At 36.6% G+C, this 121,896-nt stretch overlaps 1 protein-coding gene across 2 annotated transcripts; it reads left to right on the forward strand.

The window, feature by feature from the left end:
• Window positions 1-35,570: 35,570 nt before the first annotated feature.
• On the forward strand, window positions 35,571-121,221 carry WDR44 (WD repeat domain 44). Of its 2 annotated transcripts, XM_063083314.1 has the most exons (20): window positions 35,571-36,028; window positions 64,659-64,692; window positions 69,783-69,857; window positions 74,627-75,257; window positions 75,773-75,903; window positions 76,980-77,075; window positions 79,673-79,809; window positions 80,750-80,833; window positions 85,421-85,527; window positions 86,287-86,438; window positions 90,281-90,419; window positions 91,722-91,786; window positions 107,922-108,035; window positions 110,853-110,975; window positions 115,384-115,575; window positions 115,890-115,991; window positions 116,225-116,340; window positions 117,227-117,354; window positions 117,756-117,890; window positions 120,587-121,221. In XM_063083314.1, exons 1-20 carry the CDS (start codon window positions 35,952-35,954, stop codon window positions 120,679-120,681), a joined length of 2,733 nt encoding a protein of 910 aa, XP_062939384.1. In that variant the 5' UTR covers window positions 35,571-35,951; the 3' UTR covers window positions 120,682-121,221. The 2 variants fall into 2 exon arrangements, with proteins under 2 accessions (XP_062939384.1, XP_062939385.1); XM_063083315.1 differs by lacking the exons at window positions 90,281-90,419; window positions 91,722-91,786.
• Window positions 121,222-121,896: the final 675 nt, after the last annotated feature.

Below are 121,896 nucleotides of genomic sequence, written 5' to 3' on the forward strand. Positions count from 1 at the left end.
CAAGAAAGCAAGCACAGGCTGGATTTCAAACGGTGTATAACCTAAGCTCTAGCTGATTTTTGACAGCCATGTTGTTGTTTAGTAGCCTTTTTACAGATGATGGTGGTGGTCTCTGGTTCTCCCTACCTGCCCAAAGGCTGTTGAACCATAGCACCAGTAAGCCTAAGAATGCCAAAGGCTCCAGTCTGGGCTTTGTGCCAGATTCTCTAGTATGTGCTCCCCTGGTAACAATGGAATTAAAGCTAACTGCTCTCAAGATAAAAGCAAGAAACAATGGGACAGAGACCAAATCAAGAGGAATTTCTGAATGAAAGTAGTGCGAGGGAGGAAAAAAGTAGAGAGAATATCAATGATGATTTAAGATTCTGAACCTGAATAACTAGAATAATTGAATTACTTGAACCTGAATAGCAGAAATAAAGAAATGAGCACTGGGCACAGGTTTGGGCAGGTGTGGGCAATTAGGAGTTTACATTCTGTTTTGGATGTGCAGAATTTACGGTTCTAGGAAATATCCAGGCAACATTTAAAACCCAGACCTAGGGCTGAGCCCGTGGCGCACTCGGTAGCGTGCTGCGCTAGCAGCCGCCGCCGCGGGTTCGGATCCTATATAAGCATGACCGGTGCACTCCCTGGCTGAGCGCCGGTCACGAAAAAAAATAATAATAAAATAAAAAAATAATAAAAAAAATAAAACCCAGACCTAAATGTAAAGTGCAAGAGATGTAGATTTAGCTAGCAGTCATCTATGGTTGGAGCTATCAAGACTAAGCAACAAGAAAAAAAATACCTACTTTCACATTGGTCTTAGTAAAATAAACAAATAAAAGGGAAAAAAAGTGAATGCTAAATATTAGAAAGGAAGAGACAATGTACTTGCTGATAATATGATGGTCTAACTGGAAAAGTGAAAAGAATAAAATAAAAATTATAAAAATCATAGGAGTCAAGATAAAAGCTGAATACACAAAAATAAATTGCTTTCGGTATAATAATAACTAATTAGAAAATGCCATAAAAAACCCATTCACAATAATAAGACTATAAAATACTAAGAAAAAGGTGTGAGACCTAAATGAAGAAAATGATAAAACTTCACTGAAGCACATAAAAAATCTTTTAAAATGGTGGAAAAGCATACCAAATTCCTGGATGGGATGATGCAATATCCTAGGCAAAATAATTCTTCCAAAATTAATGTATAAATCTAATGTAATTTTTATCAAAAACGTAAAGAAAATTGTTTGGAAATATGAAAAGTCAATTCTAAAATTCATCTATAAGAGCATATCCCAGAAATTTTTGAAAAAGAATAATGAAAATGGACTTGCTCTACCAGAAAGCAAAATTTACATAAAGTGACAACAGTGAAAACAGTTCAGGAACATATCTACGTGTATCTTGAGATTTAGTATGTGATAACAGAGTTTCAAATCACAATGGAAGAAAATGATCATTCAATAAATGGGGTTAGAACAGCTTTTTATTCATTTGAGAAAAATTTAGGATCTCTATATCATATACAAAGTACATTTCAGATAGATTGAAGATCTAAATGTAAAAAAGAAAATACAGAAGATTCATGTGACAATATTGAGATAGGAGAAGCTTTCTAAGCCACTCACAAAATCCATAGGATATAAGGTAAAAAATGATAGCTCTGACTACATAAAATTCTTAAAATTTTACAACAAATGACAGCATAAACAAAAATGAAGTGTTTTTATTTTTCAAAAAATAAAAAAATAAAACTGGGTAAAAATACTTTAGCAAACTAAGATTTAATATGCATAAAGAATAATGTTCTCACATCAACTGGAAAGGAGAATCCAAAGAGAAAATAGGTAGACAATTCAGAGATGAGAAGTACAAATTTCCAATGAAACATTTTTAAACACTCAGCCTCACTAGTAATTTTAAAAATGCAAGGAGAAACACTGAGATCTTTTCTTTTTATTATCAGGTTAGCAAAAATGAAAATGATTAAACACTTGTTAATATCAAGTGTTACTGATGAAGGTATGGAGGAATGATCTCTCAAATTCTGTTGGTGAGAGTGATTATAAGTTGCTTTAAACTTTTTAGAAGGCAAATTATTATTGTCTATTAAAATCTATTAAAAGCTAATTATATAGTCAAGTGTCTACTGCAATTTTAAATGTGTATACCCAATCATCCAGCAATTCCATAGTGTAAATATTGCTATGGACTGAATGTTTGTGACCCCCCCCCCAAATTCATATGTTGAAGCCTTAACCCTCAAAGTGATGGTATTTGGAAGTGGGGCCTTTGGGAGTTAATTAGGTTTGGATGACGTCATGAGGGTGGGATCCTTATGATGGGATTAGTGTCTTTATAAGAAGCAACACCAGAGAGCTTGCTCTCTCTGTTTCTCTCCCCATCATGTAAGGATACAGTGAGAAGTTGTCTGCAAGCCTTCAACCTTCACGGGAACAGGGCCCTCACCAAGAACCTAATCTGATGGCACTTTGATCTTGAACTTCCCAGCCCAGAAATGTCAGGAATAAATGCCTGTTGTTTAAGCCACCCAGTCTATGATATTTTGTTATAGGAGCCCAAGCAGACTAAGACACATACCGTATTTCCTTCAGTTGCACTGGACATCCAAACCGCTCATCGATCATAATATAAACTTAATTCTGATACCACTCTCTTCATCTTCTGAGATAAACCAATATCTCACTCTTCTTACACTTCCAAATTCTTCTATGTCTTCTGGAACTCAATTTGTATCGAATTAAGCTTTGCTGTATCCTCGGCCTCTTCCGTAAATTATCCCTTCGCCTCGTGTTCTAACCAAAACTTCACATCCCCCTGAGCACACTGCTTTCCCTGAAGCCCTCTCGAGTAAAGGCTGGTTCTTTTCCACCTAAGTCTATCACTAGACTTGGAGGTAAAGTGCTTTCCTTGTTGCCTATTGTCTTGACAGCCATTTCTAATTCATTCCTCCTTTAAAAATCACCAGCTACACACCTGGCTGTTGTCATCTAGCCCTCAGTCATCTGTGGCTTTGCAACCAGTCTTACTATCTTGTTCTCTACCGCTACTGCTGTCCTTATTCTTGGTGTCTTTGATAGTCACATGAATGATCAATGAAATCCCCTAGTCAATTAGTTCCTTGACCTTCTCACATCCAATGATGTTTTTCTCCAGGCCACCTCTGCTGCTCACTTCCACTGCATAACGTAAACCTTGTAATCATCATAACTGAGCCACTTCTCAATATAACACTGGATTACATTGTATAATGTTGAATAAACTAATTATCCTGATTTGAACATCACATATTGCACACAGGTATTAATATTCAACTCTGCACCCCACAGATTTGTGCAATCAACTGTTTCAATAAAAAATAATAATTATTTATGTCTGTGTACATATCGGTATATATATATAAAACACTGGAAACTCAAAGACAATACAGTAATGCCTTCAAAATCCTGAAGGAAAATTATTTCCAAATCAAAATTCTATACACATTTCAAGCAGGCAAGTCTCATCTAACCCCTGATGCCTGAATCAGCTGAGGAGGCTAATTTCACCCCATAGAAATGTTATACTTTGACTTATTCTTGAGAGCTAGAGGTTGACCATGGTGAGTTGAAAAAATATATAGTAGCCTATTCCCTCTGGCCATATTTTTGCAGGATGTTCAAACCATGGTCCACACCGCAGCCTTGCCAACCATCCTGAACATCGTGACACAAGTGTTTCTCAGGACAAGTGGTTTTCTGGTTAGCTGGCTCTCCAAAAATATTTTTTAATTAAAAAAAAAACCCTCTGGATTTAGAGTTTGTCAATTTTCATGATGTAAATATCCCACTATAGGAAATTTCTTTTTTTTAATCTATTTTTTTAAATTGTCAAATAAAAATTGTATATATTCATAGTATACAAAATGATGTTTTGAAATCTATATACATTGTGAAATGACTAAATTGAGTTAACTAATATATGCATTACCTCACATACTTATTTTTTTCAGTGAGAACAGAAAATCTACTCTCAGCAATTTTTAAGTATAAAATACATTGTTACTAACTATAGTCACCATGTTGTGCATAGATCCTCGAATTTATTTCTCCTGCCTGACATTTTATATCCTTTGACCAACATCTCCTCAATTCTCCCTCCCCAGTATGGGTAATTTCTTACTTTGTTTTTGGTGCCTCTCTGGTATGGGGATTGAACCCTGGACCTTGGTGTTATCAGCACTATGCTCTAAACAACTGAGCTACCCATCCAGCCCAGTATGGGCAATTTCAATCTGCTGACACATCAGTTTCCTGAAACCATCAGCCAGCTCCAGCACACCACTGCATGACATAGCAATACTCATGTCTTTGCCCACCAACTTCCTTTAAGGGATTCTTATAAACTCTCAGGGAAGCTGAAGACAGGCTGTCTCCCAGAGACTCTTCCCCGGGAGCCTTTATTTAAGAGTGACGGTGTTGCGCTTTACTAATACAGCAAGATTAGTGCTTGCCACTCAATTTTTAAAAAATAAACAATATATTATACATAGGTGGTTAATATATAAAGAAAAAATAAAGAAATGTTTAAAACAGAAGGCAAGATAATGATTGCCTCTGGTGGTGTGGGAAGTGGAAGTAATTGAGGAGTAGCACACAGGGGTCTTCTAAGGTATTGAAAATGTTCTATTTTTTAAGCTGAATGGTGGGTACACAGGTGTTTATTTTATTATTATGCCTATACTATATTTATATGAGATATATTTAATAGTAATATAATAAAATATAATTGATATATTTTTAAATGTTTAAGTAATGATAAAATAGAAAAAAGAAAATACCTAAATGAAAAATTAAGTATTAAAACACAGTAGAATATTTTTATAAAATCTTCAACTGGGAGGACCCTCCTTAGCAAGATTCCAAATCCAAAATCCAAAAAATTGACAAATTTGATGATATCAAAATCAAAATTTAAAATATCTGTACAACAAAGGATAACATAAACAGAGTTAAAGGCAAGTAACAGAGTAGGAAGGAAAATTTTCTGTTATGTAAGAGAAGGGCTAATATTTTAAATATATGAAGAGCACCTATACATCAATGAGAAAAGGACAAATAGTCCACCAGAAAAACTATACATCCAACAAGGGATTAATACCTGATTATATAAAGAACTCAAACAACTATAAAGTAAAAAAACAAATAATCCAATTAAAAAATGGGCAAAGGAAATAAATAGACATTTTTCTCTGTTATATGAAAAAATACTCAACATCACTAGTCATCAGAGAAATGCAAATCAAAACCACATTGAGATATCATCTCACCCCAATTAGACTGGCTATTATTAAAAAGACCAAGAACACAAATGTTGGAGAGGATGCAGGGAAAGGGAATTCTTCTAAACTGTTGATGGGACTGTAAATTAGCACAGCCATTATGGAGAACAGTATGGAGGTTTCTCAAACAACTACAAGTAGAACTACCATATGATCCAGCAATCCCACTACTGGGCATATATTCAAAGGAATGGAAATCATCATGTCAAAGTGATACCTGCATGCCCATGTTCACCACAGCTCTGTTAATAATAGCCGAAATATGGAACCAACATATGTCCTTTGATGGATGACTGGAGGAGGAAAATGTGATAATATATACATAATGGAATACTACTCAGCCATAAAAAAAGAATGAAATTCTGCCATTTGCAGCAACATGGATGAATCTGAAGAAAACTGTGTTAAGTGAAATAAGCCAGACAAGGAAAGGGAAATACTGCATGTTCTCACTTATAATTGAGTGAAATAAATAAAGAGAGATAGAGAGAGAGAGAGAGAGAGAAAAAGAAAGAAAGAAAGAAAGAAAGAAAGAAAGAAAGAAAGAAAGAAAGAAAGAAAGAAAGAAAGAAAGAAAGAAAGAAAGAAAGAAAGAAAAGAAAGAAAGAAAAGAAAGGAAAGAGAAGACCAAACCAATACATTGAACTTTCAGAAGGAGAGAACAAACCTAAGGATACTAGAGATGGGGGGGTGTAGGGGAGGGATGTGGGGGGGGATAGGTTGGGTAAAAGGCATAAAGAAAAACCATGATTTGTAATAATAATATGCTTATAACAGATAATAAAAAAATGAGTGAAGAATATCAATAGACAATTCACAGAACAAATGCAAACAGAAAACATATTAAAATATTCAATCTCACTAATATTTAGTGAAAAACAAATTAAACAATAATGAAATGCCAGTTTTTACCCATTTCATTGGCAAAGATGTAAAGATTAATGAAGTTCAGTGTCGGTGAGGGTGTAGAGAAATGGGTCTCTCAAACATTACTGGTGGTAGTGTAATCAGGTACATTCTTTTTAGAGGACAATCTGGTTGCACATCTAACAAAATCTTAAGTGCAATTTTCAACCATGCAATTCCCCTGATAGAGTGCTAGGCTTCAGACACACTCACACAGGTGCACAAAGTTTAGGTGGAAAAATAAAATTAAATGCTTGTCAATAGGGGACTGATTAAATATATTACAAGATAGTTACACAATGAAATTTATGCATTTGTTTAAAAAGGAAGATGCACTGACATGGAAAGATGCCCCTAGTTTATTGTTACATTTTTAAAAGGCAATCAGATCAATACTTATAATTTTATTTATGAAAAAACTATACACACACACACACACACACACACACAGGGGTACTTCAAAAAGTTAGTAAAAAAAATAGAATTAAAAGATAATACAAATCTTTCCATGAAATTTTTGAAGACCTCTCATATCTAAAAAGCATAGAAAAATATTTTGAAGAAACTCACTAAACTGTTCATTATGATTGCCTCTTGTGGAAGAATATGACTGGAGGAAGACTAACAATTATAACATCTAAGTTCTGTATTTGTATAAATCTTCATCAGCATGTATCTGAAGATTTCTTGTGTAATTTTAATATAAAAATGTTAATGCTTGCATAGTTGGGGAGGGGGCATTTTTATCAAAAAATGTATTTGGTAATGTAAAATTTAGTATAGGTTTGACTGGGACCTCTTTTACAAATAATCCAGATGACTTTTGTCCAAGCAGCCTATGGATAATATGGATCACAAGCACACTCACAGATTTATATATCTCTGATTCCTCTCCCATCTGCTCTGCAGAAGTTATAAATAACCCTTCTTAAGTTTTCCCTGCATATTTCTGGGAATAAGTACTCAGAAACTGTCTCACATGTGTTCTGTAAATGAGTTCCTTTGCAGCCATGTGGTGCCTGCCATTTTCCTATAGTAATGCTGTCTCCTGTTCCTGTCATCACCAAGAATGGCTAGTATGTCAACAATGCCCATGAAGGCTGCATGGGCTGATATCTGAGCAGAAGGTGCCAAAGCTGTTTGTCAAAGACACTGAAGGTATCACTGTCAACAGAGCTACCGCCCTCAACAATGCCACTGTCAATGTTGCTGCCACCATCACCACTATCTTAGTATCTGTCTTTCCTTCACCCCTATATCCAATTTATATAAAAGTCTTATGGATTTAACATCCAAAAATGTGTCCCAATTATGCCACCTTCTTTCCAAGTTTGCTATTACACCTTGGCCCAAGGCACCAACACATCTTACTTGTGCTATTGCAAATACCCTACTGATTGGTCTTCCTGTTTCCATTCATATACCAATCCTGTCCACTTTCCACAACAGTAACATGAATGCTCCTTTAAGGTATAAATTAGGTCTTACTTCCCTGTTCAAAACTATTCAGTGACTCTCCATCATACTTAGATTAAAATTCAGACTCCTTACCATGATTTGCTGGGCTGCGCATGACCTGGCTCCTGCCACTCTCTCCTCAATCTGGTCCAGCCACACTGGCTTCCTTTCTGTTCCTCAGACGTGCCAAGCTTGCTCATGCCTTAGTGTCATTGTATTTGCTATTCCTTCACCTAGAATGTCCTCCCTGTTCTTCATTTGGTTGACTCCTTGTCATTCACATTTTCTCTCAAATGTCACCTCTGCAGAATGCCACCTTCCCTGACCTACCAATCCACTCTATTTAAAACTCCGCACAGTTCTTAGCCTGATGTTGTTTTTGTTGGTTTGTCCATCTCCATCAACACACCCATTAGAACCCATGATCCAAGAGAGAAGGGTCTTGTCTCTCCTGTTTTCCACTATATCCTCAGCACTTAGATCAGACTGGGTCTAGCTCATAGCACAGGCTCTCAATAAAATTTTGCTGTATGAAGGGGTCGCCGCCACCAGTACTGCCATTATTATTACCAATGCCAAAGCTGTTGACTCCTTGTGCTCTTACTATCCTACTGAGTTTATAGAGGACATCGTTATTTCAGCTTTTACTCTCTTATCATAGCTCCTGAGATCTAGAGTTCACATATGGCAATTCAGGAATGGCCTTTGGTCTGACACCCTGGGGGCTGGGTCTAGGGGCAATTCGGTTGCTAGACACATGCTGCACACAGCACTACTTTTCCCTGCCGCATTGGCCAGTATCCTTAACTCACACTTTTACATCTCTAAACTATCATCCTCTACAGCAGCAATTCTCAACCTTGGCTGCACAAAGAATTACCTGAGAAAATTTAAGTGGTAATGCCTGGCCAGGTATTATCCTCGAATGTTGTAATTGGTCTGGGATGCATACTGGGCATTGGGGTTCTTTAAAGCTTTCCAGGTGATTCTGATGTGTAGCCAACATTGACAACCATTGCTTTAGAATCAGTTTTTTCACAGGTGTCTTCTTGATTCCTCATATAGATTCCTGGTAGGTAAATTTCAAGTCCTCTTGACTCTCTCTGAATTACGATGAGTAATAACTTTCGGCTCAAGCTGGGACCCTTGGTGCATAGATGTGCCACCACCCATTAATATTGAAATATTAATACAATAATATTTAGACCAAATCCAGCGGCCTGAATATCCATTTCATGATCACGTTAACTGAGTTGAGGCACTTTCAAGAAATGTAGTATATGCTTGTTGTCACTAGAGGGCTGTCAGATAAGATTAGCAAAATCAGAAGAAAAAAAGAAAGTTTTCAAACTTTCAGAGAATCCATCTACTTCCACAGTTCCTATCACTTTGATGAGTATAAATCTAAATTTTCTATCTCCAGCCCTGTCCACTTTTTAAATTTCCAGCCCTGTATATTCAAGGGCATCCTAGCAATTTCTTTGATTGTCCATCACCTCTCATTTAACCAAACACTAAAATCAAACACGTGGCTCCCAAAACTGACTTCCCTTTCTGAATTCTGTTTCTGTCATGATGTTTTTATTCTCCCGGTCACCCAAACGAGAAACTCCACAGTCTCGTGCCTGTTTTTCTCATGTGTCCCCTCCCTTCATGCTCCAAGCTGATTTTACTTCCTAAGTATTTCTTACATTCGTTTCTTCATTTTCCCCATTGCCATGGCCTAAGTCCAGACCCACAGGACTTCTCACCTGGATTATTGTAATAACCTCCTAACGGGTCTCTCTGACCCAGTTTGGGATCGTCCTCTCCTCCCATAACACCGCCACCAGAGTAAGCTCTTAAAACCAAAAAGCTTATCATGATCAAGGCAGTCCCTGCTTAAAACCCCTCCATGGCACCATAAAAAATACATAAAGTATGAATATCTTTTCAGGGCCCTTTAGGATCTGGCTCCAGCCCACTTCCCCAAACACATTTCACAGCCCTTCTTTTGCATGCTAAAATCTGATGTTTCAGAACTTGCAGTTCCCGATCTGTGCCTTTGCAAGTGCTATTTCCTCTGCCTATAAATGCCCTTCCTCCTCTTTTTAATCTGGTGAGCGACTCAGCATTCAAGAGTCAGCTAAGGAATTTTATTCTCTTTCCAGGCAAAAGTAGTCAATCTGGTGCTGTCTGGACGTCAGGATTTTTGAAAGCTCTCCAGGTGATTCTAGTTCATATCCAACGTTGAAAAACACTGCTACCATATATCTTTAACACTGCACTGTATTTCAACCAGTTTTTAGCATATCTGCCCTCCCCTCTAGACTCTAAGGGCTTTGAGGGAAGAAACCATGTCTTACTCAATTTTGTAATCCCAGTACCTGTTGAGAATAAATGAATGAGTGAATAAACCTTACCAATAATATAAAGGCACAAGTTACCATTAATGCTTTTGTCATATAACCATATATAGCTCTTTTTCATAAAAATATGATGTAGAATTACCTTATAAGAATATGAGGGGTCTTCAAAAGTTCATGGAAAGATTCGTATTATCTTTTAATTCTATTTTTCTATGAACTTTTCAAAGTATCCTCATATAAGAATTGTCTTGCTGATTTAGACTAAATATTGTCACCAGTAGTGTAAGAGAACATGGTTGTCCTCATTAATATCAACCTTAGCCTGCTCAGAGACATACCCATTATAATTCTAGCTTCCAGCAATAATTATTATAAAACCATCATAGGTGAATCAATAAATCTCTTCAGAAGCTATTTATAATGTTAGCTAGCCCTGGAGATAAATTTACTATTGGCATGTAGCAACATTCCAGGGCCTGGTAGTAGACTCAGAGTGCAATGAAGCCACCTAAAATTTTCTTTTTTAGATAGAACTTGATCCTGGGACCAAGGACAATTTATCCCCAAAGCAGCTTCCCTAGATGGCTTCATTACACCATCACATTCTTATTAACAGCTGCTTAGCTAAAAAGTCCTGAGTACAGTTCAGCTAGGCCAGCTCAAAAAACTTGAAGATATTTCTGGAACTATAAGAGAGATAGTTATGAGACCATGGAAATAGAGGACACCTGTTGTTGTCATTCCACAACAAAGACGACACCAGAGAACTTGAACCTTTATGCTAGGTAGGAGTGCCTAACCACAAGTTGGAGGTCTCTGGCCATGGGGAAATGTGAAGACCTAACCTGAGTTGGGTCGGAGACATGTATTCTCCTAACCTGCCTGTAAAGCTGCATGACTATGCCAATTGTCGAGTAAGGCAAATCATAACTAAAGCCAAAATGCTTCATTATTTTAGTTATACTAAGTTTCTATTTGTATTGTCAGGGCTAGGGCTCAGACCCTTCAAACCCATTGTACAGACTGGGTCACCAGCCCTCTCATACGCAGGTCCACGTTAGGTAACTGGGGAAAGATCCCAGGAGTCGTCGGCAGATGACACGAGCTCAGTCCTCAGCAATGGCAGCAGCAGCTTACAGGTCCAGCGGTGGCAGTGGCCTCACGGAGGGTCCCGGGGGCACTGACAGCAAAGCTTGCAGCAACAGCCACCTCCCCATGACCCCCGGGGTGGATGGGTGCCATGGATCAGAACCACCCATCCTTTATACTTAAGTCCATAACCCAGGACACCTGTGTGCACACGCGCACTTACGTTAGACAATAATGAAGAAACACCTGGGTGCACATGCATATTTATATCAAATGCTTGGCAAGATTCTGAATATGAGGGGCCCTGACCATTTTCCTATATTTTCCCAACACTAGCAAAGCAGGGTGTCCTGTTAAAGGGCCCTCTCAAGTCCTTTCACCTCATTGACCTAGACACAACATAGGGTATTTATGGACCGGGAATGTTACCCCTTTCCAAAGGAACAGGGACCTGAATATTTGATGTGGCCATGAGCTGGCAGCAAGAAAGTGTCTTGGTGCACATGTAGACAGATCAGGAAAGCCAGTTGGAATACATATTGTAAAGTAAGGCAAATCATAACTGAAGCCAAAATGTTTCATTATTTTAGTTATACTAAGTTTCCATTTACATTGTCAGAGCTAGGGCTCAGACCCTTTAAACCCACTGTACAGACTGGGTCCCCAGACCCCTCACATGTAGGTCCATGCTACGTAACTGGGAAAGATTCCGGGAGCTGTTGGCAGACCACATGAACTCAATCCTCAGCTTCCTCAGTGGCAGCAGCTTACAGGTCCAGTAGCTTACAGGTCTGGCGGTGGTGGCCTTGTGGAGGGTCCCAGGGGCACTAGCAGCAGCAGCAGCAACAGTAGTAGTAACTACAGGTGAAACTACTAACTAGATCCTTCTAATATTCACTGTTAACACTCCCTTTACTACAGAAAAGTGATGATAGTCGCTAAACCCGGAACTTGCAGTTTTAGCTTTTCAAATTAATCTTCCCTACTTCCACCTTGCAGTCCCAGATTACAATGCAGGCTTTAACTTCCTTTTTGGTCTCTTGAGGGGCAAAGTCCTTTGTTATCTGGCCTTCAACAGACACATTTTTTAGCTTCGGGTTGCAACAGCACCAACTTCCTGACTACCTCTCATCACCCACTTGGCTAGTTTCCCTCTGGCTGCTCCTAGGATGTCCTGTTTCTCCCTATCTCTTGTTCCCTGTTTGCGATAGAGGCCCTGCTCCCACACTGTTTCTGGCCCCTGCCCCAAGGATTATAATGTCCTGAATAGTCAGCCTCTCTCCAGACTCTCTCCCTGGCTCTTGTACTTTGCAGCCACTCTTATATTCTATACCCAGTTCTCATAAGCTTCTTCCTGACCCTGACACTGGTCATCCCACATGTTTTTTGACTCCTCTCTTCCAAAAAATACTCTTGAATTTGGATTTGCTTTTTACACGTCTACCCTTAAGTACCACCAATCTGCCATGCTGGGTTGCATTTCCTCACCTCCCTTTGGTTTAATCTTTACGCCCATTTAGGATTTAACAATACACATCTTCAAAAACATCCCCCCCCCATCACCAAATGCTTGATAATTGCTATCAAGCATTTGCAGATACTTAATATTCTTATACTTACATTTTAATATTCTCACATTTAGACCTCCCCTCTCCAATTTCAGTCACTTGGAGGAAGGAAGGCATTTCTCTATAGATGTTTCTCAGTGTTTATGGCTGGAATTCTCAGTCTGATGGCAAAATGGCAAATCCTTATGATATGAAAATATAATGTGAAGCTTCCTATTATAAACCTTGTTTAAAGTGTTATCTAAGGACCACCCATATCATAGTCACTTTGGGGAAGGTTCTTAAAATGCCAATTTCAAGGCCCTCCCAGAGATCAAAATTCAATGGATCTAGGGTGAAGTCCCACATTCTGTATTTTAACAGGCTCTCCAGGTGAGTGTATAGTTTGAAAATCACTGCAGTTAAGAGATTCTGCTTATGTAACTTTGTTCACTTTAGGTGTCAGGATCTTGACTGTGGTCAGCAGGCAATACACCCATAACAGTTTACGAAGAGTTCTTTAACTTGGGACTTTATGAAGATAGCAAAAATATCTGTTAAGAATAACTGAACCTGAAACTCTAGTAACAAGATCTATATACCTACTCATATACACACAACTGCTTGTTTAGTTACTGCATATATTTCGATAAAATAAATTGTAAGGGTCTATGGTGGGTTTTGATATCAATCTCCAGATTCTCTTTTCTAAGGAGCTGGTTCTGTCGAGATCCAATCAAGATGGCAGAATAGACAGTCCCCAGCGTCACTCTCTCTCACAAATCAACCAAATTTACAACTATAAAAATGTAACATCAGCCAAGCCAGGGCTGCTGGAGCTCAGGGGAAGAGGAGGAGAGACCTATGGAGTTTATGAAGGTGGGAGAAACTACAAAGAGAAAGAAAAACCTGCTCTGAGCATTTCGGGCCGCGGCTGCTTTAAGGCTCGAGCTGGTGAGCGCAGGGAGCAGGAGCCAGCAGAAGCTACAGCTGTGCCCTTCAGATGGAGTTACTTGGAGGCAGCAAGGGAGAAGAGGGCCTTGGCTGCCCCCAGGACAGCAAGACCACTAATAGGGTTCACGTGGAACCACGCAGGAGCGAGGAGCCAGTACCAACTGAAAAAAGGGAGCCGTTAAGAGGCCAGTGAGTCATCGCAAGGGACCCACGCAGGGCCCATCCCATGGGAAGTGTTTGCAGCACGGGCGGTGGGGGAGACGTGCCCACCAGGGGAACACTGGGGCACAGCAAGGACAGCCGATCTGCCCCCCAATCAGCACAGGACCACTCAGAGGAGACTGGTCGGGAATACAGAATTGCATGGGGTGCAGTTTGATGAAAAAACTCAGGCCCAGATCAGAGATTCTACAGAACACATCCACCGTGTCTCTGGAGAGCCTGAAGTGCCTATAAAGTCAACCATTAAACCCTGAGCTGCACAAAAAGCCTTCCCTAGGGAAACAGCAGCAAAGTAGCAATGTAAACAACCACGCAGCTCAAGTACTGGTTCCCACAGGAAGTTCCCCTGTGTTTGAAGCGAAGGACAAAAAATTAGTTCCGGCCCAGGCACACCACCAGCACCTTAGGGCCTGCCTGAGAACTGGAGGCTTGGATCTGGGGACTGGACCCCATTCCCACTTCCAGGCAAACTGCACCAGTGCCTCGGGGCCAGCCTGGGGACCTGAAGCATGGAGAAGGTGGCTGGACCCCCCTCCCACAACCAGGCACACCATGCCAGCACCTTGGGGCCCACCCAAGGACCCAGGGCAAGGAGAAGGGGAATGGTCCTCACTCCCACAACCAGGCACACTGCATCAGTGCCTCAGGGCCTGCCCGGGGACCTGAGGCAAGGAGAAGGGGAACAGACCTCTCTCCCACAGCCAGGTACACTGAACCAGCGCTTCAGTACCCACCCGGGGACCCAAGGTACGGAGTTGGGGACCGGACCACCCTCCCACAACCAGGCACAACATGCCAGCACCTCAGAGCCCACCTGGGGACCCAGGGCATGGAGAAGGGGGCTGGATCTCTCTCCCTCAACCAGGCACACTGCACCAGTCCCTTGGGGCCCACTCGAGGACCCGGGGTATGGAGTCGGGGACCAGACCACCCTCCCACAACCAGGCACACTGAGCCAGTGCCTTGGGGCCCACCCAGGGACCTGGGACATGGAGAAGGGGACTGGACCCCTCTCCCACAACCAGGCACATGGCGCCAGCGCATTGGAGCCTGCCCAGGGACCAGAGGCATGGAGAAGGGGACCAAACACACCCACAACCAGGCATACTGCCAGTGCCAAGAAGCATGCCAAAAATAGCACCTCCACGTGAGTGGCCCACCACAGCCATCACAATAACCATGGCTGCTGCAAAAGCGGCTAGACGCCACAACCACCACGCAGGTGGTCTGCCAACCACTGGAGTGCATTGACACAAGGAGAGACACCAGCAGAGACAAAGAAAAGAAAAGGATGTCTCTTTCCACAAAACCCATTTCAGAGTGACAGAAGAAGCATCTGGTCTATGATAATATTGGGGGACCTGATCACATCTCTCAGCATTGGACAGATCACCTAGGCAACAAGTTAACAGAGTAACCATTATCCTTTCAGAAGGAGAGAAGAAATCTAGCGCAATTAGAGGGGGGAGGGGGAGGGAATGGGGGAAGGGGAGAGGTTGGACAAGGGGCATAAAGAATAATTATGATTTGTAACAATATATATGCTAGTAATATTGATTTAATCAACATATCTCAATGTTCAACCCCCAAAATATGTATAATTGATTTTGATTCAAGAAATAAAATAAATTAAAAATAATAATAAGGGGCTGGTTCTGTGTGCATTTTTCTTCCAGGTTCTGGGGATCATCACCTATGTCTCCCAGGTTGTCATTATCTCATGCTGACTGAGCTAGGAGATCCAATTCTTGCTTCAGCGTGCTTATTAGGAATTCCATACACTTGCCCTAAGTACCAAGAATTACTATTTCTGTGTTAATCTTTATTTCCTTCTAATATATTCTGCAGAGCTACCTGCTGTACTAGTTAATTGGAATTGGCAATACTTTCAGTTAATGTCTAACCTGATGGTTCCAAAGGAGGACTGGCTGGGAGGGAAGGGGATGTATGAAAATCACCCGAGGAGCTTTTTCAAGTAGCATATGCCTTCTGCCCAGGAAACCTGAGATTTTGGCATGACCCACATTTGTGGATGGGGTGGGGATTTGGGGTTGAGAATCACTGGTCTAACCAGCATTCTGCATCTATGTTCTCTGAAATAGTTGGATTCTCTCATTTTTAAAATCAGCATTCTTCAAGGTGAGACAACAGGAGGTGCATTTTAAATATCTTTCGCTGGGAAAAGCCACTCCTGGTTTAGAGTCTAAGCTGAAAACAAAGTCTCCCATTTCCCTCACTATGCAGTCCATAACACAACACTTCCTCTGTCACCCCATAAACATCCTCCACTACCATCGCAGCCTTTACTCCTGGGGTAGGATCATCTCAGCATACTACTAATCACTTCTTGCCTTCTATCCCTTGATCTACAGAATGATTTTTGGATTCATAATAGGCATCCTCAGAAATCCATAGGGTCCAGAGTCTTTCCCAAGGCTGGTATGAAACACGGCCTAGATTCCAAGTTTCCCACTGCCAAGTTAGGGCTTAGAGTTCATAAACCCATCAAGCCCGTTGTTAAGACTAGGTCACAAACCCCCTCACATGCAGGTCCACGAGCTAGGTAATAGGAAAAAATCCTGGAAGCAGTGAGTACAAAATTAATAGGCTTTATTCAGAGGTAGGAACAGCCGCCCTAGAGGCCTTCTGGAGCATCCCGAGGGGCACCATTTATCAGAGACATTAGTCCTTTATACTTACGTCCATAACCCAGGACACCTGGGTGCACACGCACAATTACATTAGACAATAACCAAGGAACACCCGGGTACACGTGGATATTTACAAGTGCTTGGCAAGATTCTGAACATCTGAGGGGCCCTGACCATTTTTCTCTATTTTCCCTACGATCCACCCCTTCAGGGTCCCTCATCATACAATCTACATGTTCAGAATCTTCCCCGATGTTTCCTTAGCGAGGATAAATGACCCTTAAATTCATATAACCTATTGTCTGTTCAATACACCTTGAGGCTTGTCCTGTAGTTCTGTCCTTTTAACTATTGTTGAGAAAATATAGGAAAATGGTCAGGGCCCCTCAGATGTTCAGAATCTTGCCAAGCACTTGATGTACATATGCACGTGCACCCAGGTGTTCCTAGGTTATTGTCTAATGTAATTGTGCGTGTGCACCCAGGTGTCCTGGGTTATGGACGTAAGTGTAAAGGATGAGTGGCTCTGATCCATGGTGCCACCCACCCCTGGGGGGGCCACAGAGAGGCTGCTACTGCTGCTAGAGGTTGTTGCTGCAAGCTGTTGCTGCCAGGGCCCCCAGGATGCCCGGAGAGGCCACTACCGCTGCTGCCGCTGGATCTGCTGTAAGTTGCTGCTACTGCTGCTGAGGACTGAGCTCGTGTCGTCTGCCATGGCTCCCGGAATCTTTCTCAATTACCTTGTGTGGACCTGCATGTGAGGGATTTGGTGACCCAGCCTAGCATGTGAGGGGTCTGTGACCCAGTCTATACAATGGGTTTGAAGGGTCTGTGAGCCCTAGCCCTGTTGGCTTTAGTTATGAATTACTTTAACAATGCAATTGGCGTAGCTATTAGCTATTGCCTCAACCTGACAACTATTAGCAGTGAAAATCCTTCCTCTACACATGTCCCATTAGTAGTCATCATTGGGGTGACTTTCCATGGGAATCCTGTAGCCATACTGATGGGAAGTTCAGTGCATATTCAGCAAGCCAACACATTGGCCACAAAAATGTATGCTGGTGCCCACAGCCACAACACTATAGGCAAAAAGACAGAAGGGTTATTTGTACCAATAAGGGGAGTTCTCACCCCTCTGGTAAGATACATGTCAGTTTGCCCTCCTGAGAAAGGATGGTGGCAGGAATAGGTATCTTACCTGCTTTATGATACCGTACATTATCTGCTAACACTGTTGGATCTGCAGGTTCTACATGTAACAGTATAGGGGAACTCATAATTGGCCATAATGATAATACAAATGTGCCTTTTAGAATAGAGCACTTATCTGTTCCAGGCCATGTTACCTTTACTCAGGGAGGCCAGGTACTTGTCATCCAAGGTGAAACTTACAAGTCTTCTTCTAATCCTTTCCCCCAAAGCCCTATTAGGCCTACCCAGCGTATATAGGGGGCTTCTATTCTCCAAGGCCATTCCCATTGTACTGTCTGTTCCTGTTGCAAACAGGTTGGGGCTGGTAAAAGAATATTCCCATTCTTGCCACATCCTGGTTTAGTAGTGACTTGCAGTTGTATAGGTGCTGCGGCCCTATGTGACAGAGCTTCCACTGGAGAGGGCCCATCCTTGCGGGGTCTCTCATTTAGAATCCTGACTGTCAGCCATAACTGCCGTGTCCACCCCTTCAGGGATGGGGGTTGGGCAGATAGCCTTAGTCCCTTTTTTAAAAGATCATTGTACTGTACAATCATTCCTGTTGCCTGGGGATGATACGGCACATGTAACTTCCACTCAATAGACAACTGGGAAGCCCACTTCCATACCTCATGTCCAGTAAAGTGGGTTCCATTATAATTCTATGACTTCAGGCTGGCCATACATGGCTATAAAGCTATTCAGTGTCTTCACAGTGCTTACCTGGTCTGTGGCCTTACAAGGCCATATAAATAGAAGACCAGTAGCCATATCAACATCTGTGAAGATGTATCTGGAATTCTTGAACTTGGTAGTGGTCCAACAAAGTCCACTTGCCATTGAGTCAGGGGCACCCTTCCTTGAGTTATTTGCCCATCTGTATGCAGCACCCATCAGGGGTGTGGACCCTCTTGAGTGCATACTGGACAAACGCAACAAGTGTTCACTACATCTTCCCATTTTATGGATAGGGCCCATCTTTGAGCCGCCCATCCACATGATTTTGCTGCCAGCCTGCTGCATTCATTGATGTAACCACTGGGCTACATCAGCAGCTGGGGCTCTCTCCAACCATCTTATCTTAACCAAGGCATTGGTTTTGTCATTGCCCAGACTGGCTAAGGGGAAGTGTCCTGTGACATGGAAAAGAGTTATTTCTTTCTCATGTGCCAATTCCCATAACACTTGCCACATGGCTTGTCCCCACAGGGGTCGGTGGCCTACCATCCACCACTGATATTTCCAAGTAGAGATCCAAAGGGTTAAACCTTTGTACACAGCCCAGCTGTCAGTAGTGATGGTTAGTGGCCCAGGCTCATGTTTTTAATCACCATCCATACTGCTCTCAGTTCAGTCCATTGACTGCTTTGCCCTGTGCCATTTTCATACCATATGGCATCTGTTAAGGGCTGCACAGCAACAGCTGTCCACAATGCTGAGTGTCCCATGCTAGAGCCATCTGTATACCAAGCTTGCTCCATAATAGGTCCCTGCCCCTCATGGAAAGGTGTGGCCTCCACCTCCATGGGTAAGGGTTGTGTCAAAGTTTCCTCCACAACCTCTACTGGTCCTAGCACAGTCTGCAACTCTTTAGACAGACGACTCGTTGACACAGTGCTCCTTTGTTCTATAGATGCTCCCCATTTAGACAAAGTGGGAGTCTGAGTTAGTCCCATTTTAGGGGTGATTGCCCATGTGTGCAGCCAATCTAGTATGGGGTATGTCGTCCTTACTAGGACTTTGGCAGTTTCTGTGATAGCTTCAGTAGCCATCAGGGCAGAATACACAGCTGCTAACTGTTTCTCTGCTAGAGAATAATGTACTTCAGCACCCTTCCAGAGCTGAGACCAGAATCCTACAGCTGTTTGGAATTGGTCTTGTCTGTGCCACAAACCCCATCCTAACCTTTCTTTGGTTATATATATATATATATCTAATTCAAAAGGCTTAGTGGGATGAGCCACTTGTAAAGCCTACACCTGCTGTATTGCCCTTTTTGTAGCCCAGTAAGCCTGTTCTACTTCCTCAGTCCAATCCCAGGGGGCTCCTTTCTTTGTTCATGCATACAGCAGGTGCACCATTTGGGCTATATGGGGTACAAAAGCTCTCCAATACCCCAGAAGTCCCAGGTATGTCTGTAGCTGAGCTACAGTTGTGGGTCGAGGGTATGCCTGTATCTTATCTATAATAGCTTCTGGGATGACTCTCGTCTTACCCAACCAGACCACTCCCAAGAATTTGACTGACAGCCCAGGTCCTTGCACCTTGGCTGTGTTCATGGCCCACCCACATTGTTCCAAATGACTTAGCAGCATTGGAGCTGCCTGGGTTAAATCTGTAAGAGAATCAGAGGTTAGTAACACATCATCAATATAATGAAACATTGTAACCATGCTGGGTGTAGTCCACTTGGCTAGGTCCCCAGCCACTAAACCATGACAGATGGTTGGGCTATGCAGATAGCTTTGGAGCCATACTTGAAAGGTCCACTGCCTCCCTTCCCAGGTGAAGGCAAACTGAACTTGGCTATCAGCCGAGATTGGAATAGAGAAAAAAACATTTGCAAAGTCCAGTACATAATGAAAATTTTCCAACTGAGTCATCAGCTGATCCATCAAGTCATGAACCGAAGGCACGGCTGCATGCAAAGGAGGCAGTACTTTGTTTAGTTCTCGATAATCCACAGTCATCCTCCAGGTACCATCAGGTTTTTTCACTGGCCATATTGGAGCATTAAATGGGCAATGGGCCAGATGAATGATGCCAACTTTCTCTAACTCCAATATAGTGGCACCTATCTCCATGTGTCCTCCCAGTAGGCGATACTGCTTCACATTAACTACGCATCTTGACTTGGTTAACCCCTGTGGGGCATGTTTAGTACATCCCTGTAACACAGGCTTTACTGTCAGTATTTGCATTTGAAACTCTCCAACTGTTGTTTGCAGGTGCAAACCATAAAGTACAGCCATACCCAAGCTGTATTTAGCTACTGGGGATACATACACAGTATATACACAAGGGGGCAATTGTCCTGTTCCCAATGGCAATGACATAGCTTTGACTTCAATAGTATGTCCTCCATAGCCATCTGTATGAACTGTGACCCCTGGAAACTTATCTGGATTGCCATATATCAGGCTACATTCTGCACCCGTATCCACCAACCCCAATACATATTTGTCCTTGACCAATGTATTGCCAGCTCAACGTGAGGCCTCCGGTCCTTGCCCACCCCCAAAAGATGATCACCTTGGCCTGTTCCCTAATCAAAATGGAACAGTTCATCTGCCTCCGCAGGAGCAACCAAAAAATGCTTTAAATCCATTGGGCATACCTCACCACCTCTTTCCGAACATTTAGTGAAACTCTGTTCGGGGTGCAATTGTTGCCACAAGGCAAATAGGACCACTTTTGGTTGCCGGTCAATTTTCTTGCTATCAACCTCTTCCACAAGCAAGTCAAGCCACATCTGCTTATGGCTGGTCTTGCTTGGTCCCCTCGGGATAAAATACTGAGCATTTCTTGGAGGTTTGGTCTTAGCCATCTTTCGGACCCCTTTTGCTTGTCTCCTCTCCTCCACTTCACCCAGGCTTGTTATCATGGTCATTACTTCATTACAAACAACCAACGTATGAGGCCAGTATGTCCATCAGTGACCCAAAGGACATTGATGGGGCATTTTGCAGCACTGTCTCTCATGCTGCCTGTAAAATATTCATTATCCAGGCCACAGGTGTTTACATTAAACATGGACTGCCACATCCCCAACTCCTGAAATATTTGAACCAACTCAGCATATGTTTGCCATTTACTCACAATTTGGGGCAGTTCTCCAGTGTTCGCCCACACGGTTCAAACAGCTGCATTCACCCAGTCCATTAAGGAGTGATTACCCGGCCCTTGGCATATCTGTGGCTATTCTGTAGGTGCTGCCTCAGGAACAGGTGCATGGTAATGGAGAGCAACTTTTCCACCTCCTCACCAGAGCACAGCACACTATCTACCCCTAGGTCCCATACCCACAGCATCCAGGCAGCCAGGGGCTCTCCCTGTTTCTGCCAGAACTATCTCCCCAAGTCAATTAATTCGACCTGGGTAGATGGGACATAGGTAGTGAATTCTGTCACCTATGGATTACCCATTGGTTGTCCACCTGGTCCCATAGGCTGCTTGTGCTTCATTTTCTAATTGCACAACAGGTTGTTCCTGGAGACGCACAGTCTCCCCCAACTCACCACTGGGTTTGTCATCTTCCCTGGTGCGAGAAGCAGAGATGACCCATTGCTGCACATCATCCTCCAGGACAAGTATCCGTGCTTCCAACAAATCTGCTTTCTGCTGCAAATCTCGATTGGCTTACAGTATAGTGAGCAGTAGCCAGACTCCGGTCAGCAGGAAAGTGGCCACTGGGCACCACATACTTAAGAGTAGACACATTTCCTCCTCCTCCCAAGGGGCTTTTGGCTCCTGTACCTGCTCAGAATCCTGCCACTGACTACACCAATTGTCAAGCTAGGGTTTAGGGTTCACAAACCCTTTAAGCCCGTTGTACAGACTGGGTCACAAACCCCTTACATGCAGGTCCACAAGCTAGGTAATAGGAAAAAATCCTAGGAACCATTGGTAAAAATTAATAGGCTTTATTCAGAACTAGGAGCAGCCACCCTAGAGGCCTCCTGGAGTGTCCCAAGGGGCACAGTGTATCAGAGCCATTAGTCCTTTATACTTAAGTCCATAACCCAGGACACCTGGGTGCCCATACGCAATTATATTTTATAATAATCAAGGAACACCTGGGTGTATGTGGCTATTTACATCAAATGCTCAGCAAGACTCTGAACATCTGAGGAGCCCTGACCATTTTCCTATATTTTCCCTACACCCTCATATAGTATATGACAAGGGGAAACTGGTTTCTGTTACTAGCCTCACTTTCATCCCTCAACCAAAATGATGGATGTTGAATAGATGTCCACTAACAAATGCAGACCCAAAAGAGGAAGACTTAGATTCCAATCAAATAAATCAATGACCCCTTCTTAGGCAAAAGTTATGACTCCTCAGTAATAAAATAGCTCAGTTTCAAATGGATTAAAGCTCCATACTTCCTAGGCAGACTAGATATCCTCACACTCTCCTGGAAAAAAATAGACTCTCACCTTCTACCCAAACAGTATTTGATCTACTTTTTGCAGTTCTCCAGCCCAGAAAGTAACTGGCCTCTTCAAGACCTGCTGCTAGTAGAAGTAGCTATGGTACACTACCTGATCCAGGACCTCAAAAACCATTACTTACAAAGATAATATAGCAACATATCCACTGCAACAATTATGTAATGACCTAATCGATGTAGCCTCAAAGGCAGAACTTGTATGCAGTTGTACTTTTTGCTAAAAGACTGCCTCCATGACAATTCCATTAGAACCTAATCCATCTATCCAAATCCCCACTGTTCTGAGAAATTGAATTGAGTTGAGATTATATAGAAGAAGCAATGGCCTACAAAATACCTCCCAGTATAGCACATCTTAAAATGATGATAAATGATAGATGATTGATTGATTGACAGATAGATAGATAGAGCGTATTCTTTTAAATGCATGGTTGATGGTTGAGATGATGGGAATAAGAGCCAGTAAGGATATGTCAGCATTAATCCAGAAGGAAAACGAAGCTACAAAGCTGGCATTTACCTTGGGATAGCTACTGGTTCCTAGTAACTTTAGAGAGTAATATTAATGGACTACTCAAGAGCAAGGGACAAAGGAGACTAATCCCAGAGCCCAGGTGAGGTTAGAAAATGGATCAGGAACATACCTCTTCCCTTCTGCTCTGCTTAAAATCAGACCTCCAAAGGGTAACGCACGAACAGGGGTAAAAAACTATCACCCAGAAGCAGATGGTAGAGATATTTGCTGTTTGGTTTTGGCTCTGGGGAGAATGGAATAAAAAAAGAGGAATAAATTCCCTTGAGACTTCATAACCCCAAACCTGTACTAAGGCAGGTCTGGGTTCAAGATCCACATTGTTTGTATGGTTTAAACACCTCACACCAGAAATTAGGCTTAAAATAGTTCTGGATTGGTCACATCCCCAGATGACTAGCAGGATTAAGTGCAACTCTTTTCTGGAAGAAAGCACTTTAAACCCAGGTCTCGAAGAATTTCCAAAGAGAAAGTTCCAATGAGCATGTGCTAACAAATAAAAATCACAGTACAAATAAGGGAAAATATGAAAGACAGGTTAAAACATATGGAGGATGTAATGAGAAGGACCAATGTGCATCTAATGGGAGTTCTAGAAGGAAATATTAAAGAGAATAGGAGAAAAGCAATATCTAAGTTAATGGCTGAGAATTTTTCAAAATTAGTAAAGTATATAAGTCCTCAGATTCAGGCCACATTTATTTAGCATCCTCACTCTGTCTACTAAACTTATTAGGCTAATGCCAATTCTTCATTAGCTCACATGAGAATCCTGAATTGACCACAATCAAGGTACTCAGTCATGATGTCATCTTCAAAAGAGCAAGGGACAATGAGTGTGGTTGCTTGAATAAACCTCATGGATTTTTTACAGAATACTAGAACTGAGATTACATATGGTCAACATAGTCCTTTCCTTCAGAGTCTAAACTGGTATCTGGAAGGAGAGCTCTGTTAATTCTAATTAATGGCTTGGACATTCTGAAACCTCCAAAAGGAAAAATAGAGATAAGAGTATGCATTTGGTGCAGTATACTGGGGAAAACATGCATTTAAGGGCCAGGCTCACTTAAGTTCAAATTCTGACCCTGCCACTGTGCTTCAGGTCCCTACCTATAAAATGAAAATAAAAACAGAGTGGGGGAAGGTTTGATAATTGAATGATTAAGATAACATGTAAAATACCAGCCAGTACATAGTTACAGAATAAGTTATTATTGCCTTTTTATTCCCCATTCCTCATCTTAGGTCATGACTTTCAGATTTTTGCCCAAGACTGAGACCAGGATCATTTTTTAAACAAGTTGTCTACTCTTGACAAAATGGTCATTTTTGAATATAAAACTTTGACAGAAATTTTGAAAAACTAAAATTATGTTAACTACCAACTTCAAAATATATATGGCCAAGCTAAGGGAATAGATATTTCCAACCACAACAGCTAGCAGCCAATGCGACTCAGGTGGGCAGGGTAGTAAAGGTGGACATTACGACTGAAACAGGCAAAAAGATCCAGCAGGACAAGCTAGGTTTTATTTAGTACTAGCCAGGGAACATAGGAAGACTGTGGTCAAGACAGGCTTCAGAAGGCTGATGTCTAGAGGATTAAGCTTCAAAGATAAGGAACATAGGCAAAAAGCCATAAATGAAAAGTTAGGGATTTAGTTTTTCAGGGACTGGGCAAATATTAATGGGAGCCCCATCCCCAGATGATCTATCTGGTCACATGCCTCAGATTCCAGGCACAGGGTGCTGGAGCTACAAGTCAGAGCTCAAATTAAGAGCTTAGATGACAGGGATAAAAAGCACAGTCAAGAAGGACTGGGAAATACCACTATTAACCTGATATGTGGTGTAATACCTGGCATACAGTGAGCCCTTAATCTGTTGTTAATTCTGTTGAAGAAGGGATGATCAAACAACCACAGTGAAACCAGATAATGATACTCGAAGGTCAGTAGCAAGATTAACACTGAGGAATACTATTCCAGTTTTAAAAATAAGGAAATCCTGTCACTTGTGACAATATGGATGAGCTTGGAGGGCGTTATGCAAAGGAAAATAAGCCAGGTACAGAAAGACAACTATTGCATGATTCCATTTATATGTGGAATCTAAAAACATCAAACTCACAAAAACAGAGAGTAGAGCGTTGGTTGCCAGTGGCTGGGGAGAGTAAGGGGCGGTCAGGAAATGGGGAGATATTGGTCAAAGGGTACATAGTTTCAGTTAGACTAGAGGAATAAGTTCTGAAGATCTATTGCACAGCATAGTGACTATAGTTAAGAATAACGATATGAGGAGTTTTCAAAAAGTTCATTGAAAGATTCATATTATTTTTTAGTTCTATTTTTTCCATGAACTTTTAGAAGTACCATCATATACCTGAAAATTGCTAACAGAGTAGATCTTAAACATTCTTAACACAAAAAGTGATAAGTATGTGAGGTGATAGATATGTTAATTAGCTTGATTTAATCATTTCACAATGTGTACATATATTAAAACATCACATTGTACACCATAAACATATACAATTTCTATTTGTCAATTATACATTAATAAAGCTGAAAAAAGTATCTGGAATGAAAAGAAGATTAACTTTGATACAAAGCCCAAGTTCTAAAGGCAAGCAGGTTTACCCAATGGGAAAAGACCACAGAAACAGGGAATCAGACAGTTCCTAACATCAATCACGTGGGTAGCAGGATTGCTGGGGCTCTGGGGAATATTTTGTAAATGGGGTTGAATTTTGGGTGCAGTGTGTGTGTGAGTGTATGTAAAGCTAGACACTTCTTTCATATTTTAAATGCATGTTAGGTTATTTTTTCTGAATTCACTGTTTTTCTCTTCTGTTACATTACACCTTAATGTTCACTTCAGTGTTACATTTATTCCCAAGTGCACTCAAGGACTTCTCCAGAAAGCAAACCGCTCCTGTTGTTGTATTATACTTGTTTTTACCACGACCTACCTAGATCTGTGGTTCTTAACCAGGAGAGAGAGGACAGAGATATTTACCACTGTAGCAGTTTTCTATTGCTTCATAACAAATTACAGCAAGTTTTTTTTTTTCCTCTTTTTTATTTTTTATTTCTTTCAAAGATAACATTTTATTTTTTGGTTTTTTAAAAAAATTTTTATTGAATCAAAATTGATTATACATATTTTGGGGGTTCAACATTGAGATATGTTGATCAAATCAATATTACTAGCATATATATTATTACAAATCATACTTATTCTTTATGCCCCTTGTCCAATCACACCCCATTCCCCTCCCCCCTCTAATTACCCTATTTCTTCCCTCCTTCTGAAAGAATAATGGTTACTCTGTTGATTTGTTGCCTAGATGATCTATCCAATGCTGAGAGGTCTGATCAGGTCCCCCAATATTATTGTCGAGCAGATGCTTCTTCTGTCACTCTGGAATGGGCTTTGTGGAGAGAGAGATCCTCTTTATCTCTGCTGGTGACTCTCCTTGTGTCAATGCACTCCAGTTGCTGGCAGACCATCTGCATGGTGGTTGTGGTGTCTAGCTGCTTTCGCAGGCCCCGAGGCACTGGCGTGATGTGCCTGGTAGAGGGGAGAGGGGTCCAGTCCCTGGCTCCATACCTCGGGTCCCCAGGTGGGCCCTGAGGCACTGGTGCCATGTGCCCGTTAGAGGGGAGGAGGGTCCGGTTCCCGGCTCGATACCTTATGTCCCGGGTGGACCCAAGGCACTGGCAGTGTGTCTGAGCCGGAACTAATATTTTTGTCTTTTGCTTACTTCTAAAGTGGGGGAACTTCCTGTTGGGACCACAACTTGAGCTCTGTGGTTTAGCTAAATTGCTGCTTTGCTGCTGCTTCCCTAGGAAAGGCTTTATGTGCAGCACAGGTTATAATGGTTGATTTTATAGGTACTTCAGCTCTCCAGAGACTTGGTGCACCTGATCTGGACCTGAGTCTTTTCATCAAACTGCACCCCATGCAATTCTATATTCCTGACCAGTCTCCTCTGAGTGGTCCTATGCTGATTGGGGTCAGATCAGCTGTCCTTGCTGTGCCCCAGTGTTCCCCCGGTGGGCCCATCTCTCCCATTGCCCATGCTGCAAAGGCTTCCCTTGGGACAGGTCGTTCACCAGTCCCTTGGGATGATTCGCCAGCCTCTGAGTGGCTACATTTTTTTAGTTGTTGTGGCTCCTAGCTCCTATGTGGGTCGATGGGAACCCTATTAGTGGTCTTGCTGGCCTGGGGGCCACCAAGGCCCTCGTCTCTGCCACCTCCAAGCAACTCCAAACAAAGGGCACAGCTGCAGCTTTTGCTGGCTCCTGCTCCGTGTGCTCAGCAGTTCCAGCCTTAAAGCAGCCGCAGCACGAAGTGGTCAGAGCGGTTTTTTCTTTCTCTCATCGTGGCTTCTCCCACCTTCATGCACTCCATAGGTCTCTCCTCCTCTTCCCCTGAGCTCTAGCGGCCCCAGCTTGGCTGTTGTTGCTTTTTTATATAGCTGTAAATTGGTTGATTTCTGGGACAGAGTGACACTGGGGACTGTCTATTCTGCCATCTTGACTGGAACACCCTCCACAAGGTTACTAATAATAATACCAGTTTATTAGCTCACAGTACTGTAAGTCAGAAGTCTGCGTACAGTGTGACTGGGCTTTCTGCTCAGGGTCTCAGAGGCTAAAATCAAGGTGTCAGCCATGCTCTGTTCTCATCTGGAGCTTGGAGCTCATGCTCTTGGCAGAATTCAGCTCCCAGCAGCCATAGGACTGAAGCCCCTATTTCCTTGCTGGCTATCAGCCAGGGGCCTCTCTCAGTTTCTAGAGGCTGCCCACATTCCACACCATGTGGCCTCCATAGGCAGGTCACAGAATAGATGTTTGTTTTCTTCCAGGCCAGCCAGAGTGCATTTATCTCACTTCCCCCTCCCCACCATCCAGAGAAAACTGCTTTTAAAGAGCTCATGTGATTAGGTCAGATCCACCTGTACAATCTCCTTCATCTTAAGGTCAACTGATTTGGGACTTTAATTACATCTGCAAAATTCCTTCACAGCAGCATCTAGATTAGTATTGGATTGAATAACTGGGAGAAGATGTGGGTACACCAGGGGCTGGGAATCTTATAATTCTGCTTACAACCCCCAATGTTGAGATGTACCCATCTAGATAAAGCATACCATAAAAGTGAAAAAAAGAAAAAAGAAATATCAATTGCTTTAATTTTTACTTGTTGTAGTATTATTATTTCAGATACTTGATTCATTAACATGGCTCATTTGCTACAAGTAAAATTAGAGCAACCTTAAAGGAGATAATAAAATAATAAAATAAAAGTGTGACCTTAGGCATGTCACAACTCTTGACATCTCAGTTTTGACACTTGTAAAGTGGTGGTGATAATATGATCTTTCCTACCCAAAACTGCTTAAGTCACTGGATTCAGACTGACTTGGGCTCAAATCCTGACCACTAAATACTAGCTGTGAAACTTTGGGCAAGTTACTTAACTCTTCTAAACCTCAATTTCCCTACCTATAAAATGGGGTAAGAGTAGTATTTTCCTCATATAGTATACAGATTAAGTGAAATAATATATGCAAAGTACTTAACATAGTGCCTGGCACCTAGTAAGCACTAATTTAAAGATACCAATTATTATTATTTTATTATCATTAAATGAGATAATAGATGAAGCTGTCTCTGAAAGTATAAAGAGCTATTCCAATGTAACATACTGTCACTAGGAACACATAGCGAACATACCATTGAACAGGTTCTCTATACATATGATGGGTATGTTCAGTATGTACACATATTATTGCATATTTATTTAATGTACTGCCTTAACTGTGCAGTTGAAATTCCCATTTACCTCTGTTTTTGAACACATTCAGTGTAAACACATCAGTACATATTTCCAAGATAAAACATAAAGAGAATTGATAATCATCTTTAAATAGATGAAAGGTTTTATATGAATTAATAACCAGAATTATAACCATTGGGTAGAAATTACAGAAATGCAGTTTTGGGTTAAATAAAACGAAGAAATTTGTTAATTTTTGAGGTTATTAAAAACGATTGGGTAAGTATTAAGCTCCATGATCTTTTTTTTTTTTTTTTTTTTATTTATTTTTTATTTATTTTTTATTTTATTTTTTTATTTTTATTTTTATTTTTTAAATTTTATTTTGTCGATATACATTGTAGCTGATTAATGCTCCCCATCACCAAAACCTCCCTCCCTTCTCCCTCCCCCCCTCCATGATCTTGAATGACCATTTATTCGGGAAGTTTGTAGAAGAAATTCATGCATCAGATATGAGGCTTGGACTAGTGACCTTTAAAATCTCTTCCCACCTCCATATACCACCACACTGGGAATTGGGTTTCAACATATAGATTTTGGGGGGACACACTCAGTCTATGGCACCATAAAGTTCTAGTTGTTGCTGTTGAGCGTGTCTATGTATGTGTGTATTAGCTTGGTAATTGATACTTCTATATAAATGTTTGTCATTAGATTGTTTCAGCAATTTTTAAAATGTATAAAAATGCCATGGGGGGAACAAAAAATGTCTTCTCCACTTTATGACTTGGGGTGGTATTTTTGAAGAGTAAAGTTGATATGTCTTTGTTTAGATCAGGCCATATATACTGCTTACTGTTTTGAAAAACAAAATTATGCTTTGTCCATATTATTAGAAGTGTACCTCTAACAGTATACCTTGCTCCTAGAAGCTCCATATCGATCCACCATTTTACAGTTGCTTTAGAAATTATCATTGCTTATTCTCTTTATGTGTCAGGCCTGCAGTGCAGAAAATAGTACTATTTACTGGTAGACTAAACATGAGGATACTTCAAAAAGTTTTTAGAAAAATGGAACTAGAAGGTAATATGAATCCTCCCATGAACTTTTTGAAGACCTCTCCTACATTCCAAGATTTGCTTTGTAGGTATCTTTTCCAAGTTCAGCTTCTTGGCAGAACTTATTAAACTGTTCCAGAAACTAAGTGTGATACCAGGACTCATAGTCATTCACTATGTTAGAAATGAATCTCAGGTCTTAATTTTGTATGTAAATGTACCTCATATATGATAGGTTATATATTTTCTTCTTCTTTACAAAGTAATACATATTAACTGTAGAAAATTCAATAATTACACAAAGGTACAAATAAGGCACAAATCTCTTATTATTATTTTAATCAGCAACCAGAGACAATAGCCATCAATCCTTTGTGAATATTCTTCCAGAATTCTCTATACACAGTTTTACACATATAGATAGATAGATAAATGATTTCACATGAATGGGATTTCCTTACACAGTGTTCTGTAACATCTGTTTTCATTTAACACATCATGTGTTCTTGTCATGTCAGTGAATATAGAGATTTACCCCTTAATAACTTATGGTAAGCATGTTGTTCCTGACTGATAGTATCATTTCTTGGAAAAACCACCCATACATGCATACTCCATGTGGTCCTATTGAAGAAGATAATCATGGTAGTCTCTTCCCACTTGGGATGTGCCAGGGAATCAGCTGACGCTAGCCTGACAAATGAGAGTTCTCTATGCTCCTAGTTGGACAGGCTTCCTAAGACCAATGAACACCCTCCCTGAGATTTAATATATAAACGCTGGGAGAGAGAAAGTCTCACTTCTTTTGGGATTGAGCGTTATTAAGATATTACAAACTGAAGTTGCTTCCAGCCATCTTCACTAAGTACAAAAAGAAAGCTGTCTTCAACAAACACAACAGAGATAAGCAAAGATAAGAGATGGACAGAAAGATAGAATATTAATATATTTTGGGCCCTGGAGCCAGCCATGCCTGAAGCTACCTCACCTGGACCACAGTCAGTCCCAGTATAAGGTGACAAATGAATTCCTAAAAATTACTCTGCTGTGCACAATTGTTCAAAAAAAACCAAAAGGCTTATGGGAAAAATGGGGCTAGGGACACAATATTCAAAAACTTCACCAGTGATATATACATAAAAAGATATAAACCTAATAAAAATAGTAGCACACACAGTTTTACACATGTTAAATGGTTAGGAAATACATAAATATTACAATAAATATGGCACTTTATTTTGAAAAAGACCTGAACTTTGATTATGGAAGTGGATTTCAGAAGGGTTGCAACTTATGAGTTATTATGAAGTGGGGGCGAGATGGTTATCTGAAATCAGACTGAAAGTTGTAACACTAGATGTGGAAGGGTAGGTCTTAAAACATTCAAACATTCTTTAAAAAATTCATGGAAAAATAGAATTAAAAGATAATACAAATTTTTCCACCAACTTTCTGAAGTACCCTTGTACACAATGAACTGAGGTAGCTGGTAGATGTTTGAGGTGTGTGTGTGTGCACATTTTGTGTACACCTATGTGGCTTGATTCAGCTGGGTATAGTTTTCTGCTTTCACCTAGTGTTTCTGGCTAATGAAACTGTGCATAAGCAAATGCAAAATTCACTTTATGCTCAAATTGCTCTCTAATATATTAATCACAATGGAACAGACAAGTGTAATAGCAGTCTGTGTATGATTATGCAAGCTAATAAACTCCTTTTTTCTGTTTAAGATAATTCTAGTTAGCCTAAACAGTAACACATGGTTACATAATATTCTATTACATAATACATTTTAAATCCCAAACTGGCTTTTCTGTCTCAATACATTTCTAGACTATCTTTCTCTACTTTCAGTTCTTGTGTGCTCAGGGATTGAAAATTCACTTTATTATTAATATAAACTAACCATCATTAAGAAGGTAGACTGGTTGACGCCTGAAAAGATATAAAGATTCCAAAGCCAAATAGAAAAGATTTTTTGAATATTTACTATTATAATCTATAACACAACTGACTTTTCAAACAGATAATTGAGGGTTGATGATTATAGAATTTTACCTTGGCTCTGACAAATTTTGGCCAGTTTCAGAATAATTTTTCCATGAATTCTGATAAAATTCATAAAAGTTCTCATAGAAGTTGCAATATTAAATCTTTTCATGTCAACACTGTCTCAAATCAATTAACCCTGCAAATATTTTTTTTCCCCTGAGTTATCACTTTAGCTGTTGTTGGTAATAAAAGTACTTGCATTACAATGTATTTGGAACACTGATGTTCTGAGCGATTACCTTGGGTTGGGGTAAAACTGGCCCCAAGGATACTGGCAGTTTAAACTATTTTTGTCAAGAGGAGAGGGTGAGCTTCCCACAGACAAATTGTTCCATATGGTGGCTGTGACCTCTAGCCATTGGAGAGTGGAGTTTTTGCTACACAGATAAGGATGTTAGCCAACCATAAAAATCATCCTTAAAAACCCACTTTAGCCTTAGACCTGTGTAGTTTTTACAGTTATCAGGAATGAGCCAGGTGGGAAAAGGTTTTAAACTTATTTTTATCTATATGTATGATTTTACAGTATCATATGATTCTGCTGTGAAACTAATTCAAACAATCATTTATCCTGAGGGTACATCAAGTTCTGCAGTGCCCTAGAAAATAGCATACTATGCACCAAGGGTCAGCAAAACTTTTCTGTAAAGGGCCTCATAGCAAATATTTCAGACTTCGTGAGCCATACAGTCTCTGTCCCAACTACTCAACTCTGCCATGAAAGCTGCAGTATACAATACATAAACAAATAGGTTTGGCTGTGTTCCAATAAAACGTTATTTACAAAAACAGACAGTGGCACAGATTTGTACAGTGGGCCATAATTTGACGATCTCTTCTTTGAACAAGTTTTTCATTTCCTTCCTTCTTTCTTTTTTTTTTTTTTTTAATAGAACCTTAGGTAGTCTCTGGAGACTCAGGGAAGGCCAAGCAGGCAGGGCTCTGCTTCAAACAGAGCAGATTTTATTTTTATGCTATGTGGACTTTTGCAAGAAATTAGGTTTGATTAAAGTGTTCCATTTCTAATACAAAAAAGGTTTTAAAACCACTGCCTTGGACTAAACCTAAAACCTGCAGCTTTAACACTCAAGAACCGATGTTTCTGGCAAAATAAACACATCTTTTGACATCTTTAAAAATGATGATGGGCGGTATGCATACGTATTTTGACGTTCCAGCAATTCACTTTCTCATGCAATTGATAAAAGCGTTTAAATAGACAACTTTAATAGCTCTAAAAATGTTATCAGCTTATCATTCCTATTCTGACTTTTTCTAAGTATAATGTTTAAGGCACCTTAAAAGGTCCAAGAGAGGTGGTATGGTATAGTGAAAGAAAGTACCAAAGGAGAATATTTGTCTCCACTGCTAGATTGTGAAATCCTGAAAGGCAGGAATAAAGTTACCTTCTTCAACTTTGAATTGTCCCCAGGACTTAGAACAGTGCATGACACCAAATAGTACATGTTTACTGAATTAAGGGACTGATTTCCACACATGGCATTTAAAAAAAAATTTTTTTTAATATGCAAAGGAGTTAATACCTCTACCACATACAGAAAAGTAACTACTTTTTAAAGAAAACATAAATTCACTATTAGATACCTAGGAAGAGAATAAATTCAGGTAGTTATATCTTTCCATACAAAATTATATCTTTCCATAACCCATAAAGAAAAAAGTCTACCTTTTTTAGTGAGCAAAAAAATTTCAAAAAAATTAATACTTTGAGATACATTTTTATACCTAGGGAATTAATTAACATATTTAAGATATACAAAATCTAATAACTACTAGCTTTTAACAAAAATCGTACCTTCACAAGGATCCACGAATCTTTTATCTGAAATTCTGAAATCGAGAAAGCTCTGGAAACCAACTCTTTGTTTTGTTTTTTTAGAAATATTTGGTAGTCAAATTGGTCTATCCTAAACTTATTTGGCAGTAGTATGCGACCTGAACTGAATGAGGCTATTTACTGGTATTCACTTACCCCATATGAACAATCATATATTTTGCTGCAAATACATTAATATATTTGATTATGCAGTGTTTTCCCTAAACCCCCTGGGGTGTTACAAACAGAATATACAGTATATGGCATTTGGTTTTACACAAATCCACTAGACCGCACCAGACCTTGCCCAGGTTGCTTTACAAGAAGTCTAGAGCCCCATTCCAGCCTCTCTGAGACCATGCCCCGGCCCCAATCCAGTCTTTTCTGCCACCATCTTGAGTAACAGTTGAGGCTGCACAAACAGCTCAAAGAGCCTGTCTATCATGACGTCAGCAGGAGAAATAAATGTGCTTCGCGATCATATTGAAAGTTAATGTTACCACTTTGATGTTCAATGACCCGTTGTTTAAGAAAGACTATCTCGGTCCTTTTAGAAGTACCTTTCTATTTTCATCACTGGACATTGGGCAGCAGAGGATCCGATTTAAGTTACTAGCTCTTAGTCCTGCAACAGTATCTGCTCTATATATTTACTATCTGGCTGATGCACATCTTGGGCAGTATGCAAGAATTTCTCTCACATTATAAGTGCGGACAGCGACAGATATGGGTGGGGAGTGGAAAGTAACGGGAGGCCTTACACTGGCTCAGCTCCAGCAATAAATCCATCATTACTCAATGGAACTGGCACACTCCCCGTGTATCTGTCACAGACCCCACCCTCTAGCCGGCAGGACCGTATCCAGGGATCTCAATTAGAGATCTTGCAGCGAACAGGGCGTTTTATTCTTGTAACACTAGAGGTGATGGACCTGCCAACGCCCTAGGGTGGGATATTCTGGGCTTGGATAATAAGAGAACGTAAATACAAACCAAAATGCCGAAGCCACTGTTTCCCGACAGCACTTCCTCTCAAGAAAAAAAAAGGAGACTCAAAATCAGCTCTTTCAAAATGCCTCTCTTTGGAACTGCGGAGTTCGCAGGTAAGACACTCTACCGGACTCCACGCACAGCGGGCGCACGCCTTCTGAGCCGGGCCACCAGCCTGCGCAGGTCCTAGACTCCTCCCTTCAGGAGGCTCACCCCCTCCCTTCTCGGCTACTTCCGGCCCTCACCGAACGCCCTCAACGCGCTTGCGCCGTTTTGATAGGCTTCTCCGGCTGAAGTAATCGGAGCGCTGCCTCTCTGGAACCACCCCCGCCACCTCTTCACCCCGCCCACAGTTTACCGGCCGCCTCCCGAAATCTCGCGAGGGTAGGTGCGCGTCGGTATTTTGCGGGCCACTAGCTCTCCCAGCTGCTGTAATTGCTGCTGCGGGAGAAATTGGAGCTGCTGTCGCCGGCGCGCACGCCCTCCCCCACTGAGAAGAGCCACCGCCTCTTCTCTCGCGCTCCTGATACACCTATTGCCGGGAGCGGCGGCAGCAACAGTCTCTGGATCCACCCACCGCCTTCTCAGACGGCCGCTCTGCCGGTCATTCCCTCAGCCGGGCAACTGAGAGTGGCCCCCTGCTCCTAACCGGCTCCTCATTCTAGATTGTCTGCTCCCTCCTCAGCCTCGCCCGGGACCCACCTCCCCACAGTCTCGCTGGGGTGGAGGACGACGAGGAGGAGAAGAGAGTCACCCTTCCTCCGGGCGGCGCCGGCCCCCTCACCCGCGGGTGTGTCCTATAAATGGCGTCGGAAAGCGACACCGAGGAATTCTATGATGCCCCTGAAGATGTGCACCTAGGGGGCAGCTACCCCGTAGGGTAAGTAACTGTAGCTATAGCCCAGAAGCCGGGCATCCTAGTCTCCTGGCTTCTCCTGTGCGTCCCACCCCGACACACACCTCTCCCAGGTCCCGCTGTGTCCGTAACCGCTGTTCCTCTCAGTCACTCTCAAGCACTTCAGAACCCAGACCTAGGGCTCCTTAGGGCGGGGTGCGTCGGAGGAGGGGGTACCCCCAGCTCGGGCACCTTCCACCCCTTTCCCTGGTGAACGGCCGCAGGAGGGTCTCTTGGAGCCCCTTTTTCCTCTTGTCCAGCCTTCTGCGAGGTGGGACAGCTTACTCGCCTGAGAGCAGGGATTTGTATTTGTGGGGTTCAGAGCTTACCTTTCAGCATCCGTTTTGGCCTTGGGGACCATAGATTAAAGGAGCAGTAATAGAAATTGCACTTGTTTTTTTCTTCCTTTTACCGCTAACTTACCTATTCACTCCAGAGGTGGCTGTAACTCCCCCGATTTGCCGTTCTCTTTTTCTTGCACAAGAAGAAAAGGAGCCGGGGAAAGGTTGGGTATTTACTTAAGAAAGTCTTCTAGCTGATGTAGTCTAGATCAACAGTGTTTTATTAAAATAGCACCTTAGCGTGAGGCAAAGGAAAGCGAAGACAAGGTCCTTACCATTAGGGAGAATGCGGTCTAAAAGCGTAGCCGGACATAAATGTACACAACCGACCACAGAGATACAAACAAGTGCTGAATAATCTGGTGGTTGGAAGGAGAGCCCTAGCTTTGTATTCTTTATGTAATTCTGCAAGATGTTTTAGTGGTGATTAATATGGGTGATTGTGAGTAGGAAGTACAGTAGTTGGAATGCTTCGCTTGACTAGAACTTCTACTTACCCACCCCTCCACTTTCCATAGTTGGAATAGTGTTCAAAGCGATTTCACCGAACTCTTCTATGGATGTGTGTGGAACTAGAGGCAGTGAAATATATTTTCTTACTGGAAGAACTTGAGAATGGTAAAATTTTTATGGTAGTGTAAATCACTAATGTGGTTCCGGGAGTTCAGCTGCCTTCAATTCTCATGCTTACCGGTATAGAAGAATTACACTGTTTGATGCAAATAAAGTTATTCATACATTCTAGAAGTCGTTCTAAAACCTGATGCATTATATACACAGTATGTACCAAAAAAAGTTAAAGCAACAAAATAAGAAAGAAATTTACGTTGGTTTATTGCAGATATATGTGTTTCCACCAACTTTCATATCGTTATTGTGGGATTTTTGCATGGCAGTGGCCAATCTTGAGACGGCACTGAATCTCCTTCAAGTTCAGTGTCTGAGACAAGTTCATAGCTAGATAATAGAGGATACAAAATACGTTTGGATTTCCAAATACATTGGATTCCCTTGAAATTAATTTGTGTGTGATTTTCCCTTCTAAGTAATGAACTGTCAATTCAGGTTATATGAGACTGAATTTGTTAGTACTGTGTGTGTGTGTTGGGTGGGGGAGGGAAGTAACAATCAGTTTACATAATTTAGAGCTATGTGGATATTGTTCCTTTTCATTGAATAAAATAAGTTTAATTTTGAAGAGCAGTAGCTGTGTAAACTATCTAGTCCAGTACCTGGCACAGAGAAAGCATTCAAATGTTAATTCCCTTCTCCTTCCGTTCTTGGCATTAGCAAATTCGTTAACATTACACAGTGCGTACTTTGGGAGGAAGTATAAAGAACTTGGAGCTATTTTATCTAAACTGGAAGAGTCATTTTGATAGAATTGATAGTCACTTCTTCCCCTATGGTATAATATGGCTTCCAGGTGCTTTGATTCTTTGATACTATGTAGAAAGTTTCTTGGGGCCCAGCTTTCTAATTTTCACTGCAACCTACCCAAATACTGAATATGTTGAGCTCTATGCAACCTACCCAAATACTGAATATGTTGAGCTCTATGAATAATAATACTACACGGTCAGTCCTTGGATTTCACAACTCCATGCTTTGTTAGTGAGAGGATTTGGAAGAGAATAGACCTATCTGGAGAATTGCATCTGAAAGGAACTAGCAGTACTGAGAGGACAGAAAAAGGTTTGCTTCATTTACATTTTCCTCTATCCCTTGTGGCAGGTTTTGTCATTTGCATAAGGTACTGTGAAGAGACTTGGCTGGGCAACTAACAACCTCGAAAAGCATTGAGAAACCTTGATTTGTGGAAACAGATGGTGTCACTAGATACTTGGTCATCAGAAATATCTTTTGTCCCTTGATATGAATTAGAGTGCAACAGCGTACAAATTTTTAAGAGGTTAAAAGACCGAATTTGAACATTTTAAGAAATGTTCCTTACTGTTGTGTGTTTGGGAGTACAAAGACATTTCACTAAATTGTACTAAAGCGAGTAGGCAGTTGAGAGTTATCTCATGTTTTGTTAATGAGAAGAATCCAAATACACAGTCCATTTCCTAAAATTGATTTATCTTTTGCAGTTCCCCTCCAGTGGTGTTTTCAGCATTGTTAATCTACTCTTTGAGAGCAAATTTAATAAATTAAAAATCATCCCAGTTTTTTATAGAAAGACTTTTGATTCCAATACAGCCTACTTTTCCACAGTGGCAGATCATCTCCACTTGCCCACCTTTGCAATATATACCACATTTATAAAGTTTTATTTTGATTGATATTTTAGGTCAGGTTTTCTTATTCTTATCTCCATTTTTTTCATATGAGGAACCTTAAGATAAGAGAAGTTATGTGACTTAATTGTCCAAGGAGACACATCGTAAGTGGCAGAGTTGAGATTTGAAACCAGCTCTACAGACTCCTAGTCCAGTATTTTTTTCTAGTATATGATAGCTAACTGTATGTGGAAGTGGGGAGGGTGTTGATGGGGTGGAGAGATCCTCCCCCAATAGATTCTGGAATAAAATGCTTTAGGACCGACTTGCTAAATTGAACCGATACATCTGTTTAAAACCAGCAGACCAAACTTTTTGGTTCTCTTGGATAGAAATTTTCAGTTTCTTTTAGGAATGTGTATTTTTGTTTTGTCAGATAAGAATTTTATGAGATCATAGCCTGTTACAGCTGGAAGGGACATCTAGTTAAACTCCTTCATGTAAAATGTTGTGAAAACTGAAGCCCGGAGAGGGAAAGTGACTTGTCCAAGGTGCCACAGCAAATTAGTGGCAGAGATAGGACTAGAACCCAGATCAGTTTCACAGTCTGGTGTTCTTTCTGCTACTGAGCTGTCTTTTGATAGAGCAGGAAGGGGAGGAGGAACTGTGGTGTAGTAGAAAAGAACTCTGAACTGAGTCATTTCATTTCCTCATGTTTAAATAGAAGAGATTACACTCTTGAGAACCCTTTCAACTGTAAATGGCTGTCATTGTATTGAGGTTTAATAATGTGCTTTTATTGATAAACTTTTGTTCTTGAGAAATCTTTCCTTTTTTTTTTTTTTTCCCAACCTTTTAGTTTAACAAACTTGATGGCCTTTGGTACAAGACCCACAGATTTGAAATTAAATATTTACTTGGGTAAGTTATGTAGAAGATGAATGGCCCTGCTAACTCACCTACACATACTAAAAGGCTGGCACAGAGAACATGTTATAAAAATAAATGTAACATTTTCAGCACTACTTATTTTTTTAGTGGCAGCCAAAATATTTCTGAGGCCTTGGAAGGAGGGTAGAAACATTTTTAGAATAGGAAGGGAGTGGAGATCATTTAGCCCAGCCCTCCCATTTAACTGAAAGTGAAACCTAGGCTCAGAGAGGGGAGTGAGACATTGCTGATTAGTGGCAGACTTGGAACTAGAACCCAAGTCTCTTGATTCCTCATTTATAAAATGCTGCATGTCTGTGGAAGGAGGGAAAGTATTGCTGGGTATCCCTGCTGTAGGTTTCTGGCATTTACCCTGTTAGCCAGTCTTCTAAGATGGTCTACTTCTATCTAACTTGACTCTCTTCATGTCTTGCCCAGAGAGCACTGACTGTTCTAGGATCCTACGTTTTGCTCATTAATTTTCTCCAAGTCGGGATGAAAAACGGTGACAGAATAGCATATCTAAGAACAGCGGTTGTTATTTATATTATTTTATTTTTTTGAATTTAGTTAGTGTTGACTACAATCTCTCATATTTAGATTGGAGTAATGGCAAAATCTTAAGTTATGGGAAGGGAGATCAAACTAGTGAAGAATTGTTAGGTCTAAAAACCAAAAAGTTGCATAGCTGCCTTTGTTAAAAACTCGGTTTCTCACTTTACTTAGGCATCAGAAACGTTTCTCTCTGAATTGAAAAATGATACATTTTAATTTTTAAAAAATTGTGTGATATGAATTACTTTAGGAAAAAATCCTTTAAAATGTGTGTTTGTTCCTGAGTTGGCATTTAATCATAAATTATATTTGATCATGGATTATATTTGATTGCTGTTGGCTTTGTGGATTGATAGAAATATATCTATAAATGCTGTTTATCACACTCATGTAACATCATATTGAAGTAGAGAAAAACCTTCTACACATTAATTAGTAATTCAAATTCTAAATATAGTGACCTCGAGTTGTCAATTGGTGACTCATGGAGGTAAGACAGTCCATAGCAGTATGGCAATTTGGGGGCTCAATTTAAATTGTTACAAACTTCTGTAAATTGAAAACTTTATTCTGTTTTTGTGATGACCTACTACCTAAAATAGGATAGATAAAATTTAGTTTTTAAAAATGTTAAAAACCTAGATTTAGGATGTGAAGTTCAATAATGGTCTTATAGAATAGAAAAGAATTTGTATTTCTAATTATTGGTATTTGAGACATTATATAATCTTTACAATACACAGCACTCCATGTGTCCTCTTAAGTTCATTGTTATGACTTTGACAAAGTCAGGTGAATTTGCCAGGTAAGCCCCTTAATTTAGTCTGTTTCTTCCTCATACTCTGCCTGCAATTTTGGTAGTTACTTTCTGGGGCAGTAGTGGTGGTGGTAGTGGAAGTGGAGGAAGGGAGTACAGGGAGGAGATCATGGAGGTTGGAGGAGGTGAAGGTAGCCCCAGCAGCCAGTACAGAAACCAGGTTATAAGGCTGCTTACTCGGGAGTGGATAACTGAGATATGACAAATCCCACCATTTAATATTGTTTTAGATAAGCATATACACAATGTGAATTAACCCTTTCTGTAAGAGATTAATAACCTGTAAGAAATACCTCGAACAAAATTTAAAGTAATAAAAATTGTATGTACTTTATGATGCCCTACTGATATCTAAGTTGAATTTGGTAATCATCTGTTTTCTTTCCAGAGCTAAGCTAATTTCTACAAATTTTCATAACGTTTGTTCTCTTGCTGTTGAATATTATTCAGCTAACCAGCTAAACTTTTTTTTTATTGAAATGTAATTGATTGTACATATCTGTGGGGTACAGAATTGAATATCAATACTTGTGTAACCAGCTAAACTTTTAATTGGGTGTTTTCCTGACTCTTCAGAGTGGAACCCTATCTGTTCTCTTATTTCAAACTGAGCAGTCTTTGTGTTAGTCTGTCATCTCATGATTCAAAATTGAGGAAAAAGCATTATTATTTTAAAAAGCACATTTAAAAAGACATATTGTGGGCCTCGTACCTGATGGCAACCTCAGTGTTTTTCCCCAGTCACTATACACATTTATCTTAGTTACTATAGAAACCAGTCTATTAGTTTTTCTTTTAGCGCTTTTGCCTTCTCTCAGACACTAGGATTACCATATAATCAGGTTCTGCTAAAGCGCTTCAGGTTTTAGCATTTTATTACCAGCTGCAGATGCCTGGCATTTTACAATTTGGCATTTCATTGGGGTCAGTTGCTTTCAAATCCACAAAATCTTTTTCACTCCAAACATTTTTAAACATTTTAAACATACAGAATTTAACAAAAACATATTTAGGCAGCAGTTTCCTCATACTAATTTTCTCAGTTCCTATGTTTGTCATTGTCTTGAAGATTGACTGCATTGCATCACTGGCATCCAATTACCATCCCTTTGTAATATCAAGTAGAATAAATTTCAAGATCAAGGGTGACCATTTGAGAAATATACTTGCAAATGTGATTTTAAGCTCAGTATTATCATGAATTAGCTGAAGTAACTTAAAAGCGTCTTGATTTCATCAGTAACTACCAAATAAATAATTTGGCTTTTAACAAAAATGATTTCTATAGGTTGTAGAATGCTTGGACTTTAGATTGGTTCTAATTTGAGAAAACTATTTAGAAACTTAGTAGGAAATATCTTTCTTTTGCAATCTTTGAATAAATGGGAAAAGAAAGGTAAAGAATGAATAATTGTATGGGTCTTTAAGTCTTTCATATTTACTTGATTTTTTTTAATCTTAAAAACCTCAGAATTCATATAACAAAAATAGTTTTAAATTATAAATATGTTTACTTGTCTTGCTAAAAATAAGGATATTGAAAAAATATTTAGAATATATAAGCTGCTTCTGTTAATGTTTGGTTTTTGGTGCTTATGTTTAATATTGCATGGTGTGTTAATAACTTCTAAATAGGCACAATTAATCTTTGTGTTAATTGAATTGGAGGTGGTTAATCTGTCAGTGACTTAACCAGTATTGGTATCTATTTCCTTACATAACAATAACATAAGTCATTTCTTTTTAAAAATCAAAGTAGAATGTGTACTTTTCAAAAAGTTTATTTTTCCAAATTAGAAGATTATTGTAGTAAGCTTGTAAGTTTGTACTTTTGGCCCTGAAATGAGTAAATTAAGTCTTCCTGGCTTGAATTTTTATTTAAATCATGATTCGAATGATTTCATTTTAAGGCTTGTATATCCTATCTAAAACTAGTTAAATTCTGATAATGACCCCAAAGGAGAACTTTAATTGCACAAATAGACTTAAGAGTCCAAAGTTTTACCTTTTCCACAGGGCCCTGATCCTTAAAATTTTTAAGAGAAGAGGGAAACAATTTTTAAAAGTCTTAGGGTGACACGTTAAATTTTTGGAAACTTCTGATGGAAAACTTTAGCAATTTTTTCCAGTAGACAGCCTATATAGAATAAGCCATGCCTGTATAAAACCTACTTGACCACTGCTAATTGTAATAGTCTATTCCAGTACAAAACTCATTGAACTGTGGCATTCTTACGAACCACAGATCAAATTTTCTAGAGAACCAATATATAGTATGTAGTGCTGTATTCAAGCTCACTTTCTCAGAAACAATGACATCCTAGTTACTAAGCAGGCTCAAGAGAAGGGGTGGGAGTGTTTTTTCTGGCATTGCTCTTGAACTGGTAAGAATAGCTGCGGATGAACTTAATGTCAATAGTCCTCTTTTAAATCTGTCCCTGAAAGTCTTTCTTTAAATTGGGAGACAGAGGGAATCATCTTTCTGGTTATTAGCAGTACTAGTAACAATTTGAGTTTTTGGTGTTCTTTTTTAAAAATTATTTTAAAATATGCATATCTACCTATGTCAAACTGAAATGGCAGATGGTTTGAACATTTCCCGCAGCCCCAATTACACCCCTTTCACTGCCAGCTTTCTCCTTCCTAGCTTTCCCAAAATCAGTACAGACCTTTTCCAGCATAACAACTTTTTGTCCTTTACAATTGAGAAGGGACAGTGATGGATGAAATATAAAGGATGGGAACTTCAGGAAGGAGTAAAGGAAATATTGATTAAATTGGATATTCTGTAGTGAATGCATTGGTAAGTGGTATTGGTTAGTGTCACAGGTGGGCGTTGGTCATTCATTAATGGAAGATAGGTGAGCAGAATGAATAGGTAGCACAGTAAAACTAGTACCTTTGTGACTGAAAGCAGGTAAACCAAGTATTTTGCAGTGGCTATTTTATCTTCATTGGATTGGCTTAAGGGTTTAAATTTAATGACTGAGATCTGTCCTTTTTCACTTAAGTGAATTTTATTATCCCTATTATGTCCCAGGTTATAGCTCTTGGCTGTTGACGTTTATTTTAACCTTCGCCTTATTTCTCAGCATAGAGAGATGTCCACAGTTGATGTATAGCAGCGACAGGAGGTTTAGGTAGGAATGGGGGTAGTAAGTAGGCATGCTCTGTGGTGTTCCACTTCTCTTCCCAATTTCTTCTACTTTTGAACTTCCAGGTTCTCTCAAATCTCCACCCAATCCTCTCCTGCCCCAACCTCCCCACCCCCCACCAGTTCCTATAGGAGGAGGGAAGTAAGGGAGGGGACTGAGGTAAGGACAGTGGTTTGAATTTATGGGACCTTTGTAACTTGGGGACATACTGTACTCAGTAAATATTAAATGTTGACAGTGAGATGTTGCGTTATCCTGCACTCATATCAATTCCTTGTTACCAACTTTTTTTTTCAGGGATGAATGTGTTCACAATACGAAAGAATGCTATAATGCCAACTAATGTTGGGCATTCGTTTTCAAAGTTCTTTTACTCACATTATCGTTTCTGATTATCCTATAGTTCTGTGAGCTAGGACAATTTTTTTGAGATAAGACAATTTTTATGAGATAGGTAGGACAGTTATTGGCAGCTCAGGGTGGATAAGGAGGGACTGTCACACAGCCATCAAGAAGTGGAACTCCATTAACTTAATTAGATGAATGGTTTGGACTAGAGATGTAAAATGTTAGGTTCCTCCCTACTTTCCTTTTCTAAACTATAAACATTTTTGCTTATTTTTTATACTTATAACATGAATTATTAAAACGACAGTGCTAACTCTCCTACCATTTGGGTATGTGTAATTTACTGTTTGAAACAATAAAAAGCCGCATTTTTTATGTTTGTTTTTTTAAGCTTTGACATATTGATTATGGTACTATAGCCAGGTCAGAAAACGACCTTACTACTGAAAGAGCTGGAATCCCAGACACTGTTGACTGCATTTCAAAGGGTATGTTCTTTGTTACTAAGGGAAACCCCCTTAGGGTGTGAGCTTCTGCTGATTTGGGCTTTAGTGCCTCATCAAAAAGTCTTAATCCTAGATTTTTTTTCTGTAATTATTTTGTAGATTGTTGTCAGTTGTTTAGCTTGGCCACACGACAATGTTGTTGTTTTTTTTTTTTTTTTTAGTATAACTCTTGATTCATATTTTTGGCCATAAGCCACTAAATAGAAATACAATGGGTTTTTTTTCCCCTTCCCCTTCTAATGTGTTTTCTAGCAGTAATGATAAGTGTATGTAGTAGTTATTAACATTTTCCACATAATCAAACCTCTACTGGCTATCAAATTAACGAGAAAAATGCATTCCTATTAGCTACGTAACTAGAAAAATTACATGATCAGTAATTACTATTTAAGATATAAATAAGTTTGAATAATCTTTTTTTTTTAATAAAAAAGAGCTTAAACTTGGCCTACAGAATATTTTACTTAGGCAAGCATTCTAGGTAATTTAAGATTTTGTTAGACTATTTATCAAATCCTTGATACATATTTCATAAAAGAATGCAGAAATAGAAATTCAAATACATAAAGCATAGAAATTGAACCTATAAAATAAAGTGCTTAATATTAAATCTTACTGAAATATGTTTGGTTTTCTATTATTCATGATATTGAGGAAGAACATGAATAATTAAAAGCTACCAGTTACACCAAAATCTCAGTTCAGTCACTAGTTTACAACTTTCTTTCCTTCAACCCTTCTATCAGAGATAATAACAGTAGACTTTTTAAAATTAAAACAAAATGAATGGTTTGGTTCAAATTTTGTTCCTCTACCCATATTTAGTGATGAGTAGTGAACACAGAAGAAGAAAAACAAGGAATCTTAAGTCTAAATAATCAGTTCACTGATAATAGAATTGATCAATTTATTTTTTTTAAAAAGGGGGGTTATGACAGGTACTTTTTAGTTGCTAATTTTTATTTAGAAGTTATTGGCATCTACTTTTTAAGATTAGCACTCAGCTGAATGTTTTACATAACTTACAAAATCATATTAGCACAGTAATTTGATAAAGCTTCTGTAATATGGCCGGTAGCCCATCATCTTGTTTGTTTGCTTTTTTGAAAGTAAGTTACAAAATGATTTTTAGCATGATCACATTAGGTATTGAGTTCTCCAGGCCAGCATAAATTTAGTTATCTCTTTGTTTCTCAATTTTACTAGAAATTACTTTAAATCATTAGTAGATGTGACATTTATTCTAACCTACTTTGACAAATTGGGACATTGTGATATAGCTGCCTTATCCTGGAGTTAATTGTTTTAATGTACATATTTATTGAATGGTTGGAAGCTGCAAAGAATATTTTTAGTTTAGAATTCTTGAGTAGGCCAAGGGAGATGATTTATTTTTCTTTTACTTTGACAATAAATACATTATCAAGCTGTTCTTTTAGGAATATGGCATAAAACTATATTTATATCATAAAAATGATATAAATCATTTTTGAAAAATCAGGTTGTTTTAGACAAGATATAGTTGCTTACGAATCCACTTTAAGTTTATAATTACCTTATATGTGAACAGATTTATATTTCATGATAAAATTTCCTTTGGTTTCATTAAAGATAATTTACAAATATTGCCACCACAAGACCTACTTTCGGAAAATGTAGAGCCATTGTTCCAAATTTTCTCACCATCTGTTTCTGTTAATATCACTGACAAAATAATTATTAGGTATTTTTAGATATATCCTACTTCTAGGCTTTCATAGTATTTAAAACTTAAAATGGCCTTTCAAAGGATAATAAAAGTAGTAATTTACATCTTGAAGATTCAGTTTATTCCCTATTAAATAATTGTTGTAACTATGTTCTCAGCTTTTTGTTAATCGTGTTAATAAACCAATATTGCCTTGTACCCAGGGAAATTTCAGTCATTCTTATATTCTACTGCCTAGTTAAAACATGACATTTTAGGATGTACTAGGAAAATAAAATTATGATTTCCTAGCACTTATTTTTTTTTCCTGCTATTCCTAGACTTTTCTGGTTTAGTCGGGATTGTCACTTTTAGTAGTAGCTAACTTAAAATAGGACTATGAGAATGAGTATGGTACTGTTAGAAATGATTTGGGTTTGAAAATCTAACAGGTGATTTTTCTCTTAGATAACATATCTTCAATTTGAGTACTGTTATTAGGTTGAAGGGGCTTCTTGATTTCCCAGCCTTCTATGGGGGGGGGGTTACATTTAGCATAGAATCTATCAAAACTTTCCACACAATATAATTAATATAATCAATATATACATTTAAACTTCAGTATACAATACTGCATACCAAATTTTTAAAACTGCACTTACAGCAAGATTTAAAAACAAAACAGTATCTTGTTCTCTAAATTTGAACTGTTTTCACGTTTTTATTTAACCTGGGGTTAGTTGGTTGGTTTTTATTTTTGGTTTTTTTTGCTTCTTTTTGTTGTCTTTTTCTTGCCTAGCCTTAGTGGGCAAAAAAATCTTCATGTCAGTGTTTTCGAGTACCAGAAACTTGTTTCCCTGTTTAGACTTAGTACGGTAGTGTTGATCTTACTTTGCTATCAGATCTTAGTGTTTCAGCTTGCTTTAGAAATCAAAACCCTTTAATTAGCCGCTTCCTTTAATGATCAGCTAAGGCCTTATCTATGCTCATATCCTGTTCACCTCAAGGGCCTTAGAATCCCAGCACCTTCTTTATATAGGCAAGTTATTCTTGCTCCGCTTGATTCAGTTCCATAATGCACTGCTTAGGCTCATCTTACTTTTATATTTTCCTTATGGCAGAGGTAAAAAGAAGAGGGGAATAAAAACATCAAGCTATCAGGTAATTCCCTGTTTAAACCCTTTGTAGTCACCTTCCTGTGAGAAAAATGTTTTCCAGGCCACCAACATTATTCCAGCTGACTCACTCTATATTCCCTCCTTCCATGTCATAGCTCCTTTAGGAGTCTGTCAGGAATTTTGCAACCTGATAAGAGGCTTCTTCAGAGCCAACAACTTTTTTTTCTTTCCCCACAGAGCATAAAAAAAAAAAGTGAGTTCTCATACTAACAGAAAAAGAAAAGACCTTGTTAGTCCGTTTTCTGTGTGTTGCCTAATTATTTTGGTATATTTTTTTCATCAAGTATTATGAGAAGTCTGGAAATGGGGGTGTTTAGTGTGAGATTCCTCTTATATATATTTTTTACTTTAGAAGGTAGTTCTTTGAGTTCCTAGTTGTTTAGTTGAATATGAAACAAGTGGAAAATACAGATTTAGTTTGCTCACTGATTCCTCTCTATTCACAGAAGTCGTGCAGAGAGTGTGTGTGTGTGTGTGTGTGTGTGTGTGTGTGTGTGTGTGTGTGTGTGTGTGTGTGTGTGTGTGTGTGTGTGTGTGTGTGTGTGTGTGTGTGTGTGTGTGTGTTCAGATAGCCCTCAGGTAAGGGGTAGAGAAACACCAAGCCCAAAAGGCATAAAGATCTGTCTATAGCTAATGCATGAGATACTAGAGGTAGGATGGCTTATGGGCTCTGGCTCTTTGAAACCACAGAAATTCAATGTTCTTTTTAAAAAGTTCACTTTAACACTTACACCATGATTTTAAGTCCTGATTACCCTGAGGCCATAGCTCATGAGTGATGAAGATCCGAGGTTGAAATTGGAAAGCATGATCTAATATTAATTGCCTGGAGAGAAGAAGCTCTGAAAAACTGTTAGGTTTCTACTATAGTCAGTCATGTCAATAGCTGATTTCAAAACGTAGGTGCAGCTAGCTTCTATTTGGGGAATCTAATCTATATGGTTTCTTAATACACACTTGTATGGATTGCTCTTCAAATCTAGGAGCTATTAGTGCTTCAGATTGTGGGAGGATGTTGAGATGCCTTGACAGAATTGAGAAGCAAATTCTACTTCATATTGAGGAAGGCTCGTCAGTTTTTTTATTGTTATTAAAATAAAGTATCTGAAATATTTCTAATATCCTTTTTATAAAGTGAGGAGAGTGTCCTAAAATGACTTTGTACGTGTAGTAGCTGAATCTCCTTTTTACTGACAACATAATTTTTAATTGATATTCATCTAGAAAGCTGGCTGTTGATGTTTTTTTGACCTACATAGACTAACCTCATTTTGAACACGTTGACTGAGGACAGTTTCATATAAATATCTTTATAAATAATGGTTATATCAGTTTACATATCTAGAGATTTTGTCAGTTTGTTACAAGCCATCTTGTTTTTTATTTTTTCTTGGGGGGGTACATTCTAAGCCAAAATACTGAAGCTGTTAATATAACTTCCTACTCTTCACTGAGCGTTTTTGATAAATGTACATAATACCATGTATATAGTATTTGCATTTGGGCATATGCACCGAATGCACTGTCTAGAAAAGCTTTGAGTGAATACACACGTGCAAGTTTTTTCCCGTTCAGTGAACTATTGAATATTTTGATGAGTATTTATACAATGATGTTGACCATCAATTTCTCACACTTTGTCCCTTTAACATGCAAAAACAGATCATAGGATTGTCAACCTAATTAACTTAGAGGTGGGTTAAGAGTTGCTAGATAAAATACAGGGGCACTCAGTTAAATGCCAATTTCAGATAAGCATACTAAAAACATATTCATTGTTTATCTGAAATTGGAATTTGATTGGACATCTTATACTTTTAGTTGCTAAATCTGGCAACTCTAGGTGGGGAAGAAGCAGAAGGAGACTAGTGGATGTGGGCACAGTTGTGAGATTTAAATACAACTAGAATGTGCAATGATGAGAGTAGCATTTACTCTGACAGGAATACTAAGATTTTTGAGTGCAATACTGTTTATTTTACTGTCCAACACTAAAACAGTGAAAACAAAGCTCAAAAATACCAAAACTTAACTATATATTGTCTAGGGATTTGTATATGTATGATAAAACTATTTTTAAGAAGGAAAAAGTAAGGGAACAATAAAAATCTGGGATAGTGGCTACCTCTAAGGCAGATGGATTAGAGAACACAGTCGCTGCACTGTTACTAATGCTGTGTTCTCAGGTAACATGGTGAGTCACAGGAGTTCATCTGTTATGCTTCATAATTGCATGTATATGCTATATATGCTGTTTTGTACATATCAAATATAAAATAAGTTTAAAAATTAAAACATAGACTTCAGTAAGAAAGTTAGCCTGTATGCAAAGTTTCACTGTAAATACTTCCCAAGATAAATCCCAAAACATCACCAGTTTCTCAAAGGTTAGGTCAAGTAATTAATAGATTGTAGAATGATTACTTGTCTACTGTAATACATCTAAAATAATGAAACTCTCTGGTTTATGAAAATTTCATTTTTATTTGATCTCTGTAGTGGCAAAGCTTCAGTTTTCGTCTTTACTCAGAAAGATTACTAATAGTTCAAATGTATTATATGCCAAGTTTAAGGAAAGAAAAAAACAGCTAGAAGAACATGCATAAAGATTTGATTAGAGAAATGACCTAGGTATAAATTCTAGTATTCCTCAGGCAGAACAAAAATCACAAATAGCTCTGCTCTCCTTGATTAGTTTTTGAAAATTAGATTTCCAACTCCCATATAAGAATTATTTGGACAGTCTACAGTAACCATCAATAAGCAGAAAAATTTATCTTTAGCAAGTTCCGGTTTAGAGCATTAAGCTGAAGCAAGTGTTTTCTGTACATTTATTTAGTGTTTTAAAGCACTTCTAGTTCTCTGTAGCCTTGTATAATTTTCTACTGTAGAAATAGCTATTCTAGGGAGCCTTTCCAAATATATCCCCTTCCCCCTCTTATATACACTTAGGCCCCTCCTTCGTGCTTACTAGATATCATGTGCTTGTCTCTCTCATTGCAATTACCACATTGTTTCGAAGTAATCTATTCATGTATTTGCCTCACCCACCAAGATTGTGATCTCTCTGTGGGCAAGAGCTGGGTCTTTCCAGTCCTTTTTATTTTTTCAACACCTGGCAGTGCCTGGCACATGGTGGACAATCAGTAAGGCTTTGTTGACTGAATGAAGGAACCCAACTCTTTCATTTTATAGGTGTGGAAATGGTTTTGGGCTATAACCCTGTAAGACACAATCCTGAATGCTAAATCCCAAACGTTGAAAGATCAAAAGATCAAGATCCCTAAAGTCTAAAATCCCAAAAATCATAATCCTGAAAGATCAAAATCCCGAAAATATAATTCTGGAAAAAAATAATTTAAAAATTCTGTAAAGACATTTATTTACATTTTTAAAAGGAGATTTATTTGAGAAACATAAAAACACTGCAGAACACCTCATAGGCCACTTTCTACAATAAAATAGGCAATAATAACACATTTTTGCAAGCATAAACACTCAGGTATACTAACAGTTGCACAGGTATAACAGATATGAGCAGACTAACCATATTCATAAAGAAAGATCAAAAGCAAAATGTATAAATGCACATCACTACTGTTGGTAATTGTGTGCACCCAGTGATATATAACTGCAGTGATTTGAATAACCTGAGTCTTTTGACCAGATTGATCGAAAGCCATGATGGATCACCTCCACATATGCAATCACCCAAAGAGCCGAAATCTTGAGAAATTTTATCTTTCGCAAATGCAGATGTACAAAAAGGACACCTCTTTATTTATTTTCAGTGTTTTTACATACATGCACAGTATTTACACACAAAGTCAACACTTTGATAATGTCCTTTCATGGAGTCAAATTTACAAAAATGCATAGAACGAATTAGAACTCTCTAAAATTCTTTATGCAGTTTATACCATCAGTATTGAAAATGAAGCAAAGATGAATTCTGCTTTCAGGACTTTAACATTCTGGATTTTAATCTTTTGGGATTGTGCTTTTGGGGATTTTAGACTTTAGGGATTTTGATCTTTCAGGATTTCATCATTCGGGATTGTGTCTTTCAGGATTATGATTGGCACTGGTGGAAATTGGTTTAGAGAGATTTTGAGACTTTGGAAATGGAAACAAAAGACCATAGCAGTCATCTGTTCCAACCTTCTGCAATATCCCTGTTAAGGTATCGTTAAATTTCTGTTTGAATACTTTATTAGGGAAACAGCTCGTTTGTTTCTAAATTCCAGTTGTTATTGACCTCATTAGGTTGAGCAAAAGTCTACTGCCTTGTAATTTCTACTCTCAGTCCTACTTCTGCTGTGTGATGCCTCAAATATTTGAAGACAGAACTTTTCTTCCTTATTTTTTCCAGGTTAGTCATCCTTAGTTCTTTGTATCATTCTACTGTTTCTAGAACATTCAACAAATTGGCTTTTTTCTTTTGGATATGTTCTATTTCATCAGTGTTCCTCTTAAAATATGGTATTCCAAATAGTACACAATGTTCTTAAGTGTGCTCTTATCAGTGAGAAGTTGAGTAGAATTTACCACTCCTCTTGTTCTGGACATTATAGTTCCGTTAATTCAGCCTAAGAGCACATTAGATCTTTGGCAGCCATATCGCAGCCTTTACTCTGAACAATCAACAAGAATACTAAAATGTTTTCACTTGATTTGCTGTTAAACCATGTCTCCTCCATCATGCATTTCACATTTAATCCTACTACATTTCATTCTGTTAAGATTTGACCCATTGTTCTAGCCAGTTGAAGTATTTTTGGATCCTGTCAACCAGCATATTACCTATCCTTCCCAATTTTGTGTCATCTGCAAATTTGGTAGATATATCAACAGTGTCCTCGTCCAAGACATGAGTAAGAATGTCAAGTAGGATAGAACATCAAGTAGGATGGAAAATTTAGTGCTTAAATCCAGATTTTTTTTTTTTTTTTTTTGGCGGCTGGCCAGTATGGGGATCTGAATCCTTGACCTTGGTGTCATAACACCGTGCTCAAACCAGCTGAGCTAACTGACCCTTAAGTCCAGACTTTTAAGGGTACAAAATTCCCTTTGTATTCTAGGCCAGTAACCCTATCAAGAAAGGAAATTAGGTTAATCTTGCATGATTGGCTTCTGTGAATGCTTGCTGACTCTTAATGAGTATCTTTTTTCTTTTTTTTTTTTTTTGGTGGCTGGCCAGTTTGGGGATATGATAATGAGTATCTTTTTCCTTGCCTAACAGTGTGTTTAAGAAATTTGTTTGGGATTGACATTAAGTGAATGTGTCTATAGTTTGTGGCACCTACCTCCTTTCTAATATTGACTATTACAGTATCCCCTTCTGTTCTCCCTGAATCTTCAAAGGTTTTAGATAGGGATTGAGCTCTGTAAATTCTCAGATACATCGGGATATAATTTGTCTGGGACGTTAAAAACTAAACTCTTTTTTTTTTTTTTTTGACCGGTAAGGGGATCGCAACCCTCAGCACGGTGTGCTGTGGTGTGGTCTGCACCACGCTTAGCCAGTGAGCGCACCAGCCATCCGTATATAGGATCCGAACCTGCAGCCTCGGCGCTACCAGCGCCGCACTCTCCCGAGTGAGCCATAGGGCTGGCCCTAAAACTGAACTCATTTTGAATGGTTAGGTACTTTTATCTCCTCAAATGCTTTGGGATTCAATTTCCTCATGCTCCAGCTTGCTTTACCCTTTCTGATTTGATTATCGGTAATCTTAACTGGAAAAAAAAGAATTGAGACAAACTTTTACATTATAATAATGTATACTTATCCACATATAAGCAAACCTGCACTTTCTTTTTGTTGTTTTTGTTCTGAGTAAAAACTAAAGAAAATCTTTGTCTTTGGAATCTTAGGGCATTCTGAGCGCCAGCCTTTCTGATACTGTTCTTACAGTTTTTGCAGTTTTTCTTGGATATGTGCCTATTCCATCCCTCCAATCTCTCCTGCATGTTTTCCTTTAAAATATTTCTTATGACATGTCACCATGGAGATAAAATCAACAAAATTCAGACCAGAGGAAATTCTACAGGATGAGCAACCTAGTTTCTTCTATACATGAATTACAAGAAATAAGAGAGATTGAAGGGGAACCTACTGATTGATTGAAAGAGACATATCAACTGATTGCAATGATGGACCTTATTTGATTGCAGTGAACCAACTGTAAAAAAAAATTGAGACATTAAAGAGAAATCTTTATCCTTTTTAGATGCATACTGAAATGTTTATGGGTAAAAATGAAATAGTTTCTGGGATTTCCTTCAAAATAACGTGGCAGGGGAGTGGAAGGGGAGGGATGTTGATACCGATCATCATTGAACATGGTCAGCATGTTGTACACATGGGTTCATAATATTATTTTCCCAATTTTGTATATGTTTGAAATATCCATAATTAAACATTGGAAAAACTCCCCCCAAGTATTTTTTATTGTCACATAGATTGTTGCTGGCATATTCAGCAGTAAAACTCAGGTCTCCTGATTCTGGCTCATGATCTTTCATTGTGTAGCTAAAATCACAGCCATTCTACTTCCAGATTGATGTCATATTGTCCTTTTAGTCTCTGAGACCCCAAAACTTTCCCTGAAAAATTTGTGGTGGTAGTTCTGGATAAATCAAGGCTTTAATAAGTAGCCACAGTTTCACTTGGCTGGCTACCTACCCATGTGAAACCATGAAGGGACATTAGAATTATTAGGGTAAAATGAGAGGCTGCATGGGTTGTTAGAACCAGCATAGAAACTTGGGTCCTAGTCCTAACTAGGCCTTTTTGACCTTAGCATATGTTCTAGGACGTCAGAGACAATGTCTCTTTTGTTCATTACTTTACACCCAATGCCTAGCACCTTGCTTGGTACATGGTAAGCAAAGGGTAAATGTTAAATGAGTGGATAAATTTAACCTTTTTGGCCTCACTTTTCTCACATGTAAAATGAGATAGTTGGTCTAAATAATTCTTGTTTCCTTCAAACACCAAAAAAATTATTCTTGCCTTCTGACTGACTGGGTTTTTTAAATCCTTTTAAGATTTTGAAAAGAATTACTGTAAATTTCTTTACACTAGTTCACATCAATAGGTGATATGCTCACTTTTAACAACTGTGGTAGAAAAACCACAGCTGTTAGGTTACATCCAAATCTATTTTAAAAATTGCCTACTGCTATATGAGGGTACTTCAAAAAGTTCATGGAAAGATTCATATTATCTTTTAATCTATTTTTTCATGAATTTTTTTTTATGGAAACAATTGATTATATATATTTGTAGGGTACAGATTTGAATATCAATACATGTGTATAAAATGTGGTGATCAAATCAGGATAATTAGTATACTCATGTTTACAAAACATAATCAGTCTTTCTGGCCCTTAACTAATTTCTTGCTAACCCCTTCCCTTTCCCCCTTATCCACTTCTAACAACCACAGTTATGTTCTCTTTTTTTGTTTTTTTGGAAAGTTCACTGTAGTATTGTCATTGTTTTCTTCTTCTCTCTTTTCTTTTCTTTCTTTATTTTAACTCCCACTTATGAGTGAGGACATGCAGTATTTGTCTTTCTGTGCCTGGCTTATTTCACTTAATTTTTTAAGTACCCTCATATATCTTTTGGATTGATTTTTGTTTCTATAAAGTAAATGACTACTGTTCTCAACATACTAAATTACAGAATCAGGTTTAGCAAGTTCCAAAGTTGAGCCATCTAAGAGGGTTAATAAAATGTTGCTTTGCTTGCATATTTATACCTTTCTTTGCAATTTTGTCAAATGCAGTACTATTATGTCAGAGTTTATAAAGGATTTCACATTTTGCTCTCTACAGACAGTCAGTGGGAAACTTTTGAGTAAGTTGTAGTTATTGTCATGAGATCCAAATTCCAGTGACTAGGCATCAACCCTTGGGAGTAATGACCTTATTATTCTAATGAAATTTTGCTTCAGGTATTTGAAGGTTATCACTGGATCAGGTCAGAGTTTATAAAAGAAAAATTATTTCTATATCTTCCTACAAAATCACCAAAGTAACATGTTGAAACCATGTAAATTTTTTAATAGTGACTATTGTGCAGGTATTAAAATACATTGGTACTAAACACCAGCATCCTAACAGCAAAAGGAAAACTCCTACAATTGAAATGCTGAATGGATAGGGATTGGAGAATGTATCTGTTACACTTTATTTTATATTCAAATATGAGTTTTGTTAGTATAAACTGAACGTTAGTTAGCTAGTGTGTGAAAGTAACTTCTCTTAGAAAATAGGATATAATTAATTAAAATATTCTATCTATATTGAAAGTTGCTGAAGTGCTAATCTGAAAATTGCCTTTATATTCAAAACCTAAATGGAAGCCACACTAAATAATTTTAGTATTTGATGTATAAGATACGTGTTTTTTTTAGTAGAATGCTGATACTTAAAGGAGATTTATTTTGAACCTGTTTCAGAAATTGCTTGTTTTTCATTTTTAAATTTAATAGCACCATTGATAGCCACTGTCTTCAGTTTCAGAAACTGTGCTGCAAAGTCAGAAATTTACTGTGTTTTCGACATTGGTCTGGACAATGGTTTTTTGGATTTGACCCCACAAGCACAGGCAACAAAAGCAAAAATAGACAAATGGGATTGCGTCAAACTAAAAAGCCTCTGCACAGCAAAGGAAACAATTAACAGTGAAGAGACAACCTACAGATTGAGAGAAAATATTTGCAAACCATACATCTGATAAGGGGCTGATATCCACAATATATAGGGAACACAAACATCTCAATAGCAAAAAACCAAATAACCCAATTAAAAAATGGGCAACAGACATGAACAGATATTCTCAAAAGAAGACATACAGATGGCCAAAAGGTACATGAAAAAATGTTCAGCATCACTAACCATCATGAGAATGCAAATTAAAACCATAATGAGATATCACCTCATACCTGTTAGAATGGCTATTATCAAAAAGACAAAAGATAACAAATGCTGGCAAGGATCTAGAGAAAAAGGAACTTTTATACACTGTTGGTGGGAATGTAAATTAGTGTAGCCATTATGGGAAAACATTATGGAGGTTCCTCAAAAAATTAAAAATAGAAGTACCGTATGTTCCAGCAATCCCACTTCTTGGTATATATCCAAAGGAAATGAAATCGGGATCTCGAAGAGATATCTGCACTCCTATGTTTTTTGCAGCATTATTCACAATAACCAAGATATGGAATCAACCCAAGTGTCTATCAGCAGATGAATGGATAAAGAAAATGTGGTATATATATATACACAAGGAATAATTCTATTCAGCCTTAGAAGAGAAGGAAATCTTGTCATTTGCAACATGGATGGACCTGGAGGACTGAGTGAAATAAGCCAGGCACAGAAAGATAAATACCACATGATCTCACTTAAATGTGAGATCTAAAAAAGCCAAACTCATAGAAGTATAAAGTAGAATGGTGGTTGCCAGGGACTGGGGAGGAGAGGAGGTATGGGGAGATGTTGTTCAAAGGGTACAAAGTTTTAGTTAGGAGGAATTAATTTTGAGATCTATTATATAACATGTTGACTATAGTTAACAATATATATTTCTAAACTGCTGAGAGTAAATTTCAAACTTTCTCACCACAAAAAATATGTGAGGTAATGAATATATTAATTGGCTTGATTTAATCATTGCGCAGTGTATAACTATGTTAAAACATCTTATTGTACCCCATAAATATATACAATTACTATTTGTCATTTAAATTTTGATTTGCTGTATTTGTAATTAGTATTAATATGTTAGAAGTTTTATGTTTTTTGTTTTTGCTGTTCAACTTTGAAGAAGCACATTTATTATTTAAATAAAAGCTTTGTCAATCAGATATTGAAATGCATCAAAAATATTTAATTTAAAAGTATCCTACAATAAAACCTTTTGAAATGAAAAATTAATTTTTGAAACTCTCATTTTGTTTTTGGTTTGTTAGGGTTTTTTAAAATGGGGTATACCACCAATACTTAAATATGTCTGCATGCAACCTAAGGGTTTCCTGAAAGATTTTCCACTTGTGTGGCGTGTAATAAAAGTTACTTTATATAGGCATTTGGACTTTTTCTGGAAAAAATTACTGACCTATAAAAAGGAGAAATCTGATTTGCCCTATTTAGTATCTGTAGAATATTTTGAAGAAATATTTTTCTAGTTAACTAGATGTAGCAAAGTATAACTGGACATTTCTCTCTCTCTCTCTCTCTCTCTCTCTCTCTCTCTCTCTGTGTGTGTGTGTGTGTGTGTGTGTGTGTGTGTGAAAGAGATTATGTCTATGTTTCATTTAATATATCTCAAATATAGGGGAAATCAGAGGGTATAGAATTTAGATCATCAGTCGTGGTATAAATTATATCTTCACTCCCAAACTAATGAAGGGTTTAAAGATAAATCAAGATTTTAAGATTTTAAGTTGTGAGAGAGCCAAGAGTCAAAGTTAATTTTCTTGACATCTAGTCCCCCACTCTTCCTCCCACCCCCAAACTTGAACATGAACAGTTGTTGTCTTTAGGCACGTAAACACTCCGAAACAGTATGATGTTATTATCACTACTTTGAAATTAGAGACTGAGTTACAGTGAAGAGTTGAGTTGTCTAGAGATACTGAAGATTAGTAATACCTCACTTATCTGGCAGCTACTTCTTTGATAATGACAATTCCCAGATACATCTGAAAACTGAAAACAAGAAATAAGCACTTTAAAAGCCTCTGAACCATCAAAACAAGTGCCACAAAGTCCAAAATAAGGTCATGTACATAAAGTCCCGTAGGGAGACTCCCCAAATTCCCTAGATTCATCTTTTACCATGCAGTTCCATTTTTTTTTAAATTTTATATGCAGTTCCATTTTTAAAAAATCTGGTTTCCTAGCTCAATGCAGATTAGAAGCAGAAATTAGAAGGGGAGTAGGAAGAAAGCTTTTAAGGACAGGCATATGGCCAACTGTAAGAAGTGAGGAAGGAAACACAAAAGTAAAACACAGATATTTGAAGCCTAGTAGCCTAGGGTCCTTTAGTGTGAAGACAAATAAATCCCCTGTACTTTAGGGTCTCCAGAGGGCATTATTGTATTAAAATATAGTGTAGTCTTTGAGCATGATAACTAAGGAAGAAAGGGAAAATTGTATATTCTTTGTTTAGGAAGATATTTTCAAGGGAGTGATGACTGAAACTACAAGGCTTAGCTTATTCATGTACTTATTTACAAAATGCTTTTTAAATTTTAAATTCAAAAATAATTAAACATTATCAAAAGTTTGACACTCAAAGAAAAGCTTCATCTCTCTGGAAATTTCACATATGGAACATTTCATTATTTTATTCCCTGGCATTGCCAAGTCAATTAAGCATTACTTGTAGTTGATAAAGGCAGGTCAGGATTCAGAGCCTTTGACTTAATCAGTTTAGTCCAGCTTAAGAAGCAGCACTAATTGCCTTTCATTTGGTGCTCATACATAGCACAGGTGACAATATTTTCATAACCACTGTCTTTAAGACCTTACCCAGAAAGGAAGCAATATTGTAAAGTGGTTGAGAGAGTGGGCTGTGGAGTCAGACTGCCTGGGGTCAAATTCTGGTCCTACTATTTAACTAGCTGTGCAATTTAAATGACCTAATCTGACCCAAACCTCAGTTTTTTGTTCTGGGAAATAAGGAAGTACTTCATAACAGGGTTGGGAGGACCAAAGAAGCTAAAACATGTCAAATGTTTTCATAGTTTTTGGCACATGTTTAATAAATGATGGCCATTGTTTTATTATCTACATACCCCTGTTAGGAAAGCTTCATGTGGGGACATTAAATAATGATTTACTGCTTCATAATAGTGAAATGAATTATTCTTTTCTCATCTTGGCACATGGTAACAAATCGTGTTAGCCAACTTTGCAAATTATAAATTTGAGGATACTTCAAAAAGTTTATGAAACTATAGAACTAAAACAATATGAATCTTTCCATGAACTTTTTGAAGTACTCTGTTGTGCTTTCACTTTTTGCTAGGTGCTAATGTTCTATAAGTAGATCAAAAATTTATCATGAAAGCTTGTTTTAAGATTACCTTGTTAAAGACAGTTTTATTTTTATTTTTTTAATTTATTTTTTATTGTAACAGTTGATTATACATGTCTGTGGGGTACAGAGTTTAATATCAATACCTGTGTGCAATATGTGATGCTCAAATCAGTATAATTACTATATTCAACATACAATGTAATCATTTTTCATGTGCCATTACCAATTTCTCCGTTCCCCCCCTTTCCCCTTCTCCACCCCTTTCCCTACCTCTGGTAATTTCAGTTCTGTTCTCTCCTTTTGAAATTTCAAATAATTATTGTGATTGTTGTATCTTTCTTTCTTCTTAAAATTTATTTGTTTATTTTTTAGCTCCCACTTATGAGTGAGGACATGAGTATTTCTCTTTGTGTGCTTGGCATATTTCACTTAACATAATTTTCTCTAAGTTCATCCATGTTGTTGTGAATGGCAGTGTTTCGTTCTTTTTTACTGCAGAGTAGTAGTCCATTGTGTATATATGCCACATTTTCCTTATCCAGTCATCTGACAGTGGACATTTAGGTTGGTTCCAAGTCTTGGCTATTGTAAATAGAGCTGCAATAAACATGGGAGTGCAGGTATCCCTTTGACATGATGATTTCCATTCCTTTGGGTATATACCCAGCAGTGGAATTGCTGGATCACATTGTAGTTCCATCTGTAGTTGTTTGAGGAACCTCCATAGTATTTTCCATAATGGCTGCACCAATTTACAGTCCCACCAACAGTGTAGGAGGGTTCCTCTTTCTCTGCATCCTTGCCGGCATTTGTTATTCTCTGTCTTTTTGATAATGGCCAGTCTAACTGGGGTGAGATGATATCTCAGTGTGGTTTTGATTTGCATTTCCCCAATGCTGAGTGGTGTTGAGCATTTTTTCATGTGTCTGTTGGCCATTCATATAGCTGATTTTTTAATCCGGTTATTTGTTTTTTTACTGTTAAATTGTTTGAATTCCTTGTATGTTCTGTATATTAATCCTTTGTTGGATGCATAGTTTGCAACTATTTTATCCCATTCTGTAGGTTGTCTGTTTGCTCTGTTAATTGTTTCTTTTGCTATGAAGAAGCTTCTTAGTTTGACATAATCCCATTTGTTTATTTTTCCTTTTGTTGCCTGTGCTTTTGGGGTCATATTTATAAAGTCTTTGCCCAATCCTACTTCCTGAAATGTTTCCCCTGTTTTCTTTTAGGAGTTGTATAGTTTCAGGTTTTATAGTTAAGTCTTTAATCCATTTTGAGTTGATTTTGGTATATGGGGAGAGCTGTGGGTCTATTTTCATTCTTCTGCATGTGGATGTACAGTTTTCCCAGCACCTTTTATTGAATAGGCAGTCTTTCCCCCAATGTATGTTCTTGGTACCTTTGTCAAAGATCAGTTGGCTGTAGGTATGTGCGTTGATATCTGGTTTCTCTGTTCTGTTCCATTGGTCCAAGTGTCTATTTTTATGCCAGTACCATGCTGTTTTGTATACTATAGTATTTCGTACTATAGTTTGTATATAGTATATATATATATTATAGCATATATTTTATAGTATAGTTTGAAGTCAGGTAGTGTCATGCCTCTGGCTTTATTTTTTTTTTTTTTTTGCTTAGGATTGCTTTGGCTATTCGGGGTCTTTTGTTATTCCATATGAGTGTTAGGATTGCTTTTTCTATTTCTGTGAAGAATGTCGTTGGTATTTTGACGGAGACTGCATTGAATCTGTAGATCACTTCGGGTAGTATGGACATTTTCGCAATGTTAATTCTTCCTATCCAAGAGCGTGGAATGTCTTTACATCTTTTTGTCCTCTTTAATTTCTTTCAACAGTGATTTGTAGTTCCCTTTGTAAAGATCTTTCCCCTCCTTGGTTAAATTTATTCCTGGGTATTTTTTGTTGTTGTTGACTTTTGTAAATGTGCTAGCTTTCTTGATTTCTTTTCTGCCAGTTCTTTGTTGGAGTATTAAAATGCTACTGATTTTTACATGTTTATTTTGTATCCTGCAACTTTACTGAAATCTTTTATCAACTGTTAAGTGTGTTCTGGTAGAGTCTTTAGGCTTTTCTATATAAAGGATCATGTCATCTGCAAACAGGGGTAGTGTTACTTTATCTTTTGCCATCTGGATGCCTTTTATTTCTTTCTCTTGCCTGATTGCTCTGGCTAGTACTTCCAATACTGTGTTAAATGGGAGTAGTGAGAGTGGGCATTCTTGTCTTGTTCCTGTTCTTAAGTGATAAGTTTCCAGCTTTTCTGCATTCAGGATGATATTGCAGGTGGGTTTGTCCTATATGGTTTTTATCATATTGAGATTCTTTCTTTCTGTACCTAAATTGCTGAGAGTCTATCATGAAGGGATGTTGAATTTTGTCAAATGATTTTTGTGCATCTATTGAGATAATCATTTGGTTTTGATCCTTGATTTTGTTGGTGTAGTGTATTACATTTATTGACTTGCATATGTTGAACCATCCTTGCATCCCTGGGATGAATATCACTTGATCATGATGTATAATTTTTTTGATGTGTTGCTGTATTCTGTTTGCTTTAAAGACAGCTTTAGGCTTAATAGACTGGAAGACGCTATAGTAGTTTGAAATGTTTTACTACCTACCAAGACCCTAACAACTTTGTAACATTTTGGATATGTTTCAAATACCAGTGCATTTTGTTACTAGATTTTTGTTTAAAAGGCTCAGAAATTGAATGATTAAATGATTTGATCACACATAGGATAAATGGAAGGGACAATACAAGAGTACTTCAAAAAATTCATGGAAAAATAGAATTACAATATATATAATATGAATCTTTCCATAAACTTTTTGAAGTACCCTTGTATTCAAGCAAGGTTCATCTGCTTGAAAGCCTATATTCACTATGTCTCCTTATCTCTCAAAAGGAAGAATAAATTGCTCTGTATAGTTTGTATACAGTTATATATGAAGCTGTACCAGAACCAATCTGAAATATTTCCATTTGTGTCAGCAATTTGTCAATAACTTAGATCCTGTGAATCAACAGCCAGAAAGTTCTGTTTTTGAAATCAATTACACACAAAAGATAAATATGGCTTCCTAATATAAACCTGGTCAGATTTCTCAAGGTGTGAGGATCATGGGAAAGGCAGATTTTCTTCTTTACTTCATAAGGGGCTTAATTTTGAAAAAAATCTTATGTCCTCTTGCCTTTATGCCTCTATTGCAGGTGATTTTTTTTTACCGATTGGCATTTAGAATTTGTGCCACATGGAAATTTGAGCCTCTTCAAGGTTTTTTGTTTTCTTATTTTTGTTGTTTTGATTGCATTTGCATTGTTTTAGACATCCATTATGTGGAATCTTCTTTTTTTTTTTTGAAGTTGGAGTGGCCTTGGTCCTAATCAACTCTGGATAAATAGGATTTTGTTACATAGCAGTATAGGTTTGTTGGGGTAGGGAGGGGTGCAAAATAATTCGCAACATGAAAGTTTTTATTTATGGAAGTTGTCCTCTCTGGAAGTTAATACAAATTTATATTGACCAGGCAATGCAATTAAATGTGCACTATTTTATGACAGCCACTTTTTTTTGTTTTTTAAACAAGCTATATAAAAACTCCAAACTAGAATTGTGTCTAATTCATCTTCGTACCTCTAGTCTGCATACATAGTAGGTATTCCATAAATGTTTGTTGAATAAAGGGATTGATTTTCTGTTCCACAAAAGTAATTTTTTATCAAACTGTGTTTTGATTAGAGGTCAACAATTCCTACACCAAATGTTATTACCCAAGTTGGCATATAAAGAACATGGTAGTAGGACTTGATGTTTCTCTTGGTTCTGCTCCTAAATATGACTTTGAGGAAAAGTCACTTAATCTCTCAAGACCTGATTTTTTTTAATCTGTAAAAAGAGGCTGTGTGATTAGATTATCTGGAAGGTGCCTTTCAACCCGAAGTTGTATAATCTGTGACTGTTGCATTTTGCAAAAAAAAATTTAGGAATGGGATATTAATTATTTTAAACTGTTTCTTGCTGCATAACCCTTAAGTATAATAATCAGCCATAAGGGTGTCTCTCTCCCTTAGGCTTTGAAGAAGATATCAGACTGTACCTATTTGAAAAATGTGGGAGAAGGGGTAAAAATAATGGTGAAAATTTTCTTTTTAAAATTATTATATCTGGAATAGTCTATGTTCAAGAAGAGCTTTGCTCCAGTAGAAAAATGAGCTAAGAACAAAAATGAGTATCTCTCTTCAAAAGCAATGTAAATGTCTAATGCATATGAAAATTTTCATCCACACTAGAGATCAAAGTGCAGATCAGTACAACATTGAAATATACTTTTGCCTGTCAAATTGGTAAAAATTTAAAAATAGCACTCAATTTTGGCATGGTTAGTAAGAAATTTGTAGAGCCATGGGAGTATAAATTGGTATAGTTGTTCTGGGTAGCAATTTGAAAGTTTCTCAGAAGTCTGAAAAGTTTGTATTCTTTTGACCTGCAATTCTACTTCTAGAGAAATTTATTTTAAGGAACTTTATCATGGAGGTCCACAAATTTTTGTTTACAAGGATGCTTGTTGTAATAATATTATATGTCTCATATATTTAGGAAAACAACGTATACACAAATCTCTAGGTGGTAAGATTAAGTCTGAATCACTTTAATTTTCTTTCCTACTTTTTTATGTTTTCAACATTTTCTTTATATACATTTTTAAAATATGAATTTGTCTTTAATACCTCTATAGAAGTATTTCCCTTCTCACCTTCTCTATTCAACACCACCTTGCTTTTATTCCTGAACAGGTCTCCAGGAAAAGTTGGGCTTTCAACATTCAGGGTAAGTTATGCTTTCTAAAAGTTATATTTTTAGAAATTGTGTAAACTCTTTTTATGTTTTCTCTTTTATGTAATATTTCATTTTCTTGATTTTGCATTCTTTTGCTTATTTTTTGCTCAATAATATTGTCATTATACCCTGCTGTGTATATAATTATGTACTATAGAAATACCTAACTAAATTTTATGTATTTAGGAAGGGGCTATAAGTATTTTTTAGATTTTCAATAATTTTCATTTGGCTTATAATTTTTAGAATAAAAGAACACTATACTGTGTGTGTGTGTGTGTGTGTGTGTGTGTGAATTGAAAAATTAATACTTGCATGGCAAATGTGGAGTAACCAAAACACTTGTATACTTGTGGGCACATGTACTCGTACCGTCACTATATATAAAAATCAGTCCCAGCCTTATATCCAAGCAGAGGAATTTGGTATTGAGACATTATGCCACTGAGAGCCATTTTAAGTACAAGAATATCACCAAACAGAACTATTTACATCAAACAGAGTATATATTATATATATGCTTGTATGTATGTACATATGTATATATTGTTTAGAGATTGAATATAGATCATTTAGAGAAATAACATGATAACACTGAAGAACAGCAAGGGAATGAGAAACACAAAATTTAAGGTATCAGTCATCTCTGAGGGGGAGAGAATGTAATGGAAATGGAGAAGGATACACAAGAGACTTAAAAACTAATGGTATTAATATTCTTTTTCTTAAATTGAGTATTTAAGATTGTATCATAATTCTTTATTTATATTTTATAAAACTATTTTATATTTACTCAATATTTAATGAAAATAATTTTTAAAAGTAATACATGTACATGGTTAAAATTTGCTCAAGGCAAAAGGTACATGGTTGAAAATATAGCTTTCCCCCCATCCCTCTTTGCCTACCTCCTGAGAGGCAATTGCTGTTTATGCTTATAGATTTTAAAAGCCACTTAGCTCTAAAGTATTTTTAGGTTATAACAAATAGATTTTGGGAATTTACTTTATCCCAGTAATTATAGATTTTCCTCAACTTGAATAAAATTAGATAGCAAATGTGCATATTTAGTAAATAAAAATGAAGTCAGATATTGTTCCTTTTTACTTTTTATTTTGAAATAATTATAGATTCACAGGAAGCTGCAACGATAGTACAGAGAGGTCCTGTGGATCCTTCACCCGGTTTCCCCAGTGATTATATATCTTAATTTTAGTACAGTGCCAAAACCAGGAATTTGACATTGGTACAATGTGAGTGTATAGTTCTATGTCAGTTTATCACATTTGTATGAAGGGTCTTCAAAAAGTTCATGGAAAGGTTTGTATTATATTTTAATTCAATTTTTCTATGAACTTTTGAAGCACCCTGGTATGTTTGTGAAACCACCACCACAACCAAGATGCAGAACTATTTCATTATCACAAAGATCTCCCCTGTGCTACCCTTTTATCGTTACATCCACTACCTCCTCCACACTATTCCTAAATCTGTTTTCCATTTCCATAATTTTATCATCTTGAGAATATTCTATAAATGGAATCATATGTAGTATGTGACCTTTTGAGATCAGCTGAAAGGATTGAGATCCATCCAAGTTGTTACATGTATCAACAGTTTGTTCCTTTTTATTGCTAAATAGTATTCTGTGGTACTGAGTCTATTGAGTGCCTATTATTTGTAGCAGTATATCTATTGATATCTTAATTAGCCAAAGAAAGGTTTGGTATAGCCCTGATTTTTGGTTATTTTACAGTCTCAGAGAAGAGACATTGTATACAAAGGGACAATGTATGAGATGTAGACAGAAAAATTGGGATGGCATTGTATGTTAGGAAATAGTATAGGCCGAGCCCGTGGCACACTTGGTAGAGTGCGGCGCTGGGAAATAGTATAAACTAATTAATGTGCAATGGCGTGGGATTTGCTAGGAGTATTGAAAGACTAGTGTGACCTATGTAAAAGTTCAGTGGTAGAATGTTGGAAAAGTAAATTGGGACCAGATTGTGATAAGCTTTGAATGTCAGGTTAAGAACTCTGGCCTTTAAAAATTTGAAGCAGGACATTTAAAAAGTCCATTTTTACATGTGTAACAGCTGTGCTGCCCAAAGTTTTTGGCTGGGGAATTAAGAAAAGAAAACCAGTAGATGGTGGGAGGAAAGAGACTTACATGCAGAGAAAGCTGTTAAGTGGCAGAATGTCAAGACATGAGACTTAGACTAACAGAATGTGTTGAAAGGAATGAATGGATGGATATGACAGCCATTTAGGAGCTGTTTCCTTTTTTTGTTTTTTGTTTTCTCAGCAAAAAAGAGTGGAATCACATTTCTAAATCTTTTTTTAAAATTTTCACTTTAGTCACTATTAATAGCCTTCCCACCCTCAGTACTTTAAAATAGAAGTGACCTGAATTTTTAATATTTTTTTTAGCTTACTGTTCTTTAGTAGATAATAGTGAAGATTTCTGTGAGTGTAGATCACTTCTGTACAAATAGTGAAAATGAGCTTTCACAAACTTTTCTTGGGTGTGCTTATGAAAATTTAAAAACTCAAATCTTACAACCAAATACCGTGAGGGTTCAAGCAGCTCTCTAACGTCCAACACAGGTGGAGAGTAACTGTGGTGTGAGTTGCTGGAAATTGAATCATCTACGATACCTTTTATGAAGCATGTTTCTGATATTGTGATAGGCAGGCGTTAGGGAAATGGCCTGATAGTGGGGACTCTGGGATTTAGTAAGTACTGTATTTTAGTAATGGAATAGCTCATCTCTAGAAGGAGGTAATAAATGAGGACTGTCTCAAGTATAGCTAAAATGGTATTGGTTGTCTATAAGCACATGCTTGGCTTCTATTGCTTTGTCCCCAAAGCCTGATTGAGGTGTTAGAAGAAGAACCTGGACCTTATACATCACTGGGAAAGAATCCTAGTTGACTATATGTACTAAATCAGGTTTTACTAAGAAATCTTCTGGTTAACTTTTCTGGAGATTAGGTCCTCTGGTAGGTACCATATCACTCCATTAAACTTGTGACTTAACAGCAGTTTACCTATGAGTTGTTATCTTTCAAAAGTTCAAAGTCCAAGAGAGTTTGTTAAAGCCAAATAAAATAGTCTAATCACTGCTTGGCAGTTTTGGTCAGTGTAAGAATGTTAATCTGTGATCTTTGTAAGTACTTAATTAAAACAAATTAAATTGAGGTCCAGGAATTATTAGCGTGTGTTTTTGCTTAGCTTAACTTAGGGAAAATATCCACAGTTATGTTGTACAGTTCTTCTGATTTTCATACTAATGGACAGTTATTGGAGGATAATTAGATAAAAATACTTAATTGGTAGGACAGTTAAGTGTTTTTCTAATAAGCATGAACTGTTCTTAATGTTGATCAGCTTTCAAGTATTTTTTCCCTCATCAAGGTTATTTTACTAATTGGTTTCGATTAGATTTTCTTTAGTTTAAAACCAAGACTCAATTAAAGGATATATAAACTTAAGATGTGTGTATTAACTGTAGAAAGACCAGAGCATGCATTATTCAACATTTATTCAGCAAATGATTACTTAGTGCCAGGTATTGTTTTAGGTACTGGGTAAATATTGGCAGACAGAACAAATAAGGTTTCTGCTCTTATGGAGCTTACATTCTAGAGGGGCAGGGACGAAACAAAAAATAAGCAAGTAAATAAGATTCTTTCAAATGGAGATAAGTGCAACAAAGAAAAAGAAAATGTGATAATGTGATAGAAAGTTGGGGGGGCGGGGGGAGGGTTAGGCTATTTTAAGATGGTCAGGGAAGTATTTTCTGATAAAATAACTGGCAAGGAACCATCCAGTTAGCTAGAGTAGAATTGTGGTGGAGTGGTGGGAAAGGGAGATGAGATGTGTAGAAGATATCAAAGATGTAGGTAGGGGCTATGTCATATTAGGCTCTCATGGGCCATGGTAGAGTTCAGATTTTACCTTACACTTAAGATGCCGTGAAACAATTCTTCTCTAGAAGAATCCGTATAAGATTGTTAGTATCCCCCAAATGCTGGGAAGGAATTCTATGAATCAACTTTTTAGGTCAAAAATATTGTAAGTCCTATAGAAGTTTCACTAGCACATTAAATCTTTAGTATTAGAGTAATCTCTGAAGTAATTTTATCACGGAGCCTATCATGATCATATCCTGATACTTGTGTGGGTGCCACCTTAATATTTATGTACACCCTTATGTTCCTCGGGTTCCTTATTTGTCAAAAATAGTTATAGTGACCTTCCCATAGCGAGCTTTGTGATGTGCTCCAAGAATTATGAAATTTTTCTCAGTATCAATTGTAGCATTCAAATTGCTGTACTTCCATAAGTATGAAAACAACTTAAGATGGAAAAGAATATTGTGTTATGATTTATAAATATGATTGTCTTATTTTACCCTAATTTTTTCCCAACAGAAATGCAGTATCCATTTCTATCGTCTCTAACCTCCCAAATATATATATATATGTACGTATGTGTATATAAATGTATACGTAGATATATATGTATTTTTGGTGGGTTTAATTTTTTCCTTCTGTTACTGTTTTGGGGCTTCATTTAACTTCTGGTTAAGTCTTGATTACTTTCATCTAAAGCATGTAGAATTTTAAGAAAAGTATTCTCTGAATGTGGTTTTATATGTTATGTCGTCTTTTGTATTTATACATATTTATGGAGCAATACTTTGGGAAAAATAACAATTCTGATTTAACACTTTGCTTTAAAACCTTAATCCTTTTCAGCTGCAAAAGTACTTAGAAGTTCTTATTTTCCATTATAGGTTTTTAATGTTAAAAAGTTGGGCAAGTTTTTGCATTTAAACATAAATATCCTATTACAGTAGAAAAATAGGAAATTACTGATTGGTAACCTTCTTATGTAAATCACACTGTCCCAGTTGGTATAAAATCTCTGGGCATCTATCACTTTACATACACCTAAGTTCTTTATGGACCATTGTTTTATTAATGCTATATTTTCTCATTTGTACCCTTTTAAAGCAGATTTTAAAAGAAAGGATATCATCATTTGGTCTCTATTTCTTTTCTTTTTAAAACAGGAAACAGAGAATACTGCATACAAAGTTGGAAATGAGTACCCTGTACAAGAATTGAAACAAGACGTGTCTAAAAAGGTTGGAAATATAAATGCCAATATTAGTTTATAGTAGACATCACATTATCATATTTACATGTGTAATATTTAGAAACAAAATTTTCTATTTCTGTAATGTAGTGCTCTGCTCAGTACGTGGTACATGTTAGTAAACGTTTCTTGAATCTGTCAAATTTGTGATTGAAAACTTGGCAGCCTTTTTAGAAGTCATTTTGATATTCTAACTATCTGGTAATTTATCCTTGAAACAGTATTTTGTAAAAATGGTTTTATTTTTTATGCTCATATGTTTATTAGAATAAGCCATAGCTACTCTTGAGGTTACTAACAAGAGTTATGGGTATTGAAAAGCTCAGTGCAGCAAATTCTGTTGTCTTTAGGAGTCAGAGATTATAAGTCCTTACTCTGATAATGCCTTTGATACTTTTTAAAGAATTGACACTATGAAACTTCAGAGGTTGTTTAACTAGAAGAGGCTGAGCACAAGATAAAAATTTTGAAAAAGAGCAGTTTACAGTTTCAGGGTAAAACTCAAGGAGAAAGACAGGATAGTGTGTGTTCATTCATTTATACAAGTTTTGAGTGTTTTCTGTGCCCTAGGCACTACTGTAGCAAATGGGTTTCCAGAGGCCAACAAAATGACACATTCTTTACTCCAGAGTTTCTCCAGCAGTGGTGCTCTTGACATTTTGGGCTGGATAATTCTTTTTTGTGGAGGGGAGGGGAAACTGTTGTGTGCATTGTAGGATGTTTAGCAGCATCCCTGACTTCTACCCTACTATCTGCCAGCAGTATCCCTCCAGCCTCCAGTCATGACAACCAAAACTGTCTCCAGACATCACTAAATGTCTGGAGAGGGGTGTGGGGCAAAATTGTTCCCAATGAAGAGCCATTGTTCTATGCTTATAGAATTCAGAAATTTAACAGATTACGTATTTTTCAAGGTTTTAAATTAAGTTTATTCATTTATTTTTAATCAACACAGTTATATATTTATGGGGTACAGTGTGATGTATCAATACATGTATACAATGTGTAATACTCAAATTAGAGTAATTGGTATATCCATCACCTCAACTATGTATCATTTCTCTGGTGAGAACATTTAAAATCCTCTCTTGTTTCTTTTTTTTTTTTTTTTCTTCTTCTTTTTTGAAATGTACAATATATTATTCTTAACTGTAGTCACTCTACTGTGTAATGGAGCACTAGAACTTATTCCTGCTATCTAATTTTTTGTTGTTTTTGTTTGTTTGTTTTTGGCAGCTGGCTGATATGGGGATCTGAACTCTTGACCTTGGTGTTATAACACCACTCTCCCTGCTATCTTATTTTAACTTTGTACCCATTGATCGACCTCTCTCCATTTTCCCCTCCCCTCTCCCTTTCCCAGCCTCTGGTAACCACTATCCAATTCTCTACTTTTATTAGATCAACTTTTTTATATTCCACAAATGAGTGAGATCATGTGGCATTTGTCTTTCTGTGCTTGGCTTATTTTACTTAACATGACCTCCAGTTCCATCCATGTTGCTGCAAATAGCAGGATTTCATTCTTTTTTATGGCTGAATAGAAAAATAGAACTCCCATACCATCTAGCAGTTTCACCACTGGGTGTATACCCAAAAGAAATGAAATCAATATGGTGAAGAGATATCTGCATACCCATGTTTATTGAAGCACTATTTACAATAGCCGAGATATAGAATCTATCTAAGTGTGCATCAACACATGAATGGGTACAGAAAATGTGGACTACATATTTTAAAATTGATCATACTTTTTCCTTTAAAAGGAAAATTTTCTTTTTTGAGAGAAGTGGTGTTATTCAGCATACTTAATAGTAATAGAACCATTTAAAAAAAAGAACTTGCCCACAATTCTGCACTCTTGATTTTTCAGTATTCCCCTTTGATTTGCACTTTTTTTTTTTTTTTTGCCTCTTTGTAGTGTACAGTTCTATGTTCTACCTTTCACTCTTGCCATTTTTAGGTTTTCTTCATATTTCTACTCAGTTTCATTTGATGCATCAATATCTGTTAAACACACGTATTACAGTGTATCTAGCCATTTCCTTCTTTCCCTTCTTAATTTTTTTAATAACAAAAAAGGAGATTTTAAGGAGAGTTTAGAAGCTGAAAAAGTAGCTGAGAAAACACTGTGGGGCAGTGGAGTGGTGCTTAAGACGCTAGGTTTAAGTTCTAGCATTTTCAGTTAAGTATCAAGCATTAATGATAAAGACTATGGGGATATAACCTGCTCTCAAGTAGCTTATATTTTGGTAGAGGAAGTTGGATAAACACAAAACTAAATGTGTAATGTGTTCAAATAAACTTACAAACTTTTGTAAGAACACAAAGGGAGACCTTACTTCATGCTTAGGTGCAGGAATGAGGAAGACTTCCTAGAGGAAGTAGCATCTAAGCTGATTCTTAATGAATGGATAAGATTTAGGCAGGCAAAGATGGGAGAGGAAGGCATTACCAAAGGGATGGAGATGGGAAATATGCAAAATGTTTGAGGATGAGTCTAGAGACCAAAGTTAGGAACAGATTACAGGAATGCCTTATGTCATACTAAAGTGTCTGGTTTTGATTTTATAATCACTGGGAAAGCAGTGAGATTTTTGAAACAAACAGTGCTTTAGCATGATCATCTCTATGTTGGTCTTCGTTCTCACTATTCTCTTGGTCTTTCCCTTTTGGCTACCTCCTAAGACCCAGAAAAAAATGACAGGGCCAGACACCACAATTAGTTGTCATGGGGGCATATCAAGAGGCAGATAACATGGGCCTTGCTCTCCAGGAACTAATTATCTGATGTTGGGAAAATAAATATGCAGAGCTAGCCTATATATACTGCCTTTTATTTATATTATAGTTCATACTATAATGAACAGTAAGAATAACAGAATTTCAGAGGAGAGGGAGATTATTCTCAGGGGATTAAGGAAGACAGGATTTTCAACCTCATTTTGACCCCTCTAATGGCATGGGTCTTTCAGTTATGCATAGTGATTATTTCAAGTCTTTTACACTCACCTCATGCTTATTATACCCACTCACATCCTCCTCACTTTCAGCAGATAACCTTGCTTCCTACTGCATGTAGACATTAGAGGCTAAGAAGCCTGAGTCCATTCCTCTTCATTATCTCTCACTTCTCTTACCTGCAAACTTGTTTTCATCTCTTACCTGTTTTTAATGTCATCTATCACTGAAGATTAAGTATTATTATGTTTTTTTCTGTCCAAAGTAGCATGATATAATACAAAGAACACTGGATTTTTAAGAAAGACCTGGATTTCAGTTTTGGCTTTGTAGCTTATTAGCTGTGGGATGTTAAGCAAAATTCTTAATGTCTTTACCTCAGATTCCTGCTTTTGTAGAAAGGAGGTAATCGAGCTACCTCACAAGTCTTCAGTGATGATTAAATGAGAATGTGCATATTGGGTCAAATACACAGTAGGTCCTCTTTCCTTTCTTCTCCAGAACTTTGCTCTGTTATCTTCATTTTCAGTGGCTTCTTCTCTTCAGCTTCTAAAATGCTAGGTCACTTTCTTGCAGCTTTTTCCATTTATAGCCAAGTTTTTTGAAAGCGTAAACTGTACTGGCTGTTTCGGTGTCCTTAACCTCTTATTCATTCTTAAACTCATTGTAATCTGACTTCTGTTATCACTAAGGTCCTCAGTGCTCAGTAACTAGGTGGACCCTAGTTAATATCCCTCTGGTAGAAGTGAGGTAATTTCTATGATTAAAAATTTGGGAAATCAGAGATGAGTGTTATTGAACAGCAGTAATATTCAGTTTGAGTTAACATGGAATAGTGGCAAGCCAGATCAGGATGGTTCTGTGACACATTCCACTAACATTCTGGAACTAAGGAATTAAGAGAGCAGAAGTTATCCATGGTTGGACATAGGGGAAGGATAAATGGGCTGAGAGATTTAATGTATCAGTAAGACAAGACTGGGTGGAAAATATATTTTCTTCTAAATGGTTGTAGAAGACATAGAAAGCCTGTCTATAGTTCTTCAACTACAGAGAAGAAATAAAGGGGGGGGGGAAAGGCAAGGTGAACTGGGTGTTTGATCTCTTTTCATGATCCTCCCATCAGTCTGAATAGTGGAGTATTAGGTGTAGTTTAAGAATGTTAATCTCCCTGCATCTGCTGGCTTTTTCTGTCATAAGCTTAAGTTCAGAGCTAAACAATTTGAATTCTTGTCCTGAGTGGATTTTTATTCTCTTGGTTTCGTTACCTAGGCTCAAACCAGCAGGCTTTTATTGCAACTAATTTGGCATAAATAAGTAAATGAACTGTGATATTAAGAGTCTTAATATAAAATTAGGTTTGAACTTTATTTTACAGGGTTGATTGAACTTTTGTGACTATATGTACTAACACAAACTCCCTATTATGATGGTTAAGAGTGTAGATTCTGGAACCAAACTCCCTGGGTTTATACCAGCTTCATCACTTATTAACTTTGTGACCTTAGACAAATCACTTGATCCCTTTATGCCTTAGTTCTCTTGTTTGTAAAATGATGACAGTAGGGAGTGTAATCTCATAAAGTTGTTGGAAAGATTAAAATAAGTAAAGTGTTAAGAACATTGCTTGGTACATACTAAGTACAATACAGGGGGTCTTAAAAGTTCATGGAAAGATTTGTATTATCTTTTAATTCTGTTTTTTTATTAACTATTTGAAATACACTCGTATAAATGATTAGCTATGTTTTTGTATATAGCTTCATTTTTAAAAACTGCTTTTTAACCTTTCATCAGATTATTGAAAGTATTATTGAGGAGAGTCAGAAAGTACTACAGCTTAAAGATGACTCTTTGGATTCCAGAGAAAAAGGACTGTCCGATCAGGCTACTGCCAGTCCTGTCATGACTGGAACAGATCCTAGCAATATACCTGGACTGTTAGCCATAGATCAAGTACTACAGGAAGATGGCAAAAAGTCAGAGAGTCAGAATGCATTTGAAGAAACTGAATTAGAATCAAAATGTTTTCCTTCTGATGACACCTATGAGAAGCCAGTAGATGAAACCACTAAGTTAACTAAAATAAGTTCAGCTGAGCGGGTTAATGTGCCTAAAACTGAAGCAGAAGTATTGAATAAGGAAGCAATGGAAGTTAAACAAAGTGATGTTCTAGAACCTGTGTCCTCAAAGTCCTTATCTAAAGATTTTGCTGCCGTGGAAGAAGTGGCTCCTGCCAAACCCCCGAGACACCTTACTCCAGAACCTGATATAGTGGCTAGTACAAAGAAGACTGTTCCAGCACGTCCACCTCCTCCAACTAATTTCCCACCTCCTAGACCCCCACCTCCATCTCGACCTGCTCCACCACCAAGAAAAAAGAAAAGTGAATTGGAGTTTGAGGTTCTTAAAACACCAGATCTGGACGGCAAGTATTAATGAAAAAATAAGTTTTTTGTGGGGAGATTTTGGAGTTGAAACTGTTCAACTTTCTGCTTTTGTTTTGGTTTATGCTATGTAAACCATGCTGATGACCATGCTTTAAAAATTATTTCTTTAGTAATAGACAAAAAGTGAAAATTTTTATGTTGGTGATATTACTATAAGTGAACATTTCAACAGATTTCAAACTTTTCAAATATGAGACTGTGGCATGGTGAAAAGAACATGGGATTTGGAGACTTAAGGTCTGAATTCAAGTCCTATATCTCTTCATGTATGAGCTGTGTGGTCTTGAGGAAGTTAAATAACTCATTTAAAGCATGTTTTCCCTCTATAGAAAACAAGACTAATAAAACCACTTTCTTCACATGGTTGTTATAAGAATCAAACAAATATGAAAGTTAAAGCACTTTTTACGCTATGTATAAGGTCCTATATAAATACTAGTTGTTGCTATTAGTGTTGTTGTTATTATTAGTAATATTGTTATTATCGTTGCAGCTCCCAAAGAGAATATTACATCTGATTCTCTCCTAACTACAAACGTGGCTTCAGAGAGTACAGTCAGGGATTCTCAGCCTTCTCTTGATTTGGCAAGTGCTACCAGTGGAGATAAAATAGTAACTGCCCAGGTTGGTGAATTACTGTTATTTTTGATAGAGGCTTTATTGGCTTTCTGCACCTGGCTGGGCTGTTGATTATTGAACCTTCCTTCTTCTCCAGGCCAAATATATTTTTGTCCCGCAACCTGGCTTCCTTACTTCCCTTGTCCAGCTCTGCTACTAACTGGCTGGGTGAGCCTAGCAAGCTATTTAGTATCTGAGTCTTAGATGCCCCATTGATAAAGTGGGGGAAAAAGCCTTCCTTCAAGGTTTCTTGCAAGAATGAAATGAGCTAAAGTATACCAAGTACCTGGCAGGTAGTAGGCATTAAAAAAATAACAGATACTGCTATTTATAATATTATTGATATTAATAAGCACCAACTACAGTTTTCATTTACCTGACTTGTATTGGTCAAAATTCACTCTTTTTTATAATTTCCTTTTCCTAATCATAAAAATCTTTATATGCTAGCCAGTGGGCTGTACAACAGACTTGATAATATGAATTTTACCACAACCAAATTCTGGGACCCAGGGTTACTTATGTCATAGCTGGGGTGGGGCAGACTGGGAGATATGACACTATAGTCTTATTATACCCTTAGAGCAGGGGTCAGCAGTAGCCTGTTTTTGTCGAGTCCCCAAGCTAGGTATGGCCTTTACATTTTTAAAGGGTTGTTGAATAAAAACAAAAAGAATATGCGACAGAGACTGTATGCGAACAAAAAAGTCTAAAATATTTACTATCTGGCTAGTTATAGAAAAAAGTTTGCTGACCTGACCCCTGCCTTTGAGATACCCACATTCAGCCCAGGTTACTAGCAATCTTAGTAGAGAACTGCTTTTCAGACAGGTTTATGTAGAATATTATTTATTTTCAAGACTACTGAGACATTATTTCATGGGCAGCAAAAGTGTTGGTACCTAATGTTTTTCAGCATGCTGGGAATAGTAAAGGACTGAAATAGAGTGTTGCATTTAAATTTTCAGTAGGTTCCATTATCTGAGTTATGGAATTCTTTAGAACTGTGTGTGGTAATGAATAATTGAAAATTTATAGAAATTGACTCAGTCTCCTTTCTATTTATAACATTATAATTTCAGGAAAATGGAAAAGCACCTGATGGGCAGACAATAGCAGGTGAAGTGATGGGCCCTCAGAGACCTAGATCCAACTCTGGGAGAGAGCTTACTGATGAGGTAGAATTAGACTTTTTTTTGTTCATAAAAACAAAGTATTAAAATCATAATGGGAAAATGAAGAAGCTCTGGAGATGGATAGTGGTGATGATTGCACAGCAATGTAAAATGTGTTTAATGACCCTGAACTATATACTTAAAAAAAGGTTAAAATGGTAAATTTTATGTTATATATAGTTTATTACAATTTTAAATTTTTTCAAGTTTATTGCTGTTAGGGAAAAAAGATCATGTATAAGAGAAAATGAAAATTGAAGATTGTCTTAGTTTTTGTTTTCTTGAGATGCTGGATCTTGCTTGCATCTCTGACTTAAACTTGCCCTTTCACACAATTGTATAGTGGAATAAATATGTTGAAAACAAAGTCCATGTTTTTATAGAAAGTGGGCTTAAAAAGAACTTGATATTATAGACACACAAATATAAAATGTTTTTTACCATTTTAATTGTTTCTTACCATTAAAATTTAATATGTATTGATTGGCTGATTTATTCAGAATGAAGTTATGAAGCAAAATCTTAGTTTTTCTTTAAAACAACACATTTTTTAAAATTATTATACTTTGGAAAACAGTTTGGCAGTTCCTCAAAATGTTAAACATAGTGTTATCATGACCCAGCAACTCCATTTCTATGTATATACTGAAGAGAAATGAAAATATATGTCCACATAAAAAAATGCACATAGATATTCATAGCAGCAGTATTCATAATAGCCAAAAATGGAAACAACCCAAATGTCCATCACTCACACATAATGGTATACTTTTCAGCAATCAAAAAGGAATGAAGTACTGATCTATGCTGCAACATGGATGAACCTTGAAAACATCATGCTAAGTGAAAGAAGCCAGACATAAAAGACCACATGTCCAAAATAGGCAGATTCGTAGAGGCAGAAGTAGATTAGTTGTTGCCAGGGGCTAGGAGGAAAAGGAAGTGAGGTGTGACTGCTAATGGGTAAGAAGTTTCCTTTTGGGGTGATGGTTGCACAACTCTGTGAATATGCTAAAAATCATTGAATTATATTCTTTAAATGAGTGCATTTTATGGTATGTGAATTATATCTCAACAAAAATATTAAAAATTATTGTGTATAGTATCGAATGTATCTAGAAACTTCTTTTTTTATGATAAAGATACTATTATACACATACATACACACATATATGATTTTATGTAGATGATTATTTTGTCTCCTTATCCAACATACATACAAATTTTAGAATGTTTTATAATGTATATCATTTATTATTATCTAACTGTGGTATTTACAGTCATTTTAATAAAAAGTTGGAATAGTTCCTTCTAACATATACCATTATTTCCATCAGAAAATCTTATTTGCATTCCATTTTAACTTACAGCACCTAAGTTCTTTCTAAGATGACTTCCTTTTCTTAGCATCATGCATTTGAGATTCATCTGTGTTTTTTTGGATGTATTAGTATTCATTCCTTTATATTGCAGAGTAGTTTTTCATTGTATAGATAGATATAGCAGGTTTTTATCCATACAGCAGTTCAAAGACATTTGGCTTCCAGTTTTTTTAATTGACTTATAGTCACTGTAAAGGTTTTTGAATAAACATATTTTTATTTCACCTGGGTAAATATCTAGGGGTAGAATTTTAGCTTTATTAAAAAAAAAAAAAAAAAGGCAAACTGTTTTCTAAAGTTGCAATATGTCTTCCCTATAGAGATGTATGAAAGTTTCAGTTGCCAGCACTTGGTGTCAGTATTTGGGGTTTTTGTTTTTTAATTGTAGCCTTTCTTTTAGGTATGCAGTGGTATTTCATTGTGGTTTTAAATTTCTTTTGCTGAATGACTAATTAAGTAGAGCAAATTTTCACATACTCATTTAGTATCTGTATATCTTTTTTTCCTATATATTTTGTGAAATCATTTTTGCATTTTATTGATTTTTTTTCAATTAATGGGATTTAAGAGGTTTTTTTAAAACATGATAGATATAAATCCTTTGTCAGAGATTTGTTTTGCAAATATTTTGTCTTTATCTGTTGTATGTATTTACATTCTCGGCATTATATTTCACAGAGGAAAAGTTTTTAATTTTGATGAAGTCCAATTTCTTAATTTTTTTAACTTAATGGGTCATGCTTTTGGTATCTTTCCTAACCCAAATAGGATTTTAAGAAATCTTGCCTATTGTCCTGGACAGCTGCAAAAAAAAAAAAAAAAGAAAGAAAGAAAAGAAATCTTGTGCCTAACCCAGAAAGGATTCTCCTGCTTCTTGTATCAACATTTCATTGTTTTTCTTTGTTTTTTTTTTACATGTGGAAGTTCAGTTGTCCCAGCACCATCTTTTTAACAGACTATTCTTTACTCATTGTAATTGCATTTGTACCTTTGTCAAAATATAATTGACTTAACTGACTGTATATGTGTGGTTATATTTCTGGAATCTTTTTTCTGTTTCATTGATCTGTTTGTCTATCTTGATGCTACTACCACACTCTCATTTGCTCCCTATCTTGTCTGAAAATCTAGAAACTTCTTAGCTTAAATTTTTGAGGATTTTGTAGACTCAAAAGATAATTAAATTATAGGTCATCTTGGTGTTGTTTTATACCTCAGGAAATTTTAGCCAGTGTAATGATTAAGAACCTGGATACTGGAGAAGAAATACCTTTGAGTCTTGCGGAAGAGAAACTGCCAACGGGTATTAATCCTCTCACTCTACACATCATGAGAAGGACGAAGGAATATGTAAGGTATGGCCTAATGTTGTTATTTATTATCTGTAGTATTTCAGAGTGGTAAAGAGTTCCCCATTTATGAACTATGACATTCCCTAATTCGGTTTTATTCAGTATTTTTTTAATCTGGAACTCTATTAATGTACAAGGGTACTTCAAAAAGTTCATGGAAAATAGAATTAAAAGATAATACTAATCTTTTCATGAACTTTTTAATGTACCCTTGTATATACTTCTTAACTTTGTTCTCTCTTATGACTGTACAGTTACTTGGGGAAAATAACATACATCTTAAATCCCATAGTACGAGGGTGTCTTCAAAAAGTTCATGGAAGGATTAGTATTGTCTTTTAATTCAATTTTTCCACAAACTTTTTGAAGTACCGTTGTATTTAGTTTCTCTTCTGTTAAGATGATTTATGTTAAACTAGAGACAGTATAAAAACACATTGAAGCTAAAATGTGGGAATGGCTAGTTTTCTGAAACCTTGCTTTAAGAATCATAAATTTTTAAAATATTTGTGCTGTTCTCATAGGGTCAGAAAATGAATTTAGAATGAGGTGATTGACTTTACTGTGAGATGTATGTAAATGTAAGGAATAATTTCTGTAAAAGTAAGAATTTTTTTGTTGTTAAATATAATACATGATGTACATGAGGAGGACGATATCTCCAAGTTATTTTATCATGTCTGTGTAGTACATTTTGCCCAGTAGGTTTTTCATAAATTTCTAAATTGCATTCACTTGTATTTTGTACATTGCATCTAAAAAATTCTATTTTTCAATCTCTGAAGCCTTTAAATTCTCTGGGTTATTGTTTAAAATTATGTAAAGCTTATTAATACAGTCTTTTTCTTATTCTGATTAGCTGATTATATAGTAAGTATAAATAGAGATTTTTGAGAAGTGTAGGAGAAATGGTTTCTTTTAAAACTACTTCCCCTTCTTATAGTAATGATGCGGCACAGTCAGATGATGAAGAAAAGTTACAGTCTCAGCCAACAGATACTGATGGTGGAAGGTTAAAACAGAAAACGTGAGTTACAGTGCATCCCTTTTCTCCATTTTAAACTTTAATTTAAAAAGTAATTTAGTTTTAAAAATACCATTTTATTTATTTTTTATCTTTTTCCTTTTTAAAAAATTTTAACATTTACTTGTATGTATTTGTGGGGCACAGTGTGTTGTTTCAAAACATGCGTATACTACACAATGATTCACTTAAGGTCGATAGTATAGTTTTGTGTGAGTTAGTCCACCACTTTGCCTCCTCCCCAGCCCTCTCCCCTCCCAGTCTCTGGTAACTCTTATTCTATTCTCTAATTCTATGAGCACCACTTTTTTTTTTTTTATTTTTTATTTTTTATTTTTTTATTCCACATGTGAGTATCACGTGGTATTTGTCTTTCTGTGCTTGACTTACTTCACTTAACATGATGGTTTCCAGTTCCGTCCACGTTGTTGCAAATGATAGAATATAACTTCTTATAGCTGAATAGTATTCCATTGTGTGGTATATATATACAAACCACAGTTTTTTAATCCATTCATCCATTGATAGACATTTAGGTTGATTCCATTTCTTGGTATTGTGAATAGTGTTGCAGTGAACATGGGAGTGCAGGTGTGTTTTTGATATATTGATTTCATTTCCTCTGGGTATATACCCAGTAGTACCATACCATTTTAAATCTATGCTCTGGGGGGGAGGGGGGGAGGGAGAATGGAGGGAGGTTTTGGTGATGGGGAGCAATAATCAGCCACAATGTATATCGACAAAATAAAATTAAAAAAAACCAAAAAACAAAAAACTAATTTTCTTACCATGTAGAAAAGAAGTTTGAACATATTTAAAAATTTTTGGGGGGAGGGAACAATGTTATTTTGTGAGAAAGTTTATACCAGTATTAGTTAATTTCACAAAGCCACTACAAAGGTTATTCACATGACAGCTAGTTTACAGAACCTCTCATTTCGTAAAATTATTTAGTATATCTGAACTCAATAAAGAAAATAGAAAAAACATTCCACTTTAAAATAATACCAGTAGTAGATCATTGACATATTCAGATGACATATAGACAGCATTAATGCAGAAAATTTTAAATAGAAATTTTATTGTTGAGTGATGAGCCTACAATCATTAATAACTGCACTTAGTTAATAGCACTGTTTTCAGTCCTTGAAAAATAAATGCCAAGAAGATTATACCTTCTATAAAGAAATTTCAAAATAGACTATTATACATGCAATAATCAGTGTGAGAGATAAATGCTTTGGAATAAAAGATTTTATGTATGTAGTTATATAGCTATATATAGTATGTATACATATATATATAATTTTGTGTGTATATAAAAAATGCGTGTATTGATGGAGTGATGAAAAGTGTAAAGTCACCTTCAGATTTATGTGAATAAATGGGATCTCTGATATCTCAAAAAAATAAAAATAAAAAATAGATAAATCTATGCTCTGTCTAGTTTACATGTCCACCCATCACTGCTCCCTGCCCCCGGCTAATGAATTGTGAGCCCTTGACTTGTATTTAGTCAATTTTAAAGTATCTGACATATAGTAAATGACCAATAAGTGTTGCATCATCCTTGTATTATGTTTCTTATAGTAGTAGGCCCCGAAGTGTTACTAGAAGTTAGTAAAATTTGTCTTTTTCCTCTCTCTTCATCTCTGCAAATCCTATTTGTCTTTCTAAACCTAACTATGAGATTCTTCCTGACTCCTCCAGTTCATAGCAAATTTCTTTCTTTTCTCAATTTCAGTGATATCTATAGTCTATGTAACTTACTTTTAACCTTTATCATATGTTATCTTAAACTGCTTTCTTATTTAAAAGCAAGACAAATACATGTTAAACAACTAAACCATATCTTGGAAACGAATTGTGATCATGTCATCCTGTTTCCCCCTACAAATGTCTAGCTTAATGGCGGACATACAGATTTTTCCTGATTATACACGTCACTAAATTGGCAATAATTAAGTCTAAGATCAAAGTGAATTCTCTGCTTGAGTCTGATCTTTTCCTAGTGTGTATCAAAGGAGGCAATGAAAATTTTTAGAATATGTGTATCTAAAATGCAGATATATGATAATACCTCAGATATCTGGAACTTGGCTGTCTAACAGTAGTGGCAACTATCAGGAACCTAAGAATTAGAAATTACTGAGGAGACAGATACACATCCAGGAGAGATGTCACAGAGTCCATGCACTAAAGCTCATCATTTTTCTAAGAGTAAAGCTCCTCAGGTTTATTCAAAACCATTATCCTTACTTCTTACATCATTTTTTAAAAATTCTGGTCATCTAGTGTCTGCGCTTATAGCAAAATAGAAGCAGCAAACTGTGGCAACATGTTAATTGACACATAAAAATGTCAGGTAATATTCTGATTGTAAGACAGGAATCAGAAAAATGATAAAAGAACTCAGTGTAGCACAACTGTTCCCTACAGCAGCACTTTCTAACCTTTTCTCATGCCACGACACACGTAGAACATGGTAATATTTGCACTAAATGCTGGAGTATACTGACGAGGCAACTGAGAGCCAGAAGAGATTGGGCCAGGGTTCTAGCTTCCCTGGGCCTTGCCCCATTGCCTTGATGGCTGAGGAGGAAACCAATAATATGGCCCACCTGCCATCCATTTGAAAGGCCCTGAATGTATTAAAGAACAGTAAAGATGGTAGCAATGACCCTATTCATCAATGAAAGAAACTTAACACATTAAGTGCCGTTTAAGAAGGCATGAAAGTATATATTTTAGAAATATTCTCATCCAAAATTATTAAAATACTCGTTTTCTTGGCTTTTAAAGTAGTAGTAAACCTATAGTTATCCAGAAAATATAACTTCAGAGGTAATAGAGACCTTATAGCGGCTTTAGAAATGATTTATATATCATCTGTGTTTTCTGGTTGTCAAAAGTAATACAGATATGTATAAAATAGAAAAGGAAAGTTTTCCATAATCTCACCCCTGGGAATCAATCAGTGTTAATAGTTTGTTGTATTCTCCATAGAATTTTTTTTTCCCCACAAAAGTGAGATTACACTATGCCTGTAGTTGGTCAACATGCTTTTTTTGGAAAATTTAGTATATCATGGACATCTCTTCATGTCAGTGCCGGTAGTAAATATATCGCATTCTTCTATGAGCCAAACATGGGAGTTAAATGCTGGGCATACAATGGTTAATAAAACAATCATAGTCTCTGCCCTCATAGAGCTTCCAGTTAAATGAGAGAAACAGACGCCAAGCATGTGATTACACAGATAAATCTAGCTATATTTGTAGTGATTGTTATAAAAAAAAAAGTGCAGGGCACTGTAGGAGTATATAACAGAAAAACCTGGTCTAAAATCAAAGGCCATATTGTGAGAGAGCTGTTTTGATCTGAGTCCTAAAAAGTGAATAGGAATTTGCCGGGGGAGGAGTGTTTTAGGCAGAAATAAGCACACATGCCAACTCCCTGAGGTGACTAAGAGCTTGGCACATTTAAAGAACTGAGGTTTGCCTCCTTCATTTTATTGTGTTCTATACCAGCACTTATTTATCCATTCCTCTGTTGATGAAAATTTAGTTTATTTCTACTTTTTGCCTATTGTAAACAGTGCTGCAGTGAACGTCTTTGTATATATAACTTAGCAACTTTTTAAAATACTATCCCCAGTATCATGAGCTCACGTGAATTGATAAAAATTTACCACTGATTTGTAATTTTTTTTATTTTAAATAGCATGTACTGTTCTTTGTTTTTTGTTCGTTTGGGGTTTTTTTTGGACTATAGTCGAGAACAATATTTCTTTCTTTTTTAAAAAAAATATTTTATCAATATACAATGTAGTTGATTTTCGCGTGTTGTTTGTTTTTAATAATATATGAAATGTGAGACCTAGGTAATAGAAAAAGCAGTAAATAAGTCCTGTTTAATGAAGCTTGAGATGCATACTTGTGTTACATTGTGTTGGGGAGTACTTACTGGGAAAGCTCAGCCTTATCTTATTAGATGCAAATACCCAAACTGAAAGAGAAGGAACAAGGGACCATCCTAGGCTACCAAAGCATTCTGTTTTGTAAGTAAATACCTCTTTACCCTTCATTTCAGTAGTAAAATCTGTTTTTAGGGAAAACTCTCTAAAACAGTCTTCTCTCCTTTTTTTTTTTTTTTTTTTTCTTTTACTTTTCTTTTCATTAAAGCAGTCTGCTCAAAGCAATTCTCACTGCACTTCAGACCCTCTAAATCAGATTATCTGGAGATGGGGCCCAATTATCTGCACTTTAAATACTCCCCTCCCCATTTTACCCCTGCCAGTCAATTATTATTCACCATTGAAAACTGATGCTCTGGAATATGTGATATTGTAAATTGGGAAAGTGCCTGTATTTCCTTTGTAGCCATATTAACTTGAATATATTTATTCCATAAAACAAGGGATTTGGGAACTCAAACACTACTATTCATGTTTTGTTGTTTTTATTTTTTTTAAAGTTATTTCAATATAATATACTTTACCTATCACAACTAATATGTTTATCTGTGACTTGCTGAACTTTTATTATAGTTAGTTGAGTTAGTAAATTTTTTTTTACTTTTGTTAAGTACTCAACTAAAGAAGTTCCTTGGAAAATCAGTAAAGAGAGCAAAGCACCTTGCTGAGGAATATGGAGAACGTGCTATAAATAAAGTTAAAAGTGTGAGAGATGAAGGTAAGTAACATAGAACATTTCTACTGAATATTCGATTAATTTGTAATCATCTAAATTTAGCCTGTAGTTTATAAGAAGCACTCTACTGAAAGTAATAAGACTTTATAGCTAAACATCTTAGTATTTCAATAAATCATAAGTTACTGTATCATTTAATTTTACGAGTACAAAGAAAAATGAATTTATATATCTTAAACATGAGTTTGTACATATTTTGTGATTGTGACAACTTGGAAGGGTTGAGTGTTCAATAATCAGTTGTAAATTAGTTTTTTAAGGCCATTTAGTTTTTATAAATATTTTCAAAATTAGGTAAATTTTCTAAATTTGCACAGATCTTAACCTCCTATGCCTTTGTCATTATTGTACTCATTTGTTTTATTTAATAAACACTTATATAGTACTTATTCTCTGCCAGACACTGTTCTAAACTCTTTTCCCTAAATTCGCTCATTTAGTCCCATAAAACCCTATGAGGTAAGTACCATCATTATTCCCATTTTATAGATGAAAACCTTGAGAGGAATTGAAAGGTTGTGTGACTTGTTTGTGATCACATAAATAATAAATGACAGAGCTGGATTTGAACCCAGGCAATTTAGCACTGGACTCCACGTGCTCTTAACCAATATGTTACATAGTAATAGACAAAAATTTTTTTCCATTTAGTGAATTTTCTTGGTAAGCAGTAGATATGAAAATATGATGGTATCTGTATGTTTACTAGCTAGTAGTAATTTCTATTTCCTTTCTATTTAGTATTTCATACTGATCAAGATGATCCTTCATCAAGTGATGATGAAGGAATGCCATACACAAGACCAGTTAAATTCAAAGCAGCACATGGTTTCAAAGGACCTTATGATTTTGATCAGATCAAAGTAGTACAAGATCTTAGTGGTGAACATATGGTAAGCAAACTTTTCATTTTTCAGGATTGATAACTGTTTATGTTGAAAGAAGTACTTTGGCTTCTATGAAACTGATCTCTTCTTATGTATGTAATTTTGCTGTCCTGACTCAGGAATAGTGAATTTATATTAATTTGATTTAATGAATATGTAATACAGTCTTTATCTGAATTATTGTTCAAGAAGTGAGTTCTTTTTTCAAAAATGAATCATTTATTAGTCTGCAAAGCTGCAGAAATCATACAAGTAATATTTTCTGATCACATTGCAATAGGGTTTTTTTATTGAAATGCATTGATTATACAAATTTGTGGAGTACAGAGTTAAATATCAATGCATGTACACAATGTGTGATGATCAAATCAGGGTAATTAGTGTATTCATTATTACAAAACTTAGTCATTTCTTTGTGATGAGGACATTCGATTTCTATTCTAGCCATTTGGTAACATGCAGTAAATTATTGTTAATTATAGATGTACACCTATAGAACTTACTTTTCCTGTTTAACTTTATTATGTCCACTAACCAACCGCTCACTATCTGCTCTCTCTCTCCCTTTCCCACCTCTAATAACCATAGTTCTGTACTCTCCCTTTTCTTTTCTTCTCTCTCTCTTTCTCTCTCTCTCTTTTGCTCCCACTTATGAGTGAGAACATGTGGTATTTCTCTATGTGCCTGGCTTTTTTTTTTTTAATTGAAAATTACTGACTTTATTAAATATAAGTACATTTATCAGTATTAACTTTTTAAAACTTTTTTATTGTAACACAGTCGATTGGGCATATATGTGGGGTACAGCATTGACTACCAGTACCTGTGTGCAATATGTGATGCTCAAATCAGGATAATTATTATATTTGACATTATACAGTGTAATCAATTTTCGTATCCCTTTACTAATTCCTCCCTTACCCCCCTACTCCTCCCCCTTTCATGCCTCTGGTAACCTCAGTTCTGTTCTTTCCTTTTAAAAGTTCAGTGTATTATTGTGATTGTTATATCTTTCTTTTTAAATTTATTTATTTTTTAGCTCCCAGTTATGAGTGAGTACATGCAGTATTTCTCTTTGCCTGTTTTATTTCACTTAACATAATTTTCTCCAAGCTTATCCATGCTGCTATGAATGGCAGAATTTCATTCTTTTTTTAATAGCTGAATAGTATTCAATTGTGCATATATATCACATTTTCTTTACCCAATCATCTGTCAATGAATATTTAAGTTGGTTCCAACTCTTGGCTATTGTAAATAGAACTTCCATAAACATGGGAGTGCAGGCATCCCTTTGACATGATGATTTCCATTCCTTTGGGTATACACCCAGTAGTGGGATTGCTGGATCCTATAGTAGTTCTATCTGTAGTTGTTTGAGAAACCTCCATACTGTTTTCCATAATGGCTACACTAATTTATAGTCCCACCAACAGTGTATAAGGGTTCCCCTTTCTCTGCATCTTTGCCAGCATTTATTTTTTGTCTTTTTGATAATAGTCTAACTGGGGTGAGATGATATCTCAATATAGTTTTGATTTGCATTTCTCTGATGGTAGTGATATTGAGCATTTTTCATATACCTATTTGTGTCTTCTTTTGAGAAATGTCTGTTCAGTTCCTTTGCCCATTTTTTAATCAGATTGTTTTTACTATTAGGTTGATTTCCTTGTGTATCCTGAATATTAATCCCTTTTCAGATATGTAGTTTGCAAATATTTTCTCCCATTCTGTAGGTTGTCTTTTCGCTCTGTTAATTGTTTCTTTTGCTGTGCAAAAGCTTTTTAGTCTTTAATCCATTGTGAGAGATAGGTGTCTAGTTTCATTCTTCTACACATGGATATCCAGCTTTCCCAACACCATTTATAGAAGATGCTTTCCTTTCCCCAATGTATGTTCTTGGTGTCTTTGTTGAAGATTAGTTGGCTGTAAGTACCAGGGTTGATTTCTGGGCTTTCTGTTCTGTTCCATTGGTCCATGTGTCTGTTTTTATGCCAGTACCATGCTGTTTTGGTTACTGTTGCTCTTTAGTATCATTTGAAGTCAGGTAGTATAATGCCTCCAGTTTTATTTTTTTGGCTCAGGATTGCTTTGTCTATTTGGGGTCTTTTGTTGCTCCATATGAATGTTAGGATTGTTTTTTGCTATTTCAGTGAAGAATGCCAGGATTGTTTTTTCTATTTCTGTGAAGAATGCCATTGATATTTTGATGGGAATTGCAGTGAGTCTGTAATTTGCTTTCAGTAGTATGGACATTTTCACAGTGTTAATTCTTCCAATCCCTGAACATTGTCTTTCATGAACATTTTTTGTGTCCTTTTGAATTTCTTTCATCAGTGTTTTGTAGTTTTCATTGTAAAGATCTTTCACATCCTTATTTAAATTTATTCTTAGGTATTTTATTTTTTTGGTAGCTATTGTAAATGGGCTTGCCAAGAAATGAGTTACTGAATAAGTAAACTTTCGGCCTGTATCATCAAGAAAGCTATGTAAAGGTACCAAACTTTAATGCCTTTAAATTAGGTCTGTCATTTTGAAAAATATTTAAAGTGTTTCTATTATATTTTAAGTAATTTATGGAAATATTTCAGAAGCTCAATATATTTTGTAAAGTGAGATACTCAGCTAAAACAAGGAGAGAGGTGGAGGGTCAAGTTCTCTGCCCAAACTCAAATGTACCAATGTAGATGTCAAAAGTGCACAAATTGTATTGCAGTTACTCCTAAAAATGCTAGGAACAGAGGGAAGGCAGTGATAAAACTCAGAACTGGATAAATGATACTGTGCCTTTGATTAGGGAATCTGTTTAGATTTTAATTTTAAAAGTTGCAGCCAGGCTGGCCAGTTACCTCAGTTGGCGAGAGCATGGTGCTCATAACGTCAAGGTCCAGGGTTCAATCCTTACACTGGCCAGCTGCAAAAGAAAAAAAAAAAAAAAAAATCAGTTAAAGAAAATGCAGAATAAAAGTTGCAGCCAGATTGGAATTTAAATTTTGGTGCTTATAATCTACACATAAACTGAGTTGAATATAGTACCTTCCTTAAGGAATCTGATGAATTTTCTCGAAGTGTATTGATTCTCTTTTGTTATTTCCTGTTTTAAGTAAAATCCCATTAGAGTGGGTTCCAAATGACAAATTTTTTACTGTACTTGACTATGGTAGAAATGAGTGTCATTCCAGTAAATGAGCTGTTGCTTCTAACTTGGGTAATCTTTTTGATATGTCTGGATGTGTATAATAATAGTATTTGTTGTAATAGGATTTGTCCTTTCCACTTTAAAGGTTCGTGTTCTTCAAACTACCCCCCCACAACACACACGTGTATACACTTCCCCACTCTTTCCCGTATCTAAAGATTCAGCCATGTGTTTTGAAACCTTGTTTCTGGGGAAAAAACAGGATGAGACACCACCATTCCAATATTTTTTCCAGTGCTATGAGGGTCACTGTTAAGGTGGACTTTTTTGTCCTCAGCTCTGGTCAGGAGTTGTTTAGTGCTGTGCTGAGGGCTCTGCCAGCCCCCTTTATGTAGGGGACTGATATCTCAAACTAGGATTTGATTTCTGCTTTTCCTGTTAAGATTTCTGGCTACTTCAGAATTCCCATTTTCATTGATATGTAGACAAGTTTGGGGTCTTAGTTGTTAGTTTAGATTATAGCAAACTGCAACTATCTTATCTTCCCTTCTGAAAGTCTCTCTTTGTGGTATTGTAGAACTATTGTACTTTTGGCCTTAAGTGGTGTTAGTAACATGAGCATTATCTTAGTATGTATAAGTTGGCACAATTTTTAACTTAATGTCTCTAAACTTTTAAAGTAATAACTTTGGACCTTTTGTTTTCATAGGGAGCTGTTTGGACCATGAAATTTTCTCACTGTGGCCGATTACTTGCCTCGGCTGGACAAGACAATGTAGTGAGAATATGGGCTTTAAAAAATGCTTTTGACTATTTCAACAATATGCGAATGAAATACAATACCGAAGGTACTTTTCATTTATTTAAAAATTTAGAGAAATCTGGAATTTTTACATTTTACGTATAACAATGCCCTCCTTATCTGGCAATCAGTTGCAGCAACCAGTACTTACCATAATAGCCAAAAACCTAAAAGTAAGGCAGAAGTCAACAGCAAAAAGCCTCTAAACCCAATGAAAAGACCTACTACAAAACTTTATATTTATTTATCCCTTTTCAGGTGTAGTGCATAATTTAGTCACCTACTGAGAGCAGTTATTTGGTTTCCCCTGACAACCTTCAGTTCTATCCTAGGTTAAAATGAAGTATCTAATTAAACCAGAAAAAGAATGAGAATAATACATACATCCATTAAGTAAAGGATAATTAAGGAAACAGCCATGGAAAGTAAATATAAATTGTCAGTATATCAAGAGGTATATGAAAAAATGTTAAATGGAAGAGAAACCTCAGAACATTATATGTGTGCACACTAATTACGACTTTGTAAAGATATTTATGTATCATGATAAGTTATCAGGAAGTTATGTAGAATTCATGTTAATAGGGCCTTTAAGTTTACGGAATTCTTTTTTTGAAATTATTTAAGTGTGTAATCCATTTTCTCCACCAACCACCTCTCCCCCCAAATCAACTAAAGCTGAAAACAAGAAGTCAAGAGATAGGAGAAAGGAGAATAGAGGTGACTTTGGGTGAGAGTGTAGCGTATAGTTGAGGGCACCAATTTGAGGAACATAGAAGTCTAGGAAGATTCACTAAACTGACAAGCTTAGACCCTATATACTTCGGTAAACCCTTGTGGGTATTGCTTGCATTATGTTGCAATACATAATTGAAGATGATGACGAGAGTTGACAAGAAGTTAAGCTATCTTAACTATACACTGAGATTTTCTAGTCCTACCTATTTGTCATTTCTTTTATTGCCCTGCCTGGAGCAGAAAGACTGTTTTCGGTGGCCCTTGTGACAACACCAGCCCAGACCTTTTCTGCCCCTTTATTGTTCCTGTTGCTACTTGTTATGATGAATAAGAATGTATTCACCATGAATACTGTAGATTTAACAGTATTTTGTTTACTAAATTAGGGAAATAGTTAAGCCAGTTTATAAAGATTTTATATGAGAATGATAAAAACAAATATTTTGGTACTTATAGGGTTATGCTTCAGTCATTTAGAAAATGTATTTTTCTAGATTATTACATTCTGTGATTATTAATTAGGTATTATTGCATCATTATTTCTGAATGTTGTTTTTTGGTGGAGGGGTGTGTGTACATACATGCCTTTTTATAATTATTATGTTTTTAGGACGTGTGTCCCCATCACCTTCTCAGGAAAGTCTAAATTCATCAAAATCTGATACAGATACAGGGGTATGTTCATTGTTTTATGGTTACTATTGTGAAATGCTATGATTTAATGTGTTTACCATAAAGTATCTTTTTATCAGAAATTACATTTGCATGAAGACAATTAAAATTAAGATGTGTCATTAGAAACAAGACTCTCTTCTGTTAGAGTTGCAAAATTAAAAATTTTGATGTTTAAAGGTTGCCAGACAGTGGCTAATATTACTCAAGGAACCAAACTACTAATGTAAACTTAAATAAGGGGCTGGCCAGTTTGCTCACTTGCTTAGAGCAAGGTGTTATAACAACAAGGTCAAGGATTTGAATCCCCTTACTGGCCAGCTGCCAAAAAAGCCCCAAAATTTAATACAAAAATCCCATCCCCTCAAATCCATATTAGATGTATTAAAAATAACAATAATGGATACCTGAATTAGAGGTAATTAAGGAAAGAAAAAAGATATTTAGATATTTTAATTTTCCAATCTTCTTGGTTTAATAAGTGCTTTTTCACAGTTTCAGATAGTTTAAAATATCTTAATGATTCTTATTTGGTTTTAGAGCTGGAAGGTTAAATATAACCAATTTTAAACCTAAAAAGTAGAATATAAAATATTATGCTGAGTTGTCCCCTGTGCTTCTTGTGTATTGAGCTAGGCAAGGGTGATATAAACAAAGGGACCTAAAATACCCACCTGCTATACAGTATTTTCCTGGTATTTCATTGGCTCTGTAGAATTTGACATTGACTTTTCCCCTCCTCTTGGCTTTCATGGCTTTGTTTTTACTTGTTTTCTTCTTATATCCCTGCTGTCTCTTCTTTCATTCCCGTAAATTTGCTGTTTTTCAGGGTCTGTCCTTGGCCATTCTCAATAGACATGTGTACTCACACTCTCTAGTCCTGAACTGGCTTCAGATCCATAATTCTTTGTTTCCTTTAAGTATCTTTGCATTTTTAAAACAAGAATGCAATCTTTTTGTGTATGCTGCCCTTTTCACATAAAAATATCTCCACCTGCACGTTCTTCAAGCACATTGATTAATAGGTCCAAAACTGAACTCCCTAAAGAAATGTTTTTTGAGTGCCTGCTGTGTGTGGCAGACACTGCTAGATTCTGTAAAATCAAATGAGACATATTTTCTGTCCTTAGGGAGCTTGCTGACTAGTGAAAAAAAATCCACAATTACATTATTGGATAGTGATATTCTACAGAAGGTATTACACAAGAATAGGAGTCAGCCTTATAAGGCAGGTGTTAAGAAAAGCTTCCTGGAGGCTTGGTATTTGAGCTAGAAACTATATGACGGAAGGCAGGATGGGGCATATCAGAGAGGGAATAGCAAGTGCAAAGGTCTGGAGGCTGAAACAGCATGGCATGTTAAAGGTACTACAAGAAATTCCATGTGACTGGAGCAAAGGATGCATGTGTGAGTGTGATAGGAGGCATCAGCAAGTGTGGGATTTTAAATGGCCTTTTGTCTAAAACCAAGACATTTGAACTTTATCCTGCAAGTTACTAGGAGCGGGGAGGGGCTTTGAAGGATTTCAGTTAGGAGCTTAATGAACATGTTCAGATTTTTATTTTAGAAAGAGCATTCTGGTAGTACTGTGAAGGATACATTGGATGAGAGCTCTAGGCTAGAGACAGGGAGACCACTTAAGAGGCTCTTAACCCAGGAGAGAAATGTACTTCAAATATGATAGATTATGATAGCAGTGGGGCTAGAAACCATAAAGATAAGCTGAATTCAAGAGATGTAAAAGTCATCAAATTTCTAGGACATGGTGACTGACTAACTGGGGTGGCAAGTGAGTAGCCTAGGATGAATCACAGGCTTGAGTATCTAGCTAGATGGTAATGGTCATTCATGGAAATTTTTATCATCTACCTACAAACCTGCTTCTCTTTTCTGAACCTTATTTAATGGCATCAACATCCACAAATTACCTTTTTAACTCAGTCAAAAAAACTCGATTACTTTTTCTTTCTTACCCACATATCAAATTAGTTACGAATTCCTAGCTACTCTACCCCCACCAACAAATACCCACTGTATTAGTCTGTTTCTGTTACTTATAACAAAATACTTGAAACTGGGTGATTTATAAAGAAAATAAAATTTATTGCTTACGGTTTCTGAGGCTGGGAAGTCCAAAGTCCATCTGGTGGTGGAAACAGTGACCCAGGGGTCTCACATTGCAAGATGGTGGAAGCAGAGAGAGCAGAGAGAGTGAAAAACAGACTCTCCTCTTCTTTTAAAGCCCTCAGAACCACGCCCCTGACCACCAGTTTTAATCCATTTACTACGGCATAGTCCGACAATCTAATCACCTCTTCAAGGCTTCACCTTTCAGTTACCATAATAGGATTTCCCACTCTCTTAACAGTCACAGTGGGGGCCAAGTTTCTAAAACATAAAACTTGAGTGAGACAATTCAAGCTTCAGGGAGTTTTGGGGGTACATAATTCAATCCACTACACCTATGGAATCTGTCCCCTCATCTCCCATTGTCACTTGCATTGTCCAGGCTCTCAATACTTATTTAAATGTTTGCCATAGTCTCCTAATTGCTTTTTCTGCCTCTGGTCTCTACCCAATTCATTTTCTACACTGCCACCAGCCAGTGTTTTCAAAACCCAGATCTGACTGTGCTATTTTGTGGTTTAAAATCTTTTGATGGCTCCTTATCACTTCCAGAATGTGGTCCTTCCAAATATTGCCTCATCTTACCTTTTAATTCAGTTCTTATTCCCTAGCGCCTGTGCATCCTACTGGCCATGCTCCTTACCACTTCCAGAATGTGGTCCTTCCAAATATTGTCTCATCATCTTACCTTTTAACTCAGTTCTTATTCCCTAGTGCTTGTGCATCCTACCTGCCATGCTGGATATAGGCCTGTACACTAAACCCTCTTTCACTTTCATGGCTTTGTCCGTGCTGTTTGCTTTGCCAGGAATGCTCTCCTGTCCCCTTTCTTCACAGGGCAAAGCCCTACTCATCCTTCAAGATTCAGTGCAAATATCTTCTCTTATTATTTTTCTTGAATCCAGCAGGAAAAGTTATTCCTCATTTGTGTTCTGATAGCACATTGTATGTACTTTATATTGAAATTACTTACTTCATCTTCCTTGTTAGTTTATCTTCTCCTCTAGCCTCTGGGCTGATTTAAGGCAAAGAAATGTACACAGATTTTAGTATCCTTGGAATCTAACCCCATTCCTGCCTGTAGTGGGCCTATACTCAATGTTGAATTCCTGCCTCTCTGCCTTTATTCCTATTGTTCCCCTTATCTGGATGCCTTCAGTCTCCCTTCTTTTTATTCAAAGCTTGCCCATTTTTCATGGACCACTTCCTCCATAAAGCCTTTGCTGACTAATGTAGCAGCAAAAATTTTAACTGCTTTGCTTAAGGGAAAGGGGTTTGTTTTTATTAATTTAATTTACCATAAAGTTTCCAGGCATTGATTACTACTAAAAACAGGGACTGTCTTCTGCACCATGTTGTATTAGGCTTATTTCAACAGTCCTACTTACAGATTCTTAACTAGTTCCATCTAACCCCCAGAAACCCCCAAATACCTAAGTAACTCCCAATTTTATTGAAAACATAGCTGTTTAATGTGGGGTATAATAGTTCTTTGATATAATAATTAGTGCTCTTCTGGAGTACTGGGCTTTTTTCTGGAGTGCTTGAGCAACATTATATATCTGTGGTTTTCAGGAAAAGATCATCTGGGGTTTCATTAACTTCTGTCATTCTGTTTGGGTCTAGTTAAAAGAGACCTCTTTCACATGCCATTGGAGTTTGGTATCTGGAATTATCTTTTAAACTAGTGCTAGCCACAATGAGGCACAGTAAGCACAATGGAGTTTATTTTCCTGATGTGTATATTGTTTTTTTCCTCATGATAATGATATCTTATTGAAGTACTTTTTCACTCTTCTCAGCATCTGTGTAAAATAGAATATATATAAGTGCCTATTGTACAGTTGAGCATGCAGAATGGTATGCCCAAGATCACTTACCTACTCATTGGTGATACCAAGCCTAGAATTCTGGCTACTATGCTCTCTGTTTCTGTTGATTCCAAAAGTAGCTTGTAAAACAAGAAGAGGTGCATGCTTAGTTTGCTCCATTATGCTAGAGACTTATAAAATGGGGATTTTAAAATAATTGGCTTTAGCAGAGACTGTTAGAACTCATGGTTTCTAAAAATCCATAATTGGGTCAGATTGCAAGTATGAATATTTTGTATCCTAATAAGTATAAGATTTCTTCTTGATACTAGAAGTCATAAATATGCTATTTGCCTAGAAATTAATACTTTTCCTGGGTAAATCTGTGTTTAGTGTCCTTGATTAGTGAAACATCAATATGGGTGTTATAGCATTTAACTGCTGCTTAAAATTTTTGAGAGTAGATCATTAGAATATAGAACTTGGGTGAAGGGAGTTAAGTCTAAGGGAATGGGAGATAATTTTTGTGAAATGTAGGTATCAGCATTTAAAAAAAAATGCCTCAGTACTGTTAATAACTCCATTTTACAGATGAAGGATTAGAGATATTAACTCACCAATTTCACACTGTAGATACAGCATCAGAATTAGACCCATCTCTGATCTTTCTGTAGAGCTTATGCTGTTAATCATTATGCTCTACTAGTTGACATCTTGAGGTCTGGGACTTTGCCTTCATTCAGTCCATAAATACTTACTGTGTGCCTACTGTGTATTTAATCACTGTTCTAGGGACTAGAGAAGTGAACCAAAGAGAAAAGTATCTGTTGTTATGTATATTACATTTTAATGGAAGACAGTGCATTGTTTCAAAACACACGCATACTGCACAATGATTCACTTAGGGTAGACAGTATAGTATTGTACTTGTTAGTCTATCACTCCTCCTAGAAGTTAATTTTTTTTCAATTTTATTTATTTTTATGGGGTACAGTGTGTTGTTTCAATATATGCATATACTGCACAATGATTCACTTAGAACAGATAGCATAGATTTGTACCTGTGAGTCCACTACTTCTCCTAGAAGTTAATTTTTTAAAACCACTTTATTAAGATGTGATTGACATACAAGAAGCTGTACATATGAGGGGTCTTCAAAAAGTTCGTGGAAAGATTCATATTATCTTTTAATTCTGTTTTTCCACGAACCTTTTGAAGTACCCTTGTATTTAATGTATACATCTTAATGAGTTTGGAGATAAATATACAACCGTGAAACCAACACCACAATCTGTGCCATAAACTTATCCATCACCTCCAAGTTTCCTCCCACTCTAAATATTATTATTGCGATAAGAACACTTAAAATAAGATCATCCCTTTTAGCAAATTTTTAAGTATACGATACAGTATCATTAACTATAGGCACTGTGCTTTACAGTAGATCTCTGGGACTTACTCATTTTGTATAACTGAAACTTTGTGCCCTTTGACTAATACTGCCCTGTTCCCCCCTTTCCCAGCCCCTAGCAACCACCATTCTACTTTCCAATTCTGAGTTTGACTATTTTAGATTCATCATATAAGTGGTATCATGTAGTATTTGTCCTTCCGTGTCTGGCTTATTTCACTTAGCATGATGTTTTCCAGGTTCATTCATGTTATCACAAATGACAGGATTTCCTTTTATAAGAGTGAATAATATTTTACTCTGTGTGTGTGTGTGTGTGTGTATATGTATGTATGTATGTATAGACATTGGCCTTGGGAATGATTTCTTGGATATGACACCAAAAGCACGGGCAACAAAAGCAAAAGTAGACAAGTGGGACTAAATCAAACTAAAAAGCTTCTGCACAACAAAGGAAACAACCAACAGAATGAAAAGGCAGCTTACAGAATGAGAGAAAACATTTGCAAACCATATATTTGATAAGGATTGATATCCAAAATATATAAGGAACTACTATAACTGAATAGCAAAAAAAAAATCAACCAACCAAATGATCCAAGTAAAGAATAGGCAAAGGAACTGAGTAGACGTTTCTCCAAAGATGACATAGAAATGGTCAATAGGTATATGAAAAGGTGCTCAGCACCATCAACCACCAGAGATATATATATATATATATATATATATATATATATATATATATGCCACATTTTCTTTATTCATTCATTGAGTGATGGACATTTAGCTTGCTTCCATGCCTTGGCTATTGTGAATAATGCTGCAATGAACGTGGGACTGCAGATATATCTTTGACATACTGATTTCATTTCCTTTTGATATATACCCAGAAGTGGAATTTCTGGATCATATGGTAGTTCTATTTTTTGAGGAACCTACATATTGCTTTTCATAGTGACTACACCAATTTACATTCTCACCAACAGTATACAAGGGTTCACTTTTTTCTACATCTTCGCTAATACTTATCTTTTGTATAATAAGCCTTTTTTTTTTTTTCTTAATTTTATTTTGTCGATATACAACGTGGTTGATTATTGTGGCCCATTACCGAAACCTCCCTCCCTCCTCCCTCTCTCCCCTCCCACCCAACAATGTCCTTTCTGTTTGCTTGTCGTCTCAACTTCAAGGAATTATAGTTGTTGTGTCTTCTTCCCCCCGCCCCCCTGGTCTTTTTGTGTGTGTGTGTGTGTGTGTGTGTGTGTGTGTGTGTGTGTGTGTGTGTGTGTGTGTGTGTGTGTGTGAATTGATTTATTTATTTTTAGCTCCCACCAATAAGTGAGAACATGTGGTATTTCTCTTTCTGTGCCTGACTTGTTTCACTTAATATAATTCTCTCAAGGTCCATCCATGTTGTTGCAAATGGCAGTATTTCATTCGTTTTTATAGCTGAGTAGTATTCCATTGTGTAGATGTACCACATTTTCCGTATCCACTCATCCGATGATGGACATTTGGGCTGGTTCCAACTCTTGGCTATTGTAAAGAGTGCTGCAATGAACATTGGGGAACGGGTATACCTTCGACTTGATGATTTCCATTCCTCTGGGTATATTCCCAGCAGTGGGATAGCTGGGTCATATGGCAGATCTATCTGCAATTGTTTGAGGAACCTCCATACCATTTTCCATAGAGGCTGCACCATTTTGCAGTCCCACCAACAATGTATGAGAGTTCCTTTTTCTCCGCAACCTCGCCAGCATTTATCGTTCAGAGTCTTTTGGATTTTAGCCATCCTAACTGGGGTGAGATGGTATCTCAGTGTAGTTTTGATTTGCATTTCCCGGATGCTGAGTGATGTTGAGCATTTTTTCATATGTCTGTTGGCCATTTGTATATCTTCCTTAGAGAAATGCCTACTTAGCTCTTTTGCCCATTTTTTAATTGGGTTGCTTGTTTTTTTCTTGTAAAGTTGTTTGAGTTCCTTGTATATTCTGGATATTAATCCTTTGTCAGATATATATTTTGCAAATATTTTCTCCCATGGAATAGAATAGAGAATCCAGAAATCAACCCACACACCTACAGCCATCTGGTTTTTGACAAAGGCACCAAGCCTATACACTGGGGAAGAGACTGCCTCTTTAGCAAATGGTGCTGGGAGAACTGGATATCAATATGCAGGAGAATGAAACTAGACCCATACCTTTCACCATACACTAAAGTCAACTCAAAATGGATTAAAGAATTAAACATACACCCTGAAACAATAAAACTTCTTAAAGAAAACATAGGAGAGACACTTCAGGAAATAGGACTGGACACAGACTTCATGAATACGACCCCAAAAGCACGGGCAACCAAAGGAAAAATAAACAAATGGGATTATATCAAACTAAAGAGCTTCTGCACAGCAAAAGAAACAATTAACAGATAATAAGCCATTTTTGGATAATAGCCATCCTAACAGGTGTGAAGTGATATATCATTGTGGTTTTGATTTGCATTGACGCAAAGCAAGTCTCTCTGGTGATTGGTGATGCTGAGCACCTTTTCATATACCTATTGACCATTTCTATGTCATCTTTGGGGAAATATCTATTCAGTTCCTTTGCCTATTCTTTACTTGGATCATTTGGTTGATTTTTTTTTTTTTTCCGCTGTTCAGTTATAGTAGTTCCTTATATATTTTGGATATTAATCTTTATCAAATATATGGTTTGCAAATGTTTTCTGTCATTCTGTAAGCTGCCTTTTTATTTTGTTGGTTGTTTCCTTTGTTGTACAGAAGCTTTTTAGTTTGATTTAGTCCCACTTGTCTACTTTTGCTTTTGTTGCCCGTGCTTTTGGTGTCATATCCAAGAAATCATTGCCAAGGCCAGTGTCAAGAAGATTTCCCCGTCTTCTTCTAGGAGTTTTATGGTTTCAGGCCTTACATTTAAGTCTTTAATCCATTTTGAGTTTATTTTTGTGAACAGTGTAAGATGAGTTCAGTTTCATTCTTTTGTATGTGGATATCAGAATGTAAGAAGTTTCATGGAGAAAAATAAAGCAGGTAAAGTGGGGTGACAAGGGGTAAATAAGTTGGGCAAGCAAAGCTTCACTGAGAGGTTATCATTTGGGCAAAATCTGAAGGTGAGGAAGTGATCGTGTGGGTATCTGGAAAAGAAGACCCTTCCTGGTAGAGGGAGCTGCAAGGGAAACTGCTGTAAGAGAGGAGTTCTGGTTTGTTCATGAAACATCAGCAAGGCCTGGGTAGCTGGAGCCAGTGAGCTAGGTGAAGCGGGGTGGAAAATGAAGTCACAGAGGTATGGATGGGGGGATCAGAACCTGTATGCCATTGCAAGGACTTTGGCTTTTGCTCTGAGAAAGATGGGAGCCAATGGGGGGTTTTCAAGCAGAGAATGACATAATGTGATTTATTTTCAAAGGATCCTTCTGACTTCTATACTGAGAACAGACTGTAAGAGGATAAGAAATGTCTTATTCATTTTGGTATCCCAAATAACCAACATCGTATCTGGTATATAGTATGTGTTAACGAGTATCAAAAGCCTTAACAATTCATAGAAATCCATCTTTAAAATGACGTCTTTAGATAATCAGGATATTTGAATGTGGATGAGATACTAGATAATACAAATGATATTTTTTAGGTGTGATAATAGTGAAGTACATATAGAAGTATTTACTGTTGAAATCATTAATGTCTAGATCTTGCTTCAAATACTCCAGCAAAAATAAAGATGAGAGGATTGCTAAAACGAAATGGGTAAAATGTTGATAATTATTAAAGTAAGTGATGGATGCATAGAGTTTATTATATTATTTATTGTACTAGTCTACTTTTGTATATATTTGAAATATTCATAATAAAAAGTTATACAGTTCACTCTTGAACAACATGGATTTGAACTGGGTGGGCCCACTTTTATGTAGATTTTTCTCCATAAATATATTGGAAAATTTTTGGTTAGGTATGTTGCAAATGTATGACATACCTAACCAAACAGTTAAGTAGCCTCCCTAATTGTAGGCTATTAGTAGTTATGTAGTTAAGTACTTAACTGTTACCTAAGTAATGAAGTGGTGCCGCCACGTTCCATGTGAGGCAGGCAGTGGAGCGTACTCACAACCTGGGTGAAAGCACAAGATGTACTTAAGTAGTAGTTAAGTAGTTAAGTTTTGGGGGAATTAGGTTATACACAGGTTTTCTACTGTGCAGGGGTTGCTGTCCCTAATGGCCACGTTGTTCAAGGTTTAACTATATATATATTTTTATACACAGATAATATAGCTGTATCTCTCTCTCTCTCCATTTGTTGGATATCTACACAGAGAGAGAGAGAGAGAAAATATATAATGTTTTACTTGGTAATTCTACTTTTATAATTTATTATAAGGAAATAGATATGCCCAAAGATATAAGGAAAAAGATTTTCATCTTTGTGTTCTCATAATAGCTAAAATTTGAACAACCTAAATTTTTAGCAGTTAGAAAATAAAAACTACAGTATAATCCATATAGCAGAATAATATGTAGTCCTTAAATTTTTTCGAAGACTAATAGCGTTAAAGATGTTCACAGTAAAATATAAAGCAAAAAAAGCAGAGTGGAAAATTGGAAGCAATATTATTCCAATTTTGACTAAATAGTATCTGTAAATATTTATAGATAAAAGACTTAAAGGAAATATGCTAAATTATTAATAGTATTTATCTCTAGGTGATAGGATTTTAGGTTATTTTTATTTGATTCTTGATACTTCTCTATATTTCTAAAATTTTCTTTAATAAACTTATCTACTTTCATTAAAACAAGCAGAAGAGACTATAAAAATCTCAAGTTTAAACTTTGACCCGGTAATATCCCTTATATAAGGATAAGAAAATAGACAAATACGAGAAAAATTCATGTTCCAGGACATTCATTGAATTGCTATTTATATTTGGGGGGGGGGGGGGAAAACTGGAAGTGTCTAAGTGACCAACACAGGGAGAATGATTAAATTATGGTGCATCCATATTATGCAGCCAGTAAATGTTTTCAAAGCAATGAAATACAAAAAAATGCTCATTGTATAAGAAAAAGGAAATAGCGAATTGTGTGCACACTATGATTTCAATTATGTTTTTTTAAAAGTGAAAGATCAAAGACAGTCAAAATATTAGTGGGTTATGGGTGATTTTAATTTTAGTTTTTCTGCTTTCTGTATTTTCTGAATTGTCTATGCTATCATGTATTACATTTTGAAAAAAGGTTGAGTACAGGAAGGAAAAAACAATTTTTAAAAAATTTATCAGTATACAGTGTAGTTGATTTTCATGTCCCTTTACCAATTCCTCCTTTCCCCCTCTCCCCTCCCCCCATTAACATCATATCTGTACACTTGTCTTAACAAGTTCAAGGAATTGTTGTGATTGTTGTGTCTTCACCCCCCACCCCCATTTATTTGTTTGTATATTTATTTATTTTTATTAGCTCCCAAAAATAAGTGAGAGCATGTGGTATTTCTCTTTCTGTGCCTGGCTTATTTCACTTAATATAATTTTCTCTAAGTCCATCCATGTTGCTGCGAATGGTAGTATTTCAGTTTTTTTTCTAGCAGAGTAGTATTCATTGTGTATATATACCACATTTTCCTTATCCACTCATCCAGTGATGGGCATTTAGGCTGGTTCTAAGTCTTGGCTATTGTAAATAGCACTGCAATAAACATGGGAATACAGGTGTCTCTGCAGCACGATGATTTCCATTCTATTGGGTATATACCCAGCAGTGGAATAGCTGGGTCATACGATAGATCTGTTTGTAATTGTTAGAGGAACCTCCATACCATTTTTCATAAAGGCTGTGGCATTTTGCTGTCCCACCAACAGTGCAGGAGGGTTCCGTTTCTCTGCATCCTTGCCAGCATTGTCTTTTGGATTTTAGTCACCTTGACTGGAGCAAGATGGTATCTCAAAGTGGTTTTGATTTGTATTTCCAAGTGTTGAATGATGTTGACCGTTTTTTCATGTGTTTGTTGGCCATTCATATATCTTCCTTTGAGAAATGTCTATTCAGCTCTTTTGCCCATTTTTTAATTGGGTTACTTGGGGTTTTTTTGCTGTTAAGTTGTTTGAGTTCCTTGTATATTCTGGATATTAATCCTTTGTCAAATGTATATTTTGCAAATATTTTCTCCCACTCTGTTGGTTGTCTTTTTGCTCTGTTAATTGTTCTTTTGCTGTGCAGGAGCTTTTTAGTTTGATATAATCCCATTTATTTATTTTTCATTTCGTTGCCTGTGCTTTGGGGGTTGTAGTCATAAAGTCTGTACTCAATCCTACTTCCTGGAGTGTTTTCCCTATGTTTTCTTTAAGGAGTTTTATTGTTTTGACATATATTTAATTCTTTAATCCATTTTGAGTTGATCTTGGTATCTGGTGAGAGGTATGGGTCTAGTTTCATTCTCTTACATATAAATGTCCAATTTTCCCAACACCATTTGCTGAAGAGGCAGTCTCTTCCCCAGTGTGTAGACTTGGTGCCTTTGTCAAAGATAGATGGCTGTAGGTGTATGGGCTGATTTCTGGGTTCTCTATTCCATTGATCCTTGTGTCTGTTTTTATGCCAGTACCATGCTGTTTTGTTTACTATAGCTTTATGGTATAGTTTAAAGTCAGGTAGTGTTATGCCTCCAGCTTTATTTTGTTTGCTCAGGATTGCTTTGGCTATGCATGTCTTTTGTTGTTCCATATAAATGTCTGGATAGTTTTTTCCATTTCTGAGAAGAATGTCATTGGAATTTTGATGGGGATTGCATCGAATCTGTAGATTACTTTGGGTAATATGGACATTTTCACAGTGTTAATTCTTCTGATCCAAGAGCCTGGGATATCTTTCCATCTTCTTGTGTCCTCTTTAATTTCACTCAACAGTCGTTTGTAGTTCTCTTCATTGAGGTTTTTCACATCCTTGGTTAACTTTATTCATAAGTATTTTATTTTTTTGGTGGCTGTTGTAAATGGACTAGCTTTCTTGATTTCTTTTTCTGCATGTTCACTGGTGGAGTATAGAAATGCTGCTGATTTTTGCATGTTTGTTTTTTATCCTGCAACTTTCCTGAAATCATTTATCAACTCTAAGAGGTTTTTTACAGGGTCTTTAGGCTGTTTTATATATAGGATCCTATCATTTGCAAACAGGGACAGTTTGACTTCATCTTTTCCAATCTGTATGCACTCTATTTCCTTCTCTTCCCTGATTGCTCTGGCTAGTACATCCAATACTATGTTGAATCGGAGTGGTGAGAGTGGGCATCCTTGTCTTGTTCCTGTTCTTAAGGGAAAAGCTATTAACTTTTCCCCATTCAGGATGATATTGGCAGTAAGTTTGTCATATATGGCTTTAATTGTGTTGAGATACTTTCCTTCTATACCCAATTTATAGAGAGTCTGAGAAAATTCAACATTTGTTCATGATAAAGTCTCTCTTTATCATGAAATATTTCTTTCTCTTTTTTTTCCATTTCTGTTTGCATGGTATATCTTTTTCCAACATTTCACTCTTGGTCTATGTGTGTCTTTACAGGTGAGGCAAATCTCTTGAAGGCACCATATTGTTAGGTCTATATTTTTAATCCAATCAGTCAGTCTGTGTCTTTTGATTTGGGAATTTAATCCTTTTACATTAAGAGTTATTATTGAAAGGTTTTGATTTACTCCTGGCCTTTTATTGATTTTTGTTTGGGTGTTTAAATTATCTTCTGGTCCTTTCTGATTTACTGTTTGTCTTCTGTGTTTGTTGATTTCTTGGGATGGCAGAGAATATTTTTTTCTCTTTATTATTAGCATTTTTATTTTACTTGTGAGATTTGTTCTTTCTTGAGTATTCATGGTAGAGATGTTTGTACCAGACCCATTACCCCCTTGAGAATTTCTTGTAAGGCTGATCGTGTGGTAGTGAACTCCACCTGTTTTTGTTTGTCTGGGAAATATACTGTTTGTCCTTCATTTCAGAAGGATAGCCTTGCTGGGTAAAGTATTCTTGGCTGGAAATTTTTGTCTTTTAGTATTTTGGATATATCAGCCCATTCTCTTCTGGCTTTTAGGGTTTCTGGTGAAAAGTCTGATGTTAGTCTGATAGGGGCTCCTTTATAGGTGACTTGATGCTTCTTTCAGCTTTTAAGATTCTCTCTTTGTCTTTGAGTTTTGCCAATCTGACTATAATAAGTCTTGGAGAGGACCTTTTTGGGTTGGATATGTTTGGGGGTCTTTGAGCCTCCCGAATCTGAAGATCTGTATCTTTACCTATACCTTGGAAGTTTTCTGCTATTATTTCATTGAATATGTTTTCAATGCCATTTCCTTTTTCCTCCCCCTCTGGAATACCCATGATTCAGATATTTGAGTGCTTAAGGTTGTCTATTATCTCTCTTAGGTTTTCTTTAATTTTTTAAGTTCTTTTTTCTTTTTCTCTCTGTCTGTGTTGTTTTGAACAGGACGTCTTCAAGGTCAGAAATTCTCTCTTCTGCTTGTTCTAGCTTACTGGTTAAGCTGTCTGTTGTGTTTTTTATCGCATTGGATGAATCCTTCAGCTCCACAAGCTCTGCTACATTCTTTTTCAGGGCATTGATTTCTTTGTACATTTCCTCTTTCAGTCCTGTATTCTTTTTCTCAGTTCATTGTGCTGACTGAATCTTCTTGTATCTCCTTTAGTTTCCTTAGTCGTTGCTCAAAATTCCTTGTCAGTCATTTCAAGGACTTCCTATTCTATAGTATCGAGAACTTGAGAGTTATTATATTTCTCTGGTGGTGGTGTACTTTCTTGGTTTTTCATATTTCTAGTATCTCTCCATTGGTGTTTAGTCATTGTGGCAGAGGCTTTTACAGTCCACTCATTCCACCCTGGTGTCTGGCCTGGATCCCTTGGGGGCTGCCTTTTCGGTGCTGTTGCCTCAGGGCCTGGGGGTTGATGGGTCATGCTTCTCAGGGGCAGGGACTCACCTGACCTGGATCCTGCAGTGGATGCTGGTTTGGCGCTGCTTTGGGGCTGCTTCCTCAGGGTCGGGAAAAAATGATGTTTAAGGAGGAGAGAAGAGGTCTGGAATCACTACTAGGGGAACTGTGCTAATAAGGAGTTAGTGAAAAGTAAGTAATTATTAAACAAAACGTTGATTTTTATGTATGGAGCAAGCCTGTTTAGTTTTATGTCACCCAGCAGTGCACACTAGTCTGACAGTGAAATTAGGGTAAGTAGTTCTAGTCATCCAGGAATTGGGAGTGCTTGGCAAAAGGTCCAGGCATCCATATTGCTGACCTACCTCCATGGTTCATGTTAAGATGATTTTTTGTAAACTGTAAAGTTCCAAACAAACAATAGTGGTAGTTTTTATCTATCCCTATGACCATTGTCCTTGTTCAAGCCCTTATCATTCTTATTTAAACTTACTGATTGCTCTTTCTGCCTCCACTCCCTCTCTCTCCAAATCATTTTTTACATTTTTGCCCAGAGTTCTCTTCCAAAGGCACCAGATCATGTTATTTTTCCTTTTCAAAAACCTGTGTTGGCTCTCCATTGCCTTAGAATGTCAAAAATTCGAGGCTCTTCAGATGTGGTCTTAAAGTACCTTTCTACTCTAATCCCTACTATATCTCCATATACTTTTTTCTCTGCCCTCATCATCTTTTTACCCTTCCCTACATATGCAAAGCTTAGCTAACACTTAATATTTTTCCTCATGCTACATCCTCTAAAACATTTGAGGAACAAACTGTGGATTTACAGTTAGATGACATGTATTCCTGCTTTGGTTCTACTGTTCATAGATGGCTGTGTGACCTTTACTATGTCATTTTAACCCTTGGAGCCTCAACTTTGTCCCCTAATTTTTTCATCTTCATAATGTTAATACGTACCTCAAAGAGTAGTTAGGTTTCATTCAGATAATGAATACAAAAGCATGTTGTAACTAAGTGCACAGCACACATGTATATGGCATTATTTTCTACCTACCTCTGTCAGGATGCTTTTGACTTCAAATAACAGAAACCCAACTGAAAATGGCTTAAACAATGGGGAAGCAAGTCTGGAGGTAAGGCTGTTCCAGGGTTGGTTAATTCAGCTTCTGTGAATAGTGTCATCAGGGAACCAGGGTCCTACCATCTTCCTGCTTTGTACTCTTGTTCTGTTGTTTTGGTCTGTTGGGGTTGTTCCCCTTGTCGTCCTAAGATGGCTGCTACAGTCTTAGGTGTCACAAGCTGACAGCAATGTTCAGATTCAGGAAAGGGGAAAGTCCCTTTAGTATGCCCCTTTTTAAGAATGAAGAAATCTTTCTAGAAGCTTCCTCTTACTCTCTCATGCCCCACCCCCTATAAACTCTTCCTTTTGCCTAATTAATGAAAATTGTAACACACACCAATGCCTAAAGCAGTCATCAATAGGAAGGGGAATCATTTGATCTGGATTAATTTAGACAAATCATGATTCACTACCTGGTGCTGGCCCCCGCCTCTCCTGAAGGAATAGGTGATCAGAAAAGGACAAATTGGGGGCTCTGTTAGGAAGGAATAAGATTGTGGTAGCATGATGTCTTCAGGGATGATCCTGGTTTGTTAGGGCAAGAACATGAAAAGAATTGCTAAGTAGTAGATCAGTATAAAGGGGAGCTTGCTTTTGGTGGCTCAAGATTTCAGTCAGGCATCATACAAACTGATGAGAACAGATGGGGTGGGAAGAGTATGAAGCTTTTGTTTTGCTAGTTTTACATCTCAGTTTTAAAGTTTATCTTTATGTCTAAATAGGTATGCAGTGGTACTGATGAAGACCCTGATGATAAAAATGCACCCTTTCGACAAAGGCCATTTTGCAAATATAAAGGACATACTGCTGATCTCCTTGATCTTTCGTGGTCTAAAGTAAGAAATATTTATTTAAATTATATATTAATTCTATGTAACTATGATTTTAGTATAAAAACCAATGTTTTATTTGTATGATTGTCACTGTCAAGTGTTGGATGTTTATATATCCTTTCTGGGAGTTATCTACAAATTAATCTAAGTTAAAAAAGAGAAGCATCAGATTAGGCTAATAAGTAAATGTTTACTTTATATATTACTTGAGAGCTTCTATCTAGAGATCTGTGTGTATATTTGTTACCTTTTGGTTCTTTTATAAGCAGTAATTTTGCAAAGTAACTATCCTCAGCAAAATGATATGGCTTCAACTACAAAGGTGAAGTCTGATCTATCTAATCGAGCCTGCTTTGGGACTAGTCTACATTCATGAAATTATTAATTTATGTTTAACAATTATAATCTTGTTATAATGGTAAGTCTTAATTTTGTTTTGTTTTGTTTTTTCCTTAGAGCAAAATTATTTCAGAAATAAAAGAGCTGTTTTGCCACTGATCAAATATCTTAATTGGAAATTTAAAAAAACAGAAACAGTGTCCTTCACCACAAAAAGTTTGAGAAGCACTAGTCTAGATGAGCTATTTCAATGTGGCTCTGCTCCATACAGGAATGGTCCCTAAGGGCTTATCCTCATGTCCCCAACCCCCCACCCCCATCCAGAGGAAAGGGAAAAAAAATTTGCTGTTCTATCCCCAAAAATAGAGTGCCTTTCACCCTCTTCTTTACTGAGCCAAAATGTATTCATCCTTTATTGTGCTCTTGAATCCCATCTCCTTCTAAGGCCTTCCCTGACAATTAAAGCAAATATTTATCTGTTTTACTATCACCTATCTGTATGCTCTTTTCCTAAAACTCCATTTTTACTTAACTGTTATCTATGTACGTTTCTAGATCTTGTTTGCAACAAGATTCTAAGCCTTTTTGAAGGTAGGAACCAGATCTTATTTTACTGTTGTTTCTCTTCATTGTCTACCCTAATCGGTGTTTGTAGTGGTTTTTATATTTATTGAAGACTTATTTTGTGCCAGGTAACAAGAATTACTTTGTTAATTCTTACAATAACAACCCTGTGAGGTAGATGATCTAAGATTACAAAACTTATCTAAGATCACAAAACTAGTTATAGGTAGGACTTAGATTTTAATCTAATTTATTTGGCTCCCAAGATCAGTGCTTAGTTCAAGAAAATTATTTAATTTCGTTTATACAATAAGTATTTATTGAACAGAAACTTCTTGGCATAATAGAACAAGTTTTAACATATCTTCAGCACCTTCACTTAATATTATAGGAATGTCTTTATATCTCTTTCATATGCTTAAAACAATGAACTATGGCAAGATTGAATAAAGTCAGTTTTAATGAACAGTGAACCATAGATTTAGTCTGTATATAGTTGTTATTAATCAACAGGAAATTATAAAGCAAACTACATGTACTTTTCAAAGCTTTTTTGGAACTGAGTGGATCTTTTTTTTTTTTTAGTACAGAGATCCAAATGGATCTTGAAAGTAAAAATAATTGTTATTAGATGTTTCAAAGTAACAAATCTTTCAAATTCGATTTTTTTTAATTCTTAAAGTACACCATCTATTTATAAACATTATACTACATAAAATGTACACTTTTTAGACTTGCCCAAAATAGCATATATTTATATATTTATATCAGTACAATTACTTATCTAAATCAATATTTGCACTTAGTCTTTTTACCGTCAAAGATTAAAGATTCTTAATTACGTTTAGCAAACGACCAAGTGCCTTGTTGCTTTTTATAACATGTGTTCTACTTAAGCACTTTATGGAGTATGTAGTGGTTAGAGCCTGGACCTCAAGCCAGACTTACCTGGGTTTGAATCCCAGCTGCCACTGACAAGCTGTGTATCTTTGTCAAGTTATTTAACTTTTCTGTGCCTCGCTGTTCTCATTTGTAAAAGGGGATAATATACCTACCTCACAGGGTTGCTGTATAGTGCTAAGAACAATGTGTAGCACATCATAAGTGCTCAATAAATGTCATCATTACCTTGATTTGTTTAGCATATTTAGGCATACCAAAGAACACTAGGGTCTCATTTAAGTTTCCTCGTTCAGTATAACTCATAGTTCTCCCCTTAAATAGGTGTTCAGAAATTGATGAGTTTCTGCCAACTGGAAGCTTTTGACAGGTAGATGTTTGGTTCCTGGGTGATGTAACCATCACAGTGCCTCAATTAGTTACACTGTCCTCTCCTAGCTTTGAAAATTCTGTGATCTGTTTTGAGAGATTTGACAATTTTTGTTCTCTAATTTTCTTGCCCAGGGTGTGACAGGTGCGCAATAACTTTTTATTTTCATATTGCATTATAGGGTAATCTTTTTGAAGACGTTTTAGTGACAATTAGAGATCCATGTGAGTTAAAATTCACCAGTATTATCAATGTGAAAATAACTGAAGTGACAATCAAATGAATAGATAGATGCCTTATATTCATAGCTAAGTTCCAGTATGTGCAGGCAATAACAACTAAGGCATACCTTAGTCCTCTACTGGTGCCTGGCAGATTTCTTTGAACATAGATCATAAGATTCATCCTAATTTCAGAACAGGTAATGTGAAAACAGTTTTGTGATTAATGAAATATGGTATTTAACTGGGTAGAAATAACATCTTCCCAGTGAATTGCATACTCTTTTCTTTCTGGTGCTGCGTGTAACAATAACCAAACTACTGAGGTACATAAAACCGAAAGTTCACTTTTATTGCATTAAGTAGTTTTGGTTTTTTGGTTTCTTTCATATGGTGATAAAATAATCACTGTCATTTTCTCCGTAGAACTACTTTCTTCTTTCTTCTTCAATGGATAAAACAGTCAGGCTATGGCACATTTCTAGAAGAGAATGCCTTTGCTGTTTTCAACATATCGATTTTGTCACTGCCATAGCTTTCCATCCAAGAGTAAGTAACTGTACATTTTTTGTTGTTGTTACCTTATAAGGAAGGTGAGGGAGCCTCATTTCTCTGGAGGGCAGTTGGATGACAGGAAAAAAAATTAACAGCCTCATAATTAATAGCAACTTAATTTAGTGTTTCATTTTGCTTAAAATATTAGAAAGGAAATAAATATTCTGCTAGTCTGCATTAGAAAAACTGGGAATGTTATATTCTAAATATAGCAATGAAAAGTCATCCCAAATCTTTAATAAGACATGCAGGGTATAAATAAATAAAGTATTGTAGTAAAGATGAGAGATATTGGAAATGGAGGAAGAATGAGAAAGAGAAGAAAAATCTGCTCTCGTGAAATTGCAGACCTATTGTGTGTCCTTATAGGATAGAGCCACCAAATGCTTAAAGCTAATTTACTTTTAGTTTTTTTGCAACTATAAGCACACGGGAAATCACATGTTGGTGTTGACTCCATTACCTAAACTAATCTAAGTGGAGGACTTGAACTGAACCTACACTGACTTTCCCTCACCTACCTTGATGTGTGATTACATTTCTAGTCATGTCCTCATCTCTATATGTTTAACATCCATTGTATTTTTTTTTTATTGTAACATAGTTGATTGTACATATCTGTGGGTTACAGCACTGAATATCACTACCTGTATGCAATATGTGATGCTCAAATCAGGATAATTAGTGTATTCAACATTATACAGTGTGATTGATTTTCATGGCCCTTTACCAGTTCCTCCTTTACTCCCCCCTCTCTCCCCCTTTCCCACCTCTGGTAACCTCAGTTCTGTTCTCTCCTTTTAAAAGTTCAATATATTATTGTGATTGTTGTATCTTTCTTTTTTATTTAATTTTTTAGCTCCCACTTATAAGTGAGTATGTGCAGCATTTCCCTGTGTGTGCCTGGCTTATTTCACTTAACATAATTTTCTCTAAGTTCATCCACGTTGCTGTGAATGGCAGTATTTCATTCTTTTTTTATGGCAAAGTAGTATTCCATGGTGTAAATATACCACAATTTTCCTTCCTCCATCGTCTGATGATGGATAGTTAGGTTGGTTCCAATTCTTGGCTATTGTAAATAGAGCTGCGATAAACATGGGGGTGCAGGTATCCCTTTGACATGATGATTTCCATTCCTTTGGGTATACACCTGGAAGTGGAATTGCTGGATCATATGGCAGTTCTATCTGTAGTTGTTTGAGGAACCTCCATAGTATTTTCCATAATGGCTGCACCAATTCACAGTCCCACCAACAGTATAGGAGGGTTCCCCTTTCTCCACATCCTTGCCAGCATTTGTTATTCTGTGTCTTTTTGATAATGGCCAGCCTAACTGGGGTGAGATGATATCTCAGTGTGTTTTTGATTTGCTTTTCACTGATGCTGAGTGATGTTGAACATTTTTTCATGTGTCTGTTGGCCATTCATGTATCTTCCTTTGAGAAATGCCTATTCACTTCCTTTGCCCATTTTTTAATCTGGTTATTTGTTTTTTTACTGTTAAGTTGTTTAAGTTCCTTGTATATTCTGTATATTAATCCTTTGTCAGCTACATAGTTTGCAACTATTTTCTCCCACTCTGTAGGTTGTCTTTTTGCTCTATTAATTGTTTCTTTTGCTGTGCAGAAGCTTCTTAGTTTAATACAATCCCATTTGTTTATTTTTCCTTCTGTTGCCTGTGCTTTCAGGGTCATATTCATAAAGTCTTTGCCCAGTCCTACTTCTGAAGTGTTTCCCCTATGTTTTCCCACTGGAGTTTTATAATTTCAGGTCATATACTTAAGTCTTTAGTCCATTTTGAGTTGATTTTGGTATATGGTAAGAGGTACACGTCTAGTTTTATTCTTCTACTTATGGATGTCCAGTTTTCCCAGCACCATTTACTGAAGAGGCAGTCTTTTCCCCAGTGTATGTTCTTGGTGTCTTTGTCAAAGATCAGTTGGCTGTTAAGTATGTGGGTTGATTTCTAAGTCCTCTGTTCTGTTGCATTGGTCTGTCTCTATGCCAGTACCCATTCTGTTTTGGTTACAATAGCTTTGTAGTGTAGTCTCTGGCTTTTTAAAAATTTTTGCTCAGGAGTGCTTTGGCTATTTGGGGTCTTTAGTTGTTCCATATGAAGGTTAGGATTGTTTTCTCTGTTTCTGTGAAGAATGTCATGGGCATTTTGATGGGGATTATGTTGAATCTGTAGATCGCTTTGGGCAGTATGGACATTTTCACAATGTTAATTCTTCCAATCTAAGAGAATGAAACATCTTTCCATCTTTTTGTGTCTTTTTTAATTTCTTTCAGCAGTGATTTGTAGTTCTCATTGTAAAGATCTTTCACCTCCTTGGTTAACTTTATAACTAGGTATTTTATACCACCAGTATCATCCTGAATGGGGAAAAGTTGAAAGCTTTTCCCTTAAGAACAGGAACACAACAAGGATGCCCACTTTCACCACTCCTAGGTAACATAATATTGGAAGCATTAGCCAGAGCTATCAGGCAAAAGAAAGAAACAAAGGGCATCCTGATTGGAAAAGACGAAGTCAGATTGTCCCTGTTTGCATATGACATGATCGTATATATAGAAAAGCCTAAAAATGGTACAAGAGTTGATATACCCATTGTCTTTTTAATGCAAAATTTCAATCATATTCACATGTCTTCCTTTTTCCCCAAATTAAGAGAGAAGACTGACTTATTTTTCTCAGTATAATTTCCTTTCCTATGCAGGCTTTTAAACAGGCAGTAATAATTTCAAACCCTTGGAAGATTTGGCTTAGAACTTTTGTAAGTTAAAAAAATTTAATCTGTGTTAGTACATTTTCAGTTTTGACCATTAAGCTGTTAAAGTCTTCTTTCTGAATAAAAAAGACCTCCATTCTGTCCCCCAAAGATGCAGCAAAAGGATGTGTTTACCCCTATCAGCAACTGTGAACAAATTCTTTCCCTTCACCCCTATTGTAGCTATAAAGTATCAGGGTGGAAAGAGATATTTGGTTGTGATAGTTATCTATGGAGTATTTTATTATTTATTAAGGTTTCTGTTCAGTCAATAATTTTTTAATACTTTATTTGGTTTTATTTTGGAAACTATAAAGCTCTATTTCTAAAAACTACTGACTTGGGGAGTTTTTGAGAGGGGCTAGGGAAAGAATGGGGTCGTATTGACATTTTCTTAGGAATTATGACTCTTATTATAATGTTACCTGGAAGTAAGATAGAAGAATTATAAAAGAAATAGCAATATGTAGATACACATATATGTATGTATGTAAATAAAATTCCCAATTAGAAGACAAAGTATTTTTACTTGTTCAACTCTTCTAGTGGTAGACATTGAGTACAACCTACTATACCATAGCCATAAAAATATCCATCATTTGTAGATTGTCCTTGACAAGCTTCAGAGGTAGGTAAGAATAATAATCTTGAGTAGAGAAGAGAATCTGTGTCTTGTTTCAGTGTCACAATTATTTAATCTCTAATCCTTATGTTGCCAAAAATTAGACCAGCTTAGTAGTAGGACTAGTTTAGTTTAGAGCAGAGTTTCTCAACCTTGGCACTATTGACATTCTTTATTATAGGGGGAGGGAGGGCTGTCCTGTGCATTGCATGATGTTTAGCAGCATCCCTGCCCTCTACCCACTAGATGCCAGTAGCATCCCCATTCCACTCGCAGTTATGACAGTGAAAAATGTCTCTAAACATTGCTAGATGTCCCCTGTGGGGTCAAATTGCCCCAGGTTGAGAACCCCTGGTTTGAGATTGAAAATTTGAATAGTGAAGTGATTCTCTGTTGACATGGTTTTAGAGTCGCAGAAAATGACTGGTTCTGTGAGCCACTAACTGTTGTTACTCTTTTATCTTAGTGTTACATGTATCTCAGAGGAGGGTTTGGTGTGAGATAGTGTTTTCCAAATCATGTTCCTTGAAGGTGCTAGACCTGTTAGATGTTCCTACCTGACTCCCCTACCCTCCCCCAAAAAGTCTCTGGTTAAGTAAGTTGGAAAATGCTACCCACTTTATCCCCTTTTTGGATATTCAGAATGCAGATTAAATGGGAATCCTGTTTAACTTTCTGTGACCCAGAATTTCTCAAACATATTTGATCACAGAATCTTCTTCCTTGTAATACATTCTCAAACTTGTTATCTATTAACATCCATACCTGTTTAAGCAGTTTAAGGATATGAAAAAGTGATTAGAACTTTATTTCTCCAAAATGAATACTGAGGTTTCTAATCGTTATTGTTTTTAGTGCATAAAATAGTGTTTGCTTGAAGAATAATACTTTTAAAATGAGATCTACGTTTTATAATATTATTTCTAATAGACTTGCTGTTTTGATTTGCTAATGAGTTTTTCTTGATGTGGTAAAATGAAAGCTTTCTCTTTTGCCACCTTTATAGGATGACAGGTATTTTCTAAGTGGGTCATTGGATGGAAAGCTCCGCCTTTGGAACATACCTGACAAAAAAGTAGCTTTGTGGAATGAAGTAGATGGTCAGACAAAATTGATCACAGCTGCAAATTTCTGTCAGAATGGCAAATACGCAGTGATTGGGACATACGATGGCAGATGTATTTTCTATGATACAGAGGTAAATGATTATCTTGTGAAATAGAATACTTAGTAAAAGACTTCTGTGGGTTTTTTTGTTTGTTTTTTTGGCAGCTGGCTGGTATGGGGGTCTGAACCCATGACCTCAGTGTGATCAGGCTGTGCTCTAACCAATTAGCTAACTGGCCAGCCCAAGACTTCTTTGGTTTTAGACAAGTTGTTTATCCCCTCTGGGCTTTAACTGCCTTATCTTCAAATTGGGGCAAATAATAGCATGTCTGTCTGAGGGTTGGATCAGGTAATCTTTGCGATTTATTTTAATTCTGATATTTTAAACTTACAATTTCTTTTTAGCATTTGAAATACCATACACAAATACATGTCCGATCTACTAGAGGACGTAACAAGGTTGGAAGAAAAATTACTGGCATTGAGCCTTTACCTGGAGAAAATAAGGTATTATAGTATTCAAAACCATCTCTCTCCACATTATATGAAGACTCTTAAAAGTTAGTTTTTAATATCTTGGCAAAGAATCTATTCCCTTTCCTATGGAATACTGCTTTTTCTAGTTTTGAAGTATTTTTCTAGTTTTTCTAGTTTTGTATGTGTGTAACACCCATATTTGGTTATAGCTTAGCATAGATTAAAAGATAATATGTTTAACTTTTCCTTTGATTTATTTTTAGATACTGGTAACCTCAAATGACTCCAGAATCAGACTATATGATCTGAGAGATTTGTCACTGTCCATGAAGTATAAGGGTTATGTCAACAGCAGTAGCCAGATCAAAGCAAGTTTCAGGTAAATTGGCAATGAGCAATTCCTAAAAGAGATCAGAACATTTCTCCCCTTCTCCCATTTTTTTCCATTGATCTACGCCTTATATTTATGTGGGATTTTTAGTTTCTTTGCACTTTTACAACTAGTATCTCATTTTATCATCTTGCAATACTTACTTTGTCGACCTGTATAGTAGATAGAGTTAGGACTGCCCCTATTCTGCACATGAAGAAACCAAGACCCAGAAAATAAAGGGATTGGCCTAAAGTCACAGTTAGTTGCAGAACCAGGATTAGGAGGACTCTCAGCCAGAATTTTTGCTTTCGTACCTGTATGTAAGCTTTTAAGAAGAGCCATTTCCCCCCTCCACCCCCACCCCTTACCATTGTCTTGATCCTTTTGGGTACAGAAGCTAAGAAAGCATTTTAACACCCTACAGCACAGTTGTCCTGTATTAACACCTTTATATATCATTATTTGAACTCTTAATTTGTGGTCTGGAGGCTCTCCTGAAATGGATTACCTGCCTTTTCTTCTTTCTAGCCCTCTTTCTTTCAGCCCTTTTGTCATCAATTATTCCTTTCTTCTTTAATTACCCAGTAATTCCCCAGTTGTTCTACTGATAAAATACTCTGCTTCTCTCTTTCATCCCTTAAATCATCATTCCTCCCAATATGGTTTAACTAGCATCAAAGTTATCTAGAGCTTTGATGAAAATACAAAGGCCTGGCCCCCACATCAGACCTATTCAGTCAGAACCTCTAGAGTGAGACTGAGTCTACATTTTCAACAGCTCTTTCAGGTGTTGTTTTAGGTATTTTAAAGTAGAAAGTACTTATAGAAGGAAACCTAAAAAAAAAATCACACTCACAAATTTGATTTTTCTTTCTTTCTTCCCCAAATTTAGTCATGATTTTACTTACCTTGTTAGTGGTTCGGAAGATAAGTATGTTTATATCTGGAGTACTTACCATGACCTAAGCAAGTTTACTTCAGTCAGGAGAGATCGTAATGACTTCTGGGAAGGTATTAAAGGTTAGTAAATGACTACTTTTGCGTGTCTTGTAAAAGAATAAAGTTAAAGTGGAGATGTACTAGAAGTAAATTTGTATAGGCATTATTTTAGAGAGGCAGTTTGGCAGTTGTAACTGGTTTTTGCTTTGTATTTGGCTTTGCTTATTGATTTTTTTCTGCCAACGAAGAACTTACCCTGGTCTAAAATTTGAGAAGTCATGGAATCTTAAAACATATGTGGCATTTTTTTTAGAAGATATGTTTGGGTTTTGAATTGTTTTTAGTTAATTCTGTTAGTTTTTAAGGATATTTGACATGCAACATACACATATAACATTGTATGTTTTGCATGTTATATTTTTTGTCTTGATGTTTCATATCAAATTTATCACTTATCCTGAAGTAAATTTTTTTTTCCCTAGCACATAATGCAGTTGTTACATCAGCTATCTTTGCTCCAAACCCAAGTTTGATGTTATCTTTGGATATGCAGTGCGAAAAATCAGAAGGGAACGATAAAGATGAAGATGTTGAAGTTTTGGACACTACGTCCACTGGTAGGTACTCATGTTTTATTTGCCCTACATTTTTTGTAGTCAGCACTAGGTAGCCTCACTGACCAGTTATTATGTATGATGAGGTTTTCACGAATATAAAGAATATTTCTTGTGTACAAAATAATGGTTGCCAGATATCCATTTCTGAACGTTTTAGTAACATATTTCTTGCAAGTTTTACTTTTCTGAAATTCAGCTGGGAACTAAAAATGAAAATTTTGGAAGTTCATAATTTTTTGTAGGCAATCATTCTCTTTGGAGAAATGCAAACAAGATATACAAATACAAAACTTCTTTATTATCTGTCTTTCCTACTAGACTATAATCTCTAGGAAGATAGAGACTTTATATGTCTTATTTATTGTTGTATTGCCAGTGCCTAGCACAGTGGTTGCCTGCACATAGTAGGTGCTTAGTAAACATTTGTTGACTAAGTGAATTAAATCCAAATGAAAGCAGGGTTTTTTCCTGCTTGTCGCAAATTAACAGCTTCTTGAGATAGGTAGCTATTTACAAGCCAGTAATTTCTTACTATTTGTAGCATATGCTTTGAGAATGAGTAGTAATTACTGCTTTGAGAATGAGTAGCAATTACAGTTATATAAAATGCTCAGATTAGGAAGTAAAAAGAAAAAGAAACTGTCCACAAGTAGTATTGCGTGCCAATCAATTATATAAAAATGGTCTATGCTAGTCCTTAAGAGTATAGTAAGACCATGCAAATTTGGACCAGTTGTTAGTGAAAACAAGTTTATGTTATTAAAATCAATTGCAGAATAGTTTATTAAATGTGTTTTCTCACTCTACATACTACAGCTAGGCCTTTTATAGAGTCACAAAGCCACAATAATAGATACTATGTACAAAAGATGCTTCTTAAAAGTATTTGAATGCTGAAAATTTGTACAGCAGACATATTGAAATTGCCATGAAATAAAGTACACACTTACGCTCTGTGAATGCTGACAGCACCTTTTGCTTTTATGGCACTTATTGAAGAGCTATATAGCTATGCTGAATGGCAAAAACACTTAACTCTTACATTTAATTTAATTTAATTTAAAGTGCTTTAATTTAATCTTAAGTAATTTCTCTTGTAGTATTGTTCACACTATCCATTCAATACTCTATTCCTTTTGTCTGTGAAGGAAAAGTTTGATAACAAAGATGAACTTTAGTCTAGCACTTCTTTCAGTTATAAGATTTAAAAATAAACCGAGTCAGAATTATTAAATCTTTACTAAATCCCTCATTGGAAATATTGCTTTCTGTGTTCTTTTTCTTTCCTTCTCAGAATCAAATCCAGCTTCTCTCTTCTAACTTGTCATTTTTTTCTTTTCTTTTCTCCCCATGTCATACCTTGTTACACTCTATATACTTGCCCTACGCATTCCACAGCAAATTCTAGCTTTTAAAACAATTTGAGAAGTGAAATGTACATTTTTGTTTGTTTGTTTTTTTGTTTAACTTAAAAAATGTACCACATTAACAAGATTTAGTTAATTCTTGGGTCTTTTTTGAAATAGGTCATGCTCAGACTTGTGTTTGTCATTTTGTACCTATCTAGGTGTAATCTAAGAATAAACTCTTAAACCCAGGGTATGGGATAATAAAATATATCCAATTGCTCTCTCTCTCCTTATTCCTTACATACTTGGCAATTTCAGCCTCAATTTTTCTCATGTGTAAAATGGTGGTGATAACCTAGTTTACAGGGTTGTTATAAGAATTAAAGATAACATATGTAAAAGTGCCTAGCAAATTGTCTGGCATGTAGTAGACATTATCATCATCATCTTCATTATTATTGTATGTTATAAAATATTTTATGCATATGATGAATTATTTTTTCTCTAGCCCTTCTCATATCCCGAAGTCCTTTGCTGTTGCTGCTGCCGCGCAGCACTACTTTAAGATATGCCAAAAGGGTGATAAGGAATGTTCAGAGGCTTATAATATGTTTTTAGCACATCTAAGTAAAACCATTTCATCTGACTCATTCAGTACACAACTTTCCAATTAAAGTATAGATTATTTTCTTCCTTACTAATCAGTCCTTAAATCTACAATTTTTACCTATTTATAATAGAGTTAATAAACACTGAATTTGTTAAATGCTTTTACACAACTGGCAAATGTAAGGGGTAAGCATTTTTGCCATTCAGCATAGCTACATAGCTCTTCGATAAGTACCATAAAGGCATAAGGTGCTGTCAGCATTCACAGAGCATAGGTGTGTACTTCATTTCATGGCGGTTTTAATACATCTGCTGTACAATAAACCTTACTGTCAGCCTCGTTAGACACCCCTGTTAACAACAGACTTACCCAGCTGATGCCATTCTGCCAGCATTCCAGTCCTGAAGCTGAATAACACGCTAGCCTCTTGCCATGAAATGAAGCATTAGATGACTCAGAGACCAAGGGTGCCTGGGAGTAAATCCAGGCATCCAGGCCACAAGGGACTAATAATATCCTCAAGCCAGCTAACCCCAGGTAAGTGGAAGTGAGCCTCAGAGAAGAGGGAGAGTTACAGCAGGATGAAAGGGTTATAGGAGCCAGCTGGAAAAGGAGACTGGAAAGATGGGGAGAGGATCTTCGCCCCAAAGGTAGAAGGTCATGGGCATGTGATAATTGTAGTAGCAATCTTCATATTCCTTTAAAATCAACTAAAAACTATTTTTTATGCTTTTAAGGTGTTACGAAGACAGATAACACAGAAGTTCTTCTTTCTGCTGACTTCACTGGCGCAATCAAAGTGTTTATTAACAAAAGGAAAAGTGTATCTTAATTTGAAATGACATTTAAAATAAACATATCAGTAAGTTTCTTTATGTATCAGAACCGAAAAAATATTATAGTGTTTCAGGCTAACATCCTTTTTTAAAATTTTTATTGAAAGTTGTTCAAATTAATATATTTTTTGAGAGGCGGTGTTAATGATCTAGGAAATCCTGGACTGATAGACTAGAAAGGAATATGGCTAGATTAACATTGCCAAACATTAGGCTTTATGTTTTATTATGTTTGTGTTTTCATTATATAATTATAAACATGCACAGGTTTCTGCATGAAAAGACATTAATATATTAATCACATGTGTGTGCCTTTGGTTACATGCACTAAATCTAACAGAGTTAAATTATTTCAGTGGCTCTTTTGGCCTCTTACAAGGGGGGATAGTCTTGTTTCTAGCTTAAACAATTTCTTTTGCACAAAATTCATTTTTAAGAAAAGTGGTATCTTTTGACTGAGTTATTATTTTGAAAATGTTATATAGGTTTTCAATAGGTCAATAACCATGTGTAAATGGTTTTTATAAATTTCTCAATTTGGGGACAATATTTTTTTTGTGGTCTAAATTGTGGACTTAAGATTCTTTTCTTTATATGTGTATATATAATTCTTTTTCTTTGCCACACTGGAGCACAATGTTTCTATGTAAAGAATTCTTTTCATTCTTTATCCATGAGCACCAGGCTTTGTTCACTTAAAAAAAAATTAAGCTGCATTAAGGAGTGAGTCTTCTTTTTTACAATAATGTAAAAATGAACTGTTTACATTTTTTTTAAAAGCATTGTAGTTTTTAAAAATTAAGCTGTTTTGTTTTGTGTTGTTCAATTTGAAAGCCTTTGTAAATATCAATATAATGTACCAATGAAATAACATCTGGGGCAATGGAACCCTGATCATGTTGTTGATGGTTAGCATATGTTTCTGAAAATTAAATATGTATTATTAAAAGTTGGTTGCCAACACTTTTTAAGGTGACTTTATTTTCAGATGACTTTAGTAAATCGAAAAATGCAAGAAAAATAAACTCTCATTTTAACAATTTGATTTTTCTGGCTGTGGCCCTAGAAATGTCCCCTTTTCTCCCTATCCCCTGTCTGTCCTACCTTTCCTGGTAACTCATGGTAGCCACTTGATTCTCATGCTAGTCTTAGTTAGCCTAATTTTATAAGCAGCAAGGACAATATAGGTAGAAGAGTTTATGAGTAAGCCA

This window comes from Cynocephalus volans, chromosome X (genome assembly GCF_027409185.1).
Source record: "Cynocephalus volans isolate mCynVol1 chromosome X, mCynVol1.pri, whole genome shotgun sequence".
NCBI classification, from domain to species: Eukaryota; Metazoa; Chordata; class Mammalia; order Dermoptera; family Cynocephalidae; genus Cynocephalus; species Cynocephalus volans.

Coding starts and splice junctions, on each gene's coding strand:
- WDR44 (XM_063083314.1), top strand. CDS start 35,952: ATGGCGTCGGAAAGCGACACCGAGGAATTCTATGATGCCCCTGAAGAT. Junction 85,528..86,286: donor TAAAAGTGTGAGAGATGAAG/GTAAGTAACATA, acceptor CTTTCTATTTAG/TATTTCATACTGATCAAGAT. Junction 115,992..116,224: donor CTTTACCTGGAGAAAATAAG/GTATTATAGTAT, acceptor ATTTATTTTTAG/ATACTGGTAACCTCAAATGA.